General features: G+C 39.1%; 1 protein-coding gene, 2 non-coding genes and 1 pseudogene across 3 annotated transcripts; 1 reads left to right on the top strand and 3 right to left on the bottom strand.

Annotated features, from left to right (window-relative positions):
- Positions 1-29,794: 29,794 nt before the first annotated feature.
- Positions 29,795-84,596, bottom strand: LOC113888031. Its single transcript, XM_027535382.1, has 4 exons — positions 84,470-84,596; positions 80,989-81,064; positions 75,151-75,314; positions 29,795-30,231 (listed from the first exon to the last, which is right to left on the bottom strand). The coding sequence occupies exons 1-4, from the start codon at positions 84,594-84,596 to the stop codon at positions 29,795-29,797; spliced, it is 804 nt and encodes a 267-aa protein (XP_027391183.1).
- Positions 40,774-40,845, top strand: TRNAC-GCA. Its single transcript has one exon. It is a non-coding gene; the product is annotated as a tRNA-Cys (tRNA).
- TRNAG-CCC lies at positions 58,842-58,914 on the bottom strand. The gene has a single exon. It is a non-coding gene; the product is annotated as a tRNA-Gly (tRNA).
- Positions 84,597-93,724: 9,128 nt separating the features above from the next.
- LOC113887125 lies at positions 93,725-95,041 on the bottom strand (annotated as a pseudogene).
- Positions 95,042-144,179: the final 49,138 nt, after the last annotated feature.

Raw genomic sequence — 144,179 nt, 5'->3', positions numbered from 1 at the left:
AAGTAATTTCTCACTTTTTAATATGCTGTCTAAGTTGGTCATAGCTTTTCTTCCAAGGAACAAGTGTCTTTTAATTTCATTGGCTGCAATCACCATCTGCCATGATTTTGGAGCCCCCCAAAATAAAGTCTATAGCTGTTTCTGTTGTTTCTCCATCTATTTGCCATGAAGTGATGGGACCAGTTGCCATGATCTTAGTTTTCTGAATGTTGAGTTCTGCAGGGTAAAGGGAGTTAAGTAGAACCTATGCAAGAAGGAAGAGAGTCATCAGGGGCTCTGCTTAAAGCCAACGGTTGGGATGGCACCTCCTCCTCTAATCAAAAGGCCTGGGATTGGGGGGGGGAGCTATTACCAAATTTGTAGAGGCTATGACTTTTAGCAAGCTATAGATCTAGTAAGGTGGGAGGATACAAACACAGCCTTGGCACCTGGAACTCAAGTCACCCATTGGACACTATGTGACAAGACCTTGGAAATGCCACCATAAAACCTGATTTTGTACTCCCTGGAAATGGAGTGAAGATGACATCAGAAATTCTAGAGAGGATAGGAATAAGACAGAGGAGGAAAGATACCCATCCACTGGTCATTCAAAGGACCCTACTAGCCAAAATGCCCCAAACACTTCTGAAAATCTAAGACCAGGAAAAACAAACATAATAAATTTATTGCAGGTGATAATAACTTATGAAACTGTCAAAGATTTTAAAGGATGTTCAAAGAAGGTAATGAAAGAATAGTTTTTATTCATTCACAAATGCATGGAATTATGAATAAAAAGAAACAGAAGAGAAACAAGAATAAGTAGATATGGAAAATAATCAATGATGCATTTTTAAATTAAAAATATAATTGAAAAATTAAGACACAGTAGATGGGATAAACTCTAGACCAGACATGGTTAAAGGGACACTTTTGTGAATTGAAAGGCAGTTTCAATGAACTCCCATAAAACAGAGCACAAAGAGAAAAAAAGATAAAAAATAACATGACAGGGAACTTCCCTGGCAGTCCAGTGGTTAAGACTCCATGCTTCCACTGCAGGGGACACGGGTTGGATCCTTTGTTGGGGAAGTTCTGCACGCCCCACAGTGTGGCCAAAAAAAAAGGCATGAAAGTGTAGTTAAGAGACACGGAGGATTGAAAACAGGAATTCTAAAGAAGGAGAATTGGGGAAATGGAAGAGAAGCATAATTTCAAAATATAAAAGATGATAATTTTCTAAAATTGAGGACATAAGTCTTTAGATCAAAAGTGCTGAATACCAAACAGGATAAAAGAATCTACAGCTTAGATACACTGAAAGCAAAATTGCAAAGCATCAATGATAGAAAACATAAAAGATTATTGCAGAGAGTAAAAAATTACTCTCAAAGGTACAACAATTAGTCTAAATAGCAGATTCCTCAAGACATCAATAGATAATGGAGTAATATTTTCAGGGTATTGACAGGAAACAACTGCCATTTGAGCATCTATTTTGTGTTAAAATATCATTTTAAAAAACTCTGGGAGCAAAACAAGGACCTCTTCATACCTACATGCTGAAAGAATTTGTCCTGTACAGACACTATATGAATTATTAGAGAATGTTCTTCAACAAGAACAAAAGTAAGCCCAGAGGGAAGGCGTGAGCTATAAGAAGTAGCAGTGAGAACAGAAACTGACAAAATATGTCAGTAATTTAATTAGCTGCTGACGATTATCTTAAAAGGAAAACAATTTTTTGATTTAAAAAAGTAAAAATGAAACTCTAGTTAACAGTATAAGTACTATAGAAGGAGAGGTTATTCAATAGAAAGTTAAAGCATATTAAAATTTGTGTTATGTTCAGGAAGGGAAATATACTGATTAATTTTAGATATTGTTAGAAAAATTTATGATTAAGTATGGATGTAAACATTAAGGGTAACCACTAAAATTCTAGAAATACAATCTGTAATTCTCAAACTAGCAGAGGCAGGAAACGAAAAGAGAAAAAAGAAAAACAGAAAAATGTTAAGAAGATAAAATGGATCCTTATAAATCAGTAATCATCAGAAATGTTTACAGATAAGCTCAACAAATGACAGAGACTGTCAGATTGAGTAAATAAAGCAAAATCCAGCTACATACAGTTTATAAAATTCACAGCTAAGTGAGAAACATAGGAAATTTTAAAGTAAGGTGATGGGACAATTTCTTGAACTTTTATTCAACTAATAACAATTTCAAACTGATGGATCTACAAGGAGAAATTTATAATTAACAATTATATCATGAGAATTTAATGAAAGTCTTTCTTATGATTTATATTGATAAATTCCACAAACCTAAAAAAGTAAGAATATAAGAACTAATATTTAGAATCTAGAGGTTAAATATAGAACTTAGAAATTTTTAGGGCATAATTAACAAGCTTGATCTGGTTTTTAATGTAAATGCTTGTGCTTAAAGAAATAAAGACTATATATACATATATATATATATATATATATAGTCTTTCTAATATTCAACTCATTGTATGAGAATCAGTTCAGTTCAGTAGCTCAGTCGTGTCCGACTCTTTGCGACCCCATGAATCGCAGCACGCCAAGCCTCCTGTCCATCACCAACTCCCGGAGTTCACTCAGACTCACGTCCATTGAGTCAGTGATGCCATCCAGCCATCTCATCCTCTGTCGTCCCCTTCTCCTCCTGTCCCCAATCCCTCCCAGCATCAGAGTCTTTTCCAATGAGTCAACTCTTCACATGAGGTGGTCAAAGTACTGGAGTTTCAGCTTTAGCATCATTCCTTCCAAAGAAATCCCAGGGCTGATCTCCTTCAGAATGGACTGGTTGGATCTCTTTGCAGTCCAAGGGACTCTAAAGAGTCTTCTCCAACACCGCAGTTCAAAAGCATCAATTCTTCGGTGCTCAGCTTTCTTCACAGTCCAACTCTCACATCCATACATGACCACTGGAAAAACCATAGCCTTGACTAGACGGACCTTTGTTGGCAAAGTAATGTCTCTGCTTTTGAATATGATATCTAGGTTGGACATAGCTTTCCTTCCAAGGAGTAAGCGTCTTTTAATTTCATGGCTGCAGTCACCATCTGCAGTGATTTTGGAGCCCAAAACAACAAAATCTGACACTGTTTCCACTGTTTCCCCATCTATTTCCTGTGAAGTGATGGGACCGGATGCCATGATCTTAGTTTTCTGAATGTTGAGCTTTAAGCCAACTTTTTCACTCTCCTCTTTCACTTTCATAAAGAGGCTTTTTAGTTCCTCTTCACTTTCTGCCATAAGGGTGGTGTCATCTGCATATCTGAGGTTATTGATATTTCTCCCAGCAATCTTGATTCTAGCTTGTGTTTCTTCCAGTCCAGCGTTTCTCATGATGTACTCTGCATATAAGTTAAATAAACAGGGTGACAATATACAGCCTTGATATACTCCTTTTCCTATTTGGAACCAGTCTGTTGTTCCATGTCCAGTTCTAACTGTTGCTTCCTGACCTGCATACAGGTTTCTCAAGAGGCAGGTCAGGTGTTCTGGTATTCCCATCTCTTTCAGAATTTTCCACAGTTTATTGTGATCCACACAGTCAAAGGCTTTGGCATAGTCAATAAAGCAGAAATAGATGTTTTTCTGGAATTCTCTTGCTTTTTCCATGATCCAGCGGATGTTGGCAATTTGATCTCTGGTTCCTCTGCCTTTTCTAAAACCAGCTTGAACATCAGGAAGTTCACGGTTCACATATTGCTGAAGCCTGGCTTGGAGAATTTTGAGCTACTTTACTAGCATGTGCTGCTGCAGAGTCACTTCAGTCGTGTCCGACTCTGTGCGACCCCATAGATGGTAGCCCACCAGGATGCCCCGTCCCTGGGATTCTCCAGGCAAGAACACTGGAGTGGGTTGCCACTTCCTTCTCCAATGCATGAAAGTGAAAAGTGAAAATGAAGTCTCTCAGTCGTGTCTGACCCTCAGCGACCCCATGGACTGCAGCCTTCCAGGCTCCTCCATCCATGGGATTTTCCAGGCAAGAGTACTGGAGTGAGGTGCCATTGCCTTTTCCTACTAGCATGTGAGATGAGTGCAATTGTGCCGTAGTTTGAGAATTCTTTGGCATTGCCTTTCTTTGGGATTGGAATGAAAACTGACCTTTTCCAGTCCTGTGGCCACTGCTGAGTTGGCCATTAATGTTATACTATTCTCATTTGTATGAAAATAGTATAACATTAATACCCAAATAGGACAAAGATTACAGAGAAAAGAAAATTATAAACAAGTTTGATTTTTGAACAGTGATGTTAATATCCTAAATAAAATACTAGTCACAAGAAATCCAACAATATATGAAAACAGTAATAATTCATGACTAAGTAGGATTTACCATAGGAATGCAAAGAAGACTATCAGAAAATCCATCAAAGTAATGTACCACAATAACAGACTAAAAGAGAAATACATATATTACATACATATATAATAGTTTAATAGATGCAGAAAGGATATTCTAAAAATTATACAATTAATTCATGATTAAAATCTTAGTTTTAACTGCATTTGTCAAGTTTAATTTTCTTAAAAGATCTAGAACAGCAATATTGGCAAAATGTTAGTAATTACTGAAGCTGGGCGAGGGACATTCACTATAATATTCTACCTACTTTTGTGTATGTTCAAATTTTCCATAATAAAAACATTTTAAAGTGTTCAAAAATTTAAAAAATAATCTGAAGTACATAAGGCAAAATGGCAGATGGATATATAGATATTTAATATATTTGTCTGTATATGTTTAATGTTTGAAGTATTTTACAATTAAAAACACACAAAAATAGTCAGGGTGTTCTTCAAAGCAAAATTTCTTTGGGTCTATAAATAATTTAAACTAGAGTCAAGAAATTGGTAAATAGTATTGAAGAGTTAGGAAAGGATAAAGTTTGTAAATGTTTTGTGTAGCATGATAAGAAAATCAGACTTCTTCCTTTGGGGAATGGAGAGTGACTGAAGGGTTTGGGAAAGAGAAGGTTTGCATGATGTATTGTAATAATAACAATAGCAACAATATTTATATAGCTCATACTTACATAACATTTTATATGCCAAGTTCTGTTCTAAGTGTTTTACACACACTGACTCACTTACTTGTCACAATAATCCTTTGACCTTGATTCTACTCTAAGCTCCATTTTACAAATGAGAAAATGAAGGCATAGAGGACTTGTCAAAGTCACATAGCTGGTAACTGACTTCAAGGACTCATATAAGGAGTCCATCTTTGAGTCAATGTTCTAGTACTGTACTGTCCAATATGATAGTCACTAACCTTACTTTGGCCACCTCGTGCGAAGAGTTGACTCATTGGAAAAGACTCTGATGCTGGGAGGGATTGGGGGCAGGAGGAGAAGGGGATGACAGAGGATGAGATGGCTGGATGGCATCACTGACTCAAAGGACATGAGTTTGGGTGAACTCTGGGAGATGGTGATGGACAGCAAGGCCTGGCGTGCTGCAATTCATGGGGTTGCAAAGAGTCGGACATGACTGAGCGACTGAACTGAACTGAACCTTATTTAATTTAAATTTGTTAAAATTAAATAAACTAGGCATTCGGTTCCTAAATTGTACTAGCCATATTTCAAGAGCTCAATACCCAACATGTGTTTAGTCTCTCAGTCATGTCCAACTCTTTGTGACCTCATGGACTGTAGCCCTCCAGGCTCCTCTGTCCATGGGAATTCTCCAGGCCAGAATACTGGAATGGGTTACCATTTCCTCCTCCGGGGGATCTTCCCAACCCAAGGACTGAACCCAGGTCTCCAGCATTGCAGGCAGATTCTATACCATTTGAGCCACCAGGGAAGCCCAATACCCAATATAGCTAATGGCTATTGAACTTCACAGATACAGGAAGATTCCATCATTGCAGAACATTTTATTGGACAGTACTGCTTTAGTCTTTTTTAAAAATATTTTTTTGAAATTTATTTATTTAGCAGCATCGAGTCTTAGGATCTTTCTTGGATCAAGGACTCTCAAGTTGTGGCATGTGGGCTTAGTTGCTCCATGGCATGTGGGATCTTAGTTCCCAGACCAGGGATTGAACCCTCAACCCATGCATTTGCAAGCGGACTCTTAACCACTGGACTACAGGGAAGTCCTATGCTTTAGTTTTATTATTGTTATTATTATCATTTTATATCAGGTACTTCTGAAGGCACTAAATTTATTTTGACATTCATCAAACCAGAATTTCTCAACCTGAACCCTACTGATGTTTGGGGCTTGGTAATTATTGGGCGGGGGCGGGGGGGGGGGGTTCTGCCCTGTGCATTGCAGAATATTTAGCAGCATCCCTGGCCTCTACCATGATAACTAGTGCTACTAGTTACCAGTAGCACTCTCTATGTCAGGTTGTGACAACCAGTATCTCCAGACATTGGCAAATGTCACCTGTCAGGTGTGTGTGTGTGTGTATGAAAACTGTCTGTGGTTGAATTAGAGACAATATTTTCTGAACTAATGTTTCACCTTTACTTCAATCCTTTTAAGACAGGTTTCCTCTTAATAAAGCACAATGATGTATACAATACTAATGAATAAAAATTAGAAATTCTTATTTGTGATAGTTGCCACATCTCTGGTCTAGGTGAAATTTTCTTCAGCAGTTTTGAGAAGAGGACAAACTCATCATAATATTTACAGATTTCTGGTCCTGACTTCTAACACCATAGATTAATTTTGCCTGTTTTTGAACTTTATATCATTTTTCTTAAAGAGCCAGGTAATAATTATTTTAGGCTTGCAGGCCAGATGGTCTGTCACAACTGTTCAACTCTGCAACTGTAGCACTAAAACAGCTGATGACAATACACAAACAAATGAGTGTGACCTTGTCCCAATAAAACTTTATGTCCAGGCCATGGGCTATAATTTAATGACTCCTGCTTTATAGAAATGGAAACAGGTAGTATTTGTATTATTTTTTGTGGTCTGCCTTCTTTTGCTAAACGTTATGCTTGTGAAGTCCATTCGTGCTATTACACACACGTAGTTGGAGTTTATCATTCTTATAGCTCTATAGTACTCCATTTTATGGACTTCCCAGGTGGCTCAGTGGTAAAGAATCTGCCTGCAATGCAGAAGATGGAAGAGACAGTTGTTCAATCCCTGGGTGGGGAAGATCCTCTGGAGAAGGAAATGGCAGCCCACTCCAGTATTCTTGCCTAGGAAATCCTATGGACAGACAATCCCAAGAGTTGGACACGACTTAGTGACTGAACAACAACTCCATTATATGAACTAATTAAATGGATTTATTTATCCAACCCACCACTGATGGACATTTGAGTTATTTTCAGTTGGAGATTTCTATAGAAAGTTCTATAATGATCGTATCTGTGGGTATTGTATGTAGGAGTAGAGACACTCTTATGGGTATGTTCATTTCTTAGTAAACACTGCCAAATGGTTAATCTGAAGTGGTGGTACAAATGCTTACCAGCAGTGTATGGGAGAGCCACGTGCTCCATATACTTGCTATTATCTTTTTTCATTTTGTCTTTCTTCTAGAGTGTGGGTCGAAGTGTTACGTTTTTTATTTGCATTTGCCTTAGGCTATTTGTAATAGCCAAATTGGAATGTCACAGGCCGACATCTATAAACACTGAGAACATTAAACTGTTTTGATATTGATTTGTAATATTTTAATACTTACTTCCCTAGTCCTTTCTAGAAAGGATCAAAGCTTAAAAGTTATTCTCCAGGGACCTCCCTGGCTGTCCAGTGGATAAGATACCACACTTCCAATGCAGGGGCCTCGAGTTCAATCCCTGGTGGGGGAAAAAGATCCTCCATGCTGTGTGACACAGCCAAAAATAAAGAAGATATTCTTCAGGGAAAAAAAGACAATTGCATAGAAAGTCTTAATCAAAACATTTTACTGTTTGAAACCATCTTATGTTCTTGAGTTAATTTAATCCTACGGCAATTATTCTTCATTTCACCAACCTAATTATTATCTTTGTCAAACCTGCTGTAGCTACTGAATTTTTTACTTTTGGTAAAAATAGCCCCATGACTTTAGTCACTCAGACCAGAAAGATCAGAGTCACAATTAACTTTTCTCTGTTTTACTATCATTCTGGTTCTAACATTACAGGAACTCTGTTATCCATCTTTGCCATGGACCTCATTTGTGCTTTCATCACCCTACAGCACCCTATATCAGACTGATGCCAAGGAGGAAGGCATAACTCCTTTTGATCACCCACCTTCTGCTCAGAGATCATCAGGACGAGTCACATCCCTGTGTATCTCAGTTACCAGCAAATGTTTATTTTCACTAAAATGCCTGTGTATATCCCCTAGTATGACTCATTCTCCTGCTCCACGCCTACCCCAAGCCCTTTGTGACGGTTAATTTTATGTGTCAATGTGACTGGGCTAAGAGGGGCCCAGGTAGCTGTTAAAACATAATTTCTGGGTGTGTCTGTAAGGGTGTCTTTCAAAAAGATTAGCATTTAAATCTATAGACTGAGTATAGCAGATTGCCCTCGCCAAGGCCAGTGGGCATCATCCCTCTCAGTTGACGGCCTGAATAGATGAAAATGGCGGAGGAAGGGGGAATTTGTCCCACTGATTGAGCTAGGACTTCCGTCTTCTGCCTGCGGACATCTCTGGCCTTTGTATTCAGACTGGGGCTTACACCAGTGTCTCCCCTGGTTCTTAAGCCTTCAGGTTTGGAATGTAACTACATCACCAGCTCTCCTTGCAGATGGTAGATTGTGAGACTTCTCATACAGTGGAAAAGAATCTGCCGGCAGTGGGGGAGACCTCAGTTCGATTCCTGGGTCAGGAAGATCCCCTGGAGAAGGAAATGGCAACTCACTCCAGTATTCTTGCCTGGAGAATTCCATGGACAGAGGAGCCTGGCTACGGCTTCCATGGCAAGCTACAGCCCATGGGGTCGCAAAGCATCAGACAAGACTGAGGGACTGAGCGTGCACCCTTCATAATACATCCCTTTCTATATATCTATATATAACCTATTGGTTCTGTTTCTCTGGCAAAGCCTGACTAATAATTCACCATCCACTCTGCTCTCAAGACTCATGGTCAGTTATCAGGAAAAAGTTCTAAACCCTTAACCTCTTCTCTAAATGTGCACTTCCTTTTCCTGCTCTAACTGTAGCACACCACTTCCTCTGCAGCCCTTTAGGGAAAGGGGTGTGAGCGCTTCCTCTCCCTTACTCCTCACACCACTGGGTTTCAAGGTGTTCTCTTCACCCTTCCTTGCTGTTTACAGAGCATTTTCGCCTCTTCCTCTGCCCTCACAACCCCATCTGTTGCCTTTCAGTCACTCTCATGCATTGAAAACAGGAATCCCTGGCTCATGGTCCTCTCTGGTACTTGAGGGAACAAAAACCCACTCTGGGTAAACCTAACTCTCTGCCTACTCTATGCCTGCCTTATAGCTGGATGTGGCTGGGGAAAAATACACAATTATGGCAAGTAGTCTCACTTTAAATATGCTGTATTTGGGGATTATCTTTTAATTCTCCTTTAAAAGGTCTTTTGATTCGTAATGCTATCTTGTTGCTTTCAGTCGCTAAGTCGTGTCTGACTCTTTCCAGCCTCATCGACTGCAGCATGCCAGGCTCACCTGTTCTCCAGTATCTCCCGGAGTTTGCTCAAATTCACGCCCACTGAGTAGGTGATGTTATCTAAGCATCTCATCCTCTGCCACCCCCTTCTTTTGCTCTCAATCTTTCCCAGCATCAGGGTCTTTTCCAATGAGTCGGCTCTTCGCATTAGATGGCCAAAGTATTAGAGCTTTAGCATCAGCATAAGTTCTTCGAATGAGTAATCAGGTTGGTAATTTATAAAGTATTTTTTTTTAATATTTGATGTTTTGGGTACCTGGTTCAAGAATTCTTTCCCTACTCCACATTATGAGTGATCTGAGAACAAGATTCATGGAGAGATCACCCTTGGTCAGTTTTTTCTCTCTAGTTACTTAAGGCAACAGAGGAGACAATGGTTACAGAATTCATAGTAGACTTTTTTTTTTTAATGTAACCATTTTTTTTAACATCTTCTCTGCATAATAACTGAAAGGCTTTTTTTTGCATTAAAAAAGTTATATTATGGAAATTTTCAGCCATATACAAAAATGCCACTCATCATCCGGTTTCAACAATGGTCAACATTTTACCATTCTTGTTTCATCTATCCCACTCCAATATTCTTGCCTGTAAAATTCCACAGACAGAGGAAACTTGTGAGCTACAGTCCATGAGGTCGCAAAGAATCAGACACGACTAGTGACTGAGCACACACTAATATTCCATAATATTAATATTTATGTACCACATCTTGTTTATCCCGTCATCTGTTGATGGGCATTTAGGTTGTTTCAATGTCTTGGCTATTGTGAATAGTGTCGCCATAAGCATAGGGGTGCGTGTATGTTTTCCAGTTATATTTTTTTTCTGGATATATGCCAAGAAGTGGGATTGCTGGATCATATGGCAGCTCTGCTTTCAGTTTTCAAAAAGAACTTTTTAGTATTTATTTTTATTTGCCCGCACCGAGTCTTAGCTGTGGCATGCTGGATCTTTGATCTTTGCTTCAGCATGTGGGATCTTTATTTGTGGCATGTGAACCCTTAGTTGTGGCATGTGAGATCCAGTTTCCTGACCAGGAATTGAACACTGGCCGCCTACGTTGGGAGTATGAAGTCTTAGCCACTGGCCCACCAGGGAAGTCCTTCAAAAAAATTTTGTAGTTGGTTTGTTCGAATCAAAATCAAACTTGGTCTACACCTTTTGTTTTATTGATATACCTTTCTTTCTGGGTCACTGCTTTAAGTTATTTCTCATGGTCCACATTTGGCTGATTCCATCCTTGTGGTGTCGTTTACTGTGTTCCTCCAGCCCTAATCTTCCACTGTATTTTCACATATTTCTATGGAAGTTTGATTAAATTCAGATTTAGTTCTTGTGGCAAAAATACTACATAGATAATCTTGTGTATGTCCCATTGTATCACTTCGGAGATTTCACTTTGTGTGATATTAAGATGGATCAGAGGGTTCAGTCTGATCCAGTCTTTTACCTACATGCTTTTAGCAGTTATTGAAGATCGTAAATTTGTGGTTGCAAAATAGTAACTTAATTCTAGTATCTCTTTTGCATTTATCATCTAGAATTATTTTTTCAAGAAGAATGTTCCCCCACCAATTATTACCTTGTGTTATAGACTGCATGTTTGTGTATCCCTAAATTCAAAAGTTGGAACCTTAATCTCTAGTGTGACGGGTTTTGGAGATGATTTGGGAGGTGATTAGGTCATGAATAGGATTAGTGCTCTTATAAAAAGAGACACAAGATGTACTATGTACATAAGTTAAATAATCAGGGTGACATTATACAGCCTTGTCTAGTACTCCCATCTCTTTAAGAATTTTCCACAGTTTGTTGTGATCCACACAGTCAAAGGCTTTACTGAAGTCAATGAAGCAGGGGTAGATGTTTTTCTGAAATTCCCTTGCTTCCTTGCAATGCAAGTAGGCAATTTGATCTCTGGTTCCTCTGCCTTTTCTAAATCCAATTTGAACATCTGGAAGTTCTTGGCTCACATACTGCTGAAGCTTAGCTTGAAGGATTTTGAGCATAACCTTGCTAGCATGTAAAATGAGCACAATTGTACAGTAGCTTGAACATTCTTTGGTATTGCCCTTCTTTGGGATTGGAATGAAAACTGACCTTTTCCAATCCTATAGCCAGTGCTGAATTTTCCATATTTGCTAACATATTGAGTGCAGCACTTTAACAGCATCATCTTTGGAGATTTTAAATAGCTCAGTTGAAATTCTGTCACCTCCACTAGTCTTTTTTTTTGCTGTTGTTATCTTTAAAAGCTTACAGAGATATAATTCACATAACATATAATTCATCCATTTAAAGTGTACAATTCAGAAGATTATGGCATATTCACAAAATTGTATAATAGTCAGCACTGTCTAATTTTAACATATTCATCACCCTCCCCAAAAGAAACCCTATACCCATTATCAGACCCTCCTCCTTCCTGCTACCAGCCCTAGCCAACCATATATTTGATTTCTGTTTGTATAGATTTGCTTATTGTGAACATTTCATATAAATGAAATTGTAAAATATGTGGTCTTTTATGACTGAGTTCTTTAGTATAGCATAGTTTTCTTTAGTATAGCATAGTTTTCTTTAGTATAGTATAGTTTTCAAGGTTCATCCATATTGTAGAATGTAAAAGTACTCTATCTCCCTCCTTTTTTTTTGTTGTTGCATTGCAGCATGTGAAATCTTAGCTCCCCAACCAGGGATCAAACTTGTGCTCCCTGCAGTAGAAGCACAGAGTCCTAACCACTGGACCACCAGGGAATTTCCATACTTTATCTCTTTTAATGGCCAAATAAGATTCTGTCTTATGGATATACCATATTTTGTTTATCTATTCATCATTTGATGAATGGGGATATTTCCACCTTTCTTTCTTCATAACAATATTGTGAATAATGTTGGTATGAACATTCCTTATACAAGTTTTTGTGCAGACATGTTTTCATTTCTCTTGAGAATATATCTCAGGATAGAATTGCTGGGTCCTTCCTCTTCTAGTTTGTGGAAGAGTTTGTGAAGGACTGGAATTAATTCTCTTTTAAAAGTTTGATAGATTTCACCAGAGCAACCATCTGAGCTCTGGATTTTTCTTTGGAGTAATTTGAAAATTAAAATTTCAGTCTCTTTACTTTTGTAGATCTATTCAGATTTTCTGTTTCTTCTCACATTAGACTTGGTAGTTTGAGTTTTTCTAGGAATTTGTGTAATACCTCTAAGATATCTAATCTGTTGCCATATAATTATAGTATTCTCTTATCATTCCTTTTATTTTTATAAGATTGGTAGTGATGGTCCCTCTTTCATTCCTGATCTTAGTAATTTTTATCTTTCTTTGTCAGTCTAGTTAAAGGTTTACCAATTTTGCTCATTTTTTCAAACAACCAACTTTTGTTATAATTGATTTTTCTCCAGTGTTTTTCTATTCTCTATTTCATTTATTTCTTCTCTAACCTTTCTTATTTCCATCCTGCTTACTTTGGTTTAGTTTGCTCTTCTGTTTTCAGTATCTTATGGTGGAAGGTATAGTTATTGATCTGAAATATTTCTTCTTTTCTAAGGTGGATATTTACTGCTATGGATTTCTTCCTAAGCAATGCTTAACTGCTTCCAATGATTTTTGGTACATAGTGTTTTTGTTTTCATTCATGTCAAAGCATTTTTTAATCAAAGTATTTTCTAATTTCTTCTTTGACTCATTGGTTATTTGAGAGTGTGTTCTTTAATTTGGGAATAAACAACATATTTTGTGAATTTCCAAATTTTCTTCTGCTATTGATTTCTAATTTCATTCCATTGTGGTTAGAGAACATGCTTTGCTTGATTTCACTCCTTTTTATGTACTGAGACTTGTAATATGGCTTAACATAACGTCTACCCTATAGAAAGTTCCATGTGCACTTGAGAAGAATATGAATTTTACTGTTGATGGGTGGAGTTTTCCTAGATGCTGGGATGAGGTATATGGAAACAGGACAAGTTAAATTGTTGCAAACTCACTGTATTTACTGAGGTTCAGTTCAGTTCAGTCGCTCAGTCCTGTCCGACTCTTTGTGACCCCATGAACCACAGCACGCCAGGCCTCCCTGTCCATCACCAACCCCCGGAGTCCACCCAAACCCATGTCCATCAAGTCGGTGATGCCATCCAACCATCTCATCCTCTGTTGTCCCCTTCTCTTCCTGCCCTCAATCTTTCCCAGCATCAGGGTCTTTTCCAATGAGTCAGCTCTTTGCATCAGGTGGCCAAAGTATTGGAGTTTCAGCTTCAACATCAGTCCTTCCCGTGACTAATCTCCTTTAGGATGGACTGGTTGGATCTCCTTGCAGTCCACAGGACTCTCAAGAGTCTTCTTCAACACCACAGTTCAAAAGCATCAATTCTTCTGTGCTCAGCTTTCTTTATAGTCCAACTCTCACATCCATACATGACCACTGGAAAAACCATAGCCTTGACTAGACGGACCTTTGCTGGCTAAGTAATGTCTCTGCTTTTTAATATGCTGTCTCGGTTGTAGTTAATCTTGAATGAATACACTTCAGATTGTTGTAAGCCTTTGGTTAGTTTCCAGAATTCTGAAAAAAGTTTCTTTTGACAATTGTTGCTTTTTTTTTTAAAATTATACTTCCTTCTTTGGGAAGTATAGATTTACAGTGGTCTTCACTCTGCCAATCCACAAGTCCCACCTCAAAAATATTGTTTTAAAGACACTTGAAATAATTCTCAGTGATTATGGCAGAAATTTGAGGCTTGTCAAGTTCATTTAAGGCTTCCCAGGGGGCACAGTGATAAAGAATCCACCTGCCAATGCAGGAGACACAAGAGATGCAGATTCAATCCCTGGGTTGGGAAGATCCCCTGGAGTAGGAACTGGCAACGCATTCCAGTAATCTTGCTTGGAAAATTCCATGGACAGAGGAGCCTGGCAGGCTATAGTACATGGGGTCACAGAGAATCAGATCCAACTGAGCACACACACACAGGTTCATTTGCTTCATTTCTTTTTTAAAAAAATATTTAAGGAGTGCCTCTTTTTCTTCTTGATTTAATTTTTTAAAATGTAAATCATTTGTGTTCCCAAAGTCTAATCTATGAAACAAGATACGTTCAGAAAGATCTAGCTTTCATCATTGCCCCTCCTTTCTCTATAGGTTACCAGTTTTTAAAACTAGTTTTTGGTGTATGTGTCATAGTTTTTTAAAAATAAAACCATATAGCTATAGATAAACATTCCTCTGTTTTAATCACTTCTTGCTTTTTCCTTAACAAGATATCCTAAAGATAACTCCATAGTGGAATATGGAGCTATTCTTAAATTAATTGAATTTTGAGAAATGGTAAGAAAAAATTATTTGAGCTTAAATCATATTTTGGTTAAATAATATGTAAATAATATTTTACTAAATTCTTCAAATTTATCAGCTAATTACAGGTATAATTTTTTATTTAGATGCCTAAATCTTCAGGAGTTGGTGTTCTTTCTCTGGCTGTGTGTAGCTAGTTCAGAGAGTTGGACTTTTGTTTTAGTGTCTTCATTTCTTGTTCTCTCCTGTCCACTTCTTTCTTCTCCATGCAGGTCACCAATAGCTTACAGACTCCCTTGGTAATTTCTACATGTCACAAAGTTGAATGCAAGATGGATGAGAGTCAAGGCATCTAAAGAAGGCTAAGGCAACATATGGTGAGAAGCAAATCAATACAAGGAGAATTGTTAATTTTCCATTAGCACATTAAGGTTTATTTTAGGATGTCTCAGAGGACACTTTTATTGTAAAGGAATAATCTGACAACTGTGTTTTAATAAGGAAATAGAAATAAATTAGAAAAAATAGAAATAATCACCCTGGTAGGAGTTAGAGATTAAATGTCACCAGAGTTAGCAAATAAAAGTAGAGGACATCCAGTTAAACTTGAGTTTCAGATAATTTTTTATGAATAAGTTTTTTTAGTATAAGTATGTCCTAACTGGCAACCCACTCCAGTACTCTTGCCTGGAAAATCCCATGGACAGAGGAGCCTGGTGGGCTGCAGTCCATGGGGTCGCTAGGAGTCGGGCACGACTGAGCGACTTCACTTTCACTTTTCACTTTCATGCATTGGAGAAGGAAATGGCAACCCACTCCAGTGTTCTTGCCTGGAGAATCCCAGGGACGGCGGAGCCTGGTGGGCTGCCGTCTATGGGGTTGCACAGAGTCGGACACGACTGAAGCAACGTCGCATGTTCTAACTATTACACTCAAAACATATCCATTGTTTATCTGGAATTCAAATTTAACTGGGTATCCTGTATTTTATCCGGAAATCCTATTTGAAACTCAAATCAAGTAGATAGGGCTTGTCTTGGTGTTTGAAATGAAGAAGTAGACTTGGGCTGATGTAGAATCAGTTCTTCAAGGCTGTTAGGCACAGTTTTGTGCTGGAAGAGGACTGGTTTAGACTTCTTTCTGAGTCATCTCTTGCTTTTCCATTGCAGACTTTCCAATCCCCGCCCCCTGCCATACTGAGCTATCTGCAGTTCAGAAAATGAAATTTTTCTTTTTTTGGCATGTGAAATCTTCCAATTTACAATGTTAGCTCTTTCTTTTGTAAACTAAGTAGGCCAAATAAAACTCACATTCATACTGGATTGAGCCATAAGGCCACCTGTTTGAGATCTTGTATTAACTATTCAAATGTGACACCATTTTTCAAAGGTGTATATTAAGGGCAGTTCCAATGGGCTGGGATAACTCAGTCTTGTACTTAACTCTGTCTGAACTCTGGAGAACATTTGCCTGCTTTCTTGCTGTTCTCCCCTAAAACAGGAACTTTATATTTATTTTTATAACCTCAGCTGCCAGCAGAATGTTTGAGACATAGTAGGCAATCAGATGAATGAATGAATGAGTGAGTGAATGCACCTCGGTCACCTCCTGTTCTTTCAGGCAGAAGAACACTAATTCCTTTCCATCCCAGAATGTGGCAGAAGTGGTAAAATAATTACTTTAGACATAAAATTTTGTTATTAAGTATTTCACAGTTCAAGACTGGTAAACAGTGGAAGTTTAATAACTGATTGCATCTTGGAAACCACATGTGAAGGGGACAGTCAAGCTTCTGGAATTTGGCAGTGTTTATAGCTCTACATGCAGTGGTTTTAAAAATAATGTGACATATTCAATGCAAATGCATTACTGTTAATATTTTATTAGAGAGTTACTGTTTTCTCTTTGAATATCTCTCATTATAGGCTGATGCATTATTAAGTAGAAATGTATTACATCCAAGGACCAATTTTCCCATCCCTGGGCTATGTATTTCTGATTCTATAATAGAAGTCAATGGGTAAGTCAGATTCATTTCATCCAAATTTACAGCACACTTTTTTGGAACTTTCATTTGAGGGATACCTGCATAATCAGGTAATATATTTTAGGTTCTGCAGCAGAATAAAGCAAGCAAATGGAGCCAACTTCATTGTTAACACAATGGAGCAGCTGCATGTTGACTGCAGACATTACTGGAGACTATCAGTCATTGGTACAATCAAGAATGAATCTCCTTCCAAATTTTCACAAGGAAACAATAGCACATCCCCTATAGCTGGCATTTACATGCTCTTTCTGGTAAATATTTTAAGTCAAATATGATTCAACGCTGTTAAAAAAGTTTCAACTCTTCCTACTGAAATGCTATAGAATGACTGAAAGAGCTTTGGTCTATTTAGTAACTATCTTATGAATTTAAAAGCAATCATAATTTTAAAACTGAAGCATTAAGTTAAGCAGGCCTTGGGCAATTGAGGATGGCAAATGCAGAGCCCTCCCTGCCATATATTGCTCGGCTGAAACCTAATTGCAGAGGGAAGCTTTCAATGGATAAGAATATGTGTTAGGAAAATTTTACCCTAGATACCAGATTCACCTTTGCTTTATATCATACTTGAAATTATTGTATTTCCTGGAGGAGAAATTTTAAAGAAGATTTTAAAGTATAATTTATTGTTGAGATGAAGAACATGATAAAGCAGTCTGATCATTAGTGCAGGGCATCAGTCTTAAGGTAGGACCAGATTCCAAGAGGCTTCTGGTGTGGGTCCCAGACCCTGCTCTCCCAATGTGGCCTGAATGTCAGAGCCTATTTCTGGCACTTCTATCACTGACTCTTGGAAATTAACTCTCTATGAAATTCAAAAAATAGCAAATTTTAACAACTTGAGAATGAGAACATTTACAGTTGGGAGAAGCTTCACAAACAGACTTTTAAATGTACTGTAATTTTTTCTTCTCTAAGGCAGCTTGGCCTAGGAGATTATAAGAAGAGAAAAATGAAGGAAATCCGTTTTTATTTTTTAATTGTGGTGCCTCTTAACTGTTCTGTCATAAACTACTTTTTCTTTTTTTTTAATTTTATTTTGTTTTTAAACTTTACAATATTATATTAGTTTTGCCAAATATCAAAATGAATCTGCCACAGATATACATGTGTTCCCCATCCTGAACCCTCCTCCCTCCTCCCTCCCCATACCATCCCTCTGGGTCGTCCCAGTGCACCAGCCCCAAACATCCAGTATCGTGCATCGAACCTGGACTGGCAACTCGTTTCATACGTGATATTATACATGTTTCAATGCCATTCTCTCAAATTTCCCACCCTCTTCCTCTCCAACAGAGTCCATAAGACTGTTCTATATATCAGTGTCTCTTTTGCTGTCTCCTACACAGGGTTACTGTTACCATCTTTCTAAATTCCATATATATGCGTTAGTATACTGTATTGGTGTTTTTCTTTCTGGCTTAATTCACTCTGTATAATAGGCTCCAGTTTCATCCACCTCATTAGAACTGATTCAAATATATTCTTTTTAATGGCTGAGTAATACTCCATTGTGTATATGTACCACAGCTTTCGGGGGAAGATATTTAGATCAAATCAGTTTTTCCCAAGTTGTGTTCTGAGATCTTCAGACAACTGGCATGAGAGTCAGGTGGATGCTTGCTTGCTGAAAATGAAAATTCCTGGGCCCTCAACCTATAGAGTCAGTCTCTTGAGTCAGACCAATCTGCCAATTCTAGCTGTTTTGTAGGCATACTAGAGTTTGAGATCCATTGGGCGAGATGAACCTCAGGGCCCCTTCCTCCTACAAAATTTTGTGAGGCTTGGATGGTCTTTCCAAAATTAAGCTTGTTGGTGATGGAAATTTCTACTCCTCCCTTGCAATAAATTTAATAAACCTGAAAAGGGCTTCATCAAGTGGGATTTAGTTAACAGATAAAGTTTGGATAGTTTAGCTACCTATCCAGAGATCTAGTCAATCTTGGATTATTGGAAGGAATAGCACTTAAATATTTATACAGGAAATTAGATTTAAAATAGACCAATCAAGTAACTTGAGTCTGTGGAGGTTACCTGCCATATCAGTAAACAAAGGATGTTGTGGCTATCAAGCCATAAGCCACTTCAGTGCCCTCTGCACCTCCACCACCCCTGTGCACCCTGAGGGGATTCTGGATGGAGAAAAACAGGATACTGGCCCTAGGTGCTTATCAGAGGAATGATTTCAATGAGCCCAGACTCTTGCATCTTTCCATATACAGAAAAGCACCAAATTCTGTAACTTGAGACTTCTGTTTTTTCTTTAATTAGCAGAAATCTTTTGATGTTCAACCACCTGGTTTGTTTTTGCAAACTGCTGCATATCTTGGCTCTTACCTCCTCAGAACAGTCCCTCAGAGTTATCTGAGAAACTGTCTCCTGTGGTTAAGTCCTCAGTACTTCTACCAAATAAAACACAATTTTCAACTTGTAGGTTGTGCATTGTTTTCAGTTAACAAGTCTCAGCAATTCTCATGATGTTTAGGAGGCTGATCAATTTTTGTGCACATGCATTTTCTGTTTAGTTTCAACAAATCCAAACTCATTCAGGTTAGTTCCTCTCTGGGTAGAGTTTGCTTGTCTTCGATACTTGCAAGAGATTGAGGAGTTCTTAGGGAGCCACATGAGGCCTTAGGAATCTAATGAGGAAACTGACATCAAGAAGGAAGAGGAGAGTTTTCATTTCAGCAAATCCTTCCTTCTACTTGATGATTGGATTACAACACCCACTTCTGGTTGGTGAGGCTGTGGAGCAACTGGAACTCTCATATATTGTTGATAGGAGTGGGAAATGGTGAAGTTAAAAATGTACCTTTCTTACGACCTAGCAATTCCACTCCTAGGTATTTACCCAAGAGAAAGAGCACACATTCAAAGACTTATATTAGAATATAATTAACAGCTGTACTGGTAATAGACAAAAATCTGGAAATAGCTTAGATATGTATGAGCAGAAAGGCTAAACTATGGTATATTCATACAATAAAATATATCTACTACTGATGTACCTAAGACATAGATGAATTTCAAAATATTATACTGAATAAAAGAAGTCTCACACAAAAGATTACATAATGCTATGATTCCATTTACATTACATGTTCCTGCTTCTGTTTATTTTTTCTCTGTGGACATAGTTCCAGGCTGCTCCATAGAAGAGAATCTGGCCAAGGGCCTGGGTTGGAAACAGCACACAGTTATAATGATAACCACCATTAACTGAATGCTTAAGGGCCTGGCACTACCCTGAAATTTGAGCATTACTTCTATTTTATGGATGAGAAAACTGGGCCTCAGACAGAGCATATGACTTGCCCAAAGCTACACAGGAAATAAGCACTGGAGCTAGGTTTATTTCTAGCTCAAGAATATCTTATTTCCAGAGCAGCAGTTTTACCCTGAGGGTAAAGAAGAGGATATTGGTAATACAGGAGAGAAATCAGCCTAGAATCTTTTCCTGGGGTTGGGGGAGGGAGGGAGGGAGGAAAGGGGGGAGGAAGAGCAGGAGGGGGAATATTAAAGAAGATATGCTATGGTCTTGTAGATTTTCTGTCAAGGCTAGAGACTGCCTTTTTGACCCTACTTCACAGTATATTGAACAATTGTTAATTTGTTCCTCACAAAAGCCTGAAGCAGATAAGGAAATTGTCCTGAAGAAGTAAATTACAGTCATTCCTAGGTATCCTCCAGGAATTGGTTCCAGGGCCACCCATATCTTCATATCAAAAATCCATGAATAATTAAATTTCTTATAATATACACACCTCCTCCCATGTACTTTAAATCATTGCTAGGTTACTTACAATACCTAATGCAATGTAAGTATTTTGTAAATAGTTGTAAATACAGTGTTAATTGTTGCCAGGGCCTGGAAAATTCTATTTGTGCTTTTTTGGAACTTTCTGGAATTTGGGAGGTATGGAGTATTTTCTATCAAAGCTGGTTGAATTTGCACTTGTGAAAGCAAGGGATATGACAGGCTGCCAACTGTACAAGATCTAAGTGTTAAGCAACCACTGACTGAAACCGCCCACTCTTGCTAGGCCTGTTAGTAACCACTTGCCTGAGTTATCTTACAACAGGAGCTCCTGGTAAGGAACGTGGAACTAACAAGCTACCACTAACTGGAAGAATTCCGGAAAGGTCAAAAGCAGAGAAGAGATGCCTGTCCATATGTCCTACCAACCTCCCAGAGTTCTTCTTGCTGCATCCATCTTGGCTGAGTAATGCATGCGACACCAAGAAGGACCCCGAGTCAGAACAATTGGCCAAAGACAACCCAGAAACTAATCTCATCACCATAAAACCTGAGACTGCGAGCCACGTGGCAGAGTGGTTCTCCTGGGTTCCCTTACCCTACTGTTCTCCACCCGGGTACCTCTTTCCAATAAAGTCTCTTGCTTTGTCAGCACATGTGTGTACTCGGACAATTCACTGTTAGACAAGAGCCCACTCTCGAGCCTTGGAAGGTGTTTCCTTTCCTGCAATATAAGCCTTGTAACTGGATTTTGAACTGATCTACAGATCCTGTGGTGCACTTCCTGGTAGACTAAATCACAATGAAGGAAAGAGATACAAAATGTTTTTACAGATTTTTTTTTAATGCTTAATTGCTTCAGAGGGTAATAAGCAAAAGGACTGTTTTCTAGTCTCTCTTGAGGGCAGATGTGAATAAGAGTGCAGGTGGTGTTGAGGTGATTGGGAGGATGAGAGGTTCAGATTTTGTCAATTCTGCTTTTCTGCTCTCATTAACGCCAATTTTCACGGCTTACACTAGTGATTCTGTTGCAGGAAAATGGGGCACAAGAGGACAGTCATGTCCCAAGTCTCGGGTGAGTTCCTGGGATGGGCCTGGTAGGGTCCTTGGCTTCACACAGAAAAGATTTCAAGAGTGACACATAGCAGAATGAAAGCAGGTTTATTTAGAGAGATATACATTCTATAGGCCGAATGCAGGCCATCTTAGGAGGTGAGAGTGGCCCCCAGGGGCCAGGATGGTTAGTTTTTATGGGCTGGGTAATTTCATAGGCTGTTAAGTGAAGGGACAGGGTTTTCCAGGAATTGAATCCCTGCTCCCTTTTGGCCTTTTATGGTCGGCCTCGGAACTGTCATGGCACCTGTGGGTGTGTCGTTCAGTATATACTAATGTATTACAATGAGTGTATAATGAGGCTCGAGTTCAACTAGAAGTCGAATCTTGCTTCCATATTTGGCCTAACAGAGTCTAACCAGTTTTTGTTGTGTCCTCAATGGCCGTGTCATTCTTTCAATGATTGTGCCCTGCCACCTTCCCTCCTGTCTCAATTCCAAAGGCAGTGCTTCTGATTCCTTTAAAACCCTCCTGTCCAGCAAGGTGAACTGAAGATGGATGAATCTCTGATGTGGGAACTCCCTCAATGGAGGTGTGTCACAGGCTCTTTGAGAAGCTGATGAAAACCTTGGAGACTTTCTCTATAGAAATGAACCTACATGTAAAAGTCTCCATGCAATGAAGAAAGGTCGATAGACCTGCTAAAACTTACCATGGTCGTCCCTGTTTAGAACCTCTGTATTTGTGGATAAAGCCTGGAGTACCCTGGGGTGGGGGTGAGGGTGGGCCTCCAGCAGAATGGTCCTAAGATTGTGAAAAGTATAGACCCACTGTTGTAAACCCTGTATTGAGAGCAGAAGTTTCAGCTTTGCCACTTTACCAGCTGTGTGGCTTCAAATGAATCCTTTCTGAGTTTAAATTTCCTCATCCAGAAAATGAGGGTGATAGTGTTTGCCTTTGCTGGGAAGAATATCAGTGTGAGACAATCTTATTCTTTGTGAACTTTCAATCATTTGATAAATACTGATTTTGCCAGACAATCGCCTAAGTACTGGGTTTACAGTCATGAATCAGTTATTAAGAATTTCCTGCCCTTATGGGGCAGGGAAACAGGTGATCAGTGATGAGTGAATGAAACAAAATGAAGCATATAATTACAAAGTATTCATTACCTTCATAGCTTTATCACTGAGTGTAGCAATGGGAAAGAACCTAGTGGAGAGACCTGAAACCACTAGGAATAGTTAGGGGAAATTCTTTGTAGGAGAATCCATTTAAGCCACTGTCATTAAGAAAACAGAAGTGGCAATGGAGATGGGGAGGAATAGGTTGATTGGAGACACATCTGTTTTATTAAAATCTGTCTAAACAATTTTTTTTTTTTTTTGGATAGACAGTACATAGGATGTGATTCAAAATTCAAAAGGTATAAAAATAAATAGAGTGAAAGTTTTCCTTCTAACCAATGACCTAGTTCTTCTCCCTGGAAGTAACACACTGTATCCATTGCTTACATATTCCTCCAGAGACTTTTTTTTTTAATATGCAAGCAAATACATTTCCACAAATGATATTATATTTTATGTAATGTTCTGTACCTTGTTTTTTTTCTTAATGTATCTTGAAGTGCCATATTAGTATCTAAACAGATCCCACACTCATTTTGATGACTGCATTGTGTTCTATTGAGTGTACCATAATTTATTTGACCTTTCTCTAGTGATCTTAGTTTTCTGAATGTCGAGTTTTAAGCCGACTTTTTCACTCTCCTCTTTCACTTTCATCAAGAGGCTCTCTAGTTCTTCTTCACTTTCTGCCTTAAGGGTGGTGTCATCTGCATATCTGAGGTTATTGATATTTCTCCTGGCAATCTTGATTCCAGCTTGTGCTTCTTCCAGCCCAGTGTTTCACATGATGTACTCTGCATAAGCAGGGTGACAAAAGACAGCCTTGATGTACTTCTTTCCCAATTTGGAACCAGTCTGTTGTTCCATGTCCAGTTCTAACTGTTGCTTCTTGACCTGCATACAGATTTCTCAGGAGGCAGGTCAGGTGGTCTGGTATTCTTATCACTTTAAGAATTTTCCACAGTTTATTGTGATCCACACAGTCAAAGGCTTTGGCATAGTCAGTAAAGCAGAAATAGATTTTTTTTCTGGAACTCTTTTGTTTTCTGGATTTTTTTTTTTTGCTTTTTCAACATTCAGGAAACTAAGATCATGGCATCCAGTCCCATCACTTCACGGCAAATAGATGGGGAAACAATGGAAATACTGACAGACTATTTTTTTGGTCTCCAAAATCACTGGAGATGGTGACTGCAGCCAGTGAAATTAAAAGACGCTTGCTCCTTGGAAGAAAAGCTATGACAAACCTAGACAGCATATTAAAAAGCAGAGACATTACTTTGCCAACAAAAGTCCGTCTAATCAAAGCTTTGGTTTTTCCAGTAGTCATGTATGGATGTGAGAGTTGGACTGTAAAGAAAGCTGATCACTGAAGAATTGATGCTTTTGATCATGTGTTGGAGAAGACTCTTGAGAGTCCCTTGGACTGCAAGGAGATCCAACCAGTCCATCCTAAAGGAAATCAGTCCTGAATATTCATTGGAAGGACTGATGCTGAAGCTGAAACTCCAATACTTTGGCCACCTGATGCTAAGAACTGACTCATTGGAAAAGACCCTGATACTGGGAAAGATTGAGGGCAGGAGGAGAAGGGGATGGCAGAGGATGAGATGGTTGGATGGCATCACTGACTTAATGGACATGGGTTTGAGTAAACTCGAGGAGTTGGTGTTGGACAGGGAAGCCTGGTGTGCTGCAGTCCATGGGGTCGCAAAGAGTCTGACATGACTGAGCAACTGAACTGAACTGAACTAGTGATCTAAGGCTTCTCTGGTGGCTCAGATAGTAAAGAATCTGCTGTCTGCAATGCGGGAGACTTGGATTTGATCCCTGGGTTGACAAGATCCCATGAAGAAGGGAATGGCAACCCATTTTCTTGCCTGGAAAACTCCATACACAGAGGAATCTGGCTTGCTGCAGTCCATGTGGTCGCAAAGAGTCAGACACGACTGAGTGAATAACACACACACTAGTGACCTAGTGATGGACATTTTGGTTGCTTCCAAACTTTCGCTGTTACAAGCAATGCTGCATATGCCTATTTGTGCACATGTGAGTATATCTGTAGGATAAATTCCTTGAAATAGAATTCCTGGGTGCTTTTGCAGTTTTGACAGACATTGTCATTCACCCTCCCCAGAGGTCTTACTGATTTGCAGTCCCAACCAGCGATGTTTGAGTCTTTGCCAGTTACTGGATTATCAAATTTTTGGAGCTTGTGAATCTGATAAGTGAAGAATTTCTCAGGGTAGTTTTAATTATTTATTTCTTTTATTATGAGCAAGATTGAACATTTTCCCCCACAGTTAGAAACCATTTGCATTTCCTTCTCTGTGAACTGCTTGCTCATAGACTCCAACAATTTTTCTTTCTGGCTTATGGTATTTTATTTTTGATTTGTAGAAGCCCTTTATATATGTCATTTGATTGCAGTCATCTGTTCTATTCTGTTGTTTGTCTTTTGACTTTGCTTATGGTGCTATTTGCCATACAGAAATATTTAATTTTTAATCATTGATATCAATAATTTCTCTTACAGTTCTGTGTTCTGAATCAACTTAGGCCATTCTACACTTTTTTTTATTGATGTATAGTTGATTAACAATATTAGTGAATCAATTACTTTCAGGTGCATAGCAAAATGGTTCACACATATATATACATATTCCAGGTTATTTCCATTATAGGTTTTTATGAGATATTGAATATAATTCCCATAAAATTCTATTTTATGTATATTTTATGTATAACAGTTTGTATCTGTTAATCCCTCACTCCTAATTTATCACTACCCCCCTTCGCCTGGGGGCTTCCCTGGTGGCTCAGGAGTAAAGAATCAGCCTGCAGTGCAAGAGATGCAGGAGGTGCAGTTTCAATCCCTGGGTTGGGAAGATCCCTGGAAAAGAGCATGGCAACCCACTCCAGTATTCTTGCTTGGAGAATCCCATCGACAGAGAGCCTGGTGGGTTCATGGGATCACAAAGAGTCAGACAGACTGAAGTGACCTAGAACGCACACACTCCTTCTCCTTTGGTAGCCATAAGTTTGTTTTCTATATCTGTGAATCTGTTTCTGTTTTTTATAAAGCTTCATTTGTATTATTATTCAGATTCCACATACAAGTGATATACCATTTATTTGTCTTTCTCTGTCTGACTTACTTCACTTAATATTATATAACATCTTTAGGTCCATCCATGTTGCTACAAATGGCAATATTTCATTCTTTTTTATGGCTGAATGATATCTGATTGTTTTATATGTGTGTGTATGTGTGTGTGTAACACATCTTCTTTATTTAATCCTCTGTTGCTAGACATTTAGGTTGTTCCCATGTCTTGGCTATTGTAAATAGTGCTGCTATGAACAGTGGGGTGCATGTATGTTTTCAAATTAGAGTTTTAAACTATTTTGGATATAAGCCCAGGAGTGAGACTGATGGATTATATGGGAGCTCTATTGTTAGTTTTTTGAGGGACCTCCATACTGTTCTCCATAGTGGCTGCACCAATTTACATTTCCACCTATAGCGTAGGAGGGTTCCCTTTTCTTCACACCCTCCCTAGCATTCATTATTTTTAGAGTTTTTGACGTTAGCCATTCTGACCACTGTGAGGTGATGCCTCATTGCAAGTTTTGATCTGTACTTCTCTAATAATTAGGGTGTTGAGCATCCTTCCATGTGCCTATTGGCTATCTATATATATTCTTTGGAAAATGTCTATTTAGGCCTTCTGCTTATTTTTTTTTTATTGAGCTGTATGAGCTGTTTGTATAGTATTTTTATTTTTAAAAGTTTTCTTCATATAGATCATGCAAGTATCTTAATATATTCCCATGTATTTTATCCATTTTCTTTTAGTGGCTTTTGTAAATAGGGTGTATTCTTCCAATAGCTCTTCAGTTTGTGTATGCGGAAGTGGAAGTGTTAGTCACTCATTCATGTCCGATTCTTTGTGACCCAATGGATTGTAGCCCACCAGGCTCCTCTGTCCATGGAATTTTCCAGGAAAGAATACTGGAGTGGGTTGCCATTCCCTTCTCTAGGGGATCTTCCTGACCCAGAGATCAAACCCAGGTCTCCCTCATTGCAGATTCTTTACCATCTGAGCCGCCAGGGAAGCCCTGTTTGTGTATATGAAGGCTATATGTTAACTTTGAATATATTTCTATTTATCAATTTTGTATCTATAAATTTTATTGAATTATTTTTATAGTGATTTTTCAGTTGATCATTTTGATTTTCTAGGTATATAATTGTAGCAAATGTAAATAATAATTTTACCTTCTCATTTCCAATTTTGTTCATTTACTTTTTTCCTTTTGCCTTACTACATTAGCTAGTATGTCCAAATAAAGTTTAAATAATAGTAATCAATAGTGATAAGAAAGACAACAAAACATTAAAAAATGACAAGTCACTCTGTCAACAAAAAATGATCAGATGAGAGCAGGAGAAGCTTTAACTCCCAAGTGCAAAGATATGACTGCTAGCATTTTGGAATCCCTAAGACAATAACCTATTGACCCTAAAGTGGATGAAATTCAGCCAGTCAATAGACCTATCCAAGTATACATAGACCTTAATCTGTTTTCCTTTCCTCATTCTTACATATGATAATAAAGGATTACCAGTCTTTTCATAAAAGCTTACAATATGGAAAGAAATACAAAGAAAATCTATGAAAGAACTTAAAATGCATTCTAATCATATTTGAAGGGAAAGAGTTGTTGGGGGGTTTGTGTGTGTAACCGAGCTGAATTCTCAACTGTCCTGCCAGTAAACGAACAGACATTATTTAAAAATGATAAATAAAGAGCAGTTCAGTTCAGTCGCTCAGTCGTGTCCAACTCTTTGTGACCCCATGGACTGCAGCACACCAGGTCTCCCTGTCCAACACCGACTCCCGGAGTTTATTTGAACTCATGGCATCACTGAGTTGGTGATGCCATCCAACCATCTCATCCTCTGTCATCCCCTTCTCCTCCCCCCTTCAATCATTCCCAGCTCAGGGTCTTTCCAGTGAGTCAGTTCTTCACATCAGGTGGCCAAAGTATTGGAGTTTCAGCTTCAGCATCAGTCCTTCCAATGAATATTCAGGACTGATTTCCTTTAGGATGGACTGGTTGGATCTCCTTGCAGTCCAAGGGACTCTCAAGAGTCTTCTCCAACACCACAGTTAAAAAGCATCACTTCTCCAGTGCTCAGGTTTCTTTACAGTCCATACTGGAAAAAATCTCACATCCATACTGGAAAAACCATAGCTTTGACTAGACAGACCTTTGCTGGCAAAGTAATTTTTCTGCTTTTTAATACGCTGTCTAGGTTTGTCATAGCTTTTCTTCCAAGGAGCAAGTGTCTTTTAATTTCATGGCTGCAACCACCACCTGCAGGGATTTTGGAGCCCCCCAAAATAAAGTCTGTCACTGTTTCCATTGTTTCCCCATCTATTTGCCATAAAGTGATGGACCAGATGCCATAATCTTAGTTTCCTGAATGTTGAGTTTTTTTTTTTTTTTTGAAACACCTTTTTATTAAACAGCAAAGCGTAACTGCAACACAATTTTAAATGTTTGAAAATTAAGTCACAAAGAGATGCAAAATGTTTGCAGTATGACTATTATATATTCATACAGCTAAAGTCATCAAATCTTACACCAATACAAACATAAGATTATTCCATGATTAGCCTAAATTTAATAACTATAAACTATATTAGTGGATTTCTTTTCCTACTTAACATTTTAATTAACAACTACTGATTTCCTTACCAAATGGAACCTACTAAACTAAATTTTAAAAAATGGTTAAATGACTAAAATTCTGCAAACCAGAAGTTGGGTTTGTAGAAACTTCTGGGAGAAGTGATAAAATACTGAGAAAGCATCAGTTAGTTTACATGTAAAACTCTCCCATCTTATTCATGACTCTCATACTAATCCACTCTCAGTGGACTTTGCAAAGTTGATCTGCTGGTACTACAAATAACCCTGAGACCAAACTCTATTCTCTTCCAAGTGTGGTTTACATAAGGTTAGCCAAACTTAATCCATATTTTAAAATATTCCTTCCAAAATCCAATCTGTGCCAGAGAGAACATAAAGCTGGAGTAGAAACATTTGGAGTTGGTTACAGGTACTTACGAAGTACTTTTCCCACCCTATTTCTATTTTTACTCAAAATTTTCTATTTCAAACACACACACAACCAGAACTCATCTTTTCAGATACCAAGTGGGTTATTTTGTGCAAAGGAAGTTTTTAATAATAAATCTTCTGCATACCATAATTCAAAGAAAATCTTCATTTTTATAGCCTCCATTTTCAATTAATGTAAGAGAAACCTACTATCCTTACTACTAAACATAATAAATAAGCCCTAACTGAGAAAGTATCTTATTTTGGTCAAGTTTCAACAGTTAGAGTTCAGGCTACTCTCCTAGATGATTAGCTACTGAAATTACTTTTTACAAACGTGAAACCAATTTTTTCCTTAGGGGAAGGAAAAACAGGAAGAAAGCAAATGGAAAAGAGGCACACGATGGTAGACAGGGTACATAAAGCTGTGCGTTCAGTACATGATTTTGGTTACTTTTTCACAACACGGTAGTTATTTGCTTGTATCTCTATGCCTATAATATAAGACAATGCTAACCCTATAAATCAAAACAAATTTGATAAACATTCATTTTCAAGTTTCATAAACATATGCATTTCTAATTATAAAGTCTCTACATCTGCACATTTTCATAGACTAACATAATACACAAACTCATGGAAGTCTTCTGTTATGCTCTTAATTTTGCCTAGATATGACATTATCTTCATAAATAGTGAAGCCACAAACAAAAGTACTGTAAGTTTTGGAATCTATCCAAGTTTTAAAGAAAAAAAAAGATCAGCAGCAATTCCATAAGACCTAAGAGATATCAATCCCTTATTTCTTTTGCTTTTTGTGTCAGTTGTTTGAAAAACACTAGAAGCTGACATGAGGTTTTCTATATATTGTTTGAGAACTTGGTTTTCTGATTTTAGCTTCAGATTTTCTTCCTTAACTGCATCTACTCTTGCAGACAGATCTTCAAGTGTGTGTTGGAGTTCCAATACTTGATTAATAAGTCGTGTTTTTTCCTCCAGTTCCACCTGATTTTCAGCATCAACTACATCCATGTCAGCATTCATCATCTTCGGTAACAAACTTCCGCGCCTTGGATACAAAATTCTTGATGAATGGTCTGCCTTCTGAGGCGCTGGCAGGGGTAGGGTTCGGTAGGACGCCTCAGGCCTGGACACTTGGACCAACTGGCCTGAATGTTGAGTTTTAAGCCAACTTTTTCACTCTCCTCTTTCACTTTCATCAAGAGACTCTCTAGTTCTTTTTCACTTTCTGCCATAAGGGTGGTGTTATATGCATATCTGAGGTTACTGATATTTCTCCCAGCAATCTTGATTCCAGCTGTGCTTCATCCAGCTTAGCATTTCACATGATGTACTCTGGATATAAGTTAAATAAGGAGGGTGACAATATACAGCCTTGATGTACTCCTTTCCCAATTTGGAACCAGTCTGTTGTTACATGTCCAGTTCTAACTGTTGCTTCTTAACCTGCATACAGATTTCTCAGGAGGCAGGTCAGGTGTTCTGGTATTCCCATCTCTTGAAGAATTTTCCAGAGTTTGTTGTGATCCACGCAAAGCCTTTGACATAGTCAAAAAGCAGAAATAGATGTTTTTCTGGAACTCTCTTGCTTTTTCGGTGATCCAATGGATGCTTGCAATTTGATCTCTGGTTCCTCTGCCTTTTCTAAATCCAGCTTGAACATCTGGAAGTTCACAATTCACATACTGATGAAGCCTGGCTTGGAGAATTTTGAGCATTACTTTACTAGCATGTGAGATGAGTGCAGTTGTGCGGTAGTTTGAGCATTCTTTGGCATTTCCTTTCTTTGGGATTGGAATGAAAACTGACCTTTTCTAGTCCTTTGGCCACTGCTGAGTTTTCCAAATTTGCAGCACTTTCACAGCATCATCTTTCAGGATTTGAAATAGCTCAACTGGAATTCCATCACCTCCACTAACTTTGTTTGTAGTGATGCTTCCTCAGGCCCACCTGACTTCGAATTCCAGGATGTCTGGCTCTAAGTCTGGGTCATGAAGATCTTTTTTGTATAGTTCTTCTGTGTATTCTTGCCACCTCTTCTTAATATCTTCTGCTTCTATTAGGTCCATACCATTTCTGCCTTTTATTATGCCCATCTTTGCATGAAATGTTCCCTTGGTATCTCTAATTTTCTTGAAGAGATCTCTAGTCTTTCCCATTCTATTGTTTTCCTCTATTTCTTTGCACTGATCACTGAGAAAGGCTTTCTTATCTCTCTTTGCTATTCTTTGGAACTCTGCATTCAGATGGGTATATCTTTCTTTTTCTCCTTTGCCTTTCACTTCTCTTCTTTTCATAGCTATTTGTAAGGCCTCCTCAGACAACCATTTTGCCTTTTTGCATTTCTTTTTCTTGGGGATAATTTTGATCACTGCCTCCTATACAATATTATGAACTTCTGTCCATAGTTCATCAGGCACTCTGTCTATCAGATCTAGTCCCTTAAATCTATTTCTCACTTCCACTGTATAATTGTAAGGGATTTGATTTAGGTCATCCTTGAATGGTCTAGTGGTTTTCCCTACTTTCTTCAATTTAAGTCTGAATTTGGCAATAAGGAGTTCATGATCTGAGCCACAGTCAGCTCCCGGTCTTGTTTTTGCTGACTGTATAGAGCTTCTTCATCTTTGGCTGCAAGGAATATAATCAGTCTGATTTTTGTATTGATCATCTGGTGATGTACATTTGTAGAATTTTCTCTTGTGTTGTTGGAAGAGGGTGTTTGCTATGACCAATGCGTTCTCTTTGCAGAACTGTTATAGCCTTTGCCCTGCTTCATTCTGTACTCCAAGGCCAAATTTGCCTGTTATCCCAGGTATCTTTTGACTTTCTACTTTTGCATTCCAGTCCCCTGTAATGAAAAGGACATCTTTTTTGGTGTTAGTTCTAGAAGGTCTTGTAGGTCTTCATAGAACCATTCAACTTTAGCTTCTTCAGCATTACTGATCAGGGCATAGACTTGGATTACTGTGATATTGAATGGTTTGCCTTGGAAATGAACAGAGATCACTCTGTTGTTTTTGAGATTGCACCCAAGTACTGCATTTCAGACTCTTCTGTTGACTATGATGGCTACTCCATTTCTTCTAAGGGATTCTTGCCTACAGTAGTAGATATAATGGTCATCTGAATTAAATTCACCCATTCCAGCCCATTTTAGTTTGCTGATTCCTAAAATGTCTATGTTCATGCTTGCTATCTCTTGTTTGACTACTTCCAATTTGCCTGGATTCATGGACCTAACATTCCAGGTTCCTATGCAATATTGCTCTTTACAGCATGGGACTTTACTTCCATCACCCATCATATCCACAACTAGGTGTTGTTTTTGCTTTAGTTCCATCTCCCCATTCTTTCTGGAGTTATTTCTCCACTGATCTCCAGTAGCATTTTGGGCACCTACCAACCTGGGGAGTTCATCTTTCAGTGTCCTATCTTTTTGCCTTTTCATACTGTTCATGGGGTTCTCAAGGCAAGAATACTGAAGTGGTTTGTCATTCCCTTCTCCAGTGGACCACGTTGTCAGAACTCTCCACCATGACTCATCTGTTTTGGGTGGCTGCTCATAGTTTCTTTGAGTTAGACAAGGCTGTGGTCCATGTGATAAGATTGGTTAATTTTATGTGATTGTGGTTTTCAGTCTGTCTGTCCTCTGATGGAGAAGGATAAGAGGCTTATGGAAACTTCCTGATGGGAGAGACTGACTGAAGGGGAAACTGGGTCTTGTTCTGATGGGCAGGGCCATGCTCAGTATCTTTAACCCAATTTTCCAGTAAAGAGGGGTAGAAGCAGATTACTTAGAGATACAGAGATAAGTCTGAGAAGATAAAGAGTTATCTTCATAAGCGGGAAGGGTAAGAGAAACCCTTCTAGAGTATTTGATATTTTAACCATGTGCAAATTTTACTTTAATAAAAGACATTTAAAAAGTATTTTCTTTTTAAAGCAGAAAGCAAAACATGTGGTCAGGCTCTACAGAGAATGAGCACGACTGGAGGGGTGAGTGGAGGAGCTTGTCACACACTTAAGCAGAAAATTCTTCCCAGACCATTCTGATCCGGAGTCTCCCCAATGCCCTTGGGGCCATGGACTCATGGACTCCAATGCTGGCCTATTCCTTGGGGGTAATCATAAGAGATTCCTGGTAGATACTAAACTCCCCGAAGTCATAACAACTACCATATCCTCCCACAAACAAATGTTTTGTATAAATAATGGAGTGAAATTACCTTGAGTTTGGTATGGGCTCATGAACAGAAATCTAAGATTGATTAGTTATACATTGGTCTGTATATTCCTGGAGCTATATTTATAAATATCAAGTGATCCTGAAACAGGAGTGAGGAAGAAATAGGAAACAAAAGTAACACCAAAAACAAACAAAAATATTTTAACTCTCCCAAATACTTAATAGTAGTTGTAAAGATCTGGGACCAAAACAGGAAGGAAAGAGCTCTGGAATTTTACTTGCTGTTCCCAACACCCCAAATGCTTTTTCACGAGATCTTTGTCTGGTTATCTCTTTGTCTTTCAGGTCTCAGTTTAAATGTCATTTCACTTTTGGATCCAGCATAATTGGTATTGAGCAGCTTCCAGTGTGAGGCACTGTTTTAGCTGGTTGGAGAACTAGCAGACTCCACAATGCCCTACTTCTCCCAGGGAATGTCGGGGAAGACAGACAACAAGCAAATAAATAGATAAATTATCACTTGTTGGCTTCCCTGGGAAGTTGACTCTGAGATGTGTCAAAGACAAAACTAACTTCAAGAAAAGATTAACACAAGCTCTTCATTCATAAACCTGGGGCAAGGGAACCCATCTACCACCGCTTTCATTTCAGCCTGGGTTCAAGGGTATTAAAGACATAAAAAGAGGAAATACTGAAACTGTCTCTGATTGGTAAATATTCTATTATGGAAGGAATTCTGGAAGACCCCTTTGGAAGAAGGGGAGTTTTGGAAGAAAGGGGAGGCTTTCTAACTGATATGTACCTACATTTGGGAGTCTTTGGTTGGATCTGTTTGGGAACATTTGGAAAAAGGAAGGTCTATTCAATATTAAGGACTGAGCATTTTCTGTGGCTGGTTATTAGAATGCAAGCTGTTCATTAGGGAGCGCCCTTGGGATCAACACCCATGGGAGGCAAGGAGAGTAGGGACGCATTGGCAGAGGAAGAGTTCAGCTGCCATGGGGTCCAATAAAGGTCATTGTTTCTAGACCTTTTCAATGACAGAGCTTGGATAGATATGTGTTGTTTTTTTTCTATAAAGATAAAATACATCATGAATTCATACATAACACTTCTAATTCAAATTCAGAACTACAGGGTTTTATTTAACCTCTTGATATTCAATCTGTATCTTCTATACTCTCATACTAAAAATTTTGGTTCCCAATTTCATCAACATATTACATGAAACAGCCTCAGAATACTAACACCAACACTACCACTAACACAATTGCTGAAAAGAGTTAAGGTGTTTTTGGATTTGCTTTTGCTTTTAGGAGAATATCCCTGGAGAGATACAGACAAATTACTGTACTTAAAAATAGTAACTTGAAATAATTATTCTCTCTGTGGTTTTTCTACCTATTTGATAGACAATTTGGTTCATTTGTTTCATGCAGTTTTTTGTTTTTAGAGATTGCTTTTTAAAAATTTTATTTCATTTTCTAGTTAAATGGTTTCAAAATCAAATATACAAAACAAGATATATTCAGAGAAATCTAGCTTCCATTCTTTTCCCTCCCACCCTGTTCCCTCTGTCTCTTTCTTAGTAACTTTAAAAAATGTTTTTCATTCTCAAACATCAGTTGTAGCAATATGGCACCCCACTCCAGTACTCTTGCCTGGAAAATCCCATGGACAGAGGTGGAAGGCTGCAGTCCATGGGGTCGCTGAGGGTCAGACACAACTGAGCGACTTCACTTTCACTTTTCACTTTCATGCATTGGAGAAGGAAATGGCAACCCACTCCAGTGTTTTTGCCTGGAGAATCCCAGGGACGGGGGAGCCTGGTGGGCTGCCGTCACTGGGGTCGCACAGAGTCAGACATGACTGAAGTGACTTAGCATAGCATAGCATGGGAGAAGGAAATGGCAACCCACTCCAGTGTTCTTGCCTGGAGAATCCCAGGGACTGGGGAGCCTGGTGGGCTGCTGTCTATGGGGTCGCACAGAGTCGGACACGACTGAAGCGACTTAGCAGCAGCAGCAGCAGCAATATTTTCTGAGATCAGTTTCCCAAGGCAAAAAAAAAAAAAAAAGCAAAAATAAACAAATGGGATCTAATAAAAATTAAAGCTTTTGTATAGCAAAAGAAAAATGAAAAGACAACCTACAGACTGGGAGAAAATATTTGCAAACAATGCAATCAACAAGGGGTTAATATCCAAACTATACAAATAACACATACAACTCAATATTGAGAAAACAAACAGCTAAGTCAAAAAAATGGGCAGAAGACTTAAATAGACATTTCTCCAAAGAATACATGCAGATGGCCAACAGGCACATGAAAAGATGCTCAACAGTCTAATTATCAGAGAAATGCAAATCAAAACTACAATGTGGTATTACCTCACACCAGTCAGAATGGCTATCATCAAAAAGTCTAGAAACAATAAATGCTGGAGTGTGAGTGGAGAGAAAGGAACCCTGCTACACCGTTGGTGGGAATGTAAATTGGTATAGCCACTATGGAGAACAATATGGAGGTTTCTCAAAAAAAAAAAAAAAAAAAAAAAACCCTAAAAATAGAGCTACCCTATAATCCAGCAATCCCACTCTTGGGCATATATCCAAAAAAGTTGAAAACACTAATTCAAAAAGATACAAGCACCCTGATGTTCATAGGAACACTATTTACAGTGGCCAAGACATGGAAACAACCCAAATGCTCATCAACAGATGATTGGATAAAGAAGATATGAGATATATGTATAAATATAAATATATATGTGTATATGCACATACGCAATGAAATATTACTCAGTATAATAAAGAATGAAATATTGCTATTTGCAGGAACATGGATGGCCTTAGAGAATATTCTACTAAGTGAAGTAAGTCAGACAGAGAAAGACAAATAAATGTTATATGATATCACTTATATGTGGAATCTAAAAAAATACAATGAATCTATATACGAAACAGAAACAGACAGACATTAAATAAAACAAACTTATGGACTTCCCTGGTGGCTTAAATGGTAAAGCTTCTGCCTACAATGCGGGAGACCAGGGTTCAATCTCTGGGTTGGGAAGATCTCCTGGAGGAGGAAATGGCAACCCACTCCAGTATTCTTGCCTGGAGAATCCCATGGACGGAGGAGACTGATAGGCTACAGTCCATGGGGTCGCAAAGATTCAGACACGACTGAGCGACTTCACTTTCTTTCTTTCTTTATGGTTACCAAAGGAGAAAGGAGGGGAAGGCCTAAATTAGGAGTATGGGATTAACAGATACAAACCACTATATAAAAAAATAGATAAGCCACAAAGATTTACTATACAACACACGAAACTATCAATACATTGTAATAACCTATAATGAAAAATAATCTGAAAAAAAAAAAGGGTAACTGAATCACTTGGTTGTACACCTGAAACCAAGACAATATTGTAAATCAACTATATTTCAATTAAAAAAAAGATTTTTGTTTATCCTTCTGTTTACAAAAAGTGCAAGCAAAAACATGTTGGGAGATAATTCTGCATGATTCTCATGTTTCTGTACATCTTGTGAACTCACTGATAGCTTTTGTTCCAGACTATCTTTTTAAAGATGTTTGTATCACTAATGACTTTGGAAGCTAGAAATAGTGTCTCCCTTGGGAGCATGGGACTGGCTGGTTTACTCCCATTATAAAATATTCAGGTTCCCAAAGCTGAGAGTTCCTTTCCTATAATGTAACCCACTGCATGTGAAGGCATCACATGATCCTTTTCAGGTCTTGGAATTGAAGCTTGGAGAACCCGCTCAAATGCTGACACTGATTAGTGCTATTTTTGTGAGTAAAATGCTATTGCTCTTTTGTTTCTCCCTTGTGATCAGAGCAAAGAAATGCCTTGATCTTACAGGGACATAATCATACACACTTTAAAAGGATCATCTGGCTGTAGTGTAGATGGTCTCATGATAGGTATGCGAGGATGGAAATAGGAGGCTGAAAAACTAGTTGAAAAGAAACAAGAATGGGCATGGAGCAAGAAGATAATGACAAGAGGACTGATTCTGGACATATTTGAGACTCCTGAATTTCAGATATTAGATTATCAAATTCAAACTACAAAATTAATATATTTTAAAAGTTATTTTAAGTTTAATTTTATCAATTTAATCAATAGGTCTGATATCAACAAAAATGCATTGAAAAGTCTTCTTTCCAATCTTATTCAACATTCAATCCCCTCCCCCAAGGAAATTAGAGTGATATTAGTTAATAGTCAAATTAATTAAATAATTGTGAAAGAAATAGATGGAATTACAAGATCCATGAATCTTGTGTCTTCTGCCAGACATAAAACTGTGGTAATTTAACTTGTTAGCTTGCAAGCTGGGTAAGTCTCAGACCTTCACAGTTCTTGAAAGCACTTACATTTTTGTATTCTACCCTACCCATTTCTTAGACAAATGTTAATGTTCTATACATACTTTGCTTATTTTAGGGTAAAATATAGAATATTTTTTAAAAGTCCAGGGACTGAATGAGATCAGGAAGTGAATGTAGATCAAAAAGAAACCCAAGGATAATCCCTGGGATATTCCAATATTTGGAGGTTGGAAAGATGAAGGGAAATCTTTGTAGAAGACTGAGAAAAAGCAGCTAGTGAGGTCAGAAGAGAGCAGAAAGGGCTTCCCTGGTGGCTTAATGGTAAAGAATCTGCCAGCCAATGCAGGAGACAAGAGTTCAATCCCTGGTCGGGGAAGATCCCACATGCCACAGGGCAACTAAGCCTGTCCACTACAACTATTGAGGACAGCCCGTGTGCCCTAGAGCTTGTGATCCACAAAAAGAGAAGCCACTGCAATGAGAAGCCCGCATACCTCAACTAAAGAGTAGTCCCCACTAACCACAACTAGAGAAAAACCCACGCAGCAGTGAAGACCCAGCACAACCAACAACAACAAAAAAATGTGACAGAGAAGATTCTGAAGTCTTTCTTAGCCAACATCTCTAAAAAACTCTAAAGTGGCATTCTACCCTCAATTCATTCCCTCTGTGTTTATCATCTGCTTTAAATACTTCGTAACATTTATAGTCATCTGAAATTGTGTATTTTGCAGGGAGCGAGCTCCGCCCCTGGCAAAGGTCATGAGGAAGGAGGCTTGGCATACGCAAAGGCGGGATCAAGCCTCAGGAGTCTCCCTGGAAATTCTCGAGCAATCTACCCCCAAAACCAGAGTCTGCCTACTTTCTGCTTTGTGCTTTCACCTACACCTCTGACTTTATGGGGGGCTGTCCCCTACTACCTCTCTCTGAAAAAAGAGTTAGCTTACAGCTCCAGTTAATAATTCCTGGGTGTGACAGTGTTTCAACCTACAAACTCCCTTGGAAGTCCTCTAGCCTGCCTGAATAGGTTTTTCCGGCCACATGTGATTGCTCAGAGCCTCCAAACTGTGAGAGGCATGAGATGTTCTAAACTGTCTAAATACAGATTCCTTTGAGCAGTTAAAAGATTGATTAGAAATTGTATTGGTGAAGGGATTTTCACTTGTTGGGCCAATGTTTGCTGCTAAGTTTCCATATCCCTTACCTGCTGTGTCCCTCGCAGTGTATTGATTAATATAATTGGTGTAAATAGTAGCTTTAATGTTTGTAACCTGGGACCCTTGAGTTAATTCTTTTTCTTGTTATAGCCCACCACACCTTTGCTCTGTAGGAATGCAACTTTATCTAATGCTTTTTGGAGGCTGGCGCCTGACTTTAGAATAATCACCTTTAGAGAAAAAGGCCTCCGGGCCAGAAGATGATGCAAATCACCTAAACTTTTGCATATGATAAGTTTGCAGGAAGAAAGCCTGGCTTACTGCATGACTCTACCCCTTCCCCCATTATCCTCTATGCATAACTTAAGGTATAAAAACTACTTTGGAAAATAAAGTGCGGGGCCTTGTTCACCGAAACTTGGTTTCACCATGTCGTTCTTTCTCTTACCTTCTGGCTGAATTATTCAGCCTCTTTTCTCCACTGAATTTCCTCACTGAGCTATCCTTATTTCAGCCTCTTTTCTTCACTGAATTTTACTGAGCTATCCTCATTCTATTACTCTTTATATCCTTAATTAACATTTAATTAAGCAATTGTTTCCTGATCTTCGCCTACGCCGTCTCTCTTTCGAATACCCTGGATCAGCCGGGGCTGGTCCCTGGCAGTATTTGTTTATTTAATTGCCACATTAGATCATTTACTTCATGAGAGCAGAGACTTGTCTAAAAGGATTACCACTGCAACCTCAGTAACTAAATTGGGGCCTGACACACAATAGGTATTCAGCAAATACATGTGGAATGAGTGAGTGCCTGCACGCACACATGAATGAATGAGTACTTTCTGGACTAGATTTATTTGGACAGACTCTTAAATGAGCCCACACTTTCCCAATTTCCTTGTAAATAGGTTAACTTAGAGTGAGGACCAGCATAAAATAAAATTATCAAAGTTTGATAATATTCATCTCAGAGAACTTAAAGTTCTGGTGAATTTCATTAGAGACCCCCCAGTGCTCTGAATTTCCGAGAGTTCAGGAGGATCTCTATCACCTGAGACGGGGTAGAATTGTGTGTGAGCACACGTACAGCCACACGTGTGTGTGTGTGTGTGTGTGTGTGTGTGCATGTGTACTTTAAAATGGAGGAAAAAAGTATAAGGCAGGTAATTGTAAACACTTAGAGACTTGGGAAAATACCAGAACGAATTATAAACCAATCAATTTTGCAGCACTTAGGAAAGCAAACCTCAGTGTGTGGCAAGCATTATCGTCTCATGGTGAGCCCGTGTGCCAGACTGATTCTGTTTTCTGCTTGGAGTGCCATGTCATGCTGATCCTGGGGAAGAAGTAGATGTAATCTATTCAGACTTCATTAAGGCTTACATGTCCTTCAGCATGCTTTTCTAATCAACAACCTAGACAGATAAGGTCTATATCTACTGTGTCCAAGAAGATTTTCCTGCCTGCCAAAAATGTAGCAGGGATGCAATCTTATTTATTACTACTCTTTAGAGCTAGTAGCAGCCTAGGGAGAGCGTGGTGGAGAAAACGATGGGCTCATAGGGAAAAGGTAAGCACAACAAAATCAAGGGAAGGGAAGGTATGATAATACTCTGGCTCAGGTATTATTTATCATTTATGCAGAGGAAAGCACTCAGTTCTCTCCATATGGTACTTGACAGATACAATGGATGACCTAGGCCTAGCTCTACGGCTTTGATTGCCCAACTTATCAGGTTTAACAAATAAATACATGTTATAAGCAAGGGATCTTTTTTTTTTTTTCAGTTTATAGTACCTTTTAAAGTTTTATTTTTTTCTGAGGATAGACAAATTAACATTTTTTAAAAGAAGAGAAAGTACACAGAAAAACAGAGGCAATATACCTTAGTATTTAAACAACCATCAACTTTGGTGCCAGTACTGGGTTCAAATCTAGACTTTGCTTCTTGATAGAATCTATATCTGATCTGGGCCTCCCTGCTGGCTCAGATGGTAAAGCTTCTGCCTGCAATGCAGGAGACCCAGGTTCAATCCCTGGGTTGGAAGATCTCCTGCAGAAGGAAATGGCAACCCACTCCAGTACTCTTGCCTGCAAAATCCCATGCACAGAGGAGCCTGGTAGGTTACAGTCCATAGAGTCGCAAAGAGTCAAACATGACTGAGTGGCTTCACATGGTCACATATCCGTTCTGAGCCTCAATTTCCACAATAATAAAATGAGAATAATAATGCTTAATTTGTAAGGTTGTTGTAAAGATTAAAGGAGCCTGGGTTTTCTACTTCAGATAACACGAAAGACTGGATAGTCTGATAAACTTTCCTATAATAAAGCATCTAGAAATCTTAGACACAAACTCCCTAGAAAGTAAGAAAATCTCTGGGTGCCAAAAAGAGACAGAAAGCATAAACCAAAATGATAGGCAAGCCCAAAAATCACTTGCGGTTGCCACTGAGAGGAATGTAGAACTCTGAGGGGATTTAAAAAACATTTTTACTGAAATATAATTGATTCACAAGGTTGTGTTTAATTTTTGCTGTATAGCAAAGTGATTCCGTATATATATTTATGCTGTGCTGTGCTCTGTCACTTCAGTAGTGTCTGACTTTTTGCGACCCGCCAGGCTTTGTCCACGGGATTCTCCATATATTTATTCACATTATTTTCCATTATGGTTTATCACAGGATATTGAATATAGTTCCACATTCTTTTTTTAAAAAATATATCTCATTTATTTTATTTGGTTGCATTGAGTCTTAGTTACATACAGCATGTGGGATCTAGTTCCCTGACCAGGGATCAAATCCAGGCCCCCTCCGTTGGGAGCACAGAATCTTAGCAATTGGACCACCCCAGAAATCCGCCCCCCTACCTGCTTTTTTTTTTTTTTTTAACAATTTTATTTATTTAGGCTGTGCTGGATCTTCATTGCTGAGGGCTTTTCTCTAGTTACAGTGAGCGGGGGCTACTCCCTAGTTGCAGTGCGTGGGTTTCTCCTTGCACTGGTTCCTCTTGTTGGGGAGCATGGGCTCTAGAGCATGTGGGCTTCAGTAGTTGTGGCGTATGGCCTTAGTTGCTTGGCAACATGTTGGATCTTCCCGGACCCAGGAACTGAACCGGCCTTCTGCATTGGCAGGCAGATTCTTTACCACTGAGCTACCAAGGAAGCTCTGAATTCTGGTTTTTAATACCCACAGGACACAGAGTTCTGGGTCCACAAAAGGAATGTGTTGGAACTACAACTTCACATGAAATCAGAACCCTCTAAAGGACAGCAGCCAAGTTAAATGATAGTCCAGAAAATGAGTCTGTTAGCAGCAAAGGGAGAAAACAAGCCTTATCTGTCTCAATTTCCTTTCTAAGTGGAGAAAAATATCTCCCTTAAAAAATGATAAGCCTGCCTTTGTAAATGGTTAGAATTCAAATTTATATCACCTATGAAGTCCAAGGGACTTAATTTAAAGTTGTCTTGGGTTCTTAAGAGACTGAGGTGCTTGATAGAAGATAATGGAAATTCTCTCTGGAAGAATTTGCCCCTCAAGTCAGACACCTCAGGATATCCACAGATAAACTTCTTCCAAGCAGAAGTCAATATAAAATTAGAAAACACTTGAAGAAATAAGCCACTAACTAGGAGAGACAAAAACCAGCAGAACTGGACCCTCTGAATTTCAATATTAGTTGTGCCAAGAACAAACTATCAAACTGGTATGTTTAAAAAGTTGTTTTGAGTTTAATTTCATCAATGTATTCAGTAGGTCTGAAATGGCATCAAAAGAGATGCACTGACAAATTTCTTTCCAACTTTATTTCATAGTCATCCAATCACCTCTCCAACAGCAATGGGAAATTACCAGTTGGTTAAATTGTCAAAAGAAATGAGATGGAATTACAAATGTCAGCAAGGAATAAGACTGCATAAAAAATAATCAAACGGATTTTCTTAAAAGGTACAAAGAACACTTTTAGAAAAGAAAAATATGATCACTGAAATTATAAACTCAGACCTGAAGATAAGACAAGCATGAACTGAAAGGAAAATCTGAAAAAACTGCACAGAATTCAGCACTCAGAGACATAGAGACAGAAAATATGAAAGGATAAGAGACATAGAGATTCAACATATATTTAAATGAATATCAGGAAGGAGAGAACAGAAAGAATGGGGGGAAAATAATACTCAAAGACATAATGGTGGAGAATTTTCTAAAATTATTGACATACATTTTTAGATGGAAGAATTTCAATGAGCTCTGAGAGCGTTAATAAGAACATACATTCTTAGATGTATCATAGTTTAAACTGCAGAACCCCAAAGAGGAAAATCTTAAAAGCAATTAGCAAGAAAGAAAAAAAAGGATTACTAAAAAAATTAAAAGCAATTGTATTGACAACAGATTCATCAACATCAAAAATAAAGCCAGAAGATAGTGGATTATACCTTTAAAGTGGGAAAACAAAATATTTGTCAACCTAGAATTGTATCCTGAGGTGAATTTTCTTTTTTTTAAACAAAACAATCTTTCTATTTGCCTTCTTTAAGTTCAGTCTATGGAATAAGCCAAGTTCATACACAAAGATATGTGTATAAGAAATGTTTATTTCAGCTTTATTTACAGAAGCAAATGAATGGAGGTTCGTGACATTGTACAGGAGACAGGGATCAATCAAGACCGTCCCCCCAAAAAATGCAAAAAGGCAAAATGGCTGTCTGAGGAAGCCTTACAAATAGCTTTGAAAAGAAGAGATGCGAAAAGCAAAGGAGAAAAGGAAAGATATTCCCATTGAATGCAGAGTTCCAAAGGATAGCAAGGAGAGATAAGAAAGCCTTCTTCAGCAATCAATGCAAAGAAATAGAGGAAAACAATAGAATGGGAAAGACTAGAGATCTCTTCAAGAAAACTAGGGATACCAAGGGAACATTTCATGCAAAGATGGGCTGAATAAAGGGCAGAAATGGTATGGACTTAACAGAAGCAGAAGATATTAAGAAGTGGCGAGAATACAGAGAAGAACTTTACAAAAAGAGCTTCACGACCAAGATAATCACGATGGTGTGATCACTCACCTAGAGCCAGACATCCTGGAATGTGAAGTCAAGTGGGCCTTAGGAAGCATCACTACAAACAAAGCTAGTGGAGGTGATGGAATTCCAGTTGAGCTCTTTCAAATCCTAAAAGATGATGCTGTGAAAGTGCTGCACTCAATATGTCAGCAAATTTGGAAAACTCAGCAGTGGCCACAGGACTGGAAAAGGTCAGTTTTCATTCCAATCCCAAAGAAAGGAAATGCCAAAGAATTCTCACACAATTGCACTCATCTCACATGCTAGTAAAGTAATGCTCAAAATTCTCCAAGCCAGGCTTCAGCAATATGTGAACCGTGAACTTCCTGATGTTCAAGCTGGTTTTAGAAAAGGCAGAGAAACCAGAGATCAAATTGCCAACATCCACTGGATCATCAAAAAAGCAAGAGAGTTCCAGAAAAACATCTCTTTCTGCTTTATTGACTATGCCAAAGCCTTTGACTGCGTGGATTACAACAAACTCTGGAAAATTCTGAGAGAGATGGGAATACCAGACCACCTGACCTGCCTCTTGAGAAACCTATATGCAGGTCAGGAAGCAACAGTTAGAACTGGACATGGACCAACAGACTGGTTCCAATAGGAAAAGGAGTATGTCAAGGCTGTATATTGTCACTTTGCTTATTTAACTTATATGCAGATTACATCATGAGAAACGCTGGGCTGGAAGAAGCACAAGCTGGAATCAAGATTGCCGGGAGAAATATCAATAACCTCAGATATGCAGATGACACCACCCTTATGGCAGAAAGTGAAGAGGAACTAAAAAACCTCTTGATGAAAGTGAAAGAGGAGAGTGAAAAAGTTGGCTTAGAGCTCAACATTCAGAAAACGAAGATCATGGCATCTGGTCCCATCACTTCATGGCAAATAGATGGGGAAACAGTGGAAACAGTGTCAGTCTTTATTTTGGGGGGCTCCAAAATCCTTGCAGATGGTGATTGCAGCCATGAGATTAAAAGACGCTTACTCCTTGGAAGGAAAGTTATGTCCAACCTAGATAGCATATTCAAAAGCAGAGACGTTACTTTGCCAACAAAGGTCCGTCTAGTCAAGGCTATGGTTTTCCAGTAGTCATGTATGAATGTGAGAGTTGGACTATAAAGAAAGCTGAGTGCCAAAGAACTGATGCTTTTGAACTGTGGTGTTGGAAAAGATTCTTGAGAGTCCCTTGGACTGCAAGGAGATCCAACCAGTCCATCCTAAAGGAGATCAGTCCTGGGTGTTCATTGGAAGGACTGATGCTAAAGCTGAAACTTCAATACTTTGGCCACCTCGTGCAATGAGTTGACTCATTGGAAAAGACCCTGATGTTGGGAGGGATTAGGGGCAGGAGGAGAAGGGGATGACAGACGATGAGATGGTTGGATGGCATCACCGACTCGATGGACATGGGTTTTGTGGACTCCAGGAGTTGGTGATAGACAGGGAGGCCACACAGTCAAAGGCTTTGGCATAGTCAATAAAGCAGAAAGAGATGTTTTTCTGGAACTCTCTTGCTTTTTTGATGATCCAGCAGATGTTGGCAATTTGATCTCTGGTTCCTCTGCCTTTTTTAAAACCAGCTTGAACATCAGGAAGTTCACGGTTCACATATTGCTGAAGCCTGGCTTGGAGGATTTTGAGCATTACTTTACTAGCATGTGAGATGAGCGCAATTGTGTGGTAGTTTGATCATTCTTTGGCATTTCCTTTCTTTGGGGTTGGAATGAAAACTGACCTTTTCCAGTCTTGTGGCCACTGCTGAGTTTTCCAAATTTGCTGACATATTGAGTGCAGCACTTTCACAGCATTGTCTTTCAGGATTTGAAATAGCTCAACTGGAATTCCATCACCTCCACTAGCTTTGTTTGTAGTGATGCTTCCTAAGGCCCACTTGACTTCACATTCCAGGATGTCTGGCTCTAGATGAGTGATCACACCATCGTGATTATCTTGGTCGTGAAGATCTTTTTTGTACAGTTCTTCTTGCCACTTCTTAATATCTTCTGCTTCCGTTCGGTCTGTACTATTTCTGTCCTTTATCGAGCCCAGCCTTGTGTGAAATGTTCCCTTGGCATGTCTAATTTTCTTGAAGAGATCTCTAGTGTTCGCATTGTGTTGTTTTCCTCTATTTCTTTGCATTGATCACTGAGGAAGGCTTTCTCCTTGCTATTCTTTGGAACTCTGCATTCAAATGGGAATACCTTTCCTTTTCTCCTTTGATGTGTGCTTCTCTTCTTTTCACAGCTATTTGTAAGGCTTCCTCAGACAGCCATTTTGCCTTTTTGCATTTCTTTTTCTTGGGGAGGGTCTTGATCCCTGTCTCCAGTACAGTGTCACAAACCTCCGTCCATAGTTCATCAGGCACTCTGCTAAAATATCTAGTCTCTTAAGTCTATTTCTCACTTCCACTGTGTTGTCATAAGGGATTTGATTTAGGTCATACCTGAATGGTCTAGTGGTTTTCCCCTCTTTCTTCAATTTAAGTCTGAATTTGGCAATAAGGAGTTCATGATCTGAGCCACAGTCAGCTCCTGGTCTTGTTTTTGCTGACTGTATAGAGCTTCTCCATCTTTGGCTGCAAAGAATATAATCGATCTGATTTCGGTTAGCAGTGGTTATATCTTGGTCTGAAGTCAGATGGTAGAGAGTAGGGGGAGGAAATTTGATTTTGATATTTATATTTTTCTTTACTCTTTTTTTAAAAATTAAGACTTACTTTTTGTTTGTTTTTTAGAGAATTGTCTTTTAAAAGTGAGGGGAAAGTAAAGGTATTTCCAGATAAAGAAAAACTGAGAATTTGCTACCATACTTTCTTAATGAAGAAAGATCCCATAATAAAGGTATAAGATATAAGTATGAATGATAAACAAATAAACTGCTAAAAATGGAAGAAGAGAATCCAAATACATATTGACTCTGTCAATAACAATAATGTTCAATTTGTATCATAAAAATTAAGATAGGACAAAATAAGTTATGAGTTGATAATATGAAGCACAAGAGATGGCTGATCTAATTGGACTTAGAGTATTCTAAATTCTTTGTACTGTTCATGAAGAATAAAGAAATATTGAATAATATTAGATTACGTATACATGTATGCTATCATTTTGAGTTATTGCATAACTATAGAAGGGCTTCCCAGGTCACACTAATGATAAAGAACCTGCCTGCCAATGCAGGAGATGCAGGTTCAATCCCTGGGTTGGGAAGATCCCCTGGAGGAGAGCATGGCAACTCACTCCATATTCTTGCCTGGAGAATCCCATGGACAGAGGAGCCCAGCAGGCTACAGTCAATGGGATCGCACAGAGTTGGACACAACTGAGGCGACTTAGCATGCATGAATGGGTAACTATAGCAATAAAATTTTTTTTCAACACTGACATATAGAAGCATATTTCTGTGATCCATGTTATTTTTCAAATGTTCCAGGTGTCTGCATTGTGATCAAACTCATGTTTACTTTGGTTTTCATGATTTCTCAGGTAGACAGTAAGAAAGATGTATTCAACTGATTTATTTAAATATTTACTGAAAAATACAGATGTCTTGATATCCCCTATCCCAGAAGCCACATTAAAATAAGCATATAAAGTATAACTGCAATTGAAACAGAGCTATATTTATATTATCTACACCCAAGAGTATTCCCAATAAGAGTAAGACTAGACACAAAATTGGAACATATTGAGTAGATTGCTTATTTAAAGTGTTAGAATAAATAACCATATAATACCATTCCAGGTAACTATAGAAATCATAAGAATAGGATGCATAATTCCAGAACAAAAAAGGAAATAAAATAAATTTTAAAAGCTTAGTCATAAATTAGACAGGAAAGGAGGGGAAAAAAGCATAGGAAAAGTGGAAAAAACAGAAGGCAGAAATAAGATGGCAGAAATAATTGCAGAGGCATCAGCAATCACAGTAAACATAAATGGACTACGTTTATCAAAAGCTTCCATGGTGGCTCAGATGGTAAAGAATCTGCCTACAATGCAGGAGTCTTGGATTTGATCCCTGGGTTGGAAAGAGGGAATGGCAACCCACTCCAGTATTCTTGCCTGCAGAATTCTATGGTCATAGGAGCTGGAGAGCTACAGTCCCTGGGGTTACAAAGAGTCAGACACCACTGAGCAACTAACACACACACATGTTTATCAAGTAAGTTTCAGAGATTGTCAGTTTAAAGAAAAAACATCCAGATTTGGGATTTCCCTTGTGGTACAGAGGATAAGAATCCATCTGCCAGTGCAGGGCACATGGGTTCAATCCCTGGTCCAGGAATATTAAAAAACATCCAGATTTGGGATTTCCCTTGTGGTACAGAGGATAAGAATCCATCTGCCAATGCAGGGCACATGGGTTCAATCCCTGGTCTAGGAATATTCCACATGCCACAGAGTAACTAAGCCCCTGCGCCACAACTACTGAACCCCTGCACTCTAGATCCCAGGAACCACACAACTACTGAAACTTGTGCGCCTGCGCTCTGCAGCGAGAGAAGCCACTACAATGAGAAGTCTGTGCACCACAAGGAGAGTAGCCTCTGCTCGCCACAACTAGAGAAACCCAGGCTCAGCAATGAAGACACAGTGCGACCGAAATAAGAAAAAGAAAATAGAAATAAATAAATGAATCATATAGAAAAAAAAGATCTGGGTTTGTGCTGTTTACCAACAATACATAATGCCAGAAAGATTGAAAATAAAAGTTTAGGAAAAGATAATTGGGTAGCAAGGACTAACAAAAAGGAATGTAGTGTATGTTAGCATCAGACTCAAAAAGATAGTATGATGTGACAGAGATATCTAGCTGTCCATTGAAATCTGTTCTCTTTTATACAGATATAGAGCTGGGAAGTGGCTGATCTGTCAAGGATTAAATTTTCAAGTCCACCTTTCCACTATGAGTGGCCTTATGACCAGTTATTGCCAAATAACCATGAGTAGAACTGCATACTGGTACAAAATTTGTATAAGAATTGCCCTTGTTTTTGTTGTTATACATAAAACGTACCCCAAACTCACCACCTAGTGTAAACATTTTATTGTACTTCTTTCTAGGGTTCTCTCTAAACATAATCCCATAAACATAAAACAAAGTTGGGATCCCATTTTATACACAGAGTTATCTGGATTCCTCAATAAATGGTACATTCTTACTTCTCTTCCATGTTACCAAGTGCTCCTCCTAAGCATGACTTTCAAGCTTGCCACAGCAACCTGTAACTCAGCATAGTGCTGGACACAAGGTAACTGTTAATAAATGTTAGCTGTGAGTGATGAAGGGAAGGGGCCTGAGGATGACAAGGAAGGAGATGAAGGAAGTAGCATGTTTTACCCACCTGCTATCTTGACATCCACAGTAATGATCACCACCACCTGTATGTTCACTTACCTCTGATAACTTCCTAAGGATAAATTTCGAGAAATAGAATGACTGGATCCAAGAACACAGGTATGTTTAAGACTCTTGAGACAGATTCTCAAATTGCTTTCTGGAAAGATTGCATCAATTTGTAATTCTCACAACTGCCTTTTAAAATGAAGATCGTTATTCCCATTTAACAAATCAGATAATCAAGGCTAAGAGAAGATTAAGAAATGTGTTCCAAGTCGCTGCCAAAGTTGGACTTTGAATCCAGCTGTAAAGTTATTATTCCATTCCATTTCAAATTTACTTCGGGGGTCAGGTTTACCACCCCCCACCCCCCGCCCCCGCACCAAATTTATGCCAAAGCTACAAACAACTGGCCTGATTTCTTTTTTTTTTTTAATGTCAGTATCATGAAAGACCAAAGAACATGCAAGGAAAAACAACTGGGAACTTTTTTAGATTAAAGGGGACTAAAGAGACATGTAGTGTGTGATCCTTCATTAGAGACTGGGTTTTGGGGAAAGTTGAGAACATTTAAATGTGGACTGTATATTAGACAATAGTATTGCATTAATGTTAATTTTGCAAATGTGATAACTATCTTGTGATTTTATAAGCAGAACGTCCTTATTCTTAAAAGATACATATTGAAATATTAGAATTGAAGTGTCATGTCTGCAATGAACTCTCAAATGGTTCAGAAAAAGAAAAAAGAAGCAAAGCAAAAAAGAAATATGGAAAAAGAAAGAAAAGAAAAGAAATATACATAGGGGAAGAGAAAAGAGAGAGAGAGGGAGAGAGAGAAAGAAAACTTGGCACATTTGGTGAATCTTGGTGGAGAGTATATGGGTGTTCACTTTACTATTCTTGCAACTTTTCTGAAAGTTCTAAATTTTGCAAAATGATATGCTGCTGAATAAAAATGGATACCAAAACATGGCATTGGTATTGGATCTTTAAGATGATTTCTAAAGATGTGAAGACTTTGCACAGGTTTGCTCTAAAGAGAGCTCAGTACCCTCTACAGTCAGGGGACCCTAAAGAATTTCTCCCATCGAGCCAATTTTTTGACTGTTGAATAATTGCTGCTGACTCATTTGCTTGTGGTCCCTGGATTTTGTAGTTTAGTCCTGCGGTTGTTGTTGTCTTGGTGATTAGCAATCCCTTCGTAATTAACTCCGGATTTTGTGTGTCTTCTTTTTCCATCCCAGGAGGCAATTATAACTCATCCCTGGGAGGACCATGGCTATGGGCATGAAGCAGTGAGAAAGGATAGGATTCTTTCTTATATTTTTATTTCTTTTCTTTTTCATTAACTAGCCATATTGGTCATAAATAGGTTGAGGGAAAATTAAAGTCTTAAGGTATAATGCATTTTTCTGACATACTCTATTTTCCAACCTAAAATATGCTAAACTGTGCACAGTCGTTGACAACAATAGAGATATGGATTCTGTAATAGAAGATTCCATTCTCAATTGCATAAATGTACACATCATGCTTTCCTTTTTTAGGGAAAGACTATTTTCAAATATACTATTAAAAGCAGAATTGTTGAAAAATGAAATGGCAGTCCCTTTGCTCTTGTCTAAATAAGCAGAATTTAATTTTATAGTGCTAACATTGTCATATTTCTGCAGTTGTAATAACAGTAGTGGAAAAAGAGAGTTGAGTCACCCAAATTTCTTATTGAAAAGTCACCCAAATTTCTTATTGAAACTTGGTATAAGCTAATTTCTGGAGATTTGGCATGTATAAATCTCCACGAATGCATCTTATTTCTCAGAGTTGTACTTAAGAGTAGCACTGAAATAGGGATGTAAATATCCTGGGTAATGGGTGCATTTGAACGCTGCCTATTTCAGACCCTCTGGGTTGCTTTGAGGAAGTATAAATCTCTCAGAAGATCCATCGTTCAGCTCCATGTGGTATTTTCTTCTAGTAACACCCCACTGCAGAATATTTATTGGTGAGAAAACAAGGAGGACAGTGATAAGGAATCAATGTTAATTTGGTGTGAAATATTGATTAACAAATTTAACCAAAAGACTTACATACCAGTTTGAGCTGAATTAACATTTGCTTATTTGGGGGCAGAGTGTGTAGTTGGAGTCCCAGAATTGTCACTATTTTTTTTTTTTTCCTGTTTTTTGACCGTGCTGCATGGCATGCAGGATCTTAGTTTCCCAATCAGGGATCAAACCTGTGCTTCCTGCAGTAGAAACTTGGTGTCTTAACCACTGGACTGCCAGGGAAGGCCCCAAAGTTGTTGTCAACTTTGGGGGTTTATTTCTTTATTATATTATATTTATTAGTTTAAACATTTATTTCTTTATTATATATTTATTAATTTTAACTTCTTACTTTGAAATAATTAACATTTACAGATGAGTCTCATCTAGAAAACAAAATAATATGAAGGTCTTTGGTACATCTTTCACTCAGATTTACCAGTTGTTAACATTTTGCAAGCACTTTATCACTTTATCCCTCTCTCTCTTCTCCTCTCTCTGTAAATATTTATACATATTTATATATATACTTATATTTATAAAGATATACTTTGTGTATATATTTAATTGTATTCATTATTATTATTGGTTTCTAAACCATCTGAAAATGGTAGAAAGTGAAGAAGAACTAAAGAGCCTCTTGATGAAAGTGAAAGAGGAGAGTGAAAAAGTTGGCTTAAAGCTCAACATTCAGAAAACTGAGATCATGGCATCCGGTCCCATCAGTTCATGGCAAATAGATGGGGAAACAGTGGAAACAGTGTCAGACTTTATTTTTTTGGGCTCCAAAATCACTGCAGATGGAAATTAAAAGACGCTTACTGCGTCTATGAAATTAAAAGACGCTTACTCCTTGGAAGAAAACTTATCACCAACCTAGACAGCATATTCAAAAGCAGAGACATTACTTTGCCAACAAAGGTCCATCTAGTCAAGGCTATGGTTTTTCCTGTGGTCATGTATGGATGTGAGAGTTGGACTATAAAGAAAGCTGAGCACCAAAGAACTGATGCTTTTGAACTGTGGTGTTGGAGAAGACTCTTGAGAGTCCCTTGGACTGCAAGGAGATCCAACCAGTCCATCCTAAAGGAGATCAGTCCTGGGTGTTCATTGGAAGGATTGATGTTTTAGCTGAAACTCCAATACTTTGGCCACCTGATGTGAAGAGCTGACTCATTGGAAAAGACCCTGAGGCTGGGAAAGATTGAGGGCAGGAGGAGAAGGGGACGACGGAGGGTGAGATGGTTGGATGGCATCACTGACTCGATGGACATGGGTTTGGATGGACTCTGGGAGTTGGTGATGGACAGGGAGGCCTGGCTCGCTGGAGTTCATGGGGTCACAAAGAGTCGGACACGACTGAGCGACTCAACTGAACTGAACTGAAACCATCTGAGAATAAGTCACAGACCTTGTGCCCCTTTTCCCCTTAAATAATTCAGTGTGTATTTCTTAAGAAGAGGGACATTCCTCCATCAACAGATGAATGGATAAAGATGTGTATATATTCCATACAGACAATGGAATACTACTCAGCCATAAAAAAGAATGAAATAATGCCATTTGTAGCAACATGGATACAACCACAGATTATCACTCTAATGAAGTAACTCAGAAAGAAAAAGACAACTACTATATGGTATCATTTATATGTGGAATCTAAAATATGACACAAATGAACTTATCTACAAAACAGAAACAGACTCACAGACATAGAAAGCTTCAGTCGTGTCCGACTCTGTGCGACCCCATAGACGGCAGCCCACCAGGCTCCCCCGTCCCTGGGATTCTCCAGCCAAGAACACTGGAGTGGGTTGCCATTTCCTTCTCCAATGCATGAAAGTGAAAAGTGAAAGTGAAGTCCCTCAGTCGTGTCCGACTCTTTGCGACCCCATGAACTGCAGCCTACCAGGCTTCTCCGTCCATGGGATTTTCCAGGCAAGTGTACTGGAGTGGGGCGCCATTGCTTTCTCCCCAGATATAGAGAACAGACTGTCAATTGCCAACAGGGAGAAGGATGAGGAGGAATGAACTGGGAGTTTGGGATTAGCAGATATAAACTAGTATATATAGGATAGATAAACAACAAGGTCCTACTGTATAGCACACAGAACTATATTCAATACTTTGTAATAAACAATAATAAAAAAGAATATGAAAAAGAATATGTGTATATGTATAACAGAATCACTTTGCTGTATAGCGGAAATTAACAAAATATTGTAAACCAATTATACTTCAATTAAAAAAAAAAGAACATGGACATTCTCCCTTATAACCATAGGAAAATAATCACATTCAGAAAATATAATATTGATGCAATATTATGAGCTAGTACACAGGCTTTTCATTTTGCCAATTGTCCCAATAATGTTTTTTTTTTTTTTTTTTTAGCAACTTTCCCTCCCTTTGATCTAGGATCCAATCCAGGATCATACTCCACATTTAGCAGTCATATCTTCTTTAAGCTTTTAAAATCTGGAACAACTTTTTCATTGTTCTTTGTCTTTCATGACATTGACATTTAAAAAATAGAACAGGTCAGTTGTTTAGTAGAATATCCCTCAATTTAGGTTTGCATGTTTCTTCAGCCATAGATTCAAGTTGGGCATGTTTGGTAGAAACATCAGAGAAATGACACTGTGTGCTTTCCAGTGCATAAGATCAGGAGGTCAGCTTGTCCCGTTACTGATGTAGTTAACTTGAATTACTTGGTTAAGGAAGTAACCCCCGCATTTCTCCATAGTAAAATGATAATTTTTCCTTTTTAATGCAATATGTCTTTGAAACTGCTACTTAATATATTACAGTTGCTAAGAGTGGTAGTGGAGACTGAACGTTGTGCACAGTTATAAATCTGGCACGAAAGCAACAAAGGTAACTTCACTATTCCAAATAAAATTTAGAAACCTGATTATAGAGGTAGCTGTTGCACATATAATCTTAGTAAGACTGTGTTCATTTCACCTGGAATGGTATTATATGGTTATTTATTCTAACACTTTAAATAAGCAATCTACTTAATAAGTTCCAACTTTGTGTCTAGTCTTACTCTCATTGGGAATACTCTTGGGTGTAGACAATATAAATATAGTTCTGTTCAATTGCAATTATACTTTATATGCTTATTCTAATGTGGTTTCTGGGATAGGGGATATCAACACATCTGTATTTTTCACTAAACATTTAAATAAAACAATTGAACACATCTTTCTTACTGTCTACCTGAGAAATCACAAAAACCAAAGTAAACATGAGTTTGATCTCAATGCAGACACCTGGAACATCTGAAAAATAACATGGGTCACAGAAATTGCTTCTGTATGTCAGTGTTTAAAAATTTTTTATTTCCTAAATGATCTCAGGCAACCATCCAGTGATGATAAACAATTATTAGAAATAACAAGGAAGCATCTCTGTTGGGTTCAGACTACCCGCAGCCCCTGTTGCACATCATTAGGGCATACCTGATGTATTTCTCTGTGTCTTCTTTTCTCTGACCACATCAAAGCCTGAAGCAAAATATAGTGATTTAAAAAGATAGACACAGTCAATGTTTTGACCCCTGACATTGGCTGCCTGCAAAACTGTGGCTGCTTCTTGTTTCTGGGGGCCCTTCTTAACAACTCTGTCTCTTAATTTCTGCCTGGCTAGAATTGCATTTCAACAGGTTCTGACTTTACTGGAATGGAGAGTAGGAAAACTGCTACCTTGGATAATGAGATTGGAATTTTAAATTTCTCTGTGTTTTTAGGACTACCTATCAGTATTATTTAAAAATAGCTTCACACATTTTTATCCCCTCCACATACAGAGAAGACAACATATAGAGTCCTTGAATTAGAATCTGTTTTCATTTTTATAAGAATGTTGGTCCCCTTTTCTTTTTTAAACATGATAAATACATCCACAACCCTCTGAAGGAGTGATACCTAGAAGCAAATAGGGGATTTACAAAGTGTTGAGCCCCATTTTGACTGGTCTGTATTAATGCCATAATTGCTCTGAAGTTTTCTGAATGAATCATAATGTTATCATAATTCATGTGTTAATATTCCTGGGTTAACGAAGCTCTATTTTTAACCTAATTATTAACCTTTAAAATGTATCTTACCTCTCAAGAGTGGATTTAGATTTCAGACCATGTATTAGTTTCCCTGGCTGTCATTGCAAATTACCACAGATTTGTGCCTTGAAACCAGCCTCATTTATTAGTTCACAGTTCTGTAGGTCAGAGGTCTGGGTACAGTATAGCTTAGGTGGGTATTCTGCTTAGGGTCTAACAATACCCAAATCAAGGTGTTGGCAGAAACTTTCAGGAAGAAAAATCCTCTCCAAGTTCATCCAGTTCAGTTCAGTTCAGTCGCTCAGTCACGTCCGACTCTTTGCGACCCCATGGAGTGCAGCACGCCACAACTCCCTGCCTATTACCAACTCGAGGAATTTGCTCAAACTCATGTCCATTGAGTCGGTGATGCCATCCAACCATCTCATCCTCTGTCGTCCCCTTCTCCTCTCACCCTCAATCTTTCCCAGCATCAGGGGCTTTTCAAATGAGTCAGTTCTTCGAATCAGGTGGCCAAAGTATTGGAGTTTCAGCTTCAGCATCAGTCTTTCCAATGAATGTTCAGGTCTGATTTCCTTTAGGACGGACTGGTTGGATCTCCTTGTAGTCCAAGGGACTCTCAAGAATCTTCTCCAACACCACAGTTCAAAAGCATCAGTTCTTCGGCACTCAGCTTTCTTTATTCATGGAGAAGGAAATGGCAACCCACTCCAGTATTCTTGCCTGGAGAATTCCATGGACAGAGGAATCTGGCAGAGTACAGTCCATTGGGTCGCAAAGAGTTGGACACGACTGAGTAATACACACACAACTTTCTTTGTAATCCAACTCTCACATCCATACATGACTACTGGAAAAACATTAGCTTTGACTACTTTGTTGGCAAAGTAATATCTCTGCTTTTTAATAAGCTGTCTAGGTTGGCCATAACTTTTCTTCCAAGGAGCAAGCTTCTTTTAATTTCATGACTGCAGTCACCATCTGTAGTGATTTTGGAGCCCCCCAAAATAAAGTCTGTCACTGTTTCCACTGTTTCCCCATCAGTAACCTCAGATATGCAGATGACACCACCCTTATGGCAGAAAGTGAAGAAGAACTAAGAGCCTCTTGAAGAAAGTGAAAGAAGAGAGTGAAAAAGTTGGTTTAAAACTCAACATTCAGAAAACTAAGATTATGACATCTGGTCCCATCACTTCTTGGCAAATAGATGGGTAAGTTCATCCAGAGGGTTGGCCAAATTTAGTTCCTTGTGATTGTAAAACTGAGGTCCTCATTTCCTCACTGGCCATGAGTCAGGGGCTAGTCTTTGCTCCTAGAGGCTGCCCACATTCCTTCTCATGCTTTCCATGTGACCCCCCACAGCAATGTCAAGTCCTTCTTATGCTTCAACTCTCTCTGGCTTTTCCTTCTGCCACATCTCTCCTCTGCTTTGAGTTAGAGGAAGTTCTCTGTTTTTAAGGACTCATGTGATCAGATTTAGCCCATACGGATAATCTAAGATAATCGCCCTATATTAAGGTCCATAAACTTAATCACATCTACAAAGTCCCTTTGGCCATGTAGCATTACATATATACTTGTTTCAATGGTGGGACATCTTTGAGAGTCCATTATTCCACCTATCACAGAGAAGAAAACAACAACAAACCAGACTGAAAATTCGTCATGAAATTGGGATTTCAAACACAGATCTCAGCAGCTTTCTTGAGTTACTATATAGCACCTACTATAAAGCATGGTACCTTTGTATGTGAATGACTTTTCGTGTTTGGCAGGTGAATATAGGAGTTTGGAGTCTTGGAGATGAACGACAGACAAGCCCAGATATTGTTCTAAAATAGATCAATTAATCAAGGACTTCGGAGTGAAGATAGGGATGAATTTGTATTGCTCCAGTCCTGGAGCTTGACTCAGACCCTGACAGAATGGCAAACCTTCTGGGAAAAGATCTGTGTGCCTTCTTGGGTCCCTCGGTGACCTCTTTAAGAACAAAATAATAGAAAATCCTCTGTAGATGTAGGAACATCTGACAAGAGGATTTTAAATGAGATTGGATATTCTCTGGTTAATACAAACATTATTTTATCTATCAGCTATATGATAAAATGTTTAAAAATCCAAGGGGACTTCCTTGGCAGTCCACTGGTTAAGACTCTGTGCTTCCACAGCAGGGTACATGGGTTCCATCCCTGGTTGAGGAACTAAGATCCTGCATGCTGCATGGTGTGGCCAAAAAAAAAAAGAAAAAATCCAATAAAATATTAATAACTACAAATGCTCATCATCATATTAATTTGGGTGAATATAGTAACAGCCAATAAAGTCACAGGAGGGTCTTCATTTGAAGAGAAGAAAAACTCAAAACATTTTTTGGTTTTGTTATTTTGGATTTTTTTCCCCTCAAAATGTACAAATAGAGGAGAGATACATGGGTTTGCAAAAGAGTCAGACACAACTTAGCAACTAAACAACATTAAAAATTAGCTCTAAGTAAATAAAAAATTTCTGATTTTGATATAGGCTAAATTAAAAGCTATTAGGTAGACCCTTTCATAGTGTAGTTATTTGTGGGGGAAACTGACTCAGAAAACCCAGCATTCATAATATATTGATAAGTAAAAGCAGAAGACTACAAAATAGCATATGCATATTAGAGTCTTTTTTATATATATACATATAAAAAAGAATATAAGGGAACTTACCAAAATGGCAACAGTGATTATCTCTAGGTAGTAAGATTATAGGTATTCAAAATTTTTTCTTTGTGTTCTTCTAAGTTTTCAAATTTTTCTCCCTTGAGAAAAATTAATTCCATAATTATTACTTCCACAATTAGAACTGTATAAAAATCAAACAACAAAAAAGAAAATCAAACTCAAGATGGAAAGAGTGAGTGGGAACCATTCAAGAACATAATTCACCATGCTCCTAAATGTATTGATCTTCAGTGTAATAGCTATTTTTCTTACCTTTGGCTGCCAAGAACCTTTTGAAATCCTTCCTATTTAGGAATTTAGGATTTTCCAATCGCATGACTATAATTCTAAATCCCCTAGTGTCAAAGACAATGGTTTATTTTCCCAGTTTGTCTTGTATCTAAGGCACAAATCTTTGATCAAGGCTCTTTGTGACCAGAGAGAGCATTAGAGATGACACTTCTCTCCAGAAGCCCATGACATAAGGAGGCAAACATCCCATGGAATCCATGGCTGAATGGCATTCACTTTTCAAAGCCAGAGGTGGCTGAAATCCTAGTGGGAACCTCCTTGGCTTGGTGATGGTGGCTATAGGATCTTCATAGGAGCAGTTCTGACATGTGGTTGGGGTCTTATCTGGGCTGTGAAGCCTCTCTGCCAGATTCTCCTGTCTTCCAGGACATTCTGTGAATTATTTAACATCCTTTCATAAATCCCACTTCTGCTGTACCCAGAATGAGGTTTTTGTTTTTGTTTTTTTTAATTTATTTATCTATTTGGCTGTGTTGGGTCTTAGTTGTGGCATGCGGCACCTTGTTCCCCAACCAGGGATCGAACCTGGGCCCACTACATTGGGAATGTGGTGTCTTGGCCACTGGACCACCAGGGAAGCCTTTAGAGTTTTGTTCACAACTAAGAACCTTGATTGTTATGTACTGAATTGTGTCTCTCAGTTCAGTTCAGTCGCTCAGCCGTGTCCGACTCTTTGCGACCCCATGAATTGCAGCACGCCAGGCCTCCCTGTCCATCACCATCTCCCGGAGTTCACTCAGACTCATGTCCATCGAGTCAGTGATGCCATCCAGCCATCTCATCGTCTGTCATCCCCTTCTCCTCCTGCCCCTAATCCCTCCCAACATCAGGGTCTTTTCCAATGAGTCAACTCTTCGCATGAGGTGGCCAAAGTATTGAAGTTTCAGCTTTAGCATCAGTCCTTCCAATGAACACCCAGGACTGATCTCCTTTAGGATGGACTGGTTGGATCTCCTTGCAGTCCACGGGACTCTCAAAAGTCTTCTCCAACACCACAGTTCAAAAGCACTAATTCTTTGGCACTCAGCTTTCTTCACAGTCCAACTCGCACATCCATACATGACTACTGGAAAAACCATAGCCTTGACTAGACGGACCCTTGTTGACAAAGTAATGTCTCTGCTTTTGAATATGCTGTCTAGGTTGGTCATAACTTTCCTTCCAAGGAGTAAGCGTTTTTTAATTTCATGGCTGCAATCACCATCTGCAGTGATTTTGGACCCCAAAAAAATAAAGTCTGTCACTGTTTCCACTGTTTCCCCATCTATTTGCCATGAAGTGATGGGACCAGATGCCATGATCTTAGTTTTCTGAATGTTGAGCTTTAAGCCAACTTTTTCACTCTCCTCTTTCACTTTCATCAAGAGGCTTTTTAGTTCCTCTTCACTTTCTGCCATAAGGGTGGTGTCATCTGCATATCTGAGGTTATTGATATTTCTTCCAGCAATCTTGATTCCAGCTTGTGCTTCCTCCAGCCCAGCATTTCTCATGATGTACTCTGCATATAAGTTCAATAAGCAGGGTGACAATATACAGCCTTGATGTACTCCTTTTCCTATTTGGAACCAGTCTGTTGTTCCATGTCTAGTTCTAACTGTTGCTTCCTGACCTGCATGTAGGTTTCTTAAGAGGCAGGTCAGGTGGTCTGGTATTCCCATCTCTTTCAGAATTTTCCAGTTTATTATGATCCACACAGTCAAAGGCTTTGGCATAGTCAATAAAGCAGAAATAGATGTTTTTCTGGAACTCTCTTGCTTTTTTGATGATCCAACAGATGTTGGCAATTTGATCTCTGCCTTTTCTAAAACCAGCTTGAACATCTGGAAGTTCACGGTTCACGTATTGCTGAAGCCTGGTTTCGAGAATTTGTGTCTCTACCCCCATTCATATGTTGAAGCCTTAACTTCCAGGACCTCAGAATGTGACTGTTTGGAGATAAGGCCTTTAAAGATTAAAACAAGCCCTTAAGGGGGTTCCCTGATGGCTCAGTGGTTAAAGAATTTGCCTGCAATCCAGGAGACAGGGTTCAATCCCTGGGTCAGGAAGACTCCCTGGAGATGGAAAATGGCAACCCATTCCAGTATTCTTGCAGGGAGAATCCCATGGACAAAGGAGCCTGGTGGGCTACATACAGTCCAAAGGGTCTCTTAGGATAAATGCTAATCCAATCTGGCTGATGTCTTTATAAGAAGAGGAAGAGACGGCAGGGCACATGCACAGAGGAAAGGCCATTTGAGGACACAAAAGGTGGCAGTCTGCAAACCAAGGAGAGACCTCAGAGGAAACCAGTCCTGTGGACACCTTGATTTAGGACTTCTAGCCTTCAGAGGAGAAGGCGATGGCACCCCACTCCAGTACTCTTGCCTGGAAAATCCCATGGACAGAGGAGCCTGGTAGGCTGCAGTCCATGGGGTCGCGAAGAGTCAGACACGACTGAGGGACTTCACTTTCACTTTTCACTTTCATGCATTGGAGAAGGAAATGGCAACCCACTCCAGTGTTCTTGCCTGGAGAATCCCAGGGACGGGGGAGCCTGGTGGGCTGCCGTCTCTGGGGTCGCACAGAGTCGGACACGACTGAAGCGACTTAGCAGCAGCAGCAGCCTTCAGAACTATGAAAAAATAAATTTGTCTTCATTAGGCCACTCAGTCCATGGTATTCCATTACGCAACTGGAGCAAACTAATACACTGACAATACAAGGATCTACAGTATTTTTAAAGAAAAAGCCCAAACCTATGCTTTATTCATGGACTCATGAAAAGCCACAGCAAAGGCCAAGAAAGTGTGTGGGCAACTGTCCAGTTACCAGGGAGACAGACTCTCAGAAATCCAACAGCAGTTAAGGCACATACAGAGAATCATAGTTCACAATCAAGGGGAGTGGGCAAGAGACAGAAGGCAAAATTCATGTCCAAAGGTCAGCATAGTACCCCACTGCGAAGGCAGGAAGAAGAGTGACCAAAGGTAAAGAGTGGGCAAGTAATGGAAGACACCAGCTCCAAAGAAAATGGATTCAAAGGCAAATGTTTTCCTTTTATTTTAAATAACATGTATTTCTTTTTATTTGGTTATAAAACATTATATGCTCCTCGTAGAACATTTGGGAAATACTAAAAAATAAATAAATAAAATTTGCACTCACACACAAATAAACCTTACCAACAAGCCTCCAACCTAGAGATAAGCACTGTTAAAATTTGGGTAGATTTCCTTCTGGTCATTTTTCTATGTATATATAACACATTAAAAAAATTCTGACTTGCATGTACTGTGTTGTCTGTTTCTGTTGTGGATCCATTTGTTTTACTTAACAATGTAGTGGGAACACTTCCCATGTCAGAGTCTTATATGAGCCTCAGGGGGTTGGTCTGTCCAGGGCCAGCAGATAGAAAGGGAATATGGCTCAACAAATTTGCAGAGATACTTGAACTTGAAAATAAGGTCAGGTCCTAAAAATAGAATAGCTTCATATTGCTTCATTCAAGGATGTCTCCCACGATCTTGTCATTTATTCACTGCTTGCTTGTGAAAAAAATGTCTCATTTTAGAAATCCATAACTCAGATATTTTTAAAAAGTCATCTTAGTGAGATTGTATTACAGTTTATTGAGTTTAGAAATTCTCTATTGATTCTGCCATCAGCCTTCCCAAGTTTTTTTTTTTTTTTTTTTTTAAAGCAGCCTGCACTTGTCAAAAAATTACTCTAAATAGCCTGTAAACCACTTGAATTTGCCCCTTTTATGTAGTGAAATTGGTCAGTTTCCCAACAGCAAAGAAGAGAGGAAATATGGATTGGCAGTAACCAATATTACTTTTTAAACTAACAAGGTGGGCTCTCTAAAATCAGGGTTTTAGTAGGAGACGCAAGTAGTTTCAGCCTTAACTAAGGTTTTCAAACCCTGCGGGGAAAAAGAGCATTCTTTTGTTTCTGCTTTGAGTTCAGGGCTGTAATTTCTCATCTTGCTGGGCTAATCGGGGACAATGCTGACTTTTCACTAACCAGATCTAGAAGCCCCAAAGGAACACAGCTTAAATCACACCCAGTAACAAATTGGAAGCCTTTGTCCTCTGATAAGGCTGGACATTTTGTGAGATGATTATAACCTTCTGCATTTGGTCTTGAACTTGGCCTATATTTCCGTGGTTGCCTCCTGGTGAAAGCCTTTTGGATTTCCACTTCAGATAAAGCAAAGGAATCTCTGGTCTCAGATGTGTGTTGAATTGGGGAAAATATATGGAACACAAGTGTATCATTTTATTCATTTTTAAGTGTACAGTTGTATGGCCCTAAGTATATTTACATTGCTATGCAAACATCACCACCCATGTTCTCCAATACCCGCTAAACACCAACTTCCATTCCTTTTCTCCCAGCCTTTGGCAACCACCACTGTATTCTCTGTCTCAGTGAATTTGACTACTCTGCTGCTGCTGCTGCTAAGTTGCTTCAGTCGTGTCCAACTATTTGCGACCCCAGAGACGGCAGCCCACCAGGCTCCCCCTTCCCTGGGATTCTCCAGGCAAGAACACTGGAGTGGGTTGCCATTTCCTTCTCCATGAAAGGAAAAGTGAAAGTGAAGTCGTTCAGTCATGTCCGACTCTTAGCGACCCCGTGAACTGCAGCCTACCAGGCTCCTCCATCCATGGGATTTTCCAGGCAAGAGTACTGGAGTGGGGTGCCATTGCCTTCTCCGTTGACTACTCTAGGTAACTCATATAGGTAGAAGCACACAGTATTTGTCCTTTTATGACTGACTTATTTCACTTAGCATAGTGTCTTTAAGGTCTGCACATATTGTAATGTGTCAGAACTTCACTCCTTTTCAAGGCTGAATAATATTCCATTATTATTATATATACATAATATATATTATTATGTATATATGTACATATACATATATACATAATAATATATATATTATTACCCAACAGGTAAAAACAACCCAAGTATCCAAGTATCAACAGATGAATGGATAAGTGGTATATTTTGTTTATCCATTCATCTGTTGATACTTGGATACTTGGGTTGTTTTTACCTGTTGGGTATTGTGAATAACGCTGCTATGTACATGGGTTTTGAGTCCCTGCTTTCAATTCTTTTGGTCATATCTTCAGAAGTGAAATTTTTGGATCATATGGTGATTCTATGTTTACTCTTTTGAAGAACTGCCATATGAATTTTTCCAAATGATTACACTATTTTACATTCCCATCAGCTGAGAGTAAGTGTTCCAATTTCTTCAAATGTGTTTTAAAGTATCCATGTTCACATCACCAAATCATCATTTCTATCATCCCCAGGAGCTTTTAACATTTTATTTATTTATTTATTTATATTTGGCTGTGCTGGATCTTTGTTGCTGCACCTGGGCTTTTTCTACTTGCGGTGCTTGGGTTTCTCGTTGCGGTGGCTTCTCTTGTTGCAGAGCACAGGCTCTAGAACGTTTGGGCTTCAGGAGTTGCACCACACCAGCTCAGTAGTTGTGGTGCATGGCCTTAGTTGGCATGTGGCATGTGGGAGCTTCCCAGATCAGGGATTGAACCACTGTCCCCTGCATTGGCAGGTGGATTCTTAACCACTGGACCACTAAGGAAATCCCCAAAAAGCTTTTTAAAAAATGGCTGCCAAACTCTACTGTGGATAAGAATAACCCAAAAAGTGTGTTAAAGTGCTGATTACTGCCCTCATCTTGGATCTTCTCATTCAGTAGGTCTTCAGGTAGCTCGGGAATCTGCATTTTCATACAGTTGTCCCAGGTAGTTCTCATGCAGGTGGGTCTATGTGTTATGATTTGAGAAAAACTGAGATAAAAGTTATAAACTCAGAAGTGATTCCCTCAGGAGCCAAAGCTTAAAGTTTTACCTCTTCTTGAATTCGACTCACTTTGATATGTTAGTGAATTTTAGGTCTGTGCTTGAGTGACTGTATGCAGTCAATGTAGGGAAATTTGATTTCAAGACTTCAGGACAAAAAGTCTTGTAGAAGTTACTTCCTGACTTTTTCAGCTGTCTACATTTTAATCATCTTACATTTTCTCCTGTTTTTTTCTGTATTTTCCAAATTTCCAACATTAGACATGCATTACTTTTATTATTAGAAAAATGCTTCTCAAATCACTGAACCAAAGAAAAAATTTTTAAAGGTTCAAATATTTCCTCTGTGAAGTTTTTTCTTCCCACTTCCCTTCCCCCCAACTCATATAAATCACTCTATGTCCACGCTTTCCTGACGTTTGGTTTATAACTTTTCTAGACTATATCTCTCATTGAATGACAGTGGTTGCACTTAATAGAAACTTCAGACAGGAGGCTGATTTGTCTCTTTAACATGGCCACAGTCTCTTTAACAGGGCTGTACAAGTGAGAGGAATAAACGCTGGAGGCGGGAACATTGGATACTTTCCATCTGCTAACCCCAAACTCCCAATCCATCCCTCCCCACTACTTCCTCTACCCCACCTCTTGGCAAGTTCTCTATGTCTGTTTCTGTTTCATAGACAAGTTCATCTGTGTCCTAGTTTGGATTCCACATATAAGTGATATCGTATGGCATTTGTCTTTCTCTTTCTGACTTCAGTATTTTATTCTTTCTGATGGTATTATCAATTGAACTGTTTTCTTAATTTCACCTTTTGATGGTTCATTACAAGTGTAGTAATATACTTGGTTTTTGTAAATTGATCTTGTATTTTGCAATCTATCTGAACTCATTAGTTATAATAGTTTTTTTAGTGGATTATTCAGGAATTTTTGTATCAAAGGTGTTATCTGTGAATGCACATTGTTTTACTTCTTCCTTTCCAATCTAGATGCCGTTTCTTTCTTTTTGTTGCCTAACTGCCCTTGCTCAACCCACTCCAGTATTCTGCCTGGGAAATCCCACAGGCAGAGGAGACTGGCGGGGTATAGTCCATGGAGTCACAAAGAGTTGGACTCCACCGACCACAACAACACAATGTACAACAACTTCCGTTGCTAGAACCTCCAGTACAACGTTGAATACAAGTGGCTATAGCAAATATTCTTCTCTTATTCATAATCCTAGGAAGAAAGCAGCTGGTCTTTTGCCATTAAATGTGATATTTGCTGTTGGTTTTTTATTATGCCCTTTATCAAGTTGAGAAAGCTCCCTTCTATTCCTAGTGTGCTATATTTGTTTTTTTTTTTTATTTTTCTGGTCATGAAAGAGTGTTGGATTTTGTCAAAAGCTTTTCTATGTTTATGGAGATGATCATGTGGCTTTTGTTTTTTATTCTATTGATGTGGTGTATTATTACATTAATTGGGTTTTTAGATATTAAACCTTGTATTGGGATAAATCCTGCTTAGTCATGGTGTATAATTCTTTTTACATGTTGCTAGGTTTGGTTTGTTGAGAAGTTTTGCATCAGTATTGATAAGAGATATTGGTCTGTGATTTTTCTTTTCATGCAGTGTCTTTAATCTGACTATGTGCTGTGTGCTTAGTCGCTCAGTCATGTCCAACTTTTTGTGACCCTATGGACTGTAGCCCGCCAGGCTCCTCTGGCCATGGCGATGCTCCAGGCAAGAACACTGGAGTGGGTTGCAATGCCCTCCTCCAGGGGATCTTCCCAACCTAGGGATTGAACCCAGGTCTCTCTCATTGCAGGCAGAGCCTTTACTATCTGAGCCACAAGGGAAGACCTTTATCTGACTACAGGGTTGGGATAATTCTGGGCTCATAGAATGAGTTAAGAATTGTATCTTCCTCTTTCATTTCCTGAAAGATCTTGAGAAGGATTGGTATTAATTGTTCTTTAAATGTTTGATAGAAATTATCAGTGAACCCTTTTGGTTCTGGATGTCTCTTTGTTGACAAGTTTTTGATAACTGATTCAATCTCCTTGCTAGTTATAGGCCTACTGAGAATATTTTTTTTTTCTTGGATCCACATGGGTAGTTTGTGTCAGTCTAGGAATTTTTCCGTTTCATCTAAGTTATCTAATTTATTGGCTATAATTATTTTTATTTCTTTAAAATTCTTATCTCTGTAAAGTTGGTATTAATTTCTCCGTTTTTATTTCCAATTCTAGCTATTTCAGTCATCTCTATTTTTTTCTTGGTCAGTCTATCTAAAGATATGTCAAATTTGTTAATCTTTCAAACAACCAGTTTTTGGTTTCATTGATTTTGGCTTTGTTTTTCTTTTTTTCAATTTCATTAATTTCCACTCTAATTTTTATTGCTCCTTTCCTTCTGCATGCTTTAGGTTTAGTTTGCTCTTCTTTTTCACAGTATCTTGAGATGGACTGTAAGGTTACTGATTTGAGATCATTCTTGATTTTTCTTGTAAGGCAGGTCTGATCGCAACACATTTTCTCAGTTTTTGTTTATTCCTAACTGCCTCTTGAGAAACCTATATGCAGGTCAGGAAGCAACAGTTAGAACTGGACATGGACCAACAGACTGGTTCCAAATAGGAAAAGGAGTACGTCAAGGCAGTATATTGTGACCCTGCTTATTTAACTTATATGTAGAGTACATCAGGAGAAACGCTGGGCTGGAAGAAGTACAAGCTGGAATCAAGATTGCTGGAAGAAATATCAATAACCTCAGATATGCAGATGACACCACCCTTATGGCAGAAAGTGAAGAGGAACTAAAAAGCCTCTTGAAAGTGAAAGAGGACAGTGAAAAAGTTGGCTTAAAGTTCAACATTCAGAAAATGAAAATCATGGCATCTGGTCCCATCGTTTCATGGGAAATAGATGGGGAAACAGTGGAAACAGTGTCAGACTTTATTTTTGGGGCCTCCAAAATCACTGCAGATGGTGACTGCAGCCATGAAATTAAAAGACGCTTACTCCTTGGAAGGAAAGTTATGACCAACCTAGATAGCATATTCAAAAGCAGAGACATTACTTTGTCAACAAAGGTCCGTCTAGTCAAGGCTATGGTTTTTTCCGGTAGTCATGTATGGATGTGAGAGTTTGACTGTGAAGAAAGCTGAGCGCCGAAGAATTGATGCTTTTGAACTGTGGTGTTGGAGAAGACTCTTGAGAGTCCCTTGGACTGCAAGGAGATCCAACCAGTCCATTCTGAAGGAGATCAGCCCTGGGATTTCTTGGAAGGAATGAAACTCCAGTACTTTGGAAGCTGAAACTCCAGTACTTTGGCCACCTCATGTGAAGAGCTGACTCATTGGAAAAAACTCTGATGCTGGGAGGGATTGGGGGCAGGAGGAGAAGGGGATGACAGAGGATGAGATGGCTGGATGGCATCACCGGCTCGATGGATGTGAGTTTGAGTGAACTCCGGGAGTTGGTGATAGACAGGGAGGCCTGGCATGCTGCAATTCATGGGGTTGCAAAGAGTTGCACACGACTGAGCTACTGAACTGAACTGAACTGAACTGAAGTGTTAGTCAGTCAGTCATGTCCAACTCTTTGTGGCCCCATGGACTATAGCCCACCAGGCCCCTCTGTCCATGGAATTCTCCAGGCAGGAACACTGAAGTGGGTTGCCATTCCCTTCTCCAGGGGATCTTCCCGACCCAGGGATTGAACCCATGCCTCTTGCATTGTAGGCTGATTCTTTACTGTCTGAGCCACTCAGGGAATGTCTTTATTTCACCTTTATTTAAAAAATTAGCTTTACTAAATATAGTATTATTGTTGGCAGTTTTTTCTTTGAGCACTTTAAATATGGTTCCTACCTTCCCGCCCCAAACTCAGGAGCTTGTTGCTTATTATTGGTATTTGCTTGTTTATTTTTTTAGTGACCGACTGGATTATTTTAGTGAAGTTTATTCTGTTCCACCTTCCCCTGTGTCCCAGTTATGTGAAGTCTCTGATGTTGATCTTTAGGGAGTGCAGCCAATGGTATGCCCAAAGTCACCCTATGATGACAGTAGTTTTGGCTGGACTCTCTTTGACAGTTTCTTTCCCTCACTATACCCAACTGTTAAGCTCCATTAATTACCAGTGCCATGCAGCTCTTTGACCAGGGATGCAACCCATGCCCCCTGCAGTGGAAGCATGGAGTCCTAACCACTGGACCACCAGGGAATCCTCACTAGCTGACTCTTTATTGTTTTCAACAATGTCTTGGGGTATAAATTTTCTCCACAGACTGATCCCATTAATCTGCATCCTTTCAAAGTATACTTCTTGAAGTAAGTGCTTGAGATTTGTTCTCATCCTAGAAGGGCTCCTCCCAGTTGTCTCCTCCCCTGTTGTCTCTAGGAAATCAGCCAGACTGCAGTTTAGCCTAGATCTTCAATGACTCTACCAATTTCCTTCCAATTAACTTCCACCACAACCTCCACTATTTGAGAATGCCCTAGGCTTAAACTTCCCACATTTCTGTCACAAATGAAGTCAAATCCTTTAGGGAGAGATTCAGAGCTCGCTGTATAATAGCCTATCTCTCCCCCCAGGGAAAATTTCTGAGCCATGGCTCTGGAATTGTGGGTAGAAACAATGGGGTGTTTCTCCTTGAATGACACCCCCACTTTAGGAGCTGAGCCTTTGGTGTAAGAGGGCAGAAGCCTCAGGACTTCTCAGCTTATGGCTCCCCCATGGAGCCTCTGCCTTATAAGCTGGGGCAAGGGGAACTGGGGCTCCAGTTTTCTCAACAGTGCTTCATCCATAATAGAACTTCCATCTCATGAATGAGAGCTAATGAAAAAAGAAAGTCCCTGCATGCTCAGTCGCTAAGTTGCGTCTGACTCTTTGTGTCCCCATGGACTGTAGCCCACCAGGCTCTGTCCAAGCCAAGAATACTGGAGTGGGCCACTGTTTTACTCAAGGGGATCTTCCCAACTCAGGGACTGAACTCGCTGTACTTGTCTAGAACTTAGCCTCAGCAGCAGGTAGCTGGGGACAGGGTAAGAAATTCTCACATCCAACCCCTTCCCAGATGCTAAGTAACCCTTGGACTAGGAGCTGGGGAATGTCCTGTACACTCAGCTACAGCAGCCTGGGATGGAATTTCCATCTTACTAAGCTGGAAAAGGGGAGGGAGAGAGCAGAGTATTGGTCCAAGTACCACAGCCTCTATCTGTCCTTTCCAAGTTTTAGTTGATTTTTCTGAATAAATGTCTCTTCATTTGCTGTATGCCCTTCGAACTGTCCCCAGAGGCTCTGGACAAGTGTTATTAAAAATGAGTTTTGCCAGTTTCTCTGCGGAAGGGTCTATGGAACTCTTCATATTGTCATGCTAGAAGTGGTAATCTTTGCCTTTGATTTTCACATTAATTCACGATTACTGGTTTTATGTATTTTCTTCTTTAGGTGAAAGTAAGGTATTGAATTGTATCTGGTATCAAATAATACTATAGGTTAAATTATCTTGATAAACCAATAGATCAGTCTGAAGAATTTCCATGAAAAAAGGAACCGTAACTAATCAGTTTTCAAGGAAAGAGAACCATACACAGAACATAGTTTCTAGGTGATTGACTCACTGTATCACAATGGATTATACTTTTTAAAAAATAGAACATATGTTTAAATATTAGAATATTTGATTGAGTTGATTTAGTCATTATTATGCCAAATGCACCCATGAAGGAACAGATCCACAATTACTGATTCAGCACAAAAGTTAAAAAAATTTTAACTCTCTTTACTTCTTACATAACCACCCAGTTTGGCTTCTCTTCCCACCTTTTATTTACCTTCTTTTGAGATAAAACTTTAACAACCAATTTATTTAATGGTTTGACTTATTCTGCAGACTTGTTGAATAGCCAATTTTGCAGATATATTTTTCAGGAAGAATTTTTTTTTTTTCAGGAAGAACTGTTATTTTAATAACATGAATTCTTTCCAACAGTGATAATGGCAGACATTCTGCCTGGACAATGAGTTTTGAATAGTTTGCAATGGGGGAGCAAGATTGAATTTGTAGGATTTATGTACCCTGAAGGTATATAAAACCTACTCACTGTTCTCTCCTTATCAAAGATGATCAAAATCTCATTCTGTTTTAGTTTTCTCTACTGTTAACAAACCTATTCCTGAGGTCTCTAGCTCATATACTATTTTTTAAAATCAGAGACTATAAAGGAAGGACAGGATTACCATTTCTCTGGTTCTTTGGGAGCATAGTCCTATGGCATGAGATCATGAATTAATTTATCATAAGTGGTTACTTTTCAGTTCAAGTTATTATTGATCATATGTTTGAAATAAATACCAACCAATGTCAATGGGGTCACAAAGAGTTGGAAATGACTTAGCAAATGAACAGCATCAACAACAGCAAAAGCACTTATAGCTATTGTAACTATACTAGTAAATATAACTGAATGTCCCAAATCTCCAAAGACAAAGTCTCCCCTGAGACATATTCCAGCAGAAATAAGAGAATGCAGTTGGCCGTCTGGATCTGTAGGTCCACATCCACAGATTCAACCAATCCCAGATTTGTAGATGTGAAACCTGTGGATACAGAGGGACAACTGTACTGTACCATTTTATATGAGGGATTTAAACATCCATGGATTTAGATATCTACTGCGGAGTCCTGGAACTGATCCCCGTGGATATCATGTATGACTGCATACAATTTTCTAAGATTGCTTCCCAGAAACAATGTAAGGTTAATATCACCCCTTTTGCTGGGTAAGAAGAACTCATGCCAGTTATGTGGCTTTTGATTCTGAGATTTCGCCTTTGACACATCAAATTCCCTAGGGAATTTCCTTCAGCGCTAATGTTGGGGGATATATATATATGTCTGTGTATCTTATAGGTATGGAGATATACATATATATATGTATATGGATATATATATACGCATATATCCACATATATATACACAAAACAAACAAGGAAATAAATACCAAATCTCAGTGCAAAATCTTTTTTAAAAAGTAGATTTCTACTGGGATCAAACTCTCTGGTGAAGTGGTTTGTAGGCAACAAAAGCCTCTAGAGAATCGCTATTTCCTTTTAAAAATTTTGTTGTTGTTGTTAAGGCTCCAAAAATCACCCTCTTAATGTGTTTTTGAAAAAATAAATTGGTAACAAATTTCAGTGTTTTAAAATTCTATTAAAATGCCAACTGCTTTCTTTCAGGCACAGCTGAGTTTGTTTCAGCCTCCGGAGTGGTACTAATTTTCATTATTTGCAATGCAAGCATTCACACTTACAGTAAATTATCGGCACACAGTTATATTTAAAGTGAATATTATTTAAGTATTGAAGGGTATGGAATTATATTCATTGAAACATAATTAAAGTACAGAGACATATAATAATAAGTTGGTGGAAGTATGTGCAATAATAATTCAAGGTAATCACTGCATTATGATTGTGTTGCAGATTAGAACAGAATATAATGAAGTCTCCATTTAATTAGTGCACTTTAATTCTGAGGCAGATTAGAAGCAAAGGGTACTTTAGAGAAGTGCCAGTTCCTATTCTTACTGGAGAAACAGGTGAAGATGATGTTCTGAAAAGACTCTAATTTGAGTTTAGAAGTAGCCAGTGAAATGAGATATATAATTTTAACCTCTTACTCCATCACTCTGTTGTATGTACACAGGATAGAACTCTATGTTAAGACTGTGCAAACAATTCTTGAGTGGAGCACCTGATTACCTGTTTCCCAATCAAGCCCATCTATCCCTCTTGCCTTAGCTTACATTATTCCTCCACAGACAGCCTCTGCTCCTGCCAAACATCCCTGGTCTTGGCACTGGAAATACCCTGAACACTTTCCAAGAACATGTATGTCAAGGCTCCTGGTGAAACGAGAGCCCAGGACCAAGAGAGTGATTTAGCTAGTCTTCAGAGCTCTTCTGGGTTGGCCATCCTACCCCTGCATATGGCCACATCCTCTGATTCCCAGGAGGTCTTGAATTCCAACTTCTCTCAGTCCAGCCAATCGGCTCTGCCAGCAGCTTCCCAGAATTGCTGCCAGAATCTGCTTGTGTGAGAAATTGATACTGTGCTCTGGCCCTCTTAAATCAGTGCCCAGACTCTTTCTGATCCTTTCCACCTCCTGGTTAAGGCTCTGCACGGCCCTGAAGTGCCCAAAGGCCAAACCAATTCATCCTTCTTAATTCCCTCACTGGAGCAGCTCTAAAGCCTCCAAAGTCACTTCTACTTCTGAATTCCTCTGACTCTGATGTGTTTGGGTGACTCACAGAACAATTCGTGGACAGATGCTAAAGCAATACATTATACACCATTCTTCCCAATAACTTTGTAAGCTTTCTGTGAGGACGATTCCTCCAAGACTTTTATCCTCAATGGCTACCACAGTGCCAGTTGCCTAAAGCAGTTATTTATATAGCACAATGGTTAAGAATGTGGGCTTTGTCTGCATAAGAGTCATTACAAAGGGAGATTTGGACTGGAAGATATCATCTCAACCAAGTGATCATCTCAACCAACTAACATCGCCAATAATGGAACCAACTGACATCATGTGTCTCCTGATTAAATGCACAGAGAAAGGCATCATTTTTCCAGTAGTCTCGCCCCAAATAGATAATCTGAGTCTAAACATGTGGAAACATCAGATAAACCAAATTGATCCACATTATATAGAATAACTGGTTTATAGTGTTCAACCATGTCAAGATCATGAAAGACAAAAAAAGACTGTGGAAATGTTCCAGGTGAAAAGTGGCTAATGTGACAATTGAATGCAATGTGTGATCAAAGATTTGATGCTGAACCACAAGACTTTTTTTCTGTAACAGACATAATTGGAAGAATCGAAATAAGATTTGAGAATCTGATAAACAGTATTGTTTCAATGTTAACTGATAGTACAATGACAATTGTACAGTGTTTATATAAGAGAATGTCCTTGTTTTTAAGAAACACACTGAGGTATTTAGGGGTAAAAAAGCTTCATGTGTTCAGTCTACTCTCAAATGGGTCCAAAATGATGTCTATACATATCATATATATGTACATTATATATTAACACACATATAAACATACATATACACACAGGAAGAGAAGGATAAAGCAAATTATGGTAAAAGGCTAACATTTGGAGATTCAAGAGCAGGGTATATGAAATTCTCTACTACTCTTGCAACTTGCAGTCTGACAGTATATCAAAATGAAAGTTTTTGGTTTGTTTTTGTTATTTTGTGAAATGTGGACTGCAGTATGAGTCTCACTGGATTGGAGTCCCAGCTTTGACATTCACCAGTCATATGACCACAGGCAAGGTACTGGACCCTGCCACACTTGGTTTCCTCATCTGTATTTTGAGGATAACAGTACAGCCTTGAGGGGCTGCTATAAAGTGCCCAGAGGAAGCTCTTGGTAAATGATAGCTTCCATTATTAAGTGACCCAGTCCACATATCCTGCAGCTTACAACAACGTGATGTTAGGGAATCATGAATTACTTGGGTCAGGAGGGTTAGAACACTATATGAGTTTCTTCCCTGCTTCCTAGGGATCTTACTGGCTGCTATGTGTCCTGAAAGCACATGAGGGGTCTTGTGCCTAATTTTTAAGATTGCTAGCATGTTCAGATTAAAGAAGGCTTAGTTGGCTTTGGAACCCCATCCAGGGCTAAATGACAATAGGATGATTGATCACCCTACAGGTAGGTGACACATGGCTGCCCATTGGGACAGAATGGGCTTTAACATATCACCGGGTGAATTGCATGTGCTTGGGGCTGGATGTGGGTATCTGTCCTTCTCTCTTACCCAACAGAGAGCTGTTTGGAATAGTTCAGAATCTCATTTGTTTTCCTGAACTTGAGTTCTAAATTCAGAGTGATGTCTACATGGGAAAGAAAGGAATAATTATAGGCCAAGTCTAGACCAAGTCCTGTATTTTATCAAAGAGGAAAACAAGGCCCAGAATGCCAATGAGACAGGTTTCTGATTACCCCCTCCCCCATGTTTTAGCATGTGGAGGGCTGGAGCAAGACTCCTAACTCTCATGTCATTGTCCTTCCCACCAGGCCAATGCTTTGCACCACTGGGCTTGGTAGAGTCAAGGAATGCAAAGAAGCTTGTGTAAAGGGCACGAAGGAAACCAGAATTGAAAGATACACGTGTACCCCAATGTTCATCACAGCACTGTTTACAATAGCCAGGACATGGGAAGCAACCTAGATGTCCATCAGCAGACAAACGGATAAGAAAGCTGTGGTACATATACACAATGGAATATTACTCAGCTATTAAAAAGATTGCATTTGAATCAGTTCTAATGAAGTGGATGAAACTGGAGCCTATTATACAGAGCCAAGTAAGTCAGAAAGAAAAACACCAATACAGTATATTAACGCATGTATATGGAATTTAAAAAGATGATAATGATGACCCTGTATGCGAGACAGCAAAAGAGACACAGATGTAAAGAACAGACTGTTAGACTCTGTGGGAGAAGGTGAGGGTGGGATGATTTGAGAGAATAGCACTGAAACATGTATATTATCATATGTGAAATAGACCGCCAGTCCAGGTTCGATGCATGAGACAGGGTACTCAGGGCTGGTGCACTGGGATGACCCAGAGGGATAGGATGGGGAGGGAGGTGGGAGGAGGGTCAGGATGGGGAACACATGTACACTCATGGCTGATTCATGTGAATGTATGGCAAAAACCACCACAATATTGTAAAGTAATTAGCCTCCAATTAAAATTAAAACAAAAAAAAAGCTTCAGAATTATCCAACTGTTACTTCAGAGGCAAGGACTCTGGATGGAACTAACAGCTGAAATGCGTTTTTTTGTTTGTTTGTTTTAAACGTGGACATTCAATTCTCAAAAAAAAAAAAAGAGAGAGAGAGAGAAGCTTGTGTAAAGGAAACAATATGACCAAGGGCCAATGATCCCCCCTTGCAGGCTCATACCATTCACAACTAGAGGGCTTCTCTGCTGAAGGTCGCAAGGACCCCAGGTCACAGCAATGCAGGCAGAATAGATGGCAACATTTGCTGACACTTGGGCAATAGCTTTCTGTGGGCCCAGGTAGTGAATTTCATGTTTCTTCAAATTGTGTTGTGTTTCTACTTCACTGGCGAAAATAAAGTGTTCGGATTTCATTACACAGCTTGCTCCCATGATTTTTATACCTTTTTTCTTATTTCTTAGTCAAGAGGCTTATTACCACTTTAGCTGGTTCTAGTTTCTGCCACGCTGCTTCAGCAATCTTCCTAGTTTCTGCTTTGCTGTGACTGTCTTGGACTTGAGATATTAAGTGTGGCTTTGGTATCAAGTTCACAGCTGACCTTGACTTAACTAATTCAGGGAGCACAGGACAGCTGTAGAAGGAAAATTCAGAGTTTACTTTTGTTACCGGTTGAGAAATCTATTTCTAAAAACAACTTGAACTTAGATTTGAAAAACCATAGACTCTGGGGAGGGAGGTGGGATGGATGTTCAAGTGGGAGGAGACATGAGTTAACCCTATGGCTGATTCATGTTGATGTTTGGTAGAAACCAACACAATACTGTAAAATAATTATTCTTCGATTAACAATACATAAATTAAAAAAAAAAAAAAAAAAACCCATAGACTCTTGGAGCTGGACATTTCTTTAGAATTCATCACACCCCCTGAGAGAATTTTTTGTTGTCTCGAACACCTGAAAACAGGGACAATCAATTTTTATCAAATTTTCCTGAAAAAAGGTGGTACAGTTAACATAGAAACTAAGTGGAAGAATTGTTTTTCCCCAGCATACGGCTGCTTCTTTAAGGGAAGTTCTCAAGGCTGAAGAGCTAAGTGAGATCTGATAACAACCAAATTCTAGAATGTTCGAAAAAAGCAATCTGTTTTGACAGAAGCATGCACCCGTAAGAGAGCAGAGCAGATTTCTGAATTCACTATGAGGCTCATGTTATTTCCTTGGCAAGGTGTTAAGACACATTTTAGAATGTCGCATAGGCTTCCAATGCAGTGATGTGGTGAATATCACATGTGGTGCTCTCGCAAGGATCTTTACTTTGAATGCATATATATAACCAAAACATCAGGAGTCAGCATCTCTAAATTTGAATTTTAAAACATTGGTATTGCTAAAAAGTCAAATAAATTTATCCCAACATCCAGAATCTTGACTCTCAACTCTTAGATCTGAACGTATTCTCTTTGTTTGTTTTTTTTTTTTTTTGGCTGCACAGCGTGGCATGTGTGATCTTAGTTCCTGGACCAGGGATCGAACCCTCGCCCCCTGCATTGGAAGCCCAGAATCTTAACCACTGAGCCACCAGGGAAGTCCCTGAAGGTAGTCTCTTAAGGAAAACATTTAGATGCCTAAGCTAGTAGATTCTCTCTTGGTAAGAGCAATGCCTTTCTGTAGAGAAAAATCATAAAATGTAAAGATAATGTTTCTCTCCATTTAGTGATGTGAATAGTTCTTGGAAAATGGGAGCACTTCATTTTTGTCAACCTTGGCTTCTGGCAGACATGTGCAGCCTGCCACTTGTCCTTAGGGGAGATATGTAATGGCAGAGGACCCCCAAAGAATCAGTGAGCCACTGACAGCAGTCAGCATTTGCTCAAGGGGAAAATGGAGAAGAAGCAATAGCCCAGAAACCTGGTTGCTCAGTTAAGTTTCAGGAAAGCAGGTTTTAGAGGGGACGGATAACTCAGGAGCTTGGGATGAATGTATACACTCAATTATATATAGGATAAATAGCCAACAAGGACCTACTGTATAGCACAGGGAACTCTACTCAGTATTGTGTGAAAGCCTATTTGAGAAAAGAAAGAATGGATATATGTATAACTAAATCACTTTGCTGTACACTTGACATAAGCACAGCATTATAAATCAACTATACTCCAATATAGGTGCCTGATATGCTACTGGAGAAGAGTGGAGAAATAACTCCAGAAAGAATGAAGAGACAGAGCCAAAGCAAAAACAATGCCCAGTTGTAGATGTGACTGGTGATGGAAGTAAAGTCTGATGCTGTAAAGAGCAATATTGCATAAGAATCTGGAATGTTTGGACCATGAATCAAGGTAAATTAGAAGTGGTCAAACAGGAGATGGCAAGAGTGAACATTGACGTTTTAGGAATCAATGAACTAAAATGGACTGGAATGGGCGAATTTAGTTCAGATGACCATTATATATACCACTGTGGGCAAGAATCCCTTAGAAGAAATGGACTAACCCTCATAGTCAACAAGAGTCCAAAATGCAGTACTTGGGTGCAATTTCAAAAATGACAGAAAGATCTCTGTTCATTTCCAAGGTAAACCATTCAGTACCACAGTAATACAATTCTATGCCCCAACCAGTAACACTGAAAAAGCTGAAATTGAATGGTTCTATGAAGACCTACAAGATCTTCTAGAACTAACACCCAAAAAAGATGTCCTTTTCACCTTAGGGGACTGGAATGCAAAAGTAGGAAGTCAAGATATACCTGGAGAAACAGGTAAATTTGACCTTGGAGTACAGAATAAAGCAGGGCAAAGGCTAACAGAGTTTTGCCAAGAGAACACACTGGTCATAGAAAACACCCTCTTCCAACAACACAAGAGAAGACTCTACACATGGACATCACCAGATGGTCAATATCAAAATCAGATTGATTATATCCTTTGCAGCCAAAGATGGAGAAGCTCTATATAGTCAGCAAAAACAAGACCAGGAGCTGACTGTGGCTCAGATCATGAACTCCTTATTGCCAAATTCAGACTTAAATTGAAGAAAGTAGGGAAAACCACTAGACCATTCAGGGATGACCTAAATCAAGTGCCTTACAATTATACAGTGGAAGTGAGAAATAGATTCAAGGGACTAGATCTGATAGACAGAGTGCCTGATGAACTATGGACAGAAGTACATAATATTGTACAGGAGGCAGTGATCAAAACCATCCCTGAGAAAAAGAAGTTCAAAAAGGCAAAATGGTTGTCTGAGGAGGCCTTACAAATAGCTGAGAAAAGAAGGAAGTGAAAGGCAAAGGAGAAAAGGAAAGATATGCCCATCTGAATGCAGAGTTCCAAAGAATAGCGAGGAGAGAAAAGAAAGCCTTCCTCAGCAATCAGTGCAAAGAAATAGAGGAAAACAATAGAATGGGAAAGACTAGAAATCTCTTCAAGAAAAGTAGAGATACAAAGGGAACATTTCATGCAAAGATGGGCACAATAAAGGACAGAAATGGTATGGACCTAACAGAAGCAGAAGATATTAAGAAGAGGTGGCAAGAATACACAGAACTATACAAAAAAGATCTTCATGATCCAGATAATCATGACGGTGTGATCACTCACCTAGAGCCAGACATCCTGGAATGTGAAGTCAAGTGGGCCTTAGGAAGGATGGCTATGAACAAAGCTAGTGGAAGTGATGGAATTTCCAGTTGAACTATTTAAAATCCTAAAAGATGATGCTGTGAAAGTGTTGCACTCAATATGCCAGCAAATTTGGAAAACTCAGCAGTGGCCACAGGACTGGAAAAGGTCAGTTTTCATTTCAGTCCCAAAGAAAGGCAATGCCAAAGAATGCTCAAACTACTGCACAATTGCACTCATCTCACAGGCTAACAAAGTAATGCTCATAATTCTCCAAGCCAAGCTTCAACAGTATGTGAACCATGAAATTCCAGATGTTCAAGCTGGTTTTAGAAAGCACAGAGGAACCAGAGATCAAATGGCCAACATCTGTTGGATCATCAAGAAAGCAAGAGAGTTCCAGAAAAACATCTATTTCTGTTTTATCAATTACTCCAAAACCTTTGACTATGTATATCACAACAAACTGTAGAAAATTCTATGTGAAAATTCTGAAAGAGATGGGAATACCAGACCACCTGACCTGCCTCCTGGGAAATCTGTATGCAGGTTAAGAGGCAACAGTTAGAACTGGACATGGAACAACAGACTGGTTCCAAATAGGAAAAGGAGTATGTCAAGGCTATATATTGTCACCCTGCTTATTGAACTTATATGCAGAGTACATCATATGAAGTGCCAGGCTGGATGAAGCACAAGCTGGAATCAAGATTGCTGGGAGAAATATCAGTAACCTCAGATATGCAGATGACACCATCCTTATGGCAGAAAGGGAAGAGGAACTAAAGAGCCTCTTGATGAGAGTGAAAGAAGAGAGTGAAAAAGCTGGCTTAAAACTCAACATTCGAAAAACTAAGATCATGGCCTCTGGTCCCATCACTCCATGGCAAATAGATGGAGAAACAGTAGAAACAGTGACAGACATTATTCTGGGCAGCTCCAAAATCACTGCAGATGGTGACTGCAGCCATGAAATTAAAAGACACTTTCTCCTTGGAAGAAAAGCTATTACCAACCTAGACAGCATATTCAAAAGCAGAGACATTACTTTGCCAACAAAGGTCCATCTAGTCAAAACTATGATTTTTCCAGTGGTCATGTATGGATGTGAGAGTTGGACTGTCAAGAAAGCTGAGTACCGAAGAATTAATGCTTTTGAACTGTGGTGTTGGAGAAGACTCTTGAGAGTCCCTTGGACTGCAAGGAGATCCAACTAGCCCATCCTAAAGGAAATCAATCCTGAATATTCATTGGAAGGACTGATGCTGAAGCTGAAACTCTAATACTTTGGCTCCCTGATGCAAAGAACTGGCTCATTTGAAAAAGACCCTGATGCTGGGAAAGATTGAAGGTGGGAGGAGAAGGGGATGACAGAGGATGAGATGGTTGGATGGCATCACCGACTTGATGGACATGAGTTTGAGCAAGCTCTAGGAGTTGGTGATGGACAGGGAAGCCTGGCGTGCTGCAGTGCATGGGTTTGCAACGCGTCAGACATGACTGAGCAACTGAACTGATACTCCAATAAAAGCAAAATTAAAAAAAGAAGGCAGGTTAACAAATTAGTCTTGGTTAAGTTGCCATGACTTGAAACTAAAAGTTGAAGCTATGGTTGTGGATTAAAACAGATATTTCAAAGGAGCCCAAATGTCTTTTCTCTTGCAAATCTGCTTTGGTCTATTCTCTCCTCTTTCTTCTGCCTCCACTTGGAGTCAATATCTCATTCTTAACCATTGTCCCATAACTGGCTACATTGGTCTTGAGTGAGTCTCTCCCTCTTATCCAATGTGGATTCCATACTGCTGCTAGGGTTGGCTTTAATTTAAAAAGAAGGAAAAAGCTTTGTGGAAAATTGGAGGCAGTCAGGATGTCCAATAGCAGGAAAATAATGGAAGCACTTTGGTTTATCCACGTGGAGAAGTATTTATTGTGTAGCCATTGAAGGCTGAGCTATGGAAGAGTTCTTCGTGACCTGGGGAATGGCCATCATAGGGCACTGGGTGACAGAAGTGGTGTGGCTTATGCCACCTCAACCAAGTAACCTGAGCTCCAGGGCTTCTTAGCTTTTCTAAAGCTTTTACTGGGACTTCCCTGGCAGTCCAGTGGTTAATACTCTGCCCTTTCAATACAGGCAGCTCTGGGTTCCCAGGCATAGTTGTGACTTTCCACCTCTGCTTTTGAAACCCCACCCCAGAACCACATGTCTGGATGGACTTCTTTGAATGCAGCTCCTTCTGGCTTTCTCAGGCCTTGAGATCTTTCTTCTTGGATCCCTTAAACTCCTGCATGCTGGCAGTGACCCTTTCAGCTCATGTTAGCTGGCCACTTGGAATGGTCTGTTTTGGGTGTGTGCAATATACCTCTTCATGTTAATGGCTTCTGACATTTGTACCCCTCAATCATCAGGGCTATAACACCCCAAATCTGGAGCTTACCAAGCATCTCTTAATGTGCTGGACAGGAATGGATGGATCAGGAGTTCACATTGAAGGAAGAGGAGCAGGGCACAGCCTGAGGGACAGGATATCACAGGGAGAGGACATTCATCATTGGCAGTAAGCAGTGCCCCTTGCACCGTGTCATGTTGGAGCTTCCCAAGGGACTAGGCCTAGGTGTCTAAGGGAAAATGCAGAGACTGGTGGAGGTTGTGGTCCTCTGTCTAGAGGGTTTCAGGAAGAGCCTGGAGCAGGGATCCTGGGCTCTGCTTTGTGCCTCTGAACAAAGACACCCTGGAGACAGATGGGCCCTCTCCCCACCTTTCAGCTGAAGATGTAGCATCGCATGGTTAGGAAAGTGAGAACTTAGGAGCCAGGAGGAGTAGCTGGGGCTTGGGTTGGCAAGTGTCAGCACAGAAGCCATGAGAAGATGTAGAGTGAAAGGTAAGAAGAAGGAAATTCACAGGATGCAAGTGGAGTCTCAAGGACCCTCAAACTGCCAGGAAGGGAAATAGTAGTTCTGGGATTCAGATGAATTTTGAGGGTTTGGAGTGTGACTGGTATTCCTCACTGTAATGAACTTGTTTCTTCCTTTGGGGGCATGACCCAATGTAAGTTACATGTGGAACAAACCCTAAATCGAGGATGATCTTCCCATTTTTTTTTTTTTTCTATTCAAGGCCCATCCCTTCCCAAAGATGAAGAGGAATGACATCTGCTTTGCCCTCTCCATTTCTCCCAGAGGTGTTTACTTTTGAGCAAAATGTGTGCCCCTGGACTTCCCTGGTGGCACAGTGGATAAAAATCTGCCTGCCAGTGCAGGGGACATGGGTTCAATCCTTGGTCCAGAAAGATTCGACATGCCTCTGAGCAACTAGATCCATGCACCACAGCTACTAAGCCCATGCTCTAGAGCCTGAAAGTTGCAACTACTGAAACTCAACGCACCTAGAGCCTGTGCTCTGCAACAAGAGAAGCCAGTACGATAAGAAGCCCGTGCACCGAAACTAGAGAAAGCCAGCACACGAAGACCCAGTGAAGCAAAAAATAAATAAATTGTTTTTAAAAGAATCTTGTGTCCCTTACAGCAGGTGGGATTCTTCTATTACACTAATTGAATGAGATTATTTCTTTTTCCTTTTTAAAAATTATCTTGAGATGGTATTTATTTACTTGGCTGTGTCGGGTCTTAGTTGCAGCATGTGGGTTCTATTGCTGCAGCACATGGGCTCCCTAGTTGTGGTTGTGTGGGCTCAGTTTCCCTGTGGTTTATGGGATCTTATTTCCCTGGCCAGGGATGAACCTGAATCCCCCGCACAGCAAGGCAGATCCTTAACCACAGGACCACCAGGTAAATTCCCAGTGAGATTGTTTCTGTGCATTGAAATTCAGAAAGCAGATCAGATGACTCCAGGATAGGGGAATGGGAGGGCTGTGGCCCAACCTTAACTGAGTTAGAATGGCAGTCGCTAGGAGCCAGGTGCATGGAAACCCACTCTCTTTCTCCTGGCTCCAGGTTGCACCAGCAGGGACTCAGGGCCCCATGACCTCAAAGAAGTCAAATCATCCTCTATTCTGCTTATAGAGTGAGTGGCATTGTCCCTTATATGAAACTCATGATTTGTTTTTTTTACATGGACAATGAGCTCCTTGACCATGAGGTGAAGAATTAGTCTCATGTCATTGGCCTTTAGTCTTCTTCCCTCCAAAAGGTAATGGGTTGTCTATCTTTGGTTTTCACAGTAATTCAAAGCAAAGACATTCATTCATTTCACATCTTACAAATCAAGCATTCTTGACTCTGAAATGATTTTCTGGGTTCAGTGTCTCAGAACCATAATAATTGAGTTGGCAATATGAAAAGTCATTTACAATGAAAGTATGATGAGGCGCCTCTTCATTTTACACTAGAAATGTCTTCTATAAATCCAGCTTATTAAAATAATGAGTCTTTCATAATACCCATGCAATTTTCAAAAGAAATGGTCATAAAATTGCTGTAAAATATTAAGTCTGTTCTCTGTTGATGAGAATGATGAAAATATTGATGTAGGCCCACTAAGATGCACCAAGCACATGCTTATCAAAAGTGATAGATGAGAATATTTTTTTCTTTTCCATTATAGCTTATTATAAGATATTAAATATCTTATACAGTAGGACTTTATTGTTTATCTGTTTTATATTTAGTTGTTTGTATCTGTCAATCCCAAACTCTAATTTATTCCTCCCAAACCCCTTTTCCCCTTTGGTAACTATAACTTTGTTTTCTATGTCTGTGAGTCTGTTTTTGTTTTGTAAATAAGTTCATTTGTATCATTTCATAGATTCTACATGTAAGTGACATCATATGACATTCATCTCTCTCTGTCTAATTTCACTTAGTATAATCATCTTTAGGTCCAGATAGATGGTGATATTGAAGTATTTCTTCATACCATAAACAAGATAATATGCTTTTATTTCATTTTTTCTTAGTATTTTCTAGTTAGAAGAGACATCTTCCACCATTATGAGTGTGATATTCATACATCTTCACATACTTTATGGACTTCCCTGGTGGCTCAGATGGTAAAGAATCTGCCTGCAATGTGGGAGACCTGGGTTCAATCCCTTGGTTGGGAAGATCCCCTGGAGGCGGGCATGACAACCCACTCGAGTATTCTTGCCTGGAGAATTCCATCGGACAGGGGAGCCTGGTGGGTTACAGATCATGGGGTTGCAAAGAGTCAGACACAACTGAGTGACATACATCTTCACATATTTTATAGTTATATATTTTTATTGAGATGATTAACATAACATACAATTCACCTATTTAAAGTATATAATTCAGTAGTTTTCAGTGCACAGATTTGCATAACCATTCTTACAATTTTAAAACATTTTTGTCATCCCCAAAGAAACCCTATTCTCATTAGGTCACTTTCCATTTCCCCTCAATTCATTCCCCTTGCCACCTTAACCAAATACTAATTTGCTTTCTATCTCTAAAGACTTGTCTATTCTAGATGTTTCATATAAATGGAATCATACAATATGTGATTTTTTTGTGAATTTCTTTCCCTTAACATAATGTTTTCAAGGTTCATTCATGTTGTGTTATGTTAACAGTACTGTGTTCTTTTTTTATGGCTGACTAAACAGTTCCACATTTTTTAATGTTCTTAGGCTCTGTATAAAACATTTTCATGACCATTCACTTATTCACTTATACATTCACTCCTCAACAAACATAAACATGCAAGGCATCACGTGGGTGCTTTGGGGAGTAATAATGGAATAAAATGGTTCTTAATGCTCAAAAGTTCACAAATTACTTGTGAGGGTAGGGATGTGAAAAGAGCTAATCAAAACGGCACCTGGAAGAGAACAAATGTGAAATAAAGGTGTAATCATTGTGCTACGAGAATGAAGAGAAAAGAGCAGTTACTTCTAGCTTCAGTACCGAGAGAGATTTATGAAAAACCTGGTAACTCACCCTGATCAATGGACATCACCACTGAAAGCAAGCTGCCCAAGCCTCCTTCATCATAGGAAGCCATCTTTTCAAAGACTGATCCAATTTCCTCCTTAAAGATGAACTTGATAATGGCCTCTGTTGCCATTTGATAGAGGAGAAGTAATCAAATTTCTGCTACAACAGAGCAGAAAAGGAGAGGATTTATGTGGCTATACTTTACAAAGCCCACAGTAACTTACAACTCTAAAGTATGTATTATGAGTGCTTTTATTTTTAAAAACCCTTGCATCATGAACATAAATGACTATGGAGGGACCACCTGGTGACTCTGAGGCACTTGTAAACCTGAGCTCTCTCACTTCCTCACTGTGTTCTCTGAAATTATCACCACTGTGGCATCCATGGAGCCCTTGGCTTTAAGGATCTTGTTCTGATAAAACCCGAATGGTGGGCGTAGGAGGCTGCTTTGATCTCAGAAGAGCTGCCTCACTGCCAGGCCTCTGGGAAGGGGTAGTCACTAACTTAGCCCAGTCATTTCTTCTCTCCCTTGCTGTCAGAATCATCCCCAAATTAGCACTTAGTCAGCACATACATGAAAGTTGATGCATTTTGGAGAGATGCTAGGAAGAGCTGCTCACTGGCCAGAATGATTAGGAGGGAATGGAATTAGGTCTGGAGTTGCCACATGAAGAAGCTTGATCCAGCAATAGCTGTTGTCCCTTCCTCAGTGCCGAAGAATTGATGCTTTTGAACTGTGGTGTTGGAGAAGACTCTTGAGAGTCCCTTGGACTGCAAGGAGATCCAACCAGTCCATTCTAAAGGAGATCAGTCCTGGATGTTCTTTGGAAGGAATGATGCTAAAGCTGAAACTCCAGTACTTTGGCCACCTCATGCGAAGAGTTGACTCATTGGAAAAGACTCTGATGCTGGGAGGGAGTGGGGGCAGGAGGAGAAGGGGACAGCAGAGAATGAGATGGCTGGATGGTATCACCGACTCGATGGACGTGAGTTTGGGTGAACTCGGGGAGATGGTGATGGACAGGGAGGCCTGGTGCGCTGCAGTTCATGGGGTCGCAAAGAGTTGGACATGGCTGAGTGACTGAACTGAACTGAACTTCCTCAGGCAGACAGAGTCACCCACTAGTGTTTTAAAGTGTTCTTTGCAGCAACTTGGGTGGACCTAGAGAATATCATACTAAGTGAAGTAAGCCAAATCAGATCAGATCAGATCAGTCGCTCAGTCGTGTCCTCCTCTTTGCGACCCCATGAATCGCAGCACGCCAGGCCTCCCTGTCCATCACCAACTCCCGGAGTTCACTCAGACTCACGTCCATCGAGTCAGTGATGCCATCCAGCCATCTCATCCTCTGTCGTCCCCTTCTCCTCTTGCCCCTAATCCCTCCCAGCATCAGAGTCTTTTCCAATGAGTCAACTCTCCGCATGAGGTGGCCAAAGTACGGTAGTTTATCATACTAAGTGAAGTAAGCCAGATAGAGAAAGGCAAATATCATATGATGTCACTTATATGCAGAATCTAAAAAAATGATACAAATTAACTTATATACAAAGCAGAAATAGACTCACAGACATAGAAAACAAACTTATGGTTACCAATCAGGAAGGGGGGACAGATAAATTAGGAGGTTAGGATTAACATACACACAGTACTATACATAAAATAGATAAACAACAAGGACCTACTGTATAGCACGGGAAACTCTACTGAATATTTTGTAATAATTTGTAAGGGAAAAGAATCTGAAAAAGAATATTTATATGTATAACTGAATCACTTTGCTGTACACTTGAAACTAATTCAACATTGTAAACTGACATACCTCAATTTTTAAAAATTACGGAAAAAAACAGTTCCCACAAATTATTGGACACTACAACCTCCAAGGTGGAGTCTCTCCCCTCCCCTTGAATGTGAGGTGGCCCATGACGACTCACATCCAATGGATAGAATGTGGAGAAAGTGACCTTGGGTGACTGTTGATGGTAGGTCATAAAAGGTAATATAGCTTCTGCCAGGTTGTTGCTCTCTCGAGACTCTTGCCTTGGGATACCAAACCCATCACATAAGAATTCTGGCTGCCAGAGGCCTCCATGCTAGAGTGACTACACAGAGGTGGAGAGAGATGCCCAAGGAGCAACAGCTGTGTCAACCCACAGCTGTGTGAGTCTCCTCAGCCTCAACCTCCAGACGTGTGAGTGGGTGAGCTTTGGATGGATCCCGGCCCCAGTCTTTGCGCCACCCTTGTTCATGCCAAATGGAGCTGGCCTTTGAGTCACCTCAGCTGACACGGAGCAGAACAGGGACCAGTCGTCCCTTCTGAGCCCTGCTTAGATTGCAAATTTGTAAGCAAGATAAATGTTGCTATTTTAAACGACTAAGTTTTGGGGTGATTTATTACACAGCTGAGGAACTGGAATACCTACTTAATTCTGTCATACAATCTGTTTTATTTTTCCCTGAATCCACCAATCTGACTTGTTTAGCCAGATGTAAGCAGAGCCAGACTTGTTATTTTTGGATACGAAATTTTCAGTTTAGGTCTTCATTTCTGGGACATGTCGGCCATAGTCATTTCAACTGACCCTCATTTAGGAGCAGAGAAGGGGCTGATTTTTTTCTCCTCTTTTTATTATCTATGGGAAAGATCTTTTCTCAATTCAGTGGCAATTTTGGTTGTTGTGGGCTTTCTTTTCCCACAAGGAAATGTTTTCATCACTTTCCTGAATTTGGCACCACTCTCTGTTCATTTTGAAATCACAGCACTTAATAGTGATTTATTTACAGAAAAAGTCATCTCTATATAATTTTCTCTCTCCATGACAGGAAGCTGATGGGTCAGTGTATATTTTAATGCTATTTTTTTCTGCATATTCATTTGCTGATTTAAGGTGGGGGGTGGGGTATGTTCTATGTTTTTGACTTCTTGGAAATAAATATTCAGGCCATTACTCCAAAATAGTGGAGTGAGGACTCACAGACAACTGGATATTTAAAAATGGGAGGAAGAGAATGGAATCTAGAAAAAAGCTAATATGAAGAAAAGTAGTCAAGAAATATCTCAGTTCTTATAAAGTCATACTTTTGGTACCTCAATCACCTAGTATACATCTGTGAACCAAGACAAGTGAACCTAGGGAAGGAAATGACAAGTATGTAGAAATACTTGTTGTTTTTGATGAGTGTTAAAAAGCTCTCATAATTTATTCATGGACGAGTTCCTCAGCTGTCTTTCAGAGGCTGTTTCTTCACAGAGAAGTAAATTCTAGCTTCTGAATTTGAAAATACTTTACACAATATTGTAACATTTTTGGTCATCTGATTTCCCACAGCATGGTGGATTAGAATTGGCAAATAAGCAAGGGAGGAAGTATTTAAGGGGAAAAGATGCTAGAGACAGGCACAGTGACTGTGGGGAATAACATCTGAGAACAGGAGACCAAAAACTGAGAAACAACCTCAGAAATCAGCACATGTTAGTCTGGTGCCCATGGTACATGGGCAAATAGCTCTATAGTCCTCAACAGTCCAGGAGAACATCAGTAATATGCAATCATTGATAACTTTTACTTGGTGACGAGTCAGGGTTAAATTTTGCTCAGGACACACTTTTTATAAAAGCAGGAACAATTGTTCCTGCCATATTATAAAGAAACTATAGAAAATTATCTAAAGGAACACACTTTAACACTTAAAGGGATAATGTTCACGGATGTGGAAATGTTTTCTCATATATTGTTGAATCAGGACTTGCTGCATTATGAATATTCATCTGAAATGGCTGTGGAAGTCATGTTGATTAGTATGAGGGATCAAGGATTAGATTTGTGTCTCTAATGAGACTGGAGGGTTATCTATTCATTTCTTTTGCCCAGCGCCCTCCCTCCTTTCTTCTGATGCAAGACTCTGCTTTCTTCTGGGAGATGCTCCTTTAACCCTAGGGTCAAAGGGGAATTGTCATCTTCTGACAGACCCCACCTCCTCTACCACAGTGATTGGCTAGAGGTGGCACCTGACTAAACTGGCCTGATCCCTGGCCACAGTGAGGGGACTCAGGGATGAACTTGTGACCTAAGATGGGCCCGTGGCCTCCAGGAGTTTTTAATTAGAACAAAAAAAGAAAGAGGTCACTTTGAATGTATGTGGACCCCAAAGCTGCCAAGGCCTCGGTCTCAGCTTCTGGGCAAAAGCTGGGCGGAGAGAATGTCACAGATGCAGAGAGAAACATGGAGTACAGCTGCAGAGACGAACGCTGGTTCTGAGGAACTTCTTTCCAATGTATGAGGTCCCTGGAGCTGTCCTGATTTTGCCTCTGTGACTCTTGTTTGTTTAGCAAATCACTTGCTTCTCGGAGCTCCCCTCAGCCCTTTCAACAAATCCTCTTTGGCATAAGCAATTTCATTTGGCTTTCTGTCATCTGCAGCTCAGTTTCCAGCCAAGCACAGGGAACTCTGGAAACCGTCTGAGGCCCTCTGAGCAGGTCACTGCAATACTGAGAGTCTGATGTTGATAACAAGAGGGGAAAAATGAGAAGCAGCCCCTGTTTGTGTAACTGATCGGGAGCTGGCATCTCTCAAGTCACGTGATTGAAAGGAAGAGCTGCTGCCTAGCCGAAGGAGGAAAAGATCTCCAGGGCTATATGTAATAGGAGTCCATGCAGCTATCTCCCTTATCAGATTTCCCTTTTCAGAGCAATTCAAGCCAAATGCTCAGCCTTACTCTCCCGCCGCGCCCGCTTAGCGCATGCACCATCCCAACTTACAGAGGCGAGCCTGGCGGGGAACTCACTGAGGACCCTTCCTCCAGTTCTAACTTTCTGAATCTGTGTGGCTACTGAAATCTCTCCTGTTGTCCACCACTGCCGTTTCCTCAGGACCAGGAGAGAGGAAAACGGTCCTCATTGCTAAAGGCAATGCTAGGATGACAAGTTCATAAACAGTGTAGAGAATAATAATGATAGCTAACACTTAGAGCCAGGCACTAAGTGATTGGCATGTATTATTTTATTTAATCCCTGCAAATCAATGATGTAATACTAATATAATTTCTGTTTTAGAGATAGGCAGAGTGAGACTTAGCAAGATTAAGAATCTTGCAATAGGTAATGCTTTGAATACAATAGAGTCAGGTTTTAAACTCAGGCACTCTGAATCTAGAATCCTCTCTCCTTCAGTTCAGTTCAGTTCAGTTGCTCAGCCGTGTCCGACTCTTTGCGACCCCATGAATTGCAGCACGCCAGGCCTCCCTGTCCATCACCAACTCCCGGAGTTCACTCAAACTCACATCCATAGAGTCGGTGATGCCATCCAGCCATCTTATCCTCTGTTGTCCCCTTCTCCTTCTGCTCCCAGTCCCTCCCAGCATCAGAGTCTTTTCCAATGAGTCAACTCTTCACATGAGGTGGCCAAAGTACTGGAGTTTCAGCTTTAGCATCATTCCTTCCAAAGAACACTCAGGGCTGATCTCCTTTAGAATGGACTGGTTGGAACTCCTTGCAGTCCAAGGGACTGTCAAGAGTCTTCTCCAACACCACAGTTCAAAAGCATCAATTCTTCAGTGCTCAGCTTTCCTCTCTCCTTAACACTGTGCTATTAATACATTGCCTTCCAGACGTGGGACACTGGCTGGGGCACTTAGGTGACGTGGCTTCATCTGTTTGGCTTCCTGGTGTCATCACTGTTGTCCCTATAAGTGGATGAGACAGATTTGGGGAGGTGAGGTCTACCACTCTGCACTCTGTGGGAAATCCCCATCATTTTACTGTTTTCAAGTCAGAACTGTTAACCTAGTCTTATGTCCCTCATACATCACTGGAGCCCTTAACCTCAAGAATGGCTAACTCTGGGTGGAAACTATGAGCGGCAACCACTCTATGGATGTAATAAAAACAGAAACAATAGCAGCAGACCCTGATATAACACTCTCTGTGTGAGGTATTTTACATATGCTAATTGACTGATGCCTTGCAACAACCCTATAGGATAGTTACTATTATTATCTCCATTTTGCACAGGAAGAAACTAAGGAAAAGAAAAGTTAAATGATTTACTTGAGTTACACAGATAGTAATTAGTGAAACTTGAGATTCAAAATTTATGCATTCTGGCTTCATAGTCTACTGTTTCAGCTTCCATGTCATATTGCTTCCCTGTCTATCTGTCTATCTACCCATCTATCAAATACCTAACACACACATACCACTGAATTTGGTTTGCTAATTTTTTTTGTAGTTAGAGGTTTGAATACCAGTCTTTGTAAGTGTGATTGGCCTATACTTTTTCTACACTCTCTTTTTTGTTATTGATATCAAGACTGTATTAACTTCATGAATTTAACTAGATAGCTTTCTCAAGCTTGCTAATTGTATTGCCTAAGTCTCCTATAGTTTCCTACTGGTGTTTTATAGTCTTAATTTATTAATTTCTAATAAGCCTGTTAAAATTCTCTTTTAGAATTGTGCTTTACATATTCCAAAATAATATCAGTATAAAAAAGTATGTAAAGCAAATCCCCAAATTAAATATGAAGTGAAATAGATGAACCTTTAGAGTATATCAAATCAGTAGCATTACCCACAGAGAAAAGATTTATTTTAAATGACTTGAGCACAATACTGTACATTCTTGGTGGAATATATCATAAAGACATAAAAGGCTACAAAGACACCTTAAACTTTCCTCAGTCATTTTATTTTCAGAAGTAATACTGACATTGCAATTTTGAAACTATTTTTATCTACTGTAGGGAAAAGCAAAATATGTAAGTATGTTCATTTTATTAAGAATCAAGAATTTCAGTCAAGCAGAGGAACAAATATAAAAATCAAAGGCATTAAGAAATCACTTGAGGTCCAATTTGAATTAAAAACATAGAATGTTATTACAGTAAAATATAATTTCTACATGTTTACACCAGGGTTGGCAAACTTTTTCTGTAAATGGCTAGATAGTAAACAGTTCAGGCTTTGCAGGTCATATTGTTTCTATTGCAAGTATTCAACTCTGTTCTTAGTGTGTGAAAGCAGCCACAGACAATGTGTAAACAAATGAGCATGACTAAGTTCCAGGAAAATTTTATTTACAAAAACAGGCAGTAGTTTAAGGTCCATAGTTTGCTGTTTTCTGACCCCTGGTCTAGACTCCATGCCTGTGCACCCAACAGCAATGAGAACATTTAGCACCTACATTTTGGTTTCTGAATTCTATTTCTCACTAAAAGGAATCAAGGCTTCTTGGAGAGATAGCTGACTCCAGACCTAAGGCAGAAAATGTTTAAGATAAGCCTGGGTTGCCTTCTGGCAGAGAGCAAAACAAAAATAAGAAACCTCTAAGATCGGCATCATACTGAAGGTGTTCCCACTGGCCAATTTGACTGAGCAATTTGAGCATCAAGTAATGATAATGGCTGGGAGGTGGAGATGTTGAATAATATCCCCCAAAATGAGAAGGAACTTTGAAAAATGAAGCAAGCTACTCCATAAAGTACAATTATGAAGTTTATTATGGGTAACTTACATACAGGCAGGACTGGGCAGATGATCATCCAGAGGCATTCACAGCTGCACTCCACACTGCAGAAAGGGGTACAGGAGAATTTAAATGGGCCAAAGCTAAAAATAGAATCTGACTACTAGGGAGAAACACATCTGCATGGATGGAAACTAGAGGGGTTCTCCCTGGGGTGGGAGGTGTCTCATGACCATTAACCATCTGTTTCAGCAAAAGGCACTCTTCCACTTTTCAGATCAGATGAAGGCAAGAGTAGAAGTTGACAGGGAACTTCTCTGGCTTGAGTGCATTCCTTCTGAGTAAGCTAAAGCTCAGTTATGTGGAAAGGGGAAGGGGTAAAGACTGCAGGCTGGTATCAAAATGGAACTGACAAAATGGAATCAGTGTAATTCAGCCACACATTAATGATGATGATGATGATAAATATAATTGATTATAAATAAGTAAGGGCTCCCCTGGTGGCTCAGCTGGTAGAGAATTTGCCTGCAATGCGGGAGACCTGGGTTTAATTCCTGGGTCAGGAAGATCCCCTGGAGAAGGACAAAATTCATACATTTATATTGATAATAAAAACAAGAAAGAGAAAGAAAAACCATTCATTTGCCAGCATTAAAAATGACTTTTTTGGGGGGCCATGCCCCTTGGCTTGTGGGATCTTACTTCCCCCACCAGGGATCAAACCTGCCTGATGATGATCTTTGCATTAACTTTTTCTCCAAAGATTTGTAATTCGAAAAAAAGTTAAGTATTTCTCTTATTTTAAGTGAACAGAGAAGCTTCTTAAGAATTACAACTGATAAATATAATGGATGATCAAATTATAAAGTCACCATTGTGCAAATGGTAGTGACACAATTGATTCAGAAAGAGGTTATCAATGGATGGCAAAACCATTAAATGTCAAGCTGTTGATAAATAGGTTTGTTGCATGGTGCCAAATTGTTACCTCAGAGATAATTTCTTGTTATAAAGGGAAAAGTGTACCTTTGCAATGGAGAAATCTGGTGGTTGTCATTTTAAGTCAGGAATCAAATTTAATGACACTAAGAGCGTGGCAGTCTGATATTTTGTACTCCTTGTATGACACAGTATGAAGTAAACAGCATATGAAATATTATTGTCTTTCAACCTTTTGCATGGGAGTGTCTAGGAGAATAAGTTAAATGATACCACAAGGAAACAGTCAAATCCAGAAAGATGGAAGACATTCTACAGGGCTACAAATTGATCTTCCCTCTTCAAAGTCATTGAAATGCAAATTTAAAAGACATGGAGACAGTTTTAGGTTAAAAAACAACAACAAAGAAATTACAAAAAAATGCATTTCATTAACTTTGGATCATTTTTTGAAATAAAAGTAGCTGTATAAAACACATTTGGACAATTGAGGAGATTTGAATATGGATTACATAGTAGATATTTTAAAGTAAATATCATTACTTTTCTTAGGTGTGAAATGGCATTGTGGTGATATAAGAAAATATCCTTATTCTTGGGAGATACATGTTCAAAAACATCAGGAGTGTGATATCATGATACTTGATAGAAAAGACTATTAGGTCAAAATAAATTTTTTTTCTTTCTTAAAATCTTTACTTTTGAGACAGGACATAAGTCTTACAGACACACATGGAAAAGCAATACATGATCATAGTTGAAACTGAAGACAATCTAGTCAGAAAGTTTTTATACCTGTCAACTAATGCTGATGCTGAGTATGACATGCTGCAGCGCTCAAAGGAATGGTAATTAGTATTCCTCTCCTTCTTCCTCTCCCTCTACCTCAACAGAATCCACACCAACCTCCTCACAATCCTTCTCAAGGGCAGCCATGTCCTCCTGGGCCTCAGAAAACTCTCCTTCCTCCATGCCCTCACCCACGTACCAGTGAACAAAGGCACGCTTGGCATACATCAGGTCAAACTTGTGGTCCAGGCAAGCCCAGGCCTCAGCAATGGCTGTGGTGTTGCTCAACCTGGACACAGCTCACTGTACTTTGGCCAGGACTCTGCCAAGTACCACAGTGGGAGGCTGGTAATTACTGCCAACCTTGAAGCCAGTGGGGCACAAACTGGATGCTGTGCTTGGTCTTGATGGTGGCAATGACAGCATCGACATCTTTGGGAATCACATTGCCATGGTACAACAGGCAGAAGGCCATGTATTTACCATGGTGAGGGTCACATTTCATCATCCGGCTGGTTGGCTCAAAGCAAGCATTGGTGATCTCTGCTACAGAAAAGCTGTTCATGGTAGGTTTTCTCAGCAGAGATGACAGGGGCATATGTGGCCAGAGGGAAGTGGATGCAGGGATAGGGCACCAGGTTGGTCTGGAACTCTGTCAGATCCACATTCAGGGCTTCATCAAACCTCAGGGAAGCAGTGATGAAGGACCCTATCTGGCTAATAAGGTAGTTAAGATTCATGTAGGTTGGGTGCTCAATGTCAAGATTTCTACAACAGATGTCATAGATGGCCTCATTGTCTACCATGAAGGCACAATCAGAGTGCTCCAGGGTGGGGTGTGGTGAGGATGTTGTAGGGCTCAAATACAGCTGTGGAAACCTGGGGGGCTGGGTAAATGGATAACTCCAACTTGGACTTCTTGCTATAATCGACAGAGACGTTCCATCAGCAGGGAGGTGAACCTAGAACCAGTTCCCCCACCAAAGCTGTGGAAAACCAAGAAGCCCTGAAGACCTGTGCCCTAGTCAGCCAGTTTCCGAATTTGGCCCAAGAAGAGGTCAATGATCTCCTTGCCAATGGTGCAGTGACCTTGGGCATAGTTATTGGCAGCATCTTCTTTGCCTGTGATGAGCTGCTCAGGGTGGAAGAGCTGGCGGTAGGTGCCAGTGAGAATCTCATCAATGACTGTGGGTTCCATGTCTACAAATATTGCCCTAAGCACATGCTTGCCAGCACCTGTCTCACTGAAGAAGGTTTTGAAGGAGTCTCCTCCCCCAATATTGTCACTTGGCATCTGGCCATGAGGCTGTAGAGCTCCTAGAAAGCATTGCCAATCTGGACACCATCCTGGCCAATGTGGATGGAGATGCACACACGCATGGTGGTTACGGGTCAGCAGGCGCAGGAAACAGGAGTAGACATGGGTCCCGGTTATTGTTCCTGATAAGCTAAGAGGTAAGTAACACACTAGCATGGCAAAATTTTAACTCAAATCTAGTTGGTAGATATATCAGTTCAGTTCAGTTCAGTTCAGTTGCTCAGTCGTGTCCAACTCTTTGTAACCCCATGGACTACAGCACACCAGGCTTCCCTGTCCATCATGAACTCCTAGAGCTTGCTCAAACTCATGTCCATTGAATCGGTGATGCCATCCAACCATTTCATCCCGTGTCATCCCCTTCTCCTCCTGCCTTCAGTCTTTCCCAGCATCACGGTCTTTTCCAATGAGTCAGTTCTTCGCATCAGGTGGCCAAAGTTTTGGAGTTTCAGCTTCAGCATCAGTCCTTCTAATGAATATTCAGGACTGATTTCCTTGAGGATGGACTTGTTGGATCTCCTTGCAGTCCAAGGGACTCTCAAGAGTCTTCTCCAACACCACAGTTCAAAAGCATCAATTCTTTGGTGCTCAGCTTTCTTTATAGTCCAACTCTCACATCCATACATGACTACTGGAAAAATCATAGCTTTGACTAGATGGACCTTTGTTGGCAAAGTAATTTTTCTGCTTTTAATATGCTGTCTAGGTTGGTCATAGCTTTTCTTCCAAGGAGCAAGCATCTTTTAATTTAATGGCTACAGCCACCATCTGCAGTGATTTTTGGAGCCCCCCAAAATAAAGTCTCTCACTGTTTCCATTGTTTCCCCATCTATTTGCCATGAAGTGATGGGACCAGATGCCATGATCTTCATTTTTTGAATGTTGAGTTTTAAGCCAGCTTTTTTACTCTCCTCTTTCACTTTCATCAAGAGGCTCTTCAGTTTCTCTTCACTTTCTGCCATAAGGGTGACGTCATCTGCATATGTGAGGTTATTGATACATATGTGTACATTATACTGCTTTCTTGATATACATTGATATATCAATATTTTGACATTTTGATATATATTGATATTTGATACATACTGAATTTTTGATGTATATGTGCACATTATACACTTTTTTGTATGTTTGCAAATTTCTAAAGTAAAAATCGAGGGGAATTTTTTCTCTGTGTGGGAATATCTCTTGCCTTCAAACTTAGACCAATCGTTTTGCAAACAAACTAGCTTTCATTTAAGTAGGCAGAATTCCAAAAATGGCTCCTTCAAGATTCTATGCCCTAATCCCAGATTCCCCTAATTATGTTCTGTAGCATAGTTGGCCCTAAAATACATTATCCCAGTGAGCCTAATCTAATCATGTGTGTGCTCAGTTGTGTCCGACTCTTTGAGACACCATGGATTGTAGCCTGCCAGGCTCCTCTGTCCATGGAATTTCCCAGGCAAGAATACTGGAGTGGGTTGCCATTTCCTCCTCTAGGGGATTGTCTGGACCCAAGGATCAAACCCGTGTCTCTTGCACGGAGTCTTTACCATTAGCGCCACCTACTTGAATCTCTTTAAACAGAGAGTTTTTTTTTTAGTTGGTGGCAAAAGAGGAAGTTTGAGAGACCCAAAGCACAAGAAGAACTTGATGCACTTATGTTGGTTTTGAAGATGGCCAAAAGAAAGCCACAAGCCAAGAAATGTGGATCATCTCTAAGAACAGAAGTCAGTCCGTAGGTGATAGCCAGCAGTCCTACAACTGCAAAAAAACTGAGTTCCACCAACAATATCTATGGTCTTTTTATTTTTTTTTTGACCCTGCACAGCTTGCGGGATCCTAGTTCCCAAACCAGATATTGAACCTGCATTCTTGGCAATAAAGGCATGAATTGGACCACCAGGGAACTCCCTCAATGGTTTGTGAAGTGAAGTGAAAGTCGCTCAGTCGTGTTCGACCCTTTGTGATCCCATGGACTATATAGTCCATGGAATTCTCCAGGCCAGAATACTGGAGTGGGTAGCCTTTCCCTTCTCCAGGGGATCTTCCCAACCCAGGGATCGAACCCAGGTCTCCCGCATGGCAGGCAGATTCTTTACCAGCTGAGCCACAGTCTAGGAGAGAAATATTCTTCAGAGCCTCCAGAAACAAATACAACCTGGCCAGCACCTTATTTTCAGCCTTATGAAACCCAGAGCAGAGAAAATATCTGAGATTGCTGAGACTTCTGACATACGGAATGGTGAGCACATAAACGGTGTTGTTTTAAGCTGCTAGGTTTGTGGTGATTTGGCATGGCAGCAACAGAGAACTAGTATAGTATCTTAGGAAGATTCAGGTGCTAGAAGGAAAAATTCAGGGAGTTTCTAGTTTGGGTGCCTTAACTTGCAGAATTCTGTAAAATACAAAATGAAAATATGGGTTACTTTGTTCTACTGCTTCAAATTGCTCCTTATCTTTCTGAATTATATAAAATTTATTCTCTGCTCCTTACTTCTTTGTATCTCCTAATTGTGCTTGCCTGTTAAGATGTTTTCCATTTTACATTTTTAGTAGAAAAGTAGATAGATGCTTTAATTTTTCATAAAAAAATGAAATATTTTCCTTCATGCGTGGTTAGATAAAAAGCACATTTGGAGGAATGACATCCATGGGAATGGTGCGTAAGGACCTCCAAGAATTCACTCCTCTGTAAGAACAATGAGAACACTGATAAAAATTGTTCACATCAACCTTTTTAGAACTCTGAAAGTAACCAAAGGCTTGCAACAATTCAAGGAATGCTTATTCAAGCAAAAACAGTGGCGTCTCAGTAAGAATAGGGAGCTTTGTGGTACTTTAACTTGCCTCATAAGGTCCTCTTCTTCCCGGATACTCCTAAGTCTTGAAATGCAGCAGTGTTACAACAAAAGAAGCTGTGAAAACGAGCAACCTAGCAGCCACTGGGTGCAAAAGAATTTTGGAGCTCTCCAAAAGCCCTATTCCAGCAGAACAGTCATCATCTGACTTTTTCCTGGCCATTCCCTGTTGCTGTTGCTGTTGCTGCTAAGTCACTTCAGTCATGTCCGACTCTGTGCGACCCCATAGACAGCAGCCCACCAGGCTCCCCGGTCCCTGGGATTCTCCAGGCAAGAACACTGGAGTGGGTTGCCATTTCCTTCTCCCATGCTATGCTATGCTAAGTCACTTCAGTCGTGTCCGACTCTGTGCGACCCCAGTGACGGCAGCCCACCAGGCTCCCCCGTCCCTGGGATTCTCCAGGCAAGAACACTGGAGTGGGTTGCCATTTCCTTCTCCAATGCATGAAAGTGAAAAGTGAAAGTGAAGTCGCTCAGTCGTGTCCGACTCTTAGCGACGCCATGGACTGCAGCCTACCAGGCTCCTCCATCCATGGGATTTTCCAGGCAAGAGTACTGGAGTGGGGTGCCTTTGCCTTCCTTCTCCTAGAAACACTCTAATCAGAAGACAGAGATTGGCAGAATGCATAAGAAAAACACGCTCCGACTCTATGATGTCTACAGGAGACACACATTAGTCTCAAAGACACAAATACATTGAAAGTAAAAAAAATGGAAAAATCTATTCCACACAATCAGTAACAAAAATTTTTTACCTAAATGAAAGTGCTAAAACTATAAAACTGTTAGGGAAAAAGACAGATATAAATCTTTATAACCTTAGATTAAGCAATGGCTTCTTAGATATGATGCCAAAAGAAAAAACAAACAAAAAATAGATAAATTGGACATTGTCAAAGCTATAAAATTTCTGTGCTTTAAAGGACATCATCAAGAAAGTGAAAAGACAACCCACAGAATGGGAAAAATACTTGCAAATCATACACCTAATAAAGGACTTGTACCAAGAATACATAAAGAACTTTAAAACTTAAATAGAAAAGACCCAATTAATCAAATTCAGAAGGATTTGAGTAGACACTTTTTCCAAAAAAGATACACAAATGGCCAATAAGCACATGAAAAGATGTTTACTGTCATTAGTCATTTTGTTGTTGTTCAGTTGCTCAGACATGTCTGACTCTTTGTGACCCCATGGACTGCAGCACGCCAGCCTTCCCTGTCCTTCACCATCTCCTGGAGCTTGCTCAAACTCATGTCCATTGAGTCGGTGACGCCATCCAACCATCTCATTCGCTGTCATCCCCTTCTTCTCCTGCCTTCAATCTTTCCCAGCATCAGGGTTTTTTCCTAATGAGTCAGATCTTCCCATCAGGTGGTCATTAGTCATTAGGGAAATGCAAATCAAAACCACAATAAGATACCACTTTACACTCACTGGGATGACATAATAAAAAAGATAATAACAGGTGTTGACAAGGATGGGGAAAAATTGGAACCCTCATACATTGCTGGTGAGAATGTAAAATAGTGCGGCTGCTGTGGAAAAATTTGGTGATTCTTGAAGTATAGATTTATTATATGATTCAGCAACTCTACTCCTAGTTAAATACATAAGAGAAATGAAAACATACAGCCATGCAAAAAACTTGTATACAAATGTTCATAGCAAAATTATTTATACTAGTGAAAAAGTGAAAACAATCCAAAATGTCCATCAACTTGTTCATGGATCAGAAAAATATGGTATATTCATATAATGAAATATTTTTCAGCAGTAAAAAGGAAGAATTACTGACACTTGCTACAACATGGCTGAACCATGAAGACATTATACTGAGTGAATGAAGCCAGACACAAAAGTTTACACGTGGTATGATTCCATTTGTATGAAATGTCTAAAATAGGCAAATCTGTAGAGATGGAAAATAGATTGGTGATTTCCAGAAACTAGAGAAGGGAGAATAGAGAGTGACTCCTAGTGACTTAGGGGTCTTGTTGAAGTGATGAAGATGTTCTGAAATCAGACAGTAGGAATGGTTGCATCAATTTGTGAATACACTAAAGATCACTGTCTTGTAGACTAAAAGGGTGAATTTTATGGTTTGTAGGTTATCTCTTAAAAAATAAAAAAAGAACTCTGGAAACTCAATAATAAGAAAACAAATAATCCGAATAATAAATGGGCTAAGATTTAGAAGAGACATTTCATTAAAGAAGATTCATTGATGGCAAATAAGCACATGAAAACAAGTTCAGCGTCATTAGTTATTAGGAAAATTTAAATGAAACCCACAAAGAAATAGCGCTGCACTGCTATTATAATCGATAACATTCTTAAGGATAATGGCAGTGCCAAGAAACTGCTGAAGATGAGGGGCAGCCAGAATTCTCATAATTTCCTGATGGGAATTGAAAATGGTACAGCCACTTCGAAAAATGGTTGGGCAGTAAATATACACTCCCTATGAGACCCAGCAATCTCACTCCTGGATGTTGACCTTAAAGAGAGGAAATTTTATGTTTCACACACAAAAAACTGTTCATAAATAAACCTAGGCTTAATTCATAATTGGTAAAAACTATAAGCAATCCAAATACCTCTCAATGGGTGACTATTTGTACAAACTAAGTACATCAATATCATAAAACAGTCTTCAGTGATAAAACAGGAAAACCACTGACACATGTGAAAACCTGGAGGAATGTATTACACAAAATGAGGGAACCCAGATACAAAAAGCTACATATTCTATGATTCTATTTCTATGACTGCCTGGAAAAGGTAAACGTATGATAGCAGTAAACTGGTTAGTAGTTACCAGGGACTGGGAGTAGGGGCAGGGGTTGACTACAGTGGGGCCTGAGGGTATCTTTGGGGCAACGAGACTTTTCTATATTTTAGTTATAGTATAATCTCACAACTGTATGCATTTATCAAAACACAGAACTATACCACCAAAAGGACTGAATTTTACTGTATACAAATTACAACTTCAAAACAGAAAAACAAACAAACAAACCCAGAATCTAAGTAATGCTGACTAAAGAAAACAGATTGGGAACATTGCTTCAGGTTCTGCCTCTTCTTGTCTATCAGACTAGCATCTTTGCAAATCCACTTCACCTAGACACAGAACAGCCTCTGTTAAGCAGTAGCTGGTATGACCTACATCGGATGCTGAGAAAAAGGAAGCTTTTAGAAAACGTCTGATCATCTTAAAATGAACAGGCAAATGCAGACCCTGCAATGCAGGAGATCTGGGTTCGATCCCTAGGTAAGAGAAAGACCACCCAATAGAGGAAAAACCATGAAAAATCACACCAGTGATTCTCAATAAAAGGATGAAGGAGTGGCTTGGGCATGACAAGGATGGCTCAGCAAATCCAAATTATCTAGCAAGACCCACAGCCATCACTTTGACCAGTGTCACAGAATCCAGAATAAAAAGGAGTGGACGAGAGGGGCAAATAGGTGGCAGTCACAAGGCAGAAATTGTATGAGTTATGTTTCACCCATCACATCTGGCCCTCCAGTCACTGGGCTAAGTGAGCAAAAAGAGGTCATAGTGGTCATATATGGATGTGAGAGTTGGACTATAAAGAAAGTTGAGCACCGAAGAATTGATGCTTTTGAACTGTGGTGTTAGACAACTCTTGAGAGTCCCTTGGACTGCGAGGAGATCCAACCAGTCCATCCTAAAGGAGATCAGTTCTGAATATTCATTGGAAGGACTGATGCTGAAGCTGAAACTCCAATACTTTGGCCACATAATGTGAAGAACTGACTTATTTGAAAAGACCCTGATGCTGCGAAAGATTGAGGGCAGGAGGAGAAGGGGATGACAGAGGATGAGATGGTTGGATGGCATCACCGACTCAATGGACATGGATTTGGGCGGACTCCAGGAGTTGGTGATGGACAGGGAGGCCTGGCGTGCTGCAGTTCATGGGGTCGCAAAGAATTGGACACGACTGAGCGATTGAATTGAACTGAATGGTTTTCACATTTTTAAAAGGTTAAAAAAAAAAGAATATGTAGGCTGTACTTGACCTGTAAAATCTAAAATATTTACTGTATGGCCCTTTAGAAAAGTTTGCCAACCCCTGAACTATGTGTATGCAAAATGTCGCCTGCCGAATCAGTAAACAAAGGATGTTGTGGTCATCATGCCATCAGCCCCCTTAGGTAGGTTTATTCATAGGTATTTTATTCTTTTTGATGCAATGGTAAATGGGATTGTTTCCTTAATCTCTCTTTCTGATCTTTCATTGTAGTGTATAGGAATGCAGGAGATTTCTGTGTATTCATTTTGTATCCTGCAACTTTACCAAATTCATTGATGAGCTCTCCAGTAGCATCTTTATGATTTTCTATGTATACAATCATGTCATTTGCAACAGTCACAATACTTCTTCATTTCCAATTTGGAATCTTTTTCTTTCTTTCTCTTCTCTGATAGCCATGGTTAGGACTTTAGAAGTGTTGAATAAAAGTGGTAAGACCGGACATCCTTGTCTTGTTCCTGATCTTAGATAAAATGTTCATTGCAGTACTATTCCCAATAGCCAGGACATGGAAGCAACCTAAATGTCCATCCACAGAGGAATGGATAACGAAGATGTAGTACATAAACATAACAGAATATGTGTGCGTACTCAGTTCCTCAGTCGTCTCTGACTCTTCCAACCCCATGGACTGTAGCCCGCCAGGCTCCTCTGTTCATGGGATTCACCAGGCAAGAATACTGGAGTGGGTTGCCATGCCCTCCTCCAGGGGAATCTTCCTAACCCAGGGATTGAACTCGAGTCTCCTGTGTCTCTTGCATTGCAGGCAGATTCTTTACTCACTGAGCCATCTGGTAAGCCCCACAAAAGAATATTACTCAGCCATAAAAAAGTACAAAATAATGCTATTTGCAGCAACATGGGTGGACCTAGAGGTTCTCATACTGAGTGAAGTCAGACAAAGACAAATATATGATATCACTTATATGTGGAATCTAAAAAAAGGCTACAGGTAAACTTATTTACAAAACAGAAGTAGAGTCACAGATGTAGAAAACAAACTTATGGTTACCAGAGGCAAAGAGGAGGGGAGGGATAAACTGGAAGATTGGAATTGACATATATACACTACGATAATAGATAACTAATAAGGACCTACTGTACAGCACAGGGAACCCTACTCAATACTCCATAATGGCCTACATGGGAAAAGAATCTAAAAAAGATTGGATATACGTATTTGTATAACAGATTCACGTTGTTGTACACCTGAAGTTAGCACAACATTGTTAATCAATTATACCCTAATAAATATTTTTTAAAAAAGCCATCAGCCACTCTAGTTACCTGGATTGTGTACCCTGAGGGTATTCAGAAAAGAGAGAAAAATGATACTGGCCCCAGATAGCTGAGATGCATATCAAAGGAATGATTCCAATGAACCCAGATTCATGCATTTTCCCATACATAGAAAATGTACATTCCTTACATTGAGATATTTGCTTTTTCTTTAATTAACAGTAATCTTTTAATGTTCCCGGTACCCAGTTTCTGTTGCAAAAACTCCTGTATATCCTGACTCCTCCCCTACTTCTTGGAGCAGTGCCTCCAAGCTTTCTGACAGGCTACTTTTGGGTCATAAGTCCTCAGCCAGTGCACCAAATAAAGCATAATCTTCAGCCTTTAGGCTGTGCTTTTTTGTTTTTGGTCAACAACCAGAAGGCAGGTGAGCAGAGTATGTGAAAGTGTTAGTCGCTCAGTCGTGTCAGACTCTTGGTGATCTCGTGGGCTGTAGCCCACCAGGCTCCTCTGTCCATGGGATTCTCCAGGCAAGAATACTGGAGTGAGTTGCCATTTCCTTCTCCAGGGGATCTTCCTGACCTAGAGATTGAACCCAGGTCTCCTGCATTGGCAGGCGTATTCTGTACAATGGAGCCCCCAGGGAAGCCTGAACAGAGTATGCCGAAACTGTAAATAGAGGGGCAACAGAGAGGCCTGAGGAGGCGTCTAGCATTGTACTCAGCTGGCGAGACTCAGCTACTCTGATCCTCCAGTTGAGCCCTTTTAGGAGTGTGGTTTTGTTTGTTTGTTGTTGTTGTTTTACTATTAATTAATTAATTAATGGCTTCATCAGGTCTTACTTGCAGCTGGCAGGATCTCCTGGACTTCTCTCTTTAGTTGTGGCACCTTGACTGAGTTGCCCTGTGGCATGTGGGATCTTAGTTCCCCTATCAGGGCTCAAACCTGCTGTCCCCTGAATTGTAATACAGATTCTTAGCCACTGGACCACCAGGGAAGTCCCTTCAGGAGTGTTTTGACCATTCATTAATTCATTCACTCAGGTATTTAATACATACACAGTCATTTCCCACCTCAGTGTTTGAGAGCACAGACTTTATGGTCAGTTCAGTTCAGTTCAATCGCTCAGTCGTGTCCGACTCTTTGCGACCCCATGAACCGCAGCACTCCAGGCCTCCCTGTCCATCACCAACTCCCAGAGTCCACCCTAACCCATGTCCATTGAGTTGGTGATGCCATCCAACCATCGCATCCTCTGTGGTCCCCTTCTCTTCCTGCCTTCAAACTTTCCCAGCTTCAAGGTCTTTTCTGAGTCAGTTCTTTGCATCAGGTGGCCAAAGTATTGGAGTTTCAGCTTCAACATCAGTCCTTCCAATGAACACCCAGGACTGATCTCCTTTAGAATGGACTGGTTAGATCTCCTTGCAGTCCAAGGGACTCTCAAGAGTCTTGTCCAACACCACACACAGTTCAAAAGCATCAATTCTTCGGTGCTCAGCTTTCTTTATAGTCCAACTCTCACATCCATACATGACCACTGGAAAAACCATAGCCTTGACTAGACGGACCTTTGTTGGCAAAGTAATATCTCTGCTTTTTAATATGCTGTCTAGGTTGGTCATAACTTTCCTTCCAAGGAGTAAGCGTCTTTTAATTTCATGGCTGCAATCACCATCTGCAGTGATTTTGGAGTCCAGAAAAATAAAGTCTGCCACTGTTTCCACTCTTTCCCCATCTATTTGCCGTGAAGTGATGGGACCAGATGCCATGATCTTAGTTTTCTGAATGTTGAGCTTTAAGCCAACTTTTTCACTCTCCTCTTTCACTTTCATCAAGAGGCTTTTTAGTTCCTCTTCACTTTCTGCCATAAGGGTGGTGTCATCTGCATATCTGAGGTTATTGATATTTCTCCCGGCAATCTTGATTCCAGCTTGTGCTTCTTCCAGCCCAGCGTTTCTCATGATGTACTCTACATATAAGTTCAATAAGCAGGGTGACAATATACAGCCTTGATGTACTCCTTTTCCTATTTGGAACCAGTTAGTTGTTCCATGTCCAGTTCTAACTGTTGCTTCCTGACCTGCATATAGGTTTCTTAAGAGGCAGGGCAGGTGGTCTGGTATTCCCATCTCTTTCAGAATTTTCCACAGTTTATTGTGATCCACGCAGTCAAAGGCTTTGGCATAGTCAATAAAGCAGAAAGAGATGTTTTTCTGGAACTCTCTTGCTTTTTCCATGATCCAGCAGATGTTGGCAATTTGATCTCTGGTTCCTCTGTCTTTTCTAAAACCAGCCTGAACATCTGGAAGTTCACGGTTCACGTATTGCTGAAGCCTGGCTTGGAGAATTTTAAGCATTATTTTACTAGCATGTGAGATGAGTTATGGTCAGACGTGGGTTTAAATCCCAACTTAGCCTTTTCACAGGGAGAAAAGGATGATAACAACAGGACCTGACTAATGGGTAGTCATGGGGACCAGAAGTGATAATGCATATCAGACACTTATCAGAGTGTCTGGACATAAGTAACTATTCACTACATGTCTGGTACTATTGTTAGCAAGGAGTGCGCTCAGGCCATGCCCCAAACTGGCTGTAAATTCCAGAAGGCCTCCGTCCTGGCTGCAGTGGAGTGATGAGATGACAGTAGGACAGGGACGAAAAAGAGGGCAGGACCATCCTGAATATAGGAGGTGAAAGCTGGTGCAAACTGTATACCATTCTTCTCCCCACAAACACTTGCCTACATGTGAACTACAGTTACGGAGAAGGCAATGGCACCCCACTCCAGTACTTTTGCCTAGAAAATCCCATGGATGGAGGAGCCTGCTAGGCTGCAGTCCATGGGGTCGTTAGAGTCAGACACGACTAAGCAACTTCACTTTTACTTTTCACTTTCATGCATTGGAGAAGGAAATGGCAACCCACTCCAGTGTTCTTGCCTGGAGAGTCCCAGGGATGGGGGAGCCTGGTGGGCTGCCGTCTATGGGGTCGCAAGGAGTTGGACACGACTGAAGCAACGTAGCAGCAGCAGCAAAACTACAGTTAAAAGTGAATATCATCAGCTTATTTATAACAGCTGAAGAGAAGAAGTAACCTAAATCTCCAACATTTGTAATGGTTGCATGAAATTAGCTGATGACATGTTAAGTTTAAAAAATACAATGCAAAACTGTGTAGAGTATGTCAAAGCATAATTTTCAAAAAAGTAACAATTAAACTCACATAAATATAGAACAAAAGTATACCAAAGTTTTTCTGATTTATTCATGAGGGATTTAGAATCCCTCAGTGAGATTCTAAAGCTGGTTCAAAGAGCATTTAATAGACTGGGTATCAGTATTAGTCACTAAAGTAGAGATTTTGTTCAAATTTCACAAAGGTTTGTGCCAGTGTCCATTATTTGTTTTCATGCCTTACTCAAGATTCCACATTGCATTGAGCAGCATCTGCTGCATGCAATGAATTTTGGTAAATTCTCTTTTCATTTTTATTCTGTTACAGATATTTTCTAATTTTCCTTGTTATGGCTTCTTACATACACCTGTCATTTAAAAATGGACATTTAAAGTATATTTAATATTACTCTCTCATTTAAATGTTTTCTTCTCTGCAATCACCCTCTGTGGTTTTTTTCAGTCTTCTAACTTTATTAAAGCTTTCAATGGCTAAGTCAAAGATCTCTCTTGATAAATGTCACATTGCTATTGAAACTATGTGGATTATTTTCAAATATCTTTTGATATTGATTTCTAACAGAATTCCACAGTGATAAGAGAACAGACTCTGAATGATTTCAATACCTTTAGACCATGAAATTTTTGCACCTTGTTTTATGTCCCTGGGTAAATTCTAGTATTTCCCAGTTTATAGTCTATGGGAAATTTAATAGAATTTGTATCCTACTGTTGCATGAAAATTGCATAAATCTTAATTATGTTGAATTGGTTCATAGTGCTTTTCAGGTCTACTATATCCTTCTACTTTTCTGTCTATTCATTCTACTAATTTTTGAGAGTTTGATATTGAAAATGTTGTGGGCTTCCCTGGTGGCTCAGGCAGTAAGGAATCCACCCGCAATGCAGGAGACCCAACTACTTTTCTGTATATTCATTCTATGAATTTTTGAGAGTTTGATATTGAAACTCCAACTAAAAATCTTAATTTATTTACTTAAAAATGATTGTAATATATAGTGGAACTATATGTAGTTTTGTTCTGTATTTTCCAAGTCTCCTGTAAATGTGGTATCATACCTTCATAGTTTAAAAAATAAAAAAGAGAAAAAATGCACCAAATTTCAAAGATATAGTTCAATAAAAGAGAATGTACAATAGCTATCAGTTGTTCTTATGTTGATTGTATGTTGAAGTGATAAAATTTGGGGTATTCTGGGTTAAATAAAACATATTATTGTAATTCAATAGATCTTAATAAAAAAAGAATGTTAGAATAAGGATTATATACAATACACAACTGATTAAATAATTCACGGGGCAATAAAACTATAACCTTTGAAGTTATCTTTTTACCAGACAAAAATAAGCTCCAAGTTAACATATAATTTTCCAGTGTTTGGGCTCTAATTAAATAGTAAACAGCAAAGTCAAACACAGGTATTCCTAGAGAATTAAATTATTTTGTCATACGATGCTCCCAATGTGACATTGAAAGGACATGTCTCCTCCCCTTTGACTTATTCCAATTTTGGATATTTTTCTTAACAAACAGTATGTAAACTATATAAAATATGTCATATGTCTAAGTATTAGCCAGGGTCCTGAAAGGAAATTCATGCTTTATCAAAGGATTTAATTGACTACTTACAGAGGTGTACATGGGCTTTCCTGGTAGCTCAGATGGTAAAGAATCTGCCTGCAGTGCAGTAGACTGGGGTTCGATTCCTGGGTTGGGAGGATCCCCTGGAGAAGGGAATGGCTACCCACTCCAGTATTCTTGCCCGGAGAATCCCATGGACAGAGGAGCCTGGCGGGCTACAGTCGATGGGGTCACAAAGAGTCAGGCATGACTGAGTGACTGAATATGTAGAGGTGTGGATAGGGTTAGGAAGATCAAAATGAGATATTGGGGTTTCCAGGCACTAGTAACAGTGGGGAAACCATTTCTAATCCTTGGTCTGGAATGCTGAGGGGCAGAAATGGAGCAAATGAATACCAAATTTCTTCCCCCTTTCTGCTCTCTGATCTTCTGCCAGTGTCTCCTATTGGCTCAACCCAACTGGAAGCCAGATGGAGAGGGGCCATTGATGTTATTTGTAGAGGTCACTCTCTCTGGGCACAAAACAAGCCCAAGAAGTGGAAAATGGGGGCAAGCAGAGAATAATCAGCTCAGTCAATATGTCAAGTACTGTTAGACATTGAATCGTATCCCCCTCTCAGCAAAAAAAAGATATGTTGGAGTCATAACACCCAAGTGCCTTATAATATGACCTTATTTGGACATAAAGTGTTTACAGAATTAATTAAACTAAAATGAAATCATTAGGGTGGATCCTAATCCAATGACTGTGAAAGTGTTAGTTGCTCAGTCATGTCTGATGGTTTGTGTCCCTATGGACCGTCGCCCACCAGGCTCCCCTGTCCATGGGATTCTCCAGGCAAGAATACTGGAGTGGGTTGCCATTCCCTTCTCCAGGGAATTTTCCCAGCCCAGGTCTCCTGCTTTGCAGGCGGATTCTTTACTGTCTGAGTCACCCGGTGTCCTTATAAAAAGGGGAAATTTGGACACAGACAGATACGCAGAGTGAAGATGATGTGAAGACAAAGGGAGAAGACGGCCATCTACAAGCCCAGGAGAGAAACCTGAAACACGGCCTTCAGAAGGAACCAACTCCCCTGGCACCTTGATTTGGACTTCTAGTCCCCAGAATTGTGAACAGTAATAAATTTTTGTTGCCCAAGCCATCCAATTTGTGTTACTTTGTTATGGCAGCCCCTGGCAAACTATTGCGGGTATACACTGAAAGTGAAAGTGAAGTCACTCCGTCGTGTCTGACTCTTTGCGACCCCACGGACTGTAGCCTACTAGGCTCCTCTGTCCATGGGATTTTCCATGCAATAGTCCTGGAGTGGATTGCCATTGCCTTTTCCAGGGGATCTTCCCAACCCAGGGATCAAACCCAGGTCTACCTCATTGTAGACAGACACTTTACCGTCTGAGCCACACTGAAGGAGTACTTAAACCAAAATACTGAGTGTTACCTCTATGATGTGGTATTATGGGGTGATTTCTATTTTGTGTTTTTCTTTATTTCCTAGCTGGTATACTTTCAGTTCAGTTCAGTTCAGTTGCTCAGTCGTGTCCGACTCTTCGCGACCCTGTGAATCGCAGCACACCAGGCCTCCCTGTCCATCACCAACTCCCAGAGTTCACTCAAACTCACGTCCATCGAGTCAGTGATGCCATCCAGCCATCTCATTCTCTGCCGTCCCCTTCTCCTCCTGCCCCCAATCCCTCCCAGCATCAGAGTCTTTTCCAATGAGTCAACTCTTCGCATGAGGTGGCCAAAGTATTGAAGTTTCAGCTTTAGCATCAGTCCTTCCAAAGAACACCCAGGACTGATCTCCTTTAGAAAGTTTAGGACTGGTTGGATCTCCTTGCAGTCCAAGGGACTCTCAAGAGTCTTCTCCAACACCACAGTTTAAACTCATCAATTCTTTGGCGCTCAGCTTTCTTCACAGTCCAACTCTCAAATCCATACATGACCACTGGAAAAACCATAGCCTTGATTAGACGGATCTTTGTTGGCAAAGTAATGTCTCTGCTTTTGAATATGCTATCTAAGTTGGTCATAACTTTCCTTCCAAGGAGTAAGCCTCTTTTGCATGGCTGCAATCACTATCTGCAGTGATTTTGGAGCCCAAAAAAATAAAGTCTGCCACTGTTTCCACTCTTTCCCCATCTATTTGCCATGAAGTGAGGGGACCAGATGCCATGATCTTCATTTTCTGAATGTTGAGCTTTAAGCCAACTTTTTCACTCCTCTTTCACTTTCATCAAGAGGCTTTTTAGTTCCTCTTCACTTTCGACCATAAGGGTGGTGTCATCTGCATATCTGAGGTTATTGATATTTCTCCCGGCAATCTTGATTCCAGCTTGTGCTTCTTCCAGCCCAGTGTTTCTCATGATGTACTCTGCATATAAGTTAAATAAGCAGGGTGACAATATACAGCCTTGACGTACTCCTTTTCCTATTTGGAACTAGTCTGTTGTTCCATGTCCAGTTCTAACTGTTGCTTCCTGACCTGCATATAGGTTTCTCAAGAGGCAGATCAGGTGATCTGGTATTCCCATCTCTTTCAGAATTTTCCACAGTTTATTGTGATCCACACAGTCAAGGGCTTTGGCATAGTCAATAAAGCAGAAATAGATGTTTTTCTGGAACTCTCTTGCTTTTTTGATGATCCAGTGGATGTTGGCAATTTGATCTCTGGTTCCTCTGCCTTTTCTAAATTCAGCTTGACCATCCGGAAGTTCACGGTTCAGGTATTGCTGAAGCCTGGCTTGGAGAATTTTGAGCATTACATTACTAGCATGTGAGATGAGTGCAATTGTGTGGTAGTTTGAGCATTCTTTGGCATTGCCTTTCTTTGGGATTGGAATGAAAACTGGCCTTTTCCAGTCCTGTGGCCACTGCTGAGTTTTCCAAATTTGCTGACATATTGAGTGCAGCACTTTCACAGCATCATCTTTCAGGATTTGAAAGAGCTCAACTGGAATTCCAGCACCTTCACTAGCTTTGTTCATAGTGATGCTTTCCAAGGCCCACTTGACTTCACATTCCAGGATGTCTGGCTCTAGGTGAGTGATCACACCATCATGATTATCTTGGTCATGAAGATCTTTTCTGTACAGTTCTTCTGTGTATTCTTGCCACCTCTTCTTAATATCTTCTGCTTCTGTTAGGTCCCTACCATTTCTGTCCTTTATTGTGCCTATCTTTGCATGAAATGTTCCCTTGGTATCTCTAATTTTATTTACATCAGAACAAATAGTTTCGTTAAAATGAACCTCATGGCAATAGCAGGAGGGATTCACTCATGAAAAGCCTAAGGGCTTGTATGACAGAAGGAAGCGAGGGGATATAACATTGATACATGGGCTCACACTTGTATCTCGAGGGGACGTTTCTTGCCCCAGACTGAATCCCAGGCTTTCTCTTCCCTTCATGTCAGAGGCCTGGCTTTTGTCTCCTTTGAAAAGCTGCTGTCTTACTGGTATGTCCCTGGGGTTTGGTTCAAGGCCAAAGTTTAGCACATAAGACCACTTAAGAGTATGTTTTTTTTTTAAGTGTTTTATTATTCCTCACTAACTGAAAAAATTAAAAATAACACAGGGACGTCCTCAACCATCCAGTGGTTAAGACTCTGTGCTTCCACTGCAGGGGGTGCGGGTTCGGTCCTTGTTCAGGGAACTAAAATCCCACAGGCCAGGCGGCACAACAAAAAGAACTACTCAAATTAAAAACAAATTTGGTTCCTAGAAAATGTTTGCTAAATGATTAAATGGTATAAGGCTTAAGTGCTCTTACCTAGTTTCTAAAGTTAGGGTACCTAATCCACAGGGTGATTCATTTCCTAGAAAAATAACTTCAAGTCCAGCTGGGCTTCAGCCCACTGTCTTTATGCCTTAAGGTGGAACACTCCTTAAGGTGGAACCCCTTACCCTCTTTTCTCACTTCAGACTTTTCTCACTTATTCATAGGCAGATCTTTGTAGATCCTCCCAGACTGTCTCTCTGTCCTCCACTGACCTGGGTGCTCTCTGCTCCTTTGTCCTCTCTTTCTGAGACTGTGACTTCCTTGAAGAGAGGGGACATGGCTTATCCCCACTTGACCGACACTGGTGGGAAATAACCAAATGTTACTCAAACCTGAAATATGACGCAAGTGACCTTTGAAAACAGGGATAGGCAAGAAGATAAGCGTTGTACCTCAGGAAATTGAATGATAATTATTTTTTAACACGTAAAAAGGAAATGAAGTGTTCTCAGTATGTCAGCCAAAGGATCCTAGGGATTTCAATGAGAGGAGAAAAGATTTGTAATCAAATCTGAGAACCAAGTACCTCTAGTTTACAAGCAATGCATCCTCTTGCCCTCTCTTAGTGCTTGAACCCAGAGCTTCCATTTTCCCATCAAAGGAAAGAGAATAAGGGCCAAATAAAAGTCATTACCACTTTGGTTTCTACGGTGATTGATTATTATTTTCCTCTTCAAAGATTGAATATATGTTTTTCTTAACCTCAGTAATTTTTCATTTTGGTTTATATTCCCACAGGAGTAGCCCAGAACCTACTTGCCTGTAGGCGGAGGTATGAGGTGTTAAGAGACACTAAGGTATCATTTTCAAAAAAGATCATATCATGATTCTTATACATATGTTAAAGGAACATATGCCAAATATTTTATTCAACTCAGTTAATGCAGGGACCAGTAGGCTATTAAAACTGGTTTGGACAGCCAGTAAACACATGAAAAGAAGCTCAACGTTGCTCATTATTAGAGAAATGCAAATCAAAAGTACAATAAGGCATCACTTCACACCAGTCAGAATGGCCATCATCAAAAAGTCTACAAACAATAAATGCTGGAGAGGATGTGAAGAAAAGGGAACCCTCCTGCACTGTTGGTGGGAATGTAAACTGATAGAGCCGTTATGGAAAACACTTTGGAGCTTCCTTAAAAAAACTTGGAATATATCTACCATATGACCCAGCAATTCTACTACTGAGTATATACCCTGAGAAAACCACAATTCTAAAAGCACGTATACCCTAGTGTTCATTGCAGCAGTATTTACAATAGCCAGGACATGGAAGCAACCTAATGTCCATTGACAGATGAATGGATAAAGAGGTTGTGGTTCATTTATGCGATGAAATATTACTCAGCCAGAAAAATGAATGAATTTGAGTAAGTTTTAGTGAGGTGGTTGAACCTAGAACCTCTTATAGAGAATGAAGTAAGTCAGAAAAAGCATGCATATTAATGCATATATATGGAATCTAGGGAAATAGTAATGATGAACCTACTAGAGAATGGATTTGTGGACACAGCAAGGGGAGGGGTAAGGTGGGACGAACTGAGAAAGTAGCGTTGATATATATATACACTATCATATATAAAATAGATAGTGGGAAGTTGCTAAATAACACAGGAAGCCCAGCCTAGTGCTCTGTGATGACCTAAAGGGGTGGGATGGGGGGAGGGGAGAGAGGCTCAGGAGGAAGCAGATATGTATATATATCCATTTTAAAAAATATATAAAATTGGGCTTCCCTGGTAGCTTAGCTGGTAAAGAATCCATCTGCAATGGCCATAATTCAGGAGACCCTGGTTTGATTCCTGGGTCAGGAAGATCCCCAGAGAAGGGATAGACTACCTACTCCAGTATTCTTGGGTTTCCCTTGTGGCTCAGATGGTAAAGAATCTGCTTGCAATGTGGGAGACCTGGATTTGATCCCTGGGTTGGGAAGATCCCCTGGATGAGGGCATGGCAACCCACTCCAGTATTCTTGCCTGGAGAATCCCCATGGACAGAGGAGCGTAGAGGGCTACAGTCCATAGGGTTGCAAAGAGTTGGACACTACTCAGCAACTAAGCAAAGCACATTACATACATATAATTATGACTGATTTGCATTGATGTACAGCAAAAACCAATGCAAAACTGTAAATCAATTTTCCACCAACCAAAAAATAAATAAAAAATTTTAAAAAGACTAGTTTGAAGAGTATGTGAAGAGCTCAGTATATATATGTAACTTAACAAAAGGAAAGTCAGGTTAAAATCGCTGTGTTAGATACAAACCTTTCCTTCACGGCAAGAAATCCTGGGATTATTTTTTCTGTTGGACGAAAATCATTTGCATCTCTCCTGGACAAAATTCTTTAAGTTTTTGTGTAACTTTATGAAGTCTTTGACTTTAAATCAATGATAAAGTGAGAAAAGTACATTCCCCTAGATAATCCTTGGGTGAGCTTTCTTCTCTGTACTATTAATATAGTGAAAGGATGAGATGCCTCCCTTTTTGATTTGTCTCTAAGTTTTGTATAGTTTTTCTTAACAGTGACTAGACGGAGGATGTAAATCATTTGGGGGCATATAAATTGAAAACTTTAAAAGAGAAGATGAGGGTTTAAATGTAAGACAAGTTTTCTTTTTTCTTTAAGATACCTCCTTTTTTAAAATCTATTTTTTATTGAAGTATAGCTGATTTACAACATTGTATTAGTTTCAAGTGTATAGTAGAGTGATTCAGCTATATTGCATATTTTTTTCTGATTCCTTTCCCATATAGATTATTATAAAATGATGAGTATAGTTCCCTGTGCTATACAGGAGGTCCTTGGTGTTTGTCTAGTTTATATATAGTACTGTGTATATGTTACTCCCAAACTCTTAATTTATCCCTTCTTATCTTTTCCCCTTGGTAACCATAAGTTTGTTTTCTAAATCTGTGAGTTTGTTTCTGTTTTGTAAATAAGTTCATTGTATTTTTTTTTTTAGATTTTACCTATAAGTGATATATATTTGTCTTTCTCTGTCTGACTTAATTGAGTATGATAATCTCTAAGTCAATCCAAGTTGTTGCAAATGGCATTATTTCATTCTTTTTATGGCTGAATAATATTCCATTATGTATAATATTCCATTATATATATTACAATATATATTATATATTATAACACACAATATATTATATTATATATAATGGAAATTATAATATGGTATACATATCACCACATCTTCTTTATCCATTCATCTCTTGATGGACATTTAGGTTGCTTCTGTGTCTTGGCAATTGTGAGTAGTACTGCCATGAACATTGGCAAGTGAAAGTTGCTCAGTTGTGTCCAACTCTTTGTGACCCCATGGACTATACAGTCCTTGGAATTTTCCATGCCAGAATACTGGAGTGGGTTCCCTTCTCCGGGGGATCTTCCCAACCCAGGGTTTGAACCCAGGTCTCCCACATCGCAGGGGAATTCTTTACCAGCTGAGCCACCAGGGAAGTCCATGAACATTGGGGTGCATGCTTTTTTTTCAATTTAGAGTTTTTAACTTTTCTGGATATATGTTCAAAAGTGGGACTGCTGGATCATACAGTAGCTGTATTTTTAATTTTTTAAAGACAGTCCATACTGTTCTCCATACTGATTGTACCAATTTACATTCCCACCAATGGCTTAGGAGGGTTCCTTTTTCTCCACACCCTCTCTAGCATTTATTATTTGTAGACTTTTTGATTCTGTCTATTCTGACTGATGTGAGGTGGTACCTAATTGTAGTTTTGATTTGCATTTCTCTACTAATGAAAGATGTTGAGCATCTTTTCAAGGCAGATTTTTCAAATAGCCATATGTGCATCAGACTTCGGGGGAACTGACTTAACAACAACTAATCAGTGAAGAAAAAGAAGATCCTTTTTTTTTTTTTTTGCATTTACGTAGTTTTACAATGAACCGTGGTCCTGTTAAGAATGAGGGAATTGTGATGGTGCTAATATCAGAGAAGGATTGAATTGCATTTTTTTACATTTAAACTTTTAATTTTGTATTGGGGTATAGCCAATTAACAATGTTGTGGTAGTTTTAGGTGGACAGCAAAGGGACTCAGCCCTACATATACACATGCATCCGTTCTCCCCCAAATGCCCCTCCAACTTGGAGTATGTTAAAAGTTAATAAACTGAGGTGGAGGAGGGGGAATAAGATGAAGGTAGTCAAAAGGTACAAATTTTCAGTTTTAAGGTAACTAAGTACTAGGGATGTAATGTACAACATGGTAAATATAATTAACACAGCTGTGTGTTATATATGGAAGTTAGGAGAATAAATCCTAAGAGTTCTCATCATAAGAAAGAGATTGTACCTATATGAGATGATGGATATTCACTAAACTTATTGTGATAATTACTTCATGGTATATTAAATCAAGTTAATATACTGTATGCATTAAACTTATACAGTGTTGTCTGTCAAGTTATATCAATTATATCAATTATGTCAGTTATATCTCAAAACTCGAGGAAAAAAAGAAGTTAACAAAACATATTTGCACAGACTAATAAAAGTATTTTGTGTACGAGACAAAAGATTTTATAGAACAAAGTGAAATAGCAATGAACAAATTGCTGAACTATCTGAATCATAGAAAATAACATTTAAAATCATTGGAGAAGCTGAAAATATGTATGGCTTTTATATCTATCTATTCTTTTTTCCAAAAGTTAGATATTTAAGAAACATCAAGGCAAGATGTACTCTTCATTTTGCATTAAAAAGCCCTTTAAGCTCTTTTGGAAGACCTGCAATAATGAAGAACTTGTAATAAGCTCACAAAAGTCTCTTCTAATGAATTAGTCAATTTTAATACTCTTCAGAATTCCCCATAAGAACATCATTCTCTGTTTTCTGGCAAAGTTTAACTCTCTTCTCTCTTGACAACCTCTCCAAGATATTTTAGATTTCTTGTAAGAGAAAATACTTCATTTATTAAAGACAGACTTGTACTAAATTAAAATCAATCATTATAATCATTTCCTCTGCCTTAACATATACTAGCTACTTTAAAGAGGATCCTACAGACTGGCTTCCACTTTTGTTATGAAAAGCAGTTTGGGTTCTATATGTTCTGATTTGATTTCAGAGCTTTATCTTCATCCTGCAGTTCAGATGCAGTTTCAGTTCACCTTACCTTAAATCTTTTAAGAACCAAATTATGTATTTCTATTTCAAAAGTCTATTACCACCTTTCTCTTCTAAAACATCTCTACTATCATAATCAGTGGGATTTGAAGATATCTTAACTAGAAACTGACTTATTTGACTTTCAAGATATAAGCAAGCAGGCAACATTTTCGGCCTGACTCCGTCGTCCATATATATCCTATAGTATTTTAATGTATTTGTTCAAATAGCTATAGCCTATTTTCATCTATCTTGCAAATATTTATCAAGCACTTCATTTGCACCAGGAAAGAGTTCTCAGATTGGAATGATAAACAAGACAGAAGTCCCTTACGAAAGAATATGTTCCAGTAGAAGAAAATGGATAATAAATACATAAAACAAGTTAATATTCTATTTTTCAAATGGTGCCTATACATAAGTGAATAGGACATACATTTTTTCCCTAGTTGCATCTAATATATGATCAGTGCCCCCTGAATACTGAGAGATTAGAATTTTGCTTTACTGAAGGGAAAGAGGTAGCTTGGCTGGATAACCACTTAAAGGATCTGGCTATTTATGAGGTTTCCTTCTCCTTTAGCCTGAATCATGGTTCAAGTTCATTTTACCCTGTCAAAGTGAACTCTCTGAAAGCTATCAGACAAACTCAACACTATTGAGGTATAAATGACGGAAAGAGCTTCATCTGCCTTTCCAGCAGGCTTTCATTGTCTAGAAGACAGGCCTGAGGCCTGGAAGAAGTTTATGTTTGTGGAAACTTAGGCTGTTAAGTGACAAGCTTGATCATCAAGGCTTTCCACACTGTGTTCTCCAACCCAAATTTATTATGTCATAAACTGCCCAGGGAGTGGCTCAGTTGCTAAAGAATCTGCCTGTAGTGCAGGAGACCCGGGCTTGATCGCTGGGTCGGGAAGATGCCCTGGAGTAGAAAAATGCAACCCACTCCAGTACTCTTGCCTGGAGAATTCCGTGGACAGAGAAGCCTGGTGGCTTCTGTTCCCGGGGTTGCAAAGAGTTGGGCACGACTGAGCGACTAACACTTTCACTTTCAAACTCTGCCCAATCCCAATCCATACTCTGCTTTGCAAGACTCCTCTTAAAATCACCCACTCCAGGCCTTAACAACCTTTAACTAACGTCTGTTCATTTTCCCATTTTGAGACATTTCACTAAGACTCAGTAAGGATGGGTTCATGCTCACTGTGGTGAGTCATCTTTGCTTTGATTAACCAACTTACAGTGATTGCAGTCGGCTTCCCCAGTGGCTCAGTGGTAAAGAATTCACTGGCAGTGCAGGAGATGGGGGTTCAACCCTGGGGTCGGGAAGATCCCCTGAAGGAGGATGTTGGCAACCCACTCCAGTGTTCTTGTCTGGGAAAACCCATGGACAGAGGACAGAGGACAGTCCGTGGGGTTGCAAAGAGTCAGACACGACTGAGCGACTAAACAACAACAAGTGGTTGTAGTGGGTTGAATGGTGGCCACTGAAAAGATATGTCCCCATCCAAAATCCCCTACTCCAACTCCCGGGAACCTGTGAATGTGACCTATTTAGAAAAAGAGTCTTTGCAGATGTAATTAAGAGTCTTGAGATGAGGTCATCCTAGATTCAGAGTGGGCCCTAAATCCAATAACAGGTGTTCTTATAAGAGATAGGCAGAGGGAGATTGGAGACACAGAGGACAAGATGTTCTGAAGGTGGGGGCAGGGATTAGAGTTATGTATGTCAAGGAAAGACAAAGTTGCCAGAAACTAGGAGTGAGGCATGGAACAGATTCTTCCTTAGAGCCTCCAGGAGGAACCAACCCTGCCAACATGTTGATTTCTGACTTCTGGCTTACAAACCTGTCAGAATACATTTCTGTTATTTTAAGCTATTCAGTTATGGTGATTTGTTACAGGGGCCCTAAGGAACTATTAATAACTTAGCAACTAGACAACAACAACAACGGAACTAATCATAAAGTGACTTTCTGGGGAATTGAAAGAGTCAAGTAACATAGGCTATAATTGTAGTGCCGGTGCCAGAAATTGGTTCTTGATGCTGCTCTGGCCTGATGATGAATGTGGTGATGATAATGCCAAGGATGAAGATGATGATGCTGTGACTGCAGTAACTATAAAATATCCAGCTAAGTCCAGCTTCCAGCTTTTCGCTAACATTATTTCTGTGTACATCTCTGCTTAGCTCTCCATCTAGACAAAGGCAGCTAAGACCATCTTGGTAACAGCTAAGACAACAGCAAAATGAAATCTAGACCAGTGCTTCTCCAATTTGAATGTGCAAAGAATCCCTTAGGGATCTTGTTAGAATGCAGATCCTAATTCAGTAGGGCTCAATGAGTTCTGTATTCCTATTTAAAAAAAAATTGAGTGAACTCACATAATGGGCATATATCATATGGGTACTGAGGTTTTTTTAGTTTAATCTTTATTTGCATTAATTTCACTTTTATAGAAGATAACTGACATGTAAAATTGTAAGATATTTAAAATGCACATTGTGGTGATTTGATATATGTTGTGAAAAACTCCCTTCCATCTGGTTAATTAAGATATTCTGTAATTCTATTAAGATCTAGAGTTGATACCAATGCTGCTGGTCTGAGTACCCGCAATTTGGAGAGCAAGGTTTCAGATCAAGCTTTGGCAAACTTTATCTGGAAAGGTCCCCGCAATTTGGAGAGCAAGGTTTCAGATCAAGGTTTGGCAAACTTTATCTGGAAAGGTCCAGATAGTAAATATGTTAGGCTTTGAGGATGTATTAGTTTTCTCTTTCCCCTGTAACAAATTGCTTCAAAATGTTATAAGAAAATTTTCCCCAGAAATGTTCTGATCTAGTAGACTTTTATTCAGTGATTCATAAAGTAGGCAACATTCAAGCTAGCAGATAGAAAGGAACTCTGCGGAGCTGAATAAGGTGAGAGATTTTTATGGACCAAAGTGAGCAGGGACAAGGAAGTCATACTAGACGTTTGCTGATTGGTCATATGGTGCAAAGGGAGGTCTTGGACCAGGTCTAGTATCTTGTGTGGAGCAGGCAAGCACTGATTGGCTGACCTAAGTCTTCCTTTTCCAGGAAAGTGAACCATGGAAACTTAGTTAAGTTAGTTTGATTTACTGATATGAGGCTTAGCATGAGTGACTCCATCTTGGGCCTAATCCGATTACTTTATCAAAATTTAGCAGCTTAAAGTTAATACTCATTTATAAGCTTATAGTTCTTTTAAGATTTTTTACAAGGTTATATGCTATATATATATTTAAATTATGAAAGTATAATACATTTATAGGAGACTTGGAAAATACAGAACGTCATATGTAGTTCTACTATATATTAAAATTAAGTAGATAAATTAAGATTTTTAGTTGGTGTTTCAATATCAAACTCTCAAAAATTAATAGACCACATATGCAGAGAAGTAGAAGGATATGGTAGACCTGAAAAGCACTGTGAACCAATTCAACATAATTAGGATTTAGACAATTTTCACACAACAATATTATTTTTAGATTTTTTATAACCTCATAGTTCTTTGGTTGAATGATTGGCTCAGCAGGTTAGTGTCTCAAAAGACAGAAGTCAAAGTGTTGGCTGAGCCACTTTCCTGGAGACTCTCAGGGCAGAAGCTGCTTCTCAGTTTATTCAGGTGGCTGGCAGAATCCAATCCAATGTAGCTAGATGCCCCACTTCCTTGCTGGCTGTCAGCTTCTCTCAGCTCCTTAACACAACCTACAGTTCTTGTCATGTTGTCCCCTTCATCTTCAAACCAGCAACAACATCTCAAATCCTTCACATACTCCGAATCTCTCTGACTTTCCCTTCTGTCATATCTCTCTGACTCCAACTGGAGAGAATTCTCTGCTTTTAAGAGCTCATATGATTAGATCAGACCTACTTAGATAATCTAGGATAATCTCACCTTAAGGTCTGTAACCTTATTTCATTCAACATTAGTCAGACAGAGAAAGACAAATACTGTATTATATCATTTGTATGTAATACATACAACAAACTAATGAATATAACAGAAAAGAAGCAGATTCACAGATATGCAGAACAAACTAGACGTTACCTGTGGGGAGAGGGAAGGTGGGGGGATGAGATAGGGGGAAGAGATTGAGCAATGCAAACTATAATGTATAAAATAAGCTACAAAGGGACTTCCCTGGTGGTGCAGTGAATAGGAATCCGCCTGCCAATGCGGGAGACATGTGTTTGATCCCTGGTCTGGGAAAATTCTGCACACTGTAGAGCAGCTAAGTCTGCGAGCCCCAACTACTGACCACGTGTGCTGCAACTGCTGAAGCTCACACACCTGGAGCCTGTGCTCTGCAGCAAGAGAAACCACCGCAATGAGAAGCCCAGGCACTGGTCAAGAGGAGCCCCCACTCATCGCAACTAGAGGAAGCTCCTGCAAAGCAATGAAGACCTAGTGCTGCCAAAAATAAATAAATAATGTTAAAAAAAGCTACAATTGCACAGCACAGGAAATATAGCCAATATTTTATAATAACTGTAAATGGAATCTAACTTTTAAAAATTATGAATCACTATATTGCACACCTATAACATATAAAATATACATCGATTATACTTTAATATTTTTAAAAAAGGTTTGTAACCTTAATCATATTTGCAAAGTCTCTTTGTCATGTCAGGTCACATATTTACAGATTCCAAGGCTAAAGCACTATTTTGCGGACCACAGAGGTTCACTCTGTCTCTGTCACAACTACTCCACTGAAAGCCACCATAGACAATATGTAAACGAGTGAGTGATGCAACGTTCCAACAAAACTTTATTTATGGACACTGAAATCTGAATTTCACATAATTTTTGTCAAAAATGTGTATCCTTCTTTTTAATTTTTTCAATGATTTTAAAATGTATAGATTATTCCGAGCTCATGGCTTGATACAAAAACAGGCAGTAGGCTAGGTTTGGCCTGGAGGTTGCTGTTTGCTGGCCTCTCGTGTAGATGTTGATCCTTCTCATTTCAGACTGGAAGCCTGTAAAGGACAAGGGTGTTTTCTCTGACGTTCGCCATACTATGGATGTACTTCTTAAAAGAATCAAACATTTGACAAAAGCCCTTACATGTAGAAAAATTCCAGATACCAAGGAGGTGTTTATGGGGAAGGAAGAAATAGAAAATGTTGCCCAGGAAACTGGTTCTTTTGTAAGAGCAAAGATGTGTTATATTTGAGAAAACAAGCTTTTATAGGGAGAAATGCAAACATGCAGTTATTAAATTAGCTGTGTTCTACTTTGAGCTTTCTTGACATCCTTAGGTAGGCAGGCATAAATAATGATAGGAGTAATAAGATCTCATGCTTCAGGACGTTAGCAGATAACCCAAGATGGTGTGGGAGATTTTTTCTTTTGTTACCTCCTTGTTGGTCTACTTGGAGCACTACAAATTCCATTTACAGTCTTTTAAAATACTAGACCCTAAGGGCAGGACTTCTGCATTAAATTGGTAATATGATTAGGTGTGTGTTGAAACCCATTTGCTCATAGAAGCAAGTTATTTAAATTATTATACATCATAAAGTAATTACATAATGAGGTATCACCTGGAGTATTTGCAATATATCAAAGGTGAGATTGGAATTTATAATAATGATTCCTCAACTTCTCAAATCTATCTTTGGGGAAAAAAACTTTGGTGTCATGTTACAGCCACTCCAAATCAAATAACTCATATGTCTTTGGTCATGTTCTTCAGAAAGGGATCCTGAGACATGGATTCACACACAAATGACTTATGAAAAAAGTATTCCTAGAAAAAACGAGTAAAGTAGTGGGAGAACTAGAACCTGGAAGGGAAAGAAGCCAAGGAAACAATTTCCAGTGAAGTCCTAGCCTCAGCCTGATCTTGTGGGGAGCGCTAGAACATAAATTATACCTTCAAGTCTATTCAGATCCAAGGCAAGGAGCTAGGATTTCACACTCCCACGCTGGTAAATCATTGGTTAAGTCTGCCCCAGGGGAAGTAGATTTCCAGGCATTTCTTGCTCTCTGCACAAGACAGCACAGTAGCTGGAACAGGCCAAGGGCAGGTCTCCAAAGAGTGTCACAGGTGCAGGCCATTATAGGCAGAGCACACAGCAGTTGGGAATGGTGGGGGCTGTCACAGTATAGAAGGGACCCCAAGGGGATCTGCATAGAGCAACAGGGGAGACTACACCATGCTTATATAAATGCACTGGGATTTGATTTCCTGGAAGAAAACAAATTTAGACTCTCTCTCTCATACTCATACACACACACACACACACACACACACACACACACATACACAATTGACAATGCGTTTTATACCTGGGGCTCATTGTTATCATATTTGACAGAGAAAAAGTCCTAAATACTGGAAAGTTGCCTCTGGTGTTCATAATTCCAGGCAAGCAGGAAGACAAACATAAATTCTTTTTTCTTTGTTTTTATTTTACCGTTTTCTGTTCATTGTTTATTTCTTTTTAAAGTGAGCTTTTGGATAGGTTTATGTGGTTCAAAAGCCTGAAGGTACAAAGGATAGACAATGAAAGCCTTTTGCTAATCTTTGCCCCCCAACTCCTCATCTGCCAAGATCTCCTCTCACTACTATTCTTATTTTATATGTGGACAAGCAAGCAAATATAAAGATAGTCTTTTAGTCCCCTCCCTTGTATACCAAAGATAGAATAGTATCAAAGTGGTGCTACATATAAAAACTTGCATTTTTCACTCTTTCTTTTTTATTGGACTATAGTTGATTTACAGTGTTGTGTTAATTTCTACCTTACAGCAAAGTGATTCATTTATACATACACATGTCTATATATCCACACTTTTTCACGTTCTTTTCCATTATGGTATATTATAGTATACTGCCTATAGTTCCTTGTGCTATACGGTAGGACCTTGTTGTTTATCCCCCCTATATATGTTTGCATCTGCTATCCCAATCCCCAGTACTTTCCTCTCACACCCCCTCCCCCTTGGCAACCACAAATCTGTTCTCTATGTCTGTGAGTCTTTCTGTTCTGTAAATAAATTCGTTTGGATCATATTTTAGATTCCACATGTAAGTGATATCATATGATATTTGTCTCTGTCTCACTTATTTCACTTAGTATGATAATCTCTAGATCCATCCATGTTGTTGCAAATGGCATCATTTCATTCTTTTTTTATATATGTATATGTGTATACCCACATATGCATACACACACACACACACACACACACACACACACACACACATTATACACACACGTACCAAATCTTCCTTATCCGTTCATCTGTCGATGGACATTTAGGTTGTTTCACGGAAACAGCTACTGTGAATAGTGTTGCTATGTAGAGTTCTTTCTAAATCAGTAAGTAGCAAGCTTCCTTCCCCCACTCTACCCTTTTTTTGAAACCTGCATGGTATTCCATTGGATGGGTAAATAAACATTTATTTAACCAGTTCCCTACTGATGGACATTTGCATTGGTTTTAATCTTTTGCAGTTACAAATGGTGCTTCATTTGAAGAGTGACCTTGTACTTATATTATCTTCTATGTGTGCAAGTATAGCTGTAGAATAAACTCCCCAAAGTTTTGTTGCTCATTAAAGGGCAAATAAATTTATAATTTTGATAGCTATTACTAAATTACTTTCCAGAGAGGTTATATAACAATTTGAGTTCTCACCAGGAATACATGAAAGTGTTTATTTCTCCATATCCTCATCAACACAGTTTATTATTAACTTTTAGATTTTTGCTAATCTCATAGGTAAAAGATGGTATCTTAACACAGTTTTAATTTTCATTTTTAAAACTGAGAAAACTGAGCGTCTTTTCGTGCAGACTCTTGATATGCTAAAAAATTTCTTGTTGACTCAAAGAGTGATATCCTTACCTGCAACTAGAAAGTTAGAGTGAATGTAGACATTAGCTTTCCTGAAGCACATACCAGGGTCAGTAAGCACCTTAGTGGTTATCTAGTACAGTCCTGGTCTGATGCCAAAATGGTTAGAGATCCCTGCCTTCCTCAGCACAGGTGCTCAGAGTTATAGAGCTCACAAAATTGAAAACATCTTTCTGTGACCCCAAAACTTAGAAAATTTTGCAGAGCCAAAATCTTTCTGTAATTACCACATGACAGTAATTATAGTATGCTCTTGTTAAAGTTGACTATTCTTCCAGGTCACAATGAATATACCACAGAGAAATAATATTGGCTTAAAATATAGGTAGAATGCCCAACTTCTTCTGCCCTCAAAAAGTATTCTTCACTTGCTGGACCCTTTAATTTATACTGCATGTTGTTTTCATCACAATTAAAAATAACATTTAAAATGTAAATGCAAACAATGTGGTATTCTTGCTAAAAATGCATAACCCCAAATGCCAGGGTCATGAAAGCCAAGGAGGGGCTAAGGAGCTGTTCTAGATTAAAAGAGACTAGATAGATGTGCCAATTAATTGCCATCTGTTATCCTGAATTGGATTCAAGGAATCCAAAGAAGGAGAAAATAGTCCATAAAGGATATTATTGAGAAATTGGCAAAATTTAAATACAGATTGTATATCAGACTATAGCATGACATCAAGACTAAGTGTTCCGATTTGAATAATTTAGCTGTAATCATGCAAAAGAATGTCCTTGCTCTTGGGAAATGTACACTGAAGAATTTAGGAGCAAGGAGTTATGATATCTACCATTTACTCTCAAGTGGTTCAGGAAAAAATAGAGAAAGAAAAGGAGACAACGATAAAGCAAATGTGGCAAAATGTTCATTGCTGAATGTGGGTGAAGGTTGATTGGGATTTTATTGTATTCTTCTTGAAACTTTTCTGAGTGTGTTTGAAATGACTTAAATATAACTTCATGGCAAATAGATGGGGAAACAGTGGAAACAGTGACAGACTTTATTTTGGGGGGCTCTAGAATCACTGTAGATGGTGACTGCAGCCATGAAATTAAAAGACAATTGCTCCTTGGAAGAAAAGCTATGACCAACCTGCTGCTGCTGCTGCTAAGTTGCTTCAGTTGTGTCCGACTCTGTGTGACCCCACAGACGGCAGCCCACCAGGCTCCCCCATCCCTGGGATTCTCCAGGCAAGAACACTGGAGTGGGTCGCCATTTCCTTTTCCAATGCATGAAAGTGAAAAGGGAAAGTGAAGTCGCTCAGTTGTGTCCGACTTTTTGTGACCCCATGGACTGCAGCCTACCAGGCTCCTCCGTCCAGTGGGATTTTCCAGGCAAGAGTACTGGAGTGGGTTGCCATTGACCAACCTGGACAGTATATTAAAGAGCAGAGATATTACTTTGCCAACAAAGGTCCATCTAGTCAAGGCTATGGTTTTTCTAGTAGTCATGTATGGATGTGGAGTTGGACTATAAAGAAAGCTGAGTGCCAAAGAATCAATGCTTTTGGACTGTGGTATTAGAGAAGACTCTTGAGAGTCCCTTAGACTTCAAGGAGATCCAACCAGTCCATCCTAAAGGAAATCAGTCCTGAATATTCATTGGAAGGACTGATGCTGAAGCTGAAACTCCAATACTTTGGCCACCTGATGCAAAGAACTGACTCATTGGAAAAGACCCTGATGCTGGGAAAGATTGAAGGCAGGAGGGGAAGGGGATGACAGAAGATGAGATGGTTGGATGGCATCACCGACTCAATGGACATGAGTTTGAGTAAATTTCAGGAGTTGGCGATGGACAGGGAGGCCTGGTGTGCTATAGTCCATGGGGTTACAAAGAGTTGGACACGACTGAGCAGCTGAACTGAACTGAACTGATATATCTACCAACTAGATTTGAGTTAAAATTTTGCCATGCTAGTGTGTTACTTACCTCGACTCTTAGCTTATCAGGGACAATAACTGGGACCCATGTCTACTTCTGTTTCCTGAGCCTGCTGACCCGTAACTACCATGCGTGAGTGCATCTCCATCCACGTTTAGAAGAGTGACTTAGGGTTCCACCAAGATGTCCATGACTGCTATGGGCACATTTATTGAAAAGGTACATGTCGTGATTGATTAAATCCATACTAGTTGGAAATTTTGTATAGTCCCTTAGAATCAGCTCATAAACTAGATTATGAGAATCAGTGAGCTGTTGGCTTTTGAAAACTGGCCTCTGTATTTTCCTTCTGAACATACTTGTTTGGATTACTTTACCAATAAGATGGCAGTGTGCATAGAGTAGAGAATGGTGATCAGTTGTGTTACCTTCAGGGTCACAGTACCACCAATCCCATCATAGACGTGGTTGTGGATCAAGCAGAAGTATGTCAGAGTACTAAAGAGGGGAAAAAAAGATGAGTGTGGTGGTATAAAGCCATATTAAGGAGAAAAGGGATGGAAGATGGCTGTATTTGCTATAAAAAAAATATAGGTGAATGTGTCTGAATGGGTTTCATGGGTGGGAGGAATTGTACTGAGAAATGGAGTATTTCCTGTCATATCAGTAAACAAGGATGTCACAGTCTTCAATTATTGCAGTCCTCCAATAATTGTGAGTCCTGAGCCCTAAACGCACTCAGGAAGGAGAATGCCTATGAACTAGCAGCCAATAGGCTTCAGCCACTCCTCTCTAGTGAGAGGAACTGCAAAGTTACATGGCAAGGGAAATGGATGCAGGGAGGGAAGACGTGTTGGAATAATACAATCCACCACAAGGGACTCAATTAGCAAGGGGTGAAAGACTTTTTTTCTCATTAGAAGGCAAATTCTTCCAACCATTTGTGTTTGAAGATTCATGCTTTTTTATATATATATATAAGCTTATGAATATAGCATTCAGCAAAAGTTTTCTGACCCATGAAAAAGAGACTGTAGCTGTAAGCCCTGTCCTCTGTCAAGCCACTTCACATCAGAGGCAGCATAGCATGAAGAGAGGCCTTGCAGTGTAATGGCTTAGAACACATTTAAATCCTGGTTTCACATGGGTGCAACTAGAGGTTACCATACTAAGTGAAGTAAGTCAGAAAGAGAAAGGCAAATACCATATGATAGCACGTATACATGGAATCTAATATACAACACAGATGAAGTTATCTAAGAGACAGACTCAGACATAAGAGAACAGATTGATAGTGGCCTAGGGATATGAGGGGAGGGAGAGGGATAGACCGGGAGTTTGGGGTTACTAGAGGCAAACTATTATATTTAAGTAGATAATCAACAAGGTCCTACAACACAGTATGAGGAACTATATTCAATATTCTGTGATATAACATAATGGAAAAGAATATTTAAATATATATATATAACTGAGTCACTTTGCTATACAGCAGAAATTAACACAGCATTGTAAATCAACGATACTTCCATAAAAAATAAAATGAGAAATAAAATTCATTCTGGTTTCACTACTTACTAGCTGTGTGACTCTGGATAAATCACTTAACCTACGCATACCTTGAAATCTTCACCTGTAAAATGGGGATGATGGTAATGGCATCTCCTGTATAGCTATGGTGGAGAAGACAGTGGCACCCCACTCCAGTACTCTTGCCTGGAAAATCCCATGGATGGAGGAGCCTGGTGAGCTACAGTCCATGGGGTAGCTTAGAGTCAGACACGACTGAGCAACTTCACTTTCACTTTTCACTTTCATGCATTGGAGAAGGAAATGGCAACCCACTCCAGTGTTCTTGCCTTGAGAATCCCCGGGATGGAGGAGCCTGGTGGGCTGCGGTCTATGGGGTCGCACAGAGTTAGACACGACTGAAGTGACTTAGCAGCAGCAGTACAACTATGGAGATTAAAGGAGTCAGCTTAGAATAATTCTTAGCACATAGGTGCTAGGCTTCTCAGGTGGCTCAGATGGTAAAGAATCTGCTTATAACGCAGGAGACCGGGTTTGATCCCTGGGTTAGGAAGCTACCCTGGAGAAGAGAATGGCAACCCACTACAGTATTCTTGCCTGGAGAATTCCATGGACAGAAGAGCCATGGGGTTGCAAGAAGCAGACATGACTGAGTGACTAACACTTTTCACTCACTACTGTATAAATGTTCGCTATTATTATTTTATTAATTCCACTCATGGCTCTAAAGCCAAGTGGTGGTTCAGCTACCCTTGCTGTGGCTCTGCTAAAAGATTTTAAGTATTGTTCTATTTTTAAGCCAAACCTGCTTTCTGATGGTTCTAGTGGTATTCATTCAGGTAGTTCATGGGCCAATTAAAAGAAGATGCTATTTGAATTTTGCCAGATTACAAGAATCAACTCAATTAATAGACTTCATTAATTTCTGACTCTTAACTCATTTACATTAATATGCTTATTCCTGGATGGACAGTTCCCCTAGCTATATTCATGGTTTTAAATTTCTTATTGGTGTCAACATTATCCTCCTAATACCTTTCTTTGGCCTTGCTCCCTTGGCTATGTTTTCTGATTTCATAAGCCAAAAAGCACTGTTACAGGATGCATGGCATGGGGGCCTTCCAAGGACCTCAGGGAGGAAACATGGCAAACCCTCACTAATTTGGATTCCACGGACTATGAACTTGTGACAAATTTGATCTAGGGTAAATGAGAAGTTTTGGTGTTATTAGAAGAGAAAGGTGCTGCACTCAGATTTTGCCAGGTTGAACTTTCTATTTTCTAGTTCTAGATCTGAAATGAAGAGATAAGAAAGGATGCTTGAAAGGGCAGAAAAGCCTCATTTCTTTGATGAAAACTTAGCCCAGTTTCAAGCGTGGACGTACACACAGTAGGTAGAATTAGAAAATACAAATTGTAAAGCATTCCGAGAGGAAAGGAAAGTGACCAATTTTGAAAAAGATATTTCTCATATTTTAAAATTGATACAATTGAGCATAGAAGGGTAGACAGTTATTATGTCCTTATTGCAATGTTAAAATTTTTATTATTTTTTAAAATTACTGAAGCATAGTTGACTTACAATGCTATGTTGGTTACTGCAGTACAGCAAAGTGCCTTCAGATTTAGTCTGAGTTACTGGGGAAAGAAAAACTTCATTACCCTAGAGTCATATTGCATTCTGACAATAAAAAGTATTCTTCAGGTTGGCCTTTTGACCTACTTATCAAGCATGAGTGGCTTTTGACTACGAAATCACTATTAAAGGACAGAAATGTATTGCCATTCAGTATATTTTAAAAATCCCATATCATAATTTCGAGGCAAACCTAGCATAATAAGAGTTTCACGATTTCATCAATCTTGGCATTAATACAAAGCATCATAAAAAGGCTATCTAGAAGATTGCTAAATCTTCTTAGCAACCTTCTTAGAAGTGTACATTCTAGTGTGCTTGTTTCAAAACACACGTATAATTTTACATCTTATCTCATTTAAACAATAACTCTCAGCTTTTATCAGAAACATTGGGTTTTCTGTTGTAAAAATAATGTCATTTCCCTGATACCACATTTTGTAAGAAACCAATTTCAATTTCTGAGCATAAAGAAGAATTTATAAAAGCACAGTTGCTCCCTTTTATTCCTTTTCATCATTTGATGCAGAAAAGAAGTCAAACCCTGAGATTACTAAGAGTATTCCAGAAGTGTCTAGAATAAAAATGCATGATTCAGGGAAATTATAGAGGAAAATAGGTAGCATAAAATAACTGTTGTATGGCCATTAGCAGGAGGACGAGACTACCAAGAGGAATAGCCAAAATACAAAGCAAGAAAAGGTTGTAAAAAAAATCTTACTATGTTTCATTTTTAAAACAGCTTTACTGAGATATAAACTGCATAATATACAACTACTCATTTAAAGTGTGCAGGTCAATGGTTTTGAGTATATTCACAGTATGCAACATCACTAAAATCTAATTTTAGAATATTTACATTACCCTTAAAAGAAGCACTTTATCAGTCATCCCCCACCCCTAGCTCCCACCCATTCTTCTCAAAATCTCCTCTGCCCTTGTTTTAGGCAACCACTAGTCTACTTTCTGTCTCTATAGATTTGCCTATTCGAACATACGTATAAGTAGAATCATATAATATGTGGTCCTTTGCGACTGGCTTCTTTCATTTAGCAGAATGTTTTTAAGGTTTACCCATGTTATAGCAAGTATCAGTGCTTCTTCCTTTGTATGGCTGAAGAATATTCTATTCTATGGTATACCACATCTTTAGGCTTCCCTGGTGGCTCAGATGGTAAAGAGTCTGCCTGCAGTGCAGGAGACCCAGGTTTGATTCTGGATCAGGAAGATCCCCTGGAGAAGGGAATGGCAACACACTCCAGTATTCTCCCCTGGAGAATCCCATGGACAGAGGAGCCTGGCAGGCTACAGTCCATGGGGTCGCAAAGGTAGGACATGACTTAGCGACTAAACCACCATCATCACATCTTTATCGATTCATCAGTTCATAGACATTTGAGCTGTTTCTGAATTTTTTGGCTGCTGTGCACAATGCCGCCATGAACGTGTGTGCACAAGTTTCTGTGTTATGTGTGTTTTCACTTCTCTTAGGTATATATCTAGGTGTGGAATCGCTGGATCATAGGGTAACTCCATGTCCAACATTTTGAAGAGCTGCCAAATTATTTTCCACAGCAGCTGCACTATTTTACATTCTCACCAGCAATGTATGAGGGTTCTGATTTCTCCATATCTCTTTGATTTTGTTTTCAAACATTCAAGACTGCTGACAACAGATCCAGACTAGTAAGATGGAAGGAATTAGAAAGAGATATGACAAATATATAAAGTGTTTCAAGGTGGCTGACAGTATCATGAGCCTGTTGGATAAAAAATCAGGAAAGCATTCAATATAAAATAAAATATTTTCAACATTATCACCATCAACCAAGATTGCTTGTTACCACCTGTTTCTTTTGTACTTATTGAAGAAGCAAGACCTGGGCAGCATACATATTAATATTTAGAGACTTAAGGACAAAAACTGAAAAGGGAGAGAGCTTAATTGAAATAAATAATTGATGATAATCATAAATGAGGAAAAAAGTGAATTATGATATTATTTTAAGGTGATATAAGCTTATACACATTAAAATAAGGAAAAAATACTCACAACTATTTATTTTACCACCATCTGAGGACTCTGCTGTCCATTTATCCCAGATTCTTTGGTGGCTTCTCCACTTTTACCTCTGAACACAGCATCTGTACATGATCATGTTACTCATTTGGCAACTTTGACATATATTATCTATTGTAGTTATTTAACTTTTGATGCCCATATGCTTTGCTCCCTTCCTCTCCTTCTGTGCTGTGCTGTTCTTAGTCATTCAGCTGTGTCCAACTTTTTGCAACCCCATGGACTGTAGCCTGCCAGGTTCCTCTGTTCATAGGGATTCGCCAGGCAAGAATACTGGAGTGGGTTGCCATGCCCTCTTCCAGGGGATCTTCCCAGCCCAGGGTTCGAACTCAGGTCTCCCTCAATGCAGGTGGATGCTTTACTGTCTGAGCCACTAGAGAAGCCCTCCTCACCTTCTAAACATAAGGTATTCAACTTGTATTAAATTTCCTAATTCACTAAACACAGCTTGCAATTATGTGAGAATTTCATAACAATATTCAATTTATCTTTGTTGAGCGATTTAATTCTGGATCATGACATAAATTTCAGTGATGTCATGAGATGACAAGACACAAATTTTTCTCATCAATTTCTGGACCCTGAATATAAATCCCCCAAATTGTCTGTTTTAAAAAACAATATACCAATTTCAGAATAGCAATGCACACTAGCAATCCAAAATAAATATTGATCATAAACTGACACCTAATTGAATATCTGACTCATCCTGTGTGGGACCCATTTATCATCTGAGTTCACACACACACACACACACACACACAAGCCATGCACAAAACTTCAACAAAACTTCACCTGTCAAAATCTGCCTCTGAGCACACAAAACTTGAGCAATAAAAAAAATAGGCATTGCTACTTTCACAAAAGCCTGAAGATCTATTTCCAAGATTAAGAAGATAATGTTCAGGCTCCTGAAAACATTGAGAGATTTTATATGTAACTTTTTATGCTACAGAGCTTATGAAATAAAATAATAATGCAACACAGTATACTTTGTTTTTATATGGCCCCTTTCATCTAAGAAAGTTAAAGAAACTTACAAACATTATTCATTCACCTTCATAAATTTTTTAAATGAATTAACAAGATAGTCTACTGAGCAAAAGTTAAAAGCAACAAAAACAACCGTATTTTATGCGACTGTTCCAAACATATCCAATTTCCATTTTCTTGACTTACATGAAATTATTCAGCCTCTCATTAGTTTCAACCTCCAGGAGATAAGGCAACAATGAACTGCTGAATTGTATAAATAAAAAAGAATAATTCAGAGCTCATGTTGCATTTGTCTTCCCCTTGTCTAACTTAGAGCGTTAATTCAGAAGAAGGAAAAACCCGTGGTATGTTTCTTTCCTTGCCAATCCTTTGCGTATTTCATGTTTTACGACCATTCCACTGTCTGTAATGGGGTTTGAGCTCTTAGACAAATCTGTTGATGCAAATAGACATATTCCTAGGATGCTACCTAATGATGTTATGATCTAGCCATTTGTTGTTTGATCTTGAAAGTGCAAGTCCAAAGTTTACTTAGGTCACATGTTTTCATGGGGTGGGGGGTTGGGACTTGTGGGGAGTGCAGGAAGTCTTTCACCCACAGTGGAGGGGGGTGGGGTCCTAATCAAACCTCCTTGATGATGCTGATTTGTGCAGTAAAGTATCTGTATTAGTGTTCTGTCTTCTCAGCTATTTCAGTCTCTAGGAATCTTAAGACCTGGTCTTGTGGCTCCAATAATCTCCATGGTTTGTTTTTTTTTTTCTCAAGTGGGTACTAGCCATTCTAATGAATTATTTCTTCAATCAACATGAAACCAAGATAATGCTCAAAAGTAATATTAAAATAATAGCATTGTCTTAGAACTGCTTGCCACAGCAATAAGAAAACGGATTTTCCCTAGGAAAGTGGAAGCTTCCACAACTGTCACGCTACCCTCTACCCCACATATTTCCAAACCATATTTTTGTTTATGGCTTGTTTGTTGGGAAAATTCCTCCCCTGTTTGGATGTCGAACTGTTAATAGATGCTAAATCTAGGCCAGAAACTCTGAAAGTTTTATAATCATACCTTCACAAGATTCTAGGCTCTCATAAATGCCAAGGCAAATGTTTAGATGAAGATAAAGTAAAACATTGCCCGTAGCTTTATTTCTCTAAATGAGTTGTTTTTAAAGGAATGGTCAAGAATGTTCAAGTGTTCTAGCTGATGTGTGACTTTGGCCCCATTTATGCTACTCCAAAATAGTTATTTTAGTGGGAAACAACAAAAGAGTCCCACTTATCATTTGACATGGTGTAAATCAAAACAGTGGAGATTTGTTGGCTTTAAAATATTTTGCTACAGAGCATTAAAAATATACAAAGAGACAGAACAATCAACACTTACATATAGTTTACCACACACACACACAAAAAAAACACCAGAGATTAACACAGGCGACTTTATTCTTTCAGAATAAAATGAAACAAAATAAAGAAAGAATAAGATTCGACTTTAGCTAAGGCTTTATCCCATTCCCTTCCCCTCCTTTTCATTCCTAAAGAAAATCAGGATCCTAAAGTGGGTGTGCAGTGTTCTTGTACACATAGAAATCCACTGAAAAATGATGAATGTCAGCTATTTATTTATCGATCCCTAAACTGATGGAGAAATATCAATAACCTCAGATATGCAGATGACACCACCCTTATGGCAGAAAGTGAAGAGGAACTAAAAAGCCTCTTGATGAAAGTAAAAGAGGAGAGTGAAAAAGTTGGCTTAAAGCTCAACATTCAGAAAACAAAGATCATGGCATCTGGTCCCATCACTTCATGGCAAATAGATGGGGAAACAGTGGAAACAGTGTCAGACTTTATTTTTTGGGGCTCCAATATCACTGCAGATGGTGACTGCAGCCAGGAAATTAAAAGACGCTTACTCCTTGGAAGAAAAGTTATGACCAACCTAGATAGCATATTCAAAAGCAGAGACATTACTTTGCCAACAAAGGTTCGTCTAGTCAAGGCTATGGTTTTTCCTGTGGTCATGTATGGATGTGAGAGTTGGACTATGAAGAAAGATGAGCGCTGAAGAATGGATTCTTTTGAACTGTGGTGTTGGAGAAGACTCTTGAGAGTCCCTTGGGCTGCAAGGAGATCCAACCAGTCCATTCTGAAGGAGATCAGCCCTGGGATTTCTTTGGAAGGAATGATGCTAAAGCTGAAACTCCAGTACTTTGGCCACCTCATGAGAAGAGTTGACTCATTGGAAAAGACTCTGATGCTGGGAGGGATTGGGGGCAGGAGGAGAAGGGGACGACAGAGGATGAGATGGCTGGATGGCATCACCGACTCGATGGACGTGAGTCTGAGTGAACTCCGGGAGTTGGTGATGGACAGGGAGGCCTGGTGTGCTGCGATTCATGGGGTCACAAAGAGTCGGACACGACTGAGTGACTGAACTGAACTGAACTAAAACTGATGGAAGTGAAATGTATTTCCACCTGCCCCCACAATTGCAGTGCTGCAATAAACAGGTATACATGTTTACTTGGGCACATTTGGGGGAGTTGCTCCAAGGTGGATACTGACAAGTGTAACTTAGAGTTGTTGAGTAGACGCATAATTAGCTTTGTTACATATGATCAGTCTGTTCCCCAAATCACACATCTGAAGGCTCTTATAGCTTCAGATCCTTACCCATAGTGTTTTCAGACTTTTAGGCCTGTTATTAATATATGTGTGCCTGTTTCTATTCTCTGTATTCCCCATCTCATGGCAGATTAATTTATCTTTGCACTAATAACAATACTTTTAATTACTATAGCTTCATAATAGGTTTTAACATCTGAAAGCAAATTTTCCCTTCTCTCTTTAAGATTGCCTTGGCTATTCTTTTCCAATGAGTCAACTCTTTGCATGAGGTGGCCAAAGTACTGGAGTTTCAGCTTTAGCATCATTCCTTTCAAAGAAATCCCAGGGCTGATCTCCTTCAGAATGGACTGGTTGGATCTCCTTGCAGCCCAAGGGACTCTCAAGAGTCTTCTCCAACACCACAGTTCAAAAGCATCAATTCTTCGGTGCTCAGCCTTCTTCACAGTCCAACTCTCACATCCATACATGACCACAGGAAAAACCATAGCCTTGACTAGACGAACCTTTGTTGGCAAAGTAATGTCTCTGCTTTTGAATATGCTATCTAGGTTGGTCATAACTTTTCTTCCAAGGAGTAAGCGTCTTTTAATTTCCTGGCTGCAGTCACCATCTGCAGTGATTTTGGAGCCCAGAAAAATAAAGACTCTGATGCTGGGAGGGATTGGGGGCAAGAGGAGAAGGAGACTACAGAGGATGAGATGGCTGGATGGCATCACTGACTCGATGGACGTGAGTCTCAGTGAACTCTGGGAGCTCGTGATGGACAGGGAGGCCTCACCAGGCCTGCAATTCATGGGGTCCCAAAGAGTCAGACACGATTGAGCGACTGATCTGAATCTGATCTGATCTGGCTATTCTTGGTCCTCTATCTTTCTTAATGAATTTTAAGTTAAGATTGTTGCATTCCATGTAAGATCCTGTTGAGATTTTGACTGAAATTACATTGAATTTACGGGTTAGTGTGGGCATACTTTATATCTTTATGATGCTGAGAATTTCCATCTATAAGTATGTATTTCTGATTTTGTTAGACTTATTTCAAAGAACTTTAGGTTCTATTGCTATCTTAAATGTTATCTTTTTAAAAATTACATTTTATAATTTTTGATGATAGTAGAGAAGGGGGAAATTGCTTTTATATTTGAGATTTATACTCAACAACTTCGTTGAACAATCTCATTAGTTCTAATAGTTTGTTAATCCCATATACATAATCATATCATCTGCAAGTGACAACAGTCTTGTTTCTAACATATTTTAATTATTTTTCTTCTTTTAATTTACTGGCAAGAATCACTAATACGATATTAAATAAAATAGTGATATGGGTTTGTTTTCTTGTTCTTAAGTTTAAAGGAAGTATCTATAATGTTTCATGTAACAGTCAAGATTAAATCAGAGGAGCAGAACCATTAGAAGATAAGTATTTGTTACAGGGATTTGACCTTACACAATTGTAGAAGCTGTAAGACCACTGTCCTCCCAACTTGAAGTCTAGGGGCAGACAGTGGGGAAGGGAAGATGGATGCCGAGTGGGGAAAGATCAAAGACAACACTGAACCCACAAGCCCAAGCAGGAGCTCACAAGGGCAGACTGAAATCTCTTATCAGTTCTTTTTTTTCTTTCTTCCTTTTTAAAAAATTGAGGTACAATTGATACATAATATTATATAAGTTTCAGGTCTACATAGTGATTCGCAATTTTTAAAGATTATTCTTCTTTTATATTTATTATAAGATATTGGCTATATTCCCTGTGGTGTACAAGATATCCTTGTAGCTTATTTATTTTAATACATAGTAATTTATACCTCTTAATCTCCTACCTCTATCATGCCCTTCCCACTTCCCTCTCCCCACTGGTAACCACTAGTATGTTCTCCGGCCCTGTGAGTCAGTTTTTGTTGTTGTTGTTATATTCATTAGTTTGTTTTATTATCTTGATTTCACAAATAAGTGATATCATACAGCATTTTTTTTCTCTGACTTATTTCACTTAATATAATACCCTTGAGAGAGTCATTTCCTAGGCAGGTTGATAAGGAGTCTAGGGGTCCCCAAGGAGAGAGGGGTCTGGAATTCTCAAGGAGGAAGAAAAGACAAACCTTTTTTTCCTTCTCCACATTCCTTAGGATTATATAACAATAATGTATCCTGCCTGAGGACAGTCTCTGGATTAAACCTTCTGGCTAATTCTGTTATCTTAAAGTGTAAATTATGGGAGTAGACCTGGTCTTTGCAAGGATTATATAACAATAATGTATCCTACCTGAAGACAGTCTCTGGATTAAACCTTCTGGCTAATTCTGTAATCTTAAAATGTAAATTATGGGAGTAGGTCTGGTGAGGTCTTTTCAACCTCCAGACATTCTTTGGATTCATTGGAGAGTATATAACTTCATTGCTAACTCTAGCAAGGGGGTACTCTTTCTGCCCTCTTCTGATGCCTATGTCAGAAGCTTTCTCTATCTCCTTTATACTTTAATAAAACTTTATTACACAAAAGCTCTGAGCAATCAAGCCTCGTCTCTGGCCCCGGATTGAATTCTTCTCCTCTGGGGGCCGAGAATCCCGGTGTCTTTGTGTGATTCAACAACAACCTTTCACCCTCCAAGTCCATCCATGATGCTGCAAATGGTAAAATTTCATTCTTTTTCAGGGCTGAGTAGTATTTCATTGTGTATATATACCATGTCTTCTTTATCCATTCATCTTTTTATGGGTGCTTAGATTGCTTCCATATTTTGGCTATTGTAGATAATGCTCCTATGAACACTGGGGTGCATGTGTCTTTTCAAATTAGTGTTTTCATTTTCTTCCAGCATATGCCCAGAGGTGGGATTGCTGATCATATGGTAGTTTTATTTTTAGTTTTTTTGAAGAAGCTCTATACTGTTTTCCACAATGGCTGCACCAATTTACATTCCCACCAACAGTGTAGGAGGGTTCCCTTTTCTCCACATCTTCGCCAACATTTGCTATTTGTGGTCTTTTTGATGATAGCCATTCTGGCAGGTGTGAGGTGATATCTCATTGTGGTTTTGATTAGCATTTCTGTAATGAGTAATGATGTCGAACATCTTTTCATGTGCCTGTTGGCTATCTGTATGTCTGCTTTGGAAAATGTCTCTTCAAGTCTTCTGTCCATTTTTTCATGTTTTTTTTTTGTTGAGTTGTATGAGCTATTTTTTGGATATTAACCCCTTATCAAGCATATCAGTTGGAAATATTTTCTCTCATTTAGGAGGTTGTCTTTTGTTTTGTTGATGGTTTCCTTTGCTATACAAAAGCTTTGAAGTTTAATTAGATCCCATTTGGTTACTTTTGTATCCTTTGTCTTAGGAGACAAATTCAAAAACGTGATGCTGTGATTTATGGCAAAGTGTATTCTGCAACCTGTGTCAGTTCTTGACCCTGATGGAGTAAAATAAATAGTTATGAGTATTTTTTCCTTATTTTAATGTATGTAAGTTTACATATATTTTTGTTTTCTTTCCCTCTGGGTCTTAGTTATTAGGGAGCTCAGGCCTCTCTCATCCATCCTATAGTGGCCTTTATTATTGACATAGCTTTGGTCTCCCTTGTTTTCTCAGTGTTTCCCTATTATTGAATTTGTCTCTTTTTGTTAAACAATTCATATATTTTGGGGGTGAAAGAGTTACAGTAGAAATTAAATAATGATTCTAGTAGTAACCAGCTTGTGGAATGCTCACTTATTTTCCTTTTTCTATAATATAGATCTATAGTGGTGCTACATATTTTTTTCCTTTGGAACATATTATACATAATAACAATGACAGTGGCTGAATGAGTTTTTTTTTTTTTTTTTCCTAAAGAGGCTTTAACAATAATGGTTCAATCAGAGAAGCAGAACCACAGGGAATGAATATATTTACATGTATGGATTTGTTACAGGGATTTAATCTTATGCAATCATAGAAGCTGGTAAAATAGACTCTTTAAAGTTGTCTTCACATCTCATGCTGGAAATTCAAGTTCATAGGGCAAGCAGTTGGTAAGGGAAGATGGATAAAAAGCGGGGGAGTGCAAGAACAAGTCAGAACCACAAACACAGGCTGGAGCCCATGAGAACAGACTGAAGCCCATGTTAGTTCTTGTTGCCACTGATCTTGATGGAGCACTTGCTGCCACTGCATCACACCAACAAGATGAGCCACAAGACAAGTGACAACATGTGTGAATCACAAAATGGCTACCATTTCACTTCTGCCCTTCAAATCTCACCCATGGGTTTCACTGGAAACATACAGGAAGGGGAACACTGGGAAATGCAATTCAACTTAGCCAAGTTGACAAATGACAAACCCACCACGAAGCATTTGTTTTTGATTTTAAATCAGCTTTGTTGAGGTGTAATTTACAATGACATGAACCTATTTTAAGCCTATTTAAAGCATATAATTTGATGCAGTTTGACAATTGTTACAGAGTTATGTACATGCAACCAGTAACAAGCATCACAATCAGGATATAGAATACTTCCATCCCCTGCAAAAGTTCCCTCCTGCCTCTTTGCAGTTAATTCCTCTCTCACCTTCAGCTCCAGGCAACCATTGATCTGTTTTCTGTCAATATAGATTAGATTTGACAGTTCTAAAATTCTATGTTAATGGAATCATACAGAATTGTACTGTCTTGTGTCTGGTTATTTTCACTTGGTCTAAGAATTTTGAGATTTATGTATGCTACTGTATGTATCAATAGTTCATCCTTTTTATTGCTGAGTAGTAGTCCACGCCATGGATATATCACAATTTGCTTATCCATTCTCCTGTTAATGAACATTAGAGGTGTTTACATTATTTAGCTATCGTGAATAGTCATTGCATACATTCATGTATCAGTCATTGTATTGAATTATTCCTTCTCTTGTATAAACGCCTAGGAGTAGAATTCCTGGTCTATTTAAATATTTTGCCCATTTTTCAATGTGGTTTGTTTTTCTTCTTACAATTGAGTTGAAAGAGTTCTATGTGTTCTGGATGCAAGTTCTTCGTCAGACATATGAAATCATTAATATTTCCCACTAGCTTGTGGCTTGAATTTTTATTTTTTTTAAGATATGTTTCAGACAGCAGTTTTAAATTTTGATTAAGCCCAATTTATCTTTTTTTGGGGGGGGGGGTTAGTGCTTTTGTTGGAGAAGGCAATGGCACCCCACTCCAGTACTCTTGCCTGGAAAATCCCATGGATGGAGGACCTGGTGGGCTGCAGTCCATGGGGTCGCGAAGAGTCGGACACGACTGAGTGATTTCACTTTCACTTTTCACTTTCATGCATTGGAGAAGGAGATGGCAACCCACTCCAGTGTTCTTGCCTTGCGAATCCCAGGGACGGGGGAGCCTGGTGGGCTGCCGTCCGTGGGATCACACAGAGTCGGACACGACTGAAGCGACTTAGCAGTAGCAGCAGTGCTTTTGTGTCCTAAGACATCTTTCCTACCCAAAGTACACAAATATTTTGTGTTTTTCTTGTTGTTGTTGTTTTTGAAGTGCAGCTTAGGGCATTGGGAGGGATAGAACCCAAGCCCCTGGCAGTGGAAGTGCAGTCCTAACCACTGGACTGCCAGGTTATTCCCTCTTACATTCTATTCCATATGTTTTGTAGGTTAACTTTCATATTAGGTCCATCATCCATTTGACTCTTTATTTGGTGAGCACTGAGATCTGTTTTTCAAAATATGGATACCTAGGACAGCGAAGCCTGGCATGCTGCAGTCCATAGGGTCACGAAGAGTCGGACACGACTTAGTGACTGAACAACAACTGTTCCAGGATTACTTTGTCTCCTTTTCCAAAGATCACTTGATCATATACACGTGGGTCTCTTTCTGGACTCCCTATTCTGTTTCATTAATGCATATGTCTGTCCTCAGGCCAATATTTAACTGTTTTGATGACTGTAGCTTTAGCAAAAGTCCTGTAAGACCTTCAAATTTGTTCTTCTTTTCCAAAATTGTTTTGGATACTCTTGGTCCTTTTACATTTTCACATAAATTTTATAATCGTTTATCATTTCTAATAAAGAACCTGCTAGGATTTTAACTGAGAGTGCATTGAATAGCTATAGCAATTTGGGGAGAATTTACATCTTAACACTATTGAATGTTCCAAACCATAGTCATTTTTGTATTGTTCTATTTTTAATTTAAATTGTCTTAATTTCTCGCAACTATACTTTATCATTTTCAGTGTAAAAGTTTTGCACATTTTGTTAAATCTACCTTATTTCTTTGTTGCCATTTGTAAATTGTATTTTTTAACATTTCAGTTTCTAATTGTTTATTGATGGTCAGTGATCTTTATTCTTGTTTTTATCATTTCTTCATTTCTTTGAATTTAGATTGTTCTTCTTTTTCTAGCTTCTTATAGTGGAAACTTAGATAATTGACTTTGAACCCTTCTTTTTTCTAAAATAAGCATCATGCCTATAGATTTTTTTCTCTAAGCAATGCTTTTACAGCATCCCCCACATTTTTTCTTTTTTTTTAATTGACATATAGATGATTTACAGCATTATATTAGTTTCAGGTGTAATAGCATAGTGATTCAGAATTTTTATAAATTATACTCCATTTAAAGTTATTGCAAAATAATGGCTGTAATTTCCTGTGCTGTACAATATATCTGTGCTGTTTATTTTATATATAGTAGTTTATATTTCTTAATCCCCTACTCCTATCTTGCCCCTTCCCACTTCCCTTTCCCCACTGGTATCTACTAGTTTGTTTTGTATATCTGTGAGTCTGTTTCTGTTTTGTTATATACATTCATTTATTTTTTATATTTCACATATAAGTAATAACATAGTATTTGTCTTTCTTTCTCTGACTTGTTTCACTAAGCATAATACTCTCTAGGTCAACCCAGTTGCAAATGGCCAGTATCTCAAAACTTGATATTTTTACTTTTATTCATTTTGAATTCTTAAAAATGTCTTCTTTAACCCATTGGTTTCTTAAAAGTATATTTTTAGTGTCCAAATATTTGGAAACTTTTTCAGTTATCTTTCTATCACTGATTGCTAATTTTATTTCATTGTGGTCATAGGACACACACTATGATTCCAATCCATTTAAGTTTATTGACACTTTTTTTATGGCATAGCATATAATCTACCTTGATAACTCTTTCATGTGTACTTGAAAAGGAATGTATATTCTGTTGTTGTTGAGTAGAGCATTCTATAAATGTCAATTATGTCAAGTTGGTCGATGGCATTTAAGTCTTCTATATCCTTACTTATTTTCTGTCTATTTGATCTATTAATTATTATTGAGAAAGGAGTGTTGAAATCTTGACTAACAGCTGTAGATTTGTCTATTTCTTCTTAAAATTTCCTCAGGTTTTGTTTCAACTCTTTTGAAGTTCTGATGTTTGGTGCATATTCATTTAGGATGTATGTCTTCTTGAAAAATTGACCCCTTTATCATTATGAAACATTCCTCTTCATCTCTGGTAACTTTTTTTTTTTGGCTTCCTTTTCAGCAAGGATCTGTTTGTAGTAAACTCTCTCAGTGTGTTGGAAAATATCTTGATTAAATGATGATTAAGTTGGATATTGAATTCCAACCTCACAGCTGTCATCTCTCAGCCCTGTGAAGATGTTATTCCATTATCTTCTGGCCTGTAATGTTCCTGTTGCAATGCTTCTTCTGGTGTTGTTTTTTTTAAATGCTCTGTTATTTCTCACTGATGGCTTTTAAGATTTTCTATTTCACTTTGGTATGTTGATGTTTCTTTACAATGTGTCTAGGTTTGGGTTTGTTTTTTATTTTTCTTGCTTGATGTGGATGTAATTTTTAAAATTGAGGTTTAAGACTTTAATGAATACAGAAAAAAAATTATCAGCCATTATATCTTAAAATACTGACTCTCCATAACCCTCTTATCCCCACAGTTTTTCTATTCTTTCCTTAGGGAATTCCCTTTAGCTATATAGTTGACTATCTAATTCTATCCTTGATACTCATAATCTCTTTTTCATATACTCCATAATTCATATATTCTATCTTTTTATCTAGCTGTGTTGCATTTTGAGTAAATTCTTCAGATATATTCTCCAGAGTGTTTAGTAATTCTCTTCAGCAATGTTTAATTTAAAAGTTCAAAGTTCATTGAGTTTTAACTTTCAGTAATTGTGTCTTTAAATTCTAGGAGATTAGTTTGGTTCAAAATATGCTTGTTATGTTTAAAATAGTGACTTGTTTTTATGGATTACAATCCTGGCTTTATGTCTTTACTTTTTAAACATACTTATTTTATTCTTTGTATTAGGCTATCCTCTGTATTAGGTTATTCTAGTACCTGAAGTATATTAGAGAGATAGATGTGCTATGTATGTGCCCACTTTTACTCACAGTGAAGTCTTTCTCTCTTATGTCTTATAATTTGAAATTTAAACTTCACATCAGTGAAGCTTTATCTGTGTGATACTATCCATCTCAGATTTGGGATATAGGTCTCCAAAACATTTTTGCATTTGTTTCTCCCAGGCAATAGAGACTTGGAAGAATTTTTTTTTCTTTTCTATTTTTTTTTTAAAACATTGAAGTGTAGTTGATTTGCAATATTATGTTAGTTTCAGGTGTAGAACAAAGTGATTCAGTTACAAACATATATATATATATATATATATTCTTTTTCATA

This window comes from Bos indicus x Bos taurus, chromosome X (assembly GCF_003369695.1).
Source record: "Bos indicus x Bos taurus breed Angus x Brahman F1 hybrid chromosome X, Bos_hybrid_MaternalHap_v2.0, whole genome shotgun sequence".
Classification (NCBI taxonomy): domain Eukaryota; kingdom Metazoa; phylum Chordata; class Mammalia; order Artiodactyla; family Bovidae; genus Bos; species Bos indicus x Bos taurus.
Note: the sequence above shows the minus strand (reverse complement) of the source record. Positions and strands in the feature narration are given on the sequence as shown.

What these genes read in the sequence shown, in the direction of transcription:
- LOC113888031 (XM_027535382.1), bottom strand. Translation starts at nt 84,596, where the DNA reads ATGGCAACAGAGGCCATTATCAAGTTCATCTTTAAGGAGGAAATTGGA. An exon ending in AGCACATTAAGAGATGCTTG is followed by an intron (nt 75,315 to 80,988) that starts GTAAGCTCCAGA and finishes TATTTTCGCCAG; the next exon opens with TGAAGTAGAAACACAACACA. An exon ending in AAGCCCTCTAGTTGTGAATG is followed by an intron (nt 30,232 to 75,150) that starts GTATGAGCCTGC and finishes CTCAACATTCAG; the next exon opens with GCCAGTTGGTCCAAGTGTCC.